General features: G+C 40.4%; 4 protein-coding genes and 1 long non-coding RNA gene across 14 annotated transcripts; 2 read left to right on the forward strand and 3 right to left on the reverse strand.

The window, feature by feature from the left end:
* Positions 1-13911: 13911 nt before the first annotated feature.
* Positions 13912-35564, reverse strand: CUNH1orf198 (chromosome unknown C1orf198 homolog). 2 transcript variants are annotated; one of them, XM_061471311.1, is made up of 4 exons: positions 35145-35564; positions 27585-27635; positions 18250-18801; positions 13912-16349 (listed from the first exon to the last, which is right to left on the reverse strand). In XM_061471311.1, the coding sequence occupies exons 1-4, from the start codon at positions 35469-35471 to the stop codon at positions 16293-16295; spliced, it is 987 nt and encodes a 328-aa protein (XP_061327295.1). In that variant the 5' UTR covers positions 35472-35564; the 3' UTR covers positions 13912-16292. The 2 variants fall into 2 exon arrangements, with proteins under 2 accessions (XP_061327295.1, XP_061327294.1); XM_061471310.1 differs by having other exon boundaries at positions 35124-35564.
* Positions 35565-40657: 5093 nt separating this feature from the next.
* TTC13 (tetratricopeptide repeat domain 13) lies at positions 40658-81357 on the reverse strand. 8 transcript variants are annotated; one of them, XM_061471313.1, is made up of 23 exons: positions 81118-81351; positions 77666-77760; positions 74750-74825; positions 72324-72394; positions 70009-70074; positions 69023-69115; positions 67769-67885; positions 66850-66960; positions 64256-64338; positions 61470-61611; positions 59892-60066; positions 59357-59513; positions 58078-58208; positions 57615-57747; positions 57030-57122; positions 52405-52488; positions 51137-51221; positions 48782-48915; positions 47368-47497; positions 46589-46668; positions 45397-45479; positions 43448-43523; positions 40658-40808 (listed from the first exon to the last, which is right to left on the reverse strand). In XM_061471313.1, exons 1-23 carry the CDS (start codon positions 81314-81316, stop codon positions 40685-40687), a joined length of 2538 nt encoding a protein of 845 aa, XP_061327297.1. In that variant the 5' UTR covers positions 81317-81351; the 3' UTR covers positions 40658-40684. The 8 variants fall into 8 exon arrangements, with proteins under 8 accessions (XP_061327297.1, XP_061327296.1, XP_061327300.1 ...); XM_061471312.1 differs by having other exon boundaries at positions 48782-48918; XM_061471316.1 differs by having other exon boundaries at positions 47368-47504; positions 48813-48915; positions 81118-81350.
* Positions 81358-81492: 135 nt separating this feature from the next.
* Positions 81493-96862, forward strand: ARV1 (ARV1 homolog, fatty acid homeostasis modulator). The gene is made up of 5 exons (XM_061471321.1): positions 81493-81662; positions 92555-92674; positions 94368-94521; positions 95739-95963; positions 96434-96862. The coding sequence occupies exons 1-5, from the start codon at positions 81564-81566 to the stop codon at positions 96538-96540; spliced, it is 705 nt and encodes a 234-aa protein (XP_061327305.1). The 5' UTR covers positions 81493-81563; the 3' UTR covers positions 96541-96862.
* A 14308-nt stretch (positions 96863-111170) lies between these two features.
* On the reverse strand, positions 111171-117291 carry FAM89A (family with sequence similarity 89 member A). The gene is made up of 2 exons (XM_061471322.1): positions 116918-117291; positions 111171-113135 (listed from the first exon to the last, which is right to left on the reverse strand). The coding sequence occupies exons 1-2, from the start codon at positions 117167-117169 to the stop codon at positions 112977-112979; spliced, it is 411 nt and encodes a 136-aa protein (XP_061327306.1). The 5' UTR covers positions 117170-117291; the 3' UTR covers positions 111171-112976.
* On the forward strand, positions 117080-133807 carry LOC133278493 (uncharacterized). Of its 2 annotated transcripts, none has more exons than XR_009746572.1 (4): positions 117080-117218; positions 127405-127556; positions 129879-129947; positions 130921-133807. It is a non-coding gene; the product is annotated as an uncharacterized LOC133278493 (long non-coding RNA). The 2 variants fall into 2 exon arrangements; XR_009746573.1 differs by lacking the exon at positions 117080-117218 and adding an exon at positions 118253-119957.
* The last annotated feature ends 4307 nt before the right edge of the window (positions 133808-138114 follow it).

Consider the following 138114-nt stretch of genomic DNA (forward strand, 5'->3'; position numbering starts at 1 on the left):
GAAAAAAAAAATAAAAATCACTTAACTACAGGGTTGCAATCTGAGCATGCTCTCCTACTCCCTCACAGAACCACAAATCTTTCTAAAACCTGCTGCTAAAGCTTCAAGCCAGATGCTAGCAGGGGCTGTCTGCTGCCCTGGTACTGGTAGTCTCTCTTCTGCTCCCCTCCATCCTCTCAGCATCCTCAGCTCCCCAAGATATTGGGCAGTGCTCAGAGACATGGCACATTTCTGAATTTAAAGGAACAACATCAGCTTAAAGCCTAAGCCTTTAGAGAAGAGATTAATTTGGTGTTTGTACCAAGCTCAGCCACCCCAGCCACCATGATGGTAAATTTGGCAGTGACATTTTCCTGTCTTGAAGAAGGTTTCCTGCCCAACCTGCTGCCGCCGAGGCCAGGAGGGATATAATTAATGGAAACTCCAGTGACGAACTGCCATAAAGATGTAAAGAAACTGAAAAATAGTGAAAGAACATTCTGCTATTTCTCCATGCAAGCAGAGACAGAAACTGTCAGTAAACAACTTAGGCACAAGTATGAGCAGAAGTATCCCATGCTGCTTCGAAAAGCTCCCAGGCAGGAGAGATGCTAGAAGTGACGTGGCGGTTCACCCCATTTATAACAGTTGCAGTTGCTTCCAGTCGTGAAAACTAAATATTTGCGCATAGATACCGAGTTACCTAAGTCATTTTCATTTCAACTGCATCATGTCCCCACTTCTCCCCCGCCTCTCCCCTGAAATATTTGAGTCTTTGTGCTTTTTGCCTCATGGCAGCATCTGGTTTGGAAGCACATCAGAGTGCTGAGGGCAGTTTATACTGTTCCCAGTAAGGCTGGAACTTCAACATTTTAAAAATTAATTACAAATACTTGCTGATTGAGGTAAACACACAACTGCAACGCAACTGCCAACAACTATCTTTTGCACGTCAGCCACTTATAAGGGCAACTGTGCTATAAACTGCACTCCTAAAATCCCTGATTAATTTTTATCCCTTGCCCTTTGCTTGCCCCTTCAAGGGAAGTCAGCTCCACTGTGCAGGGTTTGGACTCCGGGGTAGCCTGGATGCCTCTTTGAGTATTATCCACAGAGGCAGAGGAGTCAAGCAGGACAAGGACAGCAGCACGCACTATTCACTGGCCCAAAGAATGGATAGCCTTAACTTCTGATTGCCTTTTTTTTCCTTCGTATTTATTTAAAATGCCCTGAACCAAAATAAGACAGTGTATTCATCTCCATCTCCCCCAAACACAGAGCCAGGAAGGGTGAATATTTTCCATTTCAGGTATTTGACAAGAATACTCCAAATGTATTGTTTCGATGGTCTTTCAGAGAGGAAAAAGCATTTATCCACTCAGATCCAACAAGGCATTGTGATCAAGAGTGTCCATGTTTCATCTGCCCCTGGGGTACCAGCAGCTCTGCAGGCAGTCAGGAGGAGGGGAGCTGCCTGCATGCTTTGCCTGCAATGCAGTGCGTGCCATGCATGAGGGCCAAATTCCCTTGCTCCTTTCGGACAGCCCACAGAAGGGAATAGGGACAGGGATGGGGATGGGAGTCCCCCCATGAGCACCACATGGCCACCTCTCCTGGCAGACAGCCCCCCCCGGACACAGCCCAGCCCCTGCCCTGGTAGGGAGGGCACTGCCAACATTTTATGACAATTTTATCCAGTTGCTAAGCAGCTGGGTCCAGGGACACAAATACAGTGAAAACAAGCTGCCCCAAGGGAAAACGGCTGCTCCGGGAGGGCAGGCCCTGCCCTAGACCTGTGTCTGCCTCTCCCCTCCTCTCTCAGGCGCATGGTTTCATAGGGCTGTGCCAGCGTCTGCCCCAGTAACCGAGCAGGGGTGGTTGCATGTGCAAGGCTTTGGGAAGGGGCTGTGGTCCAAGCTGAGTTGCCTCCTCAAGGAGCTGTTAGTCCATGCCTGCTCACAGAAGGCTGAAGGAACAGATCCAGCTCCTCCAGTCCCTTCAGCTGTGGCCGTGTCTGCAGAGGGCAACATTAAGCACGGCTGGGGCCAGATAGCAAAGCCACGTCCAGCTCTGCAGCCCAGCACTCGGGGCACCCGCTCCTGGGTTTCAGCAGTTTCTGCTGCTCTCGGTGGTTACGGGTGTTATGGCAAGCGTGCTTGTCTGAACAGCAGGACCATGAAATCATAAATACTTGCATACCACCTCCTCCATCCCTGACCTCTCAAAGGTCTACCTTGTCTCAGTGCAAAGCATAGTATCCTCAACACAGGGAGCTGAGAAAACCCCTACCACCACATCATGATGTCTCATATCCCAGTGGTTAGAGCAGAAACAGGAGATACAGGCTCAAAACCCTCAAGCAATTCAAATTACATTTACCTTTCTCCAGTCTCCTCTAGTTGTTAGACATTTACCTCTTCTGCATCAGTGTAAGAGCCATATCAAAGGCTGTCTGCCATCCAGGAGTTAATCTACAGGACCTTTAGAAGGAGGCATCCTTTGCATGCAGCATGTAAGAATAGGATGTGTCACACCTCAGAGGGCATTTTGGGACACAACACTGTAGCAAACCCATTTATTGTACAAGGGGGCACCAACACAAGTCTTCAGGGATGAAGCCACACTGCACTACAATGCCCTTGGTCATCCAGCAGCAGGCTGCCAGAACGGGCATCTCAGCACCTGCTCCAGCTTGAAAACAGATTATCTGGTGCCACAGAGAACAGATTTATCATGGCTGATCCCATTCATTTCCTAGATGACATGCCAAGAGACTGAAATAGAAATGGGGTCAGCAATTAAGAGGGTAGCTCTCCGTCACTTTCACTGTATGTTGATATGACGATGGCTGGTTTGCATATTTACCTGATACATAGCTTACTGGAGGTTTTAGGAGGACACAGATCAAGGAAAGTAGAAACAGACCTTTAGGGGCTGTTGTGCAGAAACTGCCATCCTCACAGATTTATTCTCCATGATGAAAGCATGCATGAGAGAGCTGGAGAGTATGGAACTCTGCCTGGGGATGGGTGATGGACCAGCAGAGAGCTTGTGGGTCAAGGTCAAAGGGAGAACAGTGATGGGGGACATTATTGTGGGGGTCTGCTGCAGGCCACTGGATAAAGAGGACTCTGTGAATGCTCTACAGACAGGTAGGAACAGCCTCACACTCACAGGCCCTTGTTCTCATGGGGGACTTCAACCACCCTGATACCTGTTGGAGCTACAGTACAGCCCGGCACAAGCAATCCAGGAGGTTCTTCGATTGTGTGGAAGACAACTTCAGTCTGCAACTAATAGAGGAGCTGACAAGGAGAGGTGCCATGCTTGACCTCGTGCTCACCAACAGGAAAGGGCTCGTTGGAAATGTGACTCTCCAGGGCAGCCTTGGATGCAGTGATCATGAGATGGTCGAATTTGAGATCCTCAGGACAGTGAGAAGAGCGTGCAGCGAGCTCACTGCCCTGGACTTCAAGAGAGCAGACTTTGGCCTCTTCAGGAACCTGCTTAGGAAGGTTCCATGGGATACAGCCCTAGAGGGCAGGGGGGCCCAAGACTGTTGGTTGATATTCAAGAATCACCTGCTGCAAGCTCAGGAGTGTTGCATCCCAACAAGAAAATGGGGCAAGAAGGCCAGGAGGCCTTCACGCATGGATAAAGAGCTGCTGAGGAAACTTAGAGAGAAAAAAGGAGCTTATAGAAGGTGGAAGGGAGGACAGGCAGCCAGGGAGGAATACAGGGACATTGTCTGGGACGTGGTCTAATGTGAGGTGTCCCTGCCCACGGCAGTGAGGTTTGAACTAGAGGATCTTCAGGTCCTTTCCAACCCTAACTATTCTATGCTTCTATGCTATATATTCCTTCTGTCTAAGGAAGGTTTTCTTCATGTCAATGGGGAAAGGGGAGTGGATGAATGGCAGTCAGCTGCAGCCTCAGCTCAGTTTTCTGCCCCACCAGGCTTAGCTGAAGAGTGGCTGACTTTAAACCTCCCAAGGATGTCATATATGCAGTATTTTCTTGAACTGGGGTTGCCAAACATCTAAGCACAAGAAGCAAAGGTTGAGAAGTGTCTTTATGAAGGTGCCACAATGGCAGTGGCCCAGTGTCCTATGCTGGAGCCAGGAGTTCTGGGACATCTTTAGTACCACCACCAAAAGGGCTGTTTCAGTTCCTGATCCTTTTGGTAAGTCCAGCTTTCTCTGCAGCTCACGGGTATTACCTCTCCAACAGAACCCACAGCGCTCTTTTAGGGAAATGTTATTTCTTCCCGAGGCAGGAAATGTCAAGCTTTTCAAAGCACTTTTCTGAGCCAAAAAGAGCTACAGTAGAGAAATCTTGATCGAAAACAGGTGCAAGGCTGGCTGGATGGCTGAAAAAGCGCCACAGTGCAGTTTGTATAACCCCTGGGGGAAAGACATGTTCTCAGTGTGAGGGAAAGAAAATAAGCACTGCGTTGAGAGTGACTTGGTGAGCCTGCAAGGAGCCAGGGAGCGATGGCTCCCTCCGCAGCTCACACTGCGGTCTGCAAACATCTCATTGGAAGCCTGGCTTAGATGGGTGGCAATCCAGCCTGCATGGCCCACAAGGGAACAAACGTGCTGTTTCCTCCTGCCACTGCAGTGAAAGTGTATGAGCTGTAAACAGACGCAATTGTCATGGGTTTAAGCCTTGGCTTAAGCAAAGGCCCCATCCCTACTCCGAAAGGCCTAAGAAGAGACCTGTTTGTCAGGGGGACTGACGGTCCCACAAAGCCCACTGATGTCAAGGAACAATGGATGGGCAAGTCCTTCTAGGAGAAGGAGGCCATCTGTATGCAGTTTCTGGGGATGGGACACTTGTCTTCACTGTTCTAGCCTATAAAGACCTCCAGTAAAACCATTTAAGCTGCTCAAACCCTATGGATGGCATTGGAAAGAAACTTTCTCAACTTGCTATAAATTTTGCATGTGAGCTGACCTCATGCTCTTCCATGCATATCCTAGAGGGCAGCTATCTAACTTCTGCATTGGCTATAAATAGATGCCAATTTGGAAGTAAAAAAGGTCTCATATCAAAGGTCATTTGAAGAGCTGTGCAGACAAAGTGGCTTTGTTGCTAAGATCCAGCCATGTTGTACCCCTAATACCCCCATAAGGATGGCGAGAGGGGCTGGGTGGGCAGTGGCTGGACCCCTCTGCTCTGGATGGATGCAGAGATGTACCCACAACACCCAAGGCACAAGGACAGTATGCCTGTGTAAGGCAAATGTGGCCTCATCCTTATTTACCCCCATAGACCACAGCAATTTTCTCCAGCAAGGTGCCATTACCGTACAACCTGGGACCTAAGACAGCCTAGAAGGCATCAGGCAAGGTACCTCTGCCCTGGTTATGGTGGAAAGATATGGTCTGTGATTTGGGCTCACTAAAAGACGCTTCATGTGGGGTGGAAATCATTCCACTGCTGCTCAGAATGTCAATCTGCATTAGAAAAGTGCCTGCCTTGCTGGCAGCCTTTACGGTTGTGCTGCCAATGCCACACAAATTCATCTTCTCCAGCAGCCTCTGAGAAAGGGAGAATTGCCAGCTCTTTTGCTGGAAGTTTCAGCTTTTACGTTTACAGAGAATATCTATAAAAATGGCTTTTGAGCAGGCCTTAAAGGTACAGGAACCAGGGTACAAATAAACACCAACCCCAGTTTATTGGGTTTTGAAGTCTAAACCCTGTTGATAATTTTAGTGGCCCTAATTCATGGCTTGTGAATGCTTTGATGTGTTGTTCCTGCTCCTGACATAAAATAACCTTACACTGGCTGTGTTTACGGGCAGGGATTTCCTTCCCTAATAAATGATTGAAAGTGTTCAGACAATTAAGTCTCCAAAGCTGTTAATTTAGCAGTTTCCCTGATCACTAACAACCAGCTCTTGAGAAACATTAACACCAAACTAACACAAGAGTGGGAATTAGTGATTTAAAGACACTTGAAGACCTAACATTAGTTTTCTAGTGCTGCATTTTTAAACTAAGTGGTATTCCTTTTCTTCATGTAGTCTATCTGTTCTTGGGCATCTCTCAGATGCATAGACAAGGGAGGGAGACATGGAAAACCGCTAGTTCAGAAGCATATTAAGTTAGGTGTATGTGCTTTATATAAAGTATGCATTATAAATAATGATTTTTTCTATATATTTCTTTTTTATTTTATATACATGTAGGACAGCTTGTGTACAAGACTTCAGTCACAACTCCCAGTAGTGAGGCATCTGGTCCCATAAAGGTACAGACAGCCAAGTTTTGTCACACCATGCATGGATTATCCAGTTTCACATTAGCTGAGGTAGGGTACCAAATCCCCAAGCCTCCTCTGCACAGACAATTGCCTGTAGTCACAGACCCACCTCTGTCCCAAGGGGGAAATTCAGTTTCTCCAGTTACTCAGTAACACACTAGGCTTGAAAAGCCAACAGAAATACACCATGGGCATCATGGACCTCTGAGGGGAAAGACGTAGGCACATGTGTGTGTATCTACATGGGGAACCTGGATGTGGTGGCTGCAAGGAAGAGCCCACTTGGCCACCACCTGAAGCAGGCAGGGAACCGGCCATTGTGGGTGCTCTCCATCAACAAACCCCATCATGCCTAAGGCCCTAACAAACTTCCATCACTTGTTTTGCTTCTAAATGGGAACCAACCCTCAAACCCCTAAATATTGGCCAAATGGCTGGGCCAAGCAGGTAACAGCAAACACAGAACTCCCAGCAAAATACCACTTTTTTCCAGTTGGTCCCTTTGCAATGTAGGTTTGTGAAGCCTCTACAGTGTTGAAACAAAGAACCAGCTGTCACTGGTTTCCATCCATAGACCTGAAGAATGCTCTGCACCCTGCAGGTATTTGCTGCTTACTTCTATGCTTTTAGATTTCATCCTTCATGTACATTGTACACGTAGTTTTGTTCTCAGCCAGATTTGCATTAGACAGCAAAACAAAAATATCCCAGGCATTTTTTGCCCCTTCCTGGTGTCTCTCTTTATTCCCAGTCCCTGCAAGCCTCAGACACCCTGGGTGGCTGCTGAAGTCAGTTAAAATTATGCTTAAAGTTTAGCACTTGGCTTTTCTGGTCTGAAAGCCAGCTGTAGGCCAAGCAGCATTGATTTAGATGACTTACAAAGGTATGCTGTAAGTCAAGAGGGCTTTCAGTGCAACTGAGGCTGAAATCAGACGCTCCAGCTATGTTTTGGCATCGGTGAAGCACAGTGTCCTCCTCTGCTCCAGCTGGCTGTGCCGGCTGTCGCACCAGGGCGAGATGCTCTGCGGTGGGGTGAATTCCAGAGCCCAGTCATGCCCCCGATCCAGGAAGGTCTGCCCCACAAATCGGCTGGAAAGCCACAAAACTGACCTTCAATGGGACACCATCAGTGATAATCCTGTGTTCAGTTTTGGCCCCCCTCACCACAAGGCAGACGTTGAGGTGCTGGAGTGTGCCCAAAGAAGGGCAACGAATCTGGATGAAGGGTCCAGAGCACGAGTCTTACGAGGAATGGTTGAGGGAACTGGGGTTGTTTAGTCTGGAGAAAAGGAGGCTCAGGGGAGACCTTACCAGTCTCTACAACTACCTGAAAGGAGGTTGTAGTGAGGTGGGTGTCAGTCCCTTCTCCCAACTAACAAGCACACAGGACAAGAGGAAATGGTCTCAAGTTGTGGCAGAGGAGTTTTAGATGGGATATTATAAAACACTTCTTCACCAAATGGGTTGTCAAGCACTGGCACAGGCTGCCCAAGGAAGTGGTGGAGTCACCGTCCCTGGAGGTATTTAAAATATGTGTAGATGTGGTGCTTAGGGACATCATTTAGTGGTGAACTTGGCAGTGCTAGGCTAACAGCTGGACTTGGTGATCTTTGAGGTCTTTTCCAGCCCAAACAGTTCTATGATTCTAAGGGATTTAGAACAGAGCCCATTTTGCAGGTAGATCCTTGCAAGCACTGAGGCTGTTGAACTCAAAAACTATTTTATCAGTGGCAGCAGTACCACAATGCCTACAAAGTTTTAAAGAATGAAGCTCTGGATCAATTAAAAATCTTTCAGTGCACCTCTCTAGTAACAACCTGTTTATGTGCCACGTGCTTTTGCTCTCTCTTTAATTGGGTCATAATTACTCGGCTTACAGTGCTGTGTGTGGTGAATGCACTCGCACACCTCGCCTGCTCTTCTTGAGACAGTCTGGCAGCTCGGATCTGGTTCTTCCCCATCCTTCACCAGGGCAGGTTTGCAGCTGCTCAGCCCTGCGCAGGTGGCTCAGCTGTGTGAGCAGAGCAGGGAATTGAGGATGCAGAAGCTGCGTGACATACCTCAGCCCTGTCTTGATGCAGCGGGAAGCTCTGGAATGCTGGATTTCCCCCTTTTGTGGGGCAGGAACCTGATTCACTCCTCCACCAGTCACACTGCCTTGTCTCCCAAGGGTGGGTGAGGCTGTGGGGTGGGCATGGTGCTATCCTGGAGGCTGAGACACTGCTGTGCTAGCAATCACCTCTCCCAGCCATGTGGGGACCAGTGGCACGCAGCTCCCTGTGCCTGGAGTCAACCTGTGATGGACGAAGCAGGAGAGCGCTTCTGAAAAGCTGGGTGCAATGTGTCCTAAAACCCCACTTTTTAAATTGGAAGTTTAATAATTTCTTCCCTAAGTATTTCTACTGCCTGGACAAAAATGATGCCTAAAATTAGCTTTCCCTGACACAGACATTTTTGTCATATTTGGTGCATTCCTATCTGAACATTGAAAGCCAGCTGTTTGGGCTGGGTTACGGGGACCAATCTGTTTGTAACTATACTGATCTGGCATTGTTAGCCCTGGAATTAATAGTTTTTTTATCTGTCTGCATCCTATGCTCATTTTTTCCATACTAAGAGAGTGCCAGAGGAAGCGTTATAAGGGCTATATAATTAAAACCAGAAGCACCTCCCAGTGAACTTAACAGTAAATGCTAATGGTGTTGCTAGCAAAAGCAATGCCTTGGGGAACTCACTGCAAATGAACTAAGAAGGACTCAGTGCTGTTGCTTTTATGGATTTTAACTGAATCTGTACATTTGAAAGGAGGAAGATTTGGGGTTTTTTCATGTCATTTGAAGTCCTCTATAAATGTCTTCACTGACTGCTGGGTAAAGCCTGTGAGACCAGATTCAGAAGCCACCCCTGATTCTGTTGTTTCTTTTCTCACCAGGATTTTTCCATCACAACCCGGTTTTTTCATCTCTTTCCTGGTTCTACACTGGAGAAAGCCGCTTGTCTTCGGGGAGTGGTGCTGGAGTGAGAAAGAGCTGGGCTTTGGTGTGATGAGAGGGCAGTGGGAGGCTGGTGACCTTGTGGTCCCCAGTGTCCATCTCTGGGCTGATGCCAACAAGGAGATTGAGGGCTGGCCCTGATCATCTCAGAGCTCTGCACCCTTTAGGGTGGAAAATAAAGATGTTGAGAGAGACAAAAATAACCTATTTAAAGAATGCCCACAAAAATCCAGCGGTCTCGGAATGGCCCTGCTGTGCAAATACTTCTGTGCCTGATTTTCCAGGCATGTGTGAGAAGTTTGCACAGGGAGTTTTAAGCAGAGTGTTTTAGGAGGCTTTGCTGTAGCTGGTGAAGCCTCCCTTCTGGTGGGGGATGATGATCTCCCATCTGGAGATGCTGGTGAAGCATCTCCCCTGGCCACTGAGATGCTTGCTGCAGGGATGGAGGCTCTGGCAGGAAGGTAGAACATTGGGAAGCAGGTAACAGCTCGATGAAATGTTTTCCTGCACTGAGGGGCATGAGGATCACACCAGGGGGCTGCAGATGGGCTCTGGTGCTTGGCTCACATGCTCCTGACAGCTGAACGCTTCGTAGGGAAAGGTTCCCATGCTGGCACGGGGCCTTTTGCTGAGCTACTTCTGCAACAGCAAACTGTGCTGCTGGGGAGGGAGCTGGGAAGCCTTCCTTTAAAAGGCCAAGCCCAGTGTTGGAGCAGGCTGGCCTGGAGGTGAGCAATATAGTGACCACCTTGCCAGCCACAGTTCCTGCTCTGTCCGTCAACACCAACCTCCTCCTAGAGCCCTGGAGAGCCTACATAACCCAAATGGATGGATGGCTGCTAGAAGTGATCTAAGCCCATCACTGTCTGGGCAGGGACAGGTCTCAGTCAGTGGAGGATGGCTGTAGGCTTGAGGGACCTAGCCTGCTGCTTGGGCAAGTTCCTGCCATGCTGGGAATGCAGGGAGCAAACATCATTCCTGGCAGAGAGATGCTGGACACGTCAGTGACAAGGGACCGCACAGGGCTACAGGTCAGAAGCTGATTCATCTAAGCCATAAAGGAAGCTTTGCTTGCTCCCAGCGAGGACTGGTTTTGAACCAGCTGGGGGAAAGACGATCCAGGAGCATCCTTAGCTCCTTGGTAAGCTTGTTCTTAGTCATCTGTGCTCCTGCAATGTTACTGGTGAACTCTGAATGGTGAGGAGCTTCCCTGGTGCTGTTGCTGGGGCTCCTCAATCCGTTGAGTTGGTACCAAAATTTGCAGTTTGACCCAAAGCTTGGGTCAAGGCTGGTGGTAGAGACATGGTAGAACTTGACCAAAGGTAGGGCAGTCAGAGTTATTTGATCTAGCATTGCCTTCCCCTTTCTCAACTCCTTTTAGTGGTTTCTGGAGGAAATACGGCCAAGATATGCATGAAATTCAATATGCTGAGTGTGCCTCGGTGCAAGGAAGCAGCTGACACCTAGCTATATTATTAAAATGTCTTGCAACTTTACATCTTCATGCTGATAGGATGCTGTTTGACCTTCAGTGACAGCAAGACCATTCTCTCGGTGAGATGAGAGCCAGGGAGGACAAAACAGAGGACAAGCAAGAAGCAGTACTCCTGCGCTGGCAGGGCAGTAGGCCAAGAAACTCTCATCTATTGGTACTTGTGCTGGACTCAGTTCCCAGAGCCAGCTCAGTGTGTCTGAGGCTGCAGGTCATGGGATGTGCTGAAGGGTTTGGAGGCAATGGCACAGCCCTGGGCAGCAGCTCAGTCCCTCCAGCAGTCACCGGTCACTGCGGGCACTGCTGCCAGCCTGGTGGGAGCTCCCATCACCTTCAGCAGCTCAGTTTCGCCGGGACAGAGAAGTGAAAAAGAAGCTGTAATTACTGGCCACAGACATTTGCTCGGGCAAACATCTGTGCTCTGGCAAAACAGGGGTGGAAGCCAAAGGGCTCGGTACAACACCCAGGCCAGAGCAGGCTCTTTTACACATAATCTTATAGGCACACACCAGAAGTTTCCTTCTTGGCAGATGTAAGCTCTGAAAAATGTGGCAAGCGGAGCAGGATGTTCGGTCAACCCTTTAATAACAAACAGCTGTCATAAAGCGTGGGCTTCCTACAAGTTTGCCACCAAGCTAACTGGAGCCAGTGCTTCAGCTCACGTAGCAAGGAAATGTCAGGGTGAAGAGGGCCCATGTGGTGAGTCTTCTCCTCCCATAGGAACATCATTCCTTCTTCCACCACCTTTCTTTCTTCTCCCGCCTCTGCTGCGATGCTGCATGGCACTGCATCTTTTCATAACAAAAAACAATCCCCATAACATACTTTATATCTAGCTGCAAGTTGGAAATTTCCAAAGGCTGCCTTCACTCTGGTTATTGGACCACAGAGAACAAGCCCAGGAGGCGAATAGCCAGCTGAACTTCAGGGTCGCCAGCACTCTTGCCACTTTTGGTAACAAGGGAAGCTGGGGCTGAGGTCCAGCCCTTGTGTAAGCCTCTGGTTGGTCACTGAAATCACTGAACCATCCAAAACACACAGAAGACTTGTTCCCTCCCCCACCCATCTAATTTTGTTTTTCCTTTATTCCCTTGTTCATTTTGGAAACCAGCATTATAGGAAAACTGCAGTAAGCTATTTTCAGGGCAGCTACATGGTTTTTGACTTGTTGGCATCCCAGTAAAATCCTGACCTGCCAAGGGCATTTAGCCCAGTATCTTGGTCCTGTATGAAATCCAAGTTTCACATCCATTAGGCAGCAGAGCTGATGATAGAAGCTGTGATTTAGAGGTTGCCTAATGGAATCCTCTGCCCCAGAAGACATTCAGAGTAAAAATTCACAGTAATGCTCAATGAAAACTGCTAAGCTTGAAAAGTGATGTGTTGGGCTGAAGGTGAGTAGAGACATGTCTGCCAGGCTTCAGCCAAGCCTGGCTAAGGGGTAACAGGTGATTGTCCAGCCCATCAGCTCCCTAACAGAAGGTACCTTTGCTGTGCTGTACATGGGAACTTGTCCTGGCAGGAAAATCAGGTTGCTGGTGAGGAGCAGGATGAGCTGCTGCCTGCGCCTTGGCATCTTCACTGCGAAGAGCACAGAGGAGAACAAGGAGCATGGCCCTCGGAAGACAATTTTAGGGGACAGAGGGTCTGTTGAAGAAGAATGTCAAGAATTGAGATTTCCTTCCCTGCTCAGTCAGGGTGGAATAAACTGGGTCCCAGATCAGCATCTTTTGGCTGCAGTTCAGTACCAGTGGGGAACTGCTGGGTTAGGGGTGCAAACCAATCTTGTGATTTTCTCCCACCTCACATCCACTGACTCTAGAGGGTACTGTCAAAGCTCCCCATATGGTGGGAGGTCAGATGAAGCTGTAAATCCTCCTTGTGAACCTGCTGGTTGTATTATGTGTTGAGGTGTAAAGCTCGTATGTGGAAAGGGGACAATAACAGTGATTTTCCATAGCCATGGTCTCAAAGACACTTCTGTGCTGTCTGAATCTTAGCAACTATAAGTGAATTGATTGCTACCTTTCGGCAGGCAGCCACAGCATGTTTTCTACTCTGCCTCTGCAAGTCTTCACTCAGTCATGCCACCTGCTGACTCCATGTGCTGAGACAGCAACCAGATGCCTCTATGAGGACTTTTAAGATGGAGCTTAAAGAAGACTGAAGCAAACTACGTGTACGCCATATCCTAAATATAGTTGTAACACCACCCCTTTAACTGGGTGTTGATTCTCTCCTAACCAAATTCTTCAAATGACTTTTTAGTTGTTGGTAGAAATTCAGCTCAAGTATAAAGAAATGGAGTTGTTTTTCAAAATGTATTTCTGGAAGATGGGAATGTGGGCATGCAGAGGGAAAACTATCCTTGTAGGTGCACATTTGAGTCTCTTACACCTCGATAACTTGCTGCATAAGGCAAAAGGAAGAAAGTGAGTTTATCCAGTAGCCTCTGCTAGCATCTTCCTTGTTGTGACATGCTTTTAAAACCCATAATGTAACTATCAACTGAAAGGAAAACTGCCTGAAAGTCTGTCATTGCCAAGTTCTGGTCCTTTGCACTAAGTCCAGTGAGCCTGCTGATGGGAAGTGGTGAATGAGTTCCTTACTTTGCTTTGCCTGTGTTCATGGCTTTTGCTTTCCCTATTAAACTGTCTTTAGTTTAATCTCAACCCATGCATGTTTGCACGTCTACTCTTCTGATTCTCTCCCCATCCTGCTTGGGGAAAGTGCGTGAGTGGCTGCGTAGTGTTCAGTTGCCACCTGGGGCTAAACCATGACATGCCATTTTCAAATTGCTCCTGCAATCTATATCCAGACACTGCTTTGAATTACCTGAAGATACTGTGTGTGTGTGCGTGTGCGCGCATGTGTGTGTATTAGGTTTAACTTTATTACAGTGAAGTACAAATAGATTTTAGTCTTTACCTGTCCGCAGCCATCAGATAAAATGATAAAGCAAAGACACCTCCAAAAACAGACTCACTTAAAAGCCTGGGAAACAACTGTGCTGCATTGATTTGTTTTTCCTGATCTGAAAAACTTGGTTTCTAAATTCTAGACCAGATCATTCTTGGCTGACTCTCAGGCAGATTCAAGATGCCCCAAGCAACTCGAATGGCACTGAGGAAAGCAGAAATTAAAGGACAATACACAAAGCAACACAAAAGCCTTTAATGTTCTATTTAAAGTGACTTTATTAAAACATTGTTAATATAAAATGTGACCAAGTACATTTTTTTTTAAGAATGTTTAATAAAAACATACTAAAGAAAGAAGGAGCATCAACTCTTGTCAAAGCACAGGAAAAACCTACCAGGATAAGTAAAAAGTTCTGCAGCATGTTCTACCAGCTGGTCCCAATGTGTATTAGGGTCGAGTTAGCCGATGGAATCGACAGGCAGCCCAGGTTCTTCCCTAAGAAGCTTTAAGGTATTTAGCAGAGGTTTAAAATGTCAGCAGGAGACTTTGGTTTTAGATCTCCCCATATCAAAGCAAGATTAGAACGTGCATCTTCACCTTCGATTTACAACTTTTCAGCAGCTGAGTGTACAGCAAACTAGATTCACTGGTAACTGTAAGCCCCAGGGTTAACATCTGTCAGCTTTGAAAAGAAGGTGTAAATCAACACTAATTACACACCTGAAGAATTTGTGCTAAAGTTGTTCTAAGCTGGATTAATGCTGGATGCTTGTAGCAAATGCTAAAAATGTCCAGCTACAAAAAAAACGCAGTAAAGCCCAGGCTGGCAGAAACAGCAAGTGTTTTCTGAACTGCTGAATGCAGAGACAATATCCACCAGTTACAGGAATTTGTACATCTCAGGAAGGATGTAAAGAAGCTTTCGTAAGTCTATAAATAAGGAGGTTACCGAATCACTTAACTCTGTGGCCGTCTTCCTCATTAGCTAAGAAACCTTTCAAGAGAACACTAGAAAAACTTGGGGTTTTGGGCTTGGTGGTTGATTACAGCATTTTCCTTCATCAACAAGTAAGTTTTAATGTTTATCAACATCCTGCTCTTGTTCAGAACAAGCAGCACATCACTTAGATGCAAGGATTTTTCCAGGACATCTCAAACTTCCTGTAACAGGCAGAAGAAAATCCTGCAGCATCCAATTCTGCACATTTAACTGCCCCTGGCACTGAACCAAATGTCAAGTGCTAATCCATAAGAAGCATAGCACAATTACGGTCTAGGAGATGGTGACCTTCTTAGCCTTGGCTCGGACCCATGAGACCCATTAGACCCCTGTGTTTTGCCTTCTACCCCAAACAAATACTATGGGACTATTGCTGAGGTAAAGGGAAAGGTCAAACCTTTGGCATTGGAGCAGACCAGTCACTAGCTGTGCATAGGGGGAATTAAGGCTTCAAGGTGAGGTAAACACAGTGAGAGTCAGTGTGTAAATCATGCTGCATTTCAGAGACAACAGATTCAAACGACAGCTAGTCTTGTTCTTTACATTTAAAACACCAAAGATCATTCAAAAGCAGAACTGGAGGCAAGTCTTCTGAGGGCCACCCAGAGATGTCTCTGCACCTCAGGAACAAATGTAACCCACATCTTGAACACTGAAGAGAATGTACCCACAAGGAGGAAAAAGCACCAAAGTTGATGAGTCCTTGAGACGATAAGCTGCTTAAAAAACAAAGAAGCCTTATACTGCTATAACCTCCCATAAACATAGTGGTTGCCTGACACAAAGGTAATCTAAACTCCAGCAATTCTCAGTGCTGTACTTCCAGCACTACTGTCACAAGTGTGACAGAAAAGAGTTACGCTCTACTAAGGAGGCAGTGAAATAATTAGGCTTGTGTTCCCTGAAGATAGCTTCTCCCATTCTTTAGGTGTTATCCCAGTCCACTCCACTCACGCCCAAGTCTTTAATCTGAAGACCAGAAAAAGGTGTCATTTCCCCAGGTCATTTTTCTAACACGCTTATGTTATTTTAGCAGATTTGTAGGGTACAAACACAGTGCTTCTTTGGATCCATCATTTTGGCAATGCCTTTGCCCTCTTTAAAAGAAAAGTGTTTTCAAGTAAGTGGTACAAAAGTTACTTTCAAACAAAATGAAGTATAGAAATCAACGCAATTCATCAGTATGCTTTTTTTCATACCTTTTTTGCTAGTTTTCTGAAGTACGGAGTTACTTGCTTATTTGGAACCACTGCATGTGCTATGCTATCTCTTACAAGCCATACCAGCAAGGTTTCAATTGAAAACAGCAATCTGGTCCTGTCAGTTCCACTTGTAGCACGTGGAGACTCTCATCTGTTTTTCTTTAACATGTGTATGGTAACTTCTCACATCCTCTCAATCCAGTAGCTACTAAAAATTTTAACAGATATTAAAAAAATACCCAAATGAAACCACACTTCTATCACTGTTTAAAAAACCAAAACCGCATATGGTATTACAAAAGTTTATACAAAGGCAACATTTAAGAGTTTGAAATTTACTTCTAGAAAAAGACACAAATGCTAGTAAATTAACGTACAAGGAGCAAAATATTCCACTCCTTCCCCGAAATTGATCTGATCTATTTTGAAGTGTATTTTACCAGTTGTCTAGAAAATCAAAGCCAGTCTTCAAGATAACATTGCTTGTACTAGTCTGCAAGGGAAAAAAGAAAAGACAGACAAGAAATAAGATGTAGTTGTTAATTACAGTATTACAAACTCAGTACTTGACTACCAATCTACAAAACAAAGTTTAAAATGTAGTCTGCCAACATTTCATTACCTTGCTCTAGCATACCTAAGAACCTACACCGGAAAATGCTAAACATGGGAAAATACTCACAATGACCAAAAAGGCAATTCCAGATAAAACCCAAAATTCTTGTAAAGGTCTGCAGACAAAATGTTGTTTCAACATTTAGACTACAGTGGGAATTGCAGAGAATGAAACACAGAATGTAAGCATCACTAATTCAATGGATTGCCTGTTGGAATGACAGCCAGCTGTTTCCAAAAAACTATACACCCTTTAAACTTTGTTGACAAGTTATTTACTAGGCCATCAAGAACGTGCTCATTCCTGCAGTGCTGCACTTCTAGCCACGACATTTAGAGTGATCCAGGGACACAGCTGAGTCTCTGGATTCTCTTCCCCAGAACAGGGAAGATAATCCAGAAATCAGAAAGGAAGAAAATTCAGTAATTCAATCACGCCATCTTCTCTGCTGCTCTGCTCACATTTTGACATGGGAGTATTGTTTCTCAACAGGGATGAAAAAAGAAAATATAAAATCGGGCTTCTCAAAATATTTCACTTAGCTAGAAAATATTCACAAAGGATTGAGAACTGTAACAAGCCATTAATTTGTAGGAAAACATGACAAAACCTTTAACTAAAATTAAAGGATTACCATGGTCACAATTTGTAGCAAAACAGCTCAAGAAACATTATCTCTTAGATTCAGAGAAAAAAAAAAACAACCAACAAAACAAACCCAACATAAGGCTCCAAATACTGAAGTGGCTTAAGTACTGTCCTCTTCTAAGTGCTACCACTTACTTCTCTTGCAAGTATTTACCTCATGCTGCATATATCTGACCTTACATCATCTTGTCTGGAATTTAAACAACCACTGTTGGGAAAATGTGAGAGAAAAAGCTATGTGACATGCTGAAAGTCTGTGTCAGCCTTATGCCAGAGTGATGCCACAGGTTCCAAACAGAACTGCACGGCTCTGTTTGAAGAACAACTCCTCTAGTTTACAGTTTTCAGGCTTCACATCGCTTCCTTTTCTTTCCCTCATAATGTCATATCCTGTTGTTCCCTTTCGTTTCTCACAGATCAGCATTTGCTTTTTAAATAGTTTCAGTTGCCTATTGAGCTGCTTAACGTTATTTTTTATTAAAACCAAAAAACCACCAAAACATTAAGAAGGCTAATTCTGGATGCTCATTCCATTTCCATTCCGGACCTCAGAGAAAAAACACATTTGAAAGCAGCACAGCTGCCTGGGACAAAGCACTGGGGTGCGGCCGTTGGGCTACCACTTAAAAGAGCTGAGAAACTACTTCGACATTCATTGCTATGCTCTGTGTACCAATGAAGTATTCTAGACTCTAGTTTATCTGCTTTTAAAGTTTAAAGTTTTTTTTCCATGTTTTGCTGTTTTAAGAAAAAACAAACAAAACCCCAAACTCTTTAGTTGATACAGCAAGCCCTTTACCCCAAAACTGCTAGGTAGCTTGCTGTCAGTTAGCCACTGGATGCCATGTCAGTGTTTCTGGCATTATATTTAAATGCTTTTACCCTATGCACTTTATTACATTGAAGAATACTTGACTGAAACAAACAATAGCAGTTAACATGTTGGTTAAATAGGCATCTTTGGATTTGCAGGATAAAAAGCCAGCAAGCTTAGCTATGGTTTAATGCTTTATGGAGTTCCTAATCTTCTAAGAGCAGCCTTGTCAGATTTTCATATGCTTTTTAGTTTTTTAAAAATGTAATGCTTAAAGTTTTTAAATCTAATGACCGTGGATATAGCAGTCCTTACCTGTCCAGGCATTTGCGGATCTGTAAGTATAGTACCATCAGGATCTTCCTTGTTTGTTCTAGAAGATGCCAGGTCCTGCGGTGGATCAGGAAGAAAGAAGTCATCTAGAGGACTAGTAGGGAGTTGAGCGGGTCGAGGTTTCTCCCATTCAAGAGATACAGAAGGTAGGCTGGGGGCAACAGACTTCTCTGGTTTAGTTACACTGGGCTTCTCAGCTTTTGCCACCTCCTTTGGAGCAGACTCTTGTCTGTAGAAAGAGGGAAGGGGTTTCTCTCCTTTCTCCATGGACTTGATCTGGCTGGGAGTGAGGGACTGAAACTCAGACTTGTGTCCTTCAAACTTTGAGCGCTCTGCATTTATCTTCCAGAAAGAGGACTCCTCTTCTTTTCTGGATGCTATCAACCCATCAGAGCCAGGGGTCTTATTGGCCTGAGAAGATTTAGGGACTTGGACACCAGGTGCTGCTTTAACAGGCTGCCTCTGTTCATTTTGCAACTGGGCACCACCTTGTTCTTGTATGGACAGAGATGCAACACTGAACTCCATCTGACTCTGCTCAGGGTTAAAGACATACAGTATTTCAAAGCTCTTCACAATGACAGTTTTGAACTTCTGATTTTGACTCACATAGAAAACAGCTTTACCCACAGCTAAGCAACTCCCAGATAGCAGATACCACAGCAAAGCTATGTATTTTCTCCATAAATGTCTACCTTTGTAGCTACATAAAAACAACACTTCTTAAAAGTCTGAACTGCAAGAGACCTAGACCAGGTTCATAAGAGGCAGAGAAAGCAATCATATTTGAGTTACCCGATGCCATCCAAGATAGCCGTGCACAGCACACATAGCCATAAAACATTTGAATAGAATTTTGAAAGCCACAGATGTTTTACATGAAAATATAAAGCAAAAAAGCTTTACAGTGTAGTTTAAAAGGCAATCTTCCATTACAGTCTTTGAAATAGTTGGCAACTTGTTAAAACTCTAACTACTTCCAAGATAAATGATTAGATGTAACAGGTATGGGTAGATAAGAGCATTTTACAATTCTAATGCCCCTCTAAGGGAAAAGAAACAACTCCAGCAGGACCAGTTCTTCACTTATTCCAGAGCCTTGTTTTGTTTTCCCTTGCAGTGCAGATAACTGTACTCATTTCTGAGAGGTAACACCAGGTCAAGGAAGCAAGCGACCACACTTAGAGCATGATACAGATCTTGAAAAAGCCACCCAGAAGCAAACTGTACTTCAAAATGTTCATTTTACTTACCACCACTTCAGTAACCTTGATTGTTAACTGGCTGGACCCCCTTTAGGCTAATAAAAGTTAAGCCTTATTTCACTCTGAGGAACATGTAAGAGTGACTGTATTTAGGAGCGCAGCACCATAGCAAGGGCCAGAAAAGAACAATCTAATGGCTAGACTTGTGTTTGTAAAATGGTACAAACTATAAAAAAAAACAAAATAAAATAAAGCAACAAAACCTGCTTATTTTTGAAAATAAAAAAAAAATAAAAATCAGAAGACATTTCAAATGCAAACAGTTAATAAATACTTCTGAAGTTCATTACAGATTTGTGATGTTTTCCCCATTTTACTTCATTACCTTGCCTTTCCTGAATAAAACTGCAAAAGCACCTACGGGCCTGAGTCTAAAACAAGTCCCAGTTGCATATCATTTTCACTGGAAGTGTTTGATCTTGAGTGCTACGTTATTGTGCACGTTAAGTTCAAAGGGACTCTAGAACTGGCAGGTCTCACATGCCTAGTGTTTAATATTCAGAAACTTCTCATCAAAGTGCAAATGTTAACTCAGCAACTGATTATTTATCAACCAATTTTTTTAATCAGTCAGCAGCTGATGACACAAAATTTGATGCAGGGACCAGCACCCAACCTTTTTAAACAATTAGATACCTTAGATATTTTTCCAGGGTTATAGGCAAAGAAGCACCAAGTTCCGTGCTTTCATTAACAATATCCTCTGTTATCAAAAGATGCAGAACATAAACAAGCGATGTGTAATTATAGCTCAGCTAAATTAAGGTGAGTGCAAGGACACGTGCAACTCTTACCAGGCAGCTCAACCCCCCACCCTGCCTGCAAGAAGGAAAAACCTGAGTGCTCTAATTTTTATTTTTTTAAACAAAACCCATGACGTACAACTAAGAGCAGGATATTTTTCCCTAAATAAATTCTGCGTAAACAAACTATGGGTTCAGTGATGTTGAGGATTATTTACAGTGACTGCCATTCCCTATATTAAAATATAGGGATTTATTTCCCTAAGCTTATTTGGCAATACTACAAAATAGAGATTTACCATCCTGAAGTTAAGATGCTTTAAGACTTCAGAACTGATAAAAATCCCAGCTTAAAAAAAAAAAAGCAACAATATGAAATAAACTTGTACTTCCCCAGTATCCAAAGAGGGGAGTGAGGGGGAATGCATCCTGGAAGACTTCTACCTTGTAATTTAGGAATTAAAACAGTGCTGCTTTCCATCCTTCAACAGTCTTCCCTCTGAGCTGCCTGCCCCAGGACTCACATTAGAGATGACAGTAGCTAAAGGCCACTACATCAGCAGTCAGTTTCACTAATATGATTCCTTAACCCTCCAGCCACAGAGAGAGGGAAAGTCAGTGCCCAGAAGGCAGAGGGGCCATCACAGCCCAGATCCACCAGAACAGTGATGGAAATAAGATCCAGGAAAAACACTGATAGAACGGAAGTAAGGGTCTGTTAGAACAAAAGCTAGAAACGGCAGCAAGACAGACAAGCAAAGTCAAGCTTCCTGGGAAGTTCTGATGCTGTGGAGCAAAAGCCACTGCCCGTGGTCATGTTTTAAGTTATGTACGGGTCCAAATATCAGCTCAGAGGTCTGGTTTGGAAGTGGCAGACTGCTTCAAGTGTAGAGAAGAGTGTGGCACTACAGCACAACTTCAGGCAGTTGTACCCTTTCCAGCCCACTCTCGAGTATGTTCTGGAGATGATGCCCTCTTTGTCCTTTTAGAAAGGAAACAATATGATGTACACCTTTCCATTTCAGAAAACGGGACAACTCAACATTTATGACTGCATATTTGTGTTGCAGTGTGCTTTGGCGATCAAACAGGTCATGAACTGACATATAATAACAGGAATGAAAATACTTCTTCAGGAGTTTGCTTTCTCTCCCAAGGAAAGCAAAGAAGGTAAGACCATCCTGACAGGTTCTGAGAGCACTGCATCTCAGCGTGATGTTAATACAGCCCCAAGAGGTCAGATATACAGTTCTGCTTCTAACATTTAGCTCAAGAAGCCAAGAACTTCCGTGGACCAGTCACAAGTTATCCTGTTTTCCTTGAAACATAATACTTCTATTCGACTTTCAAGTTTACTTAAGACATCTGAATCCCTATGAAATGTAGCTGATGGAAGAAAATTATTAATATGCAGTATCCTTCAAGTCACAGAGTTAGCAATAAAATACTATAAATACCCCCCAAAAACCAAAACAAACAAAAAAAAAAAACCAAAACCAACAACTGAGCAGCAGTGAGGGAGACAATTTCATGTACAGAGGGAGAAGACCCACATGTGAAATACCCCAGGTTGACATCTAAGTCATGAGTAATACTGTACATTCTAACAAGTCACTAGACATTAGAAATCCAAGTTTAATTAGTGTTCTGCTTTCAGTTTCTTACATCAGATTGCAAATTGACAATTGACTGGGTCAGCAGGGGGGGAAAGGTGACTTTTTAAAGACAGTTCCACCCAAAAAAAACATTTCCTTTGCCCTTAGCCACCCAGTCATTAGAATATCTTGATGCACATCTCTCCTGGCCCCCATCAAACTTATGGTGGCATTACCACACATTTGCTTTTCTCAGGCAGAGACAGAACTGCTGTGAGCTGTGTTGCGTGCACTTAAGCATTTAGCAGCAGAACTGCCCTTGTGGCACCCTACCAGATGCCACCCCAGGGAATCAAACGCTTATACTGTGGGTAAGATCTCATCGTCAAAAGTGAATAGTCATTTAGGCAGAGTTTGGGATAGGGTTTCGGCCTCCAGCTGCTTTCACTGATTTTGTATGACACTGAATGAATGAGCTGCAGTTTCTGTACTGTTAATTCCCCAACTAAAGAATTAAATACAGCTACTTTTTTTCCCACCATTTATATTTCTGGGAACTGTTCAGCCCAGAAAGCCTTGCGAGTTTACGGACAGGACAGTACAATCCCAACTGTAATTTTTAAAAGTTATCAGAATTCAAATAAAAGCTATTAACAGCAGTAGCATTTTCAAGATATTGCATGAGAAAGTCATTCTCAACATACTAAGGGGGGTGGGGGGACAAACCTAGAAGTCTGTTCTTTTCAGTCTCATCTCTCTGGTCCCAAACCATTCCAAGGGTTAAAATAAAGGATGACTAGGTTCTAGATCATCTTTCTGTCTAATAAGTAATATTACACATTGTGGGGTTTAGGAAGTTCTGTGTCCATCTTTCCTTAAAAGATGGTATTATGGCACTCAGGAATTCTATTTATTGGATCAAAAAATTCAGACATAACTTCATTCTCAAGGCAGGAATAATCCACCAAATCATAATACTGGCTGTACATACTCATGGGAAACCATGTATTCTAAAAGAGAAGCACCACACACTAAGAACTAAATGATTTAATAATAATGTATACAATCAGGACTCAGTCCCTAAGTTTATATTAAAAACAAGATGACCACAAAGAACCCAGGAGCTTGCTTTTTTGGGTTTTGTTGGTGTTTTTTTTAAGCATCTTATTCACTTACCAGGAATGTGTAGTATTTTACTAAGCAGTCAAGCCAACACAGCCAAAACAAATTGTTTTGCTTGGCAGCCTGAAAAATCCAAATCGTTGAGACAAAGACTACAGAACCACTGTCAAAAGCAACTTGTTTTAAGCACAGCCTGATATGCAGAGGTAAGAAAGCCAAGTTTAAAGTGATTTAGAAGATGACTTTGCTTTGCTGAATGGACAAAACCAAAATAAATATGGGACCCAAAGCAGCTGCAGTTTTTGCTTTCTTTCCTGTGCACACCGTGGGTGTTTTCAGGATCTCCTGAGAGTCAGAAAGAAATCCTTAGGTCAGCAGAGACCAATTGTGAGGGCAAAACCAGAGCAAAGCACTCAAAACCAATCTTAAGTAATTTTCATCCACACAGGAAGACAACACCAAAGGTATATAGTATGGAGCATCAGAGGGAATGTAATGATCTGCTCTTTGGTGGTGAGACCAGCAGTCTAGTCTGCCACTATCACTGGTTAGCCTGAGCAAACTCATACTGACAGTATCGGGTATGTGCATGGGTTTATGCTCATAAACTGTCTAAAGACTGATGCAGGTAACTGAATCCTTAGCTGAGAACATCTGGCAATGAAGATTAAAATAAACCCTGAACACAGCTACTATTACCACAAGTTAGGGGTTTCTTTTGCTCAAGAACTAACAGTCAACAGCAATCGTAGAGCACTGTTTAAATGTCTGTAGTCTAGATCAAAACGTGAAGGAAAACCCCAAAACCTCAGGCATCACTCCTCTTTCCTTCCAAGGAAGCACTGCCATTTATGCCAGCTTGATTAAAATAATCACACTGAAGTATGGTTTGTAACAAAATTTCTAGTATCAGGCTGCTAAGGAAGGAGGGGATAAATTCTTTCTGCCACTTTCTTCATATTTAAAAAGCAACAGCAAACAAAAGCCCCAAACCAACTGGGACTTGTACAAAGAAGGATATTTAGTCTTTTAGATAAAGGAAACAGTTTGCAAAACACAGTTTTTCTAAGCGCAACATTTTTTCTTTCTTTTCTAAATGGTCATCAGCTCACTTCCATACAATGTAATTAAGGAATTCAGACAGGGAGGCAGCAACCAGATTACTGAAGGGATTTGAAGCCTGACACTCTCATTTAGTGTTTCGTTTGTTTTTAAACACTGTTAACCTCAAACGGTTCTGGTTTCAACAACCATTTGAGGGCCTGTTGAAAGTAGGAGAGCTCAAGGAGGAAAAAGCCAGAAGTTAAAAAGAGAAAAGTACAAAAAGGACTCTCTAAAGCTGCCTTCACAACTATTCTACCTGTATCAAGACCAACAAATTTTTGGATGTGCATGTGTCAATTTTAAGCATTTGGAATAAACCCTGTTTCAGTTAAGAGCATGAATTATGAGCAGCTTGTTCCCATGCTGCTCTGTGCATTCAGGATGTCAGCTGAGGTGGAAGACTGAAATGATATTTTCCACCCACTACTAATTTTTATTTTTTTTAAACACATCAAAACCAGAAAGTTCTGAGTTCAGGAAGAGTTGCAGAGAATTTTTATTTCCAAACCCAGGCACAAGTCTTGTTTTCCATTTATATCTTGGGGTCTGTGCCGAGTTTCACTGACTTTTTACTTCAAACAAACCAAGAAACCTTAAAGGCTAAACTCAGCCAAAATGGCAGCTTTCATCTCACTTAAACCTGAAGCCATAAATAGAATGTCCTAAGTTCATAAATCTGGCTTCAGCTCCTGTTAAAAACATAACCCATATTTCAAGATATGTTATGTCCGTAAGGGCTCCACCCACAAACCGAATCACTCCCAATTCAATCTCTAGCTTTAAAAAGTCAGTTTATTTGCAATGCCACGAGAACGCACTGCTTCCCAAGTAGTTTTCCTTCTGAGAAGTGCTACAGTTTTCTACTAAAAATACTTGTATTTTAAATGTCTCAATGTCAAAACAAACAAGCAAACAAAAAAAAGGTGCCTATTGGTTTTACTGATTTACTTCTCTATTTGCTCCTTCTCTTCAAAATCAGAAGGCAAAAGACAACATTCCCTTCCTCGGGTAAGCCAGAGCACATTCAAGCAAAGCTGCAAAAGAATGAAGGAATTTCACCATCACAACAATAATGAAACCAAAAACTCTGCATTAAAGGGAGACTGGGGAAAAGAATGTTACGGAAAGAATAACCCATCACAGGGCAGAGCTCATGGAATGGAAAGAGCCTGACAGCCTGAAGTAACAGTGGGAACAGATCTGGCTCACAAGGCACTGAACGTGCATTACAACATATCAACCTTATTAAACAGCTCATTCAGGTTTCTTCACTGTTTCCCCATGCTGGACCAATTGGGCAAGGATACTTTTTCTTCAGCCAGTACTTCATGGAGAAATTGCCTTCCATAATTATCTCATTAAAGTACTCAGGGAAGAGATCAACGAGTAAGCACAAAGCAGGATCTCCACCTTTAGAAATGGAAGACTCAGCAGTTGAAGGATTTGGCTAAAAGGCTGACACAGTATGAGGCACGGGGGAAAAAACAATAGGAAGAACCCACACCATCCAACCAACACACCCTGTAAAGCCAGACAAATGCTAGAGGAAAAACTCATGCAACTTCTCAACCTGCAGCTGAGGCATAGCTTTTATCTCTGATCAGCAAGGAGGGAGCAGTGAAAAAGAGGGAAGCACATCTTGATTAGCTGAAACAACTACTTCTAAAGCAACCTCCTCCAATCTCACTTTTCTCATCAGTCACACAAGTGTTCCCGTATCATTCTGTGATCCTCCATTCATTACAGAGAAGCATGAAACTAGAGCACCTATCCATTTCAGTCCCTTATTTTGAGACACCGGGAAGAAGGTAAAACTAAATCTTAATCAGCAAGGGATAAACCACGGGCTTGGTTAAAAAACACTTCACTAGACATACAAGTATTTAAAAGAAAAGACAACTATCAATTAAAGAGAAAATCCATTTGAGTGCAGAGGCATCTCATCGTAGATCACTGGTCAGTGCATTACACAAAGCACTATCTCTAGAAGTTCACGTATTCAGAACTTTCAAAATCCCATCAAGACAGAGCCTAAAAGTCTGATTACAGCTATCACATTCCCAAAACTGAGTTTTAGCGTTTGCACCAAAAAATAAGGGAGAGACAACACTACTGTCTCCAACATATGATTTATTTCATCCTACTGTCAGTGAGCTCTACACTCTTTTCACTACTTTTCTTTTCTTGACAGTTTTCACCAATGCTGAAAACCTCTTTAGTATTATAGTAAAAAACAGTGGTGGCTTCTTCTAACGGTCCTGAAAGACAGGAGGGCTTGCCTGAGCTACCAGACTTCCACTGCAGGAAACCCTCCACTGGCTCCTGAGTCACCACAGCTTGTAAGGGGGTTTTAATGCAAGTGAAGACTGGCATTGGTCTCTCTTAAATTGCAGCACTCTATACTGCAAGGACCAAAGAGTTACATCAAGTTGTAGGTTAATCAGTATCTGAAAAGCAGGGAAGGGGTGCTAGGTACCAGTAGTGACCTTGAGTTGGGAAGGCTGACAAGTCATCTAGGGTCAACTGGATTAATTTAGTATTCACTGGCATTTCCAAATAATTACTCTGCATTAGGCTAAGATTATATTTATAAGGTCAGACAAGATTATCTACATAGTTCAAGGGCAAAAATTGGAAGAAACAGGGGAAAAGCAGCTTTCTCTGGCAGATAAAGCCAGAAAACAGAGTGTTTAAAATGTGATTAAACTTACCATGCCCACCATACCCAGTTTAGAAAGGCTGTGGTTTTGCTCCCAGATTTTCTTCAAGAAGAATTAAACTTGATTTCAAGCTACAAACATGGTGCTAGTGTATTTCCTCACACTGCAGGTTCAGAAAGATGGATAACTCTGGCTCTGTGTTAGCCTTATGAGAATCCTATCATAAACAATGCTTTTAACAAAACACCAGAGGTACAGGGGGGAAGAGAGGGATGAAACCCCAAACCAACCCACCATAGAAAAATACTTTATTTCATTATTTTTTGGAGAAGAAATAACACAATTCTAGAATATCCCCGGGCTTAACAGGTTTTATTACATTCTAGCATTTAACAAAAAGCTGAAGACAAGGCTTTAACAAAGAATGCAATGAAGTTATTAGTTATCTGTACTTTCTCACCCCATTTCCTAGCTACTTTACTCCTGATGTCAGAAGTGAAATGCAGTTATATTTATACAGTACCTGAGACACCGGTGTTGTTAAATATGGAAAGTCGTTTAAAAAGTTCACAACAACAAAAAAACAAGTAATTTTGTAATGAATCAGTATTACACCTGCACTTGAGGCCAGAACACTGGTCCGTGAAGTACATTTTGTGTTTCTGTTGATGTAAATCAAAGACACCAGTCCTGTTTCATTTGCGGGATGGTCACTTTGCACAGCTCTCACAGAATAAAGGTGACGTTACTCCGTCAAGTCTCAAAATGAAGACAGTGTAAGTACAAAATAACAAATCAACATTAAAAATAAAATTGCTGTGTATTTACCTTTGTTTCCCAGGAGAATGGAGCTGAGTGTTCATCTTGCCAAGTTATGTCCTGAAATAAAATTCAAGAATGACTAAAAATTAGAAGAGCAGCTTTACCTGCTCAGAAGCATCATACGAATGAAATTACATTGCACTGCTGGAAGCATAACAACCATTACCACAGAACTGGCTAAAAGATGGAAGCACTACTTATAGAGAGCACCGACTATATTTTAAGACTGACTGAAAGCAAGTTCTCTGAAGGGAAGATTATCAGTTAGTATACCAATTTAACCTGCAAAATACATGAAGGTTTGAGGTGGTCTAAGCCTCTTGAAACAGCTTCTCTATAAATAGCTTTAAAAATGTATTATATTTCCAGTTTTCTACTAGGCATTTTCTTTGGTAGCCATTGGCAACACACAGGGACAGAAATAACAAGAGCAGCAGAGGCCTTAGGGAAATAAAGTCCCATTTCCGCCCCTCCACAGACCAAAACACGTGTGCAACCACACAGTCATGTGGCAGTGCAACAGCTGTGCGTCCATCAGGCCACGCCACAGCTGGATCCAGCCCTGACAAGACACATCATTACACCATTTCAATGACAATCACTCTGAAGTATTCAGTGCTGTTGAAAGAACCACACCATGTCCAGAGTAAAATCCCAATCTGAAATAGCTTCTCTTAAGAAGCTATTTTTTTTCAGAAATAATCTGAATTGGAGAAATTTTAACAATCTCTTCACACACAGTGTGCCTTCCAGGAATACACATGACCCACATCAAAAAAAGAAGGGGTGAAAAATCAACAAATAAATAATTGCTGTTCACATTTGTTCAAGATTTGCAACAAAATGATCACACTTCTATTCCTAGTGGTGGATCAGACTCGTTTGTACATTGGATGTTCAAGCTGGCAGAGGTAATGAGTTGCCCTCTCCATACCACTGCTTGGACATCCCAGTGCTTCAGGGAAGAACAGGAGTCAGAACAGCAAATGGAAAGAGAAAGGCTGGAAGTAACCATGCACAGGGATGGAGAGGACAGAATAAGACTTGCAGTGCTTGTTTCACACTCTTGATCTTCAGAGAATAACAGAACTAGACCATGTTTTAAGCTAACTCAGGAATCCCACATTTTACCAGACTGTCCTTCTCTTGTTTCTGACCTCTGCCTTTATAGAAATACATTTCTCACACATCTGATAGCATTCTCCTGATCTGCCATCTCTTACTTTACCGCTTTGACAGATTTTGCTGGCCAAGGGTGATGAAATCACAGTTAGAAGTGTCTGAAACCACCTCCTGAACATGAAAATGTGTCATTCTCCAACTATTACTCATCTGTGAAACAGGGTTTCTAGCAGCACAGTATTTGTGGTATATAGGAGGGTGATCCCATGCTCTTAAAAAGAACTGAGCTGATCATCTAAAAGGAAAGGCCTGGGCTCTGCTGGACCACACATTCTGGCCAAAAAGGAAATCTGGTACAGGAAATTTCTGTCAAGAACACAAGTGTAATACGAGGTTCTCTTAATTCCAGGAAATAGATGCTCATATTTATTAACATTTCAGGGAAACAAAGGGAATAAATGTCTGCTTTTTAGTATGTGTTCTGTAAGTATTTGCACTGTGGAGTGCTACTGACCGCATGGGAACACCACACCACTTAGGTGGGACGCCTTGCAGCATATGAGCATCAAATTATTCCAAAATCGTTTTAGGACTGCATCTTCTGCCTCTGAAAATGGTGGAGCTGGCACTTCATTTCTGAAGCACACATGACAGTAATCAAAGTTCAGGAGGGAAGAGAGAATGGAGAGCCCAGCCACAGGACTGAGTCACACACACAAGGTAAGACTGCAACCCTTCTGTCCATATGGGGTCTGGACAAATCAGTACTTGACTTCACTCACAGCAGTAAAGAACAGAAATGAAGTCCAGCAATCAGTGTAACACTCCTTCACACCGTCAAAGCACCTTAAAGCTCCAGGCATGTACACATGTTAGTGGGTTTTATCTAAGGAGTTCAAAGGAAGCTCTGACTTCCTGCCATTTACAGGACATGCAAACCAGCTGTGGACCAGTTTTAAATCTGGGAGCAAGCCAAGACAATCCTCATCCTGCATCTCAGACAGCCAGTTCTTTATTTTCCTGTATTTGAGGCAATCGTAGACAGCACTTAGGAGGGACACCTATTCCCCCAACTGTCCCTGCATATCCTCAACTCAGTGACAACACTACTGCTGTGAGCAAGCCCTGCTGACAAAAGGCTGCCCTCAGATGGGTAGAAAACGAGCATGGGAAAGGCAGAGTGAAGGTATGAGGTTGCCATGCACCAGGATACGTCACTCCCCACAGGACAAAGCTGAAGTCAGCTTCCCACTTCATAGAATCTGATGTCTTCTCAACGCCATTGCACTTGTTGGCACCTCAACTCGTAACCTCAACCTCCAGCTTAGACAGACAAATAGCTCCTGAAACGAATTAATGGTATTTTGGTACCAATTGTTAAAAAGTTTTTGTCAGAGACAAAATCTAAGACATTCATAGATTATTTCAATAGAGGGAAGTAGTAGATACTTGTTAGGCAGGAACAGTTCCACGAAAGAAAAGGACCATAGATTTTACTTCTTAAAAGATGTCTCATTGTATCTCAGCCTGCATGGCCCAGCACACCTCAGAGCCAGTAAGACAGAGGAACTTTGCCCACATTCAAGAGACCTTCCATGGGATCTAGCAAAGGATAAAATAGGATAAGACATAGTTTGAGGATACAAAGCTTCAAGGAGTTGATGTCTGTGGTTATCTGAAACATACTTGAAGCTAGGATGGAGACAGTTGTCAGATTTTGTCCATTGCTAGGAAAGGGAAGGAAATTTGTGGCTTCCATCCTTCCATCTCTTGTGCTCTCACACACAGGACATGCAGAGGACCAAACGAGAAGCAGGAGAACCACACAGTTCAACAGTTTCCTGACTGATGTGCCTCACTCATGTTTATCACCTCAAAATCTGAGAAATAACTTTGCTTTCTGTTGAATAAACAAGTTCTCTCACGCTTGAAGAAAACGGGAGCAAAGGCATCAACCATTTCAATATTCACAGAAGTAAATTACGAGTGGAAATTTTAGAGAAAAAAGCTTCAAGGCCATTTCTCATCAACCCACATTAGAAGAGATCCATATCTGGTCAGCTGTTGTTTCAGCATACAACAAAGCCTTCTTCTAGAAAGAAGGCAAATAAACAAACTTTTGTTCACCAGTGCTAAAGAATTTATTTGTAAGAAACGGGGCCTCATGCAACATATTTCATAGCTGGAAAAAGAAAGGAGAAAGAGAAGCAAAAATCCGGTCATACACTTGATTTCAATAACCAGCTGCAGAGTATCTAAAAAAGAATCACAAATTATATTTGCTATATGTAGGCAGCTTGCTGCAAAAGAGCATCTGAATTTCAAAATGGAAGACACTGGTAGAAACGTGCCAGTGTATCTGACATGACCGTTGCTCAGAGCAGGGGACAGTAACCAGGTAGTCACAAACCTGCCAACAAATGCATCTTAGAGGTGTTAGTAGAACAAGACTTGCTGGTTATTGGGGTTTGACTGTGCTCAAAAAGCTGCCCTTCATTTTCTGGTTTTTTTTTAAAGCACAAGTCTATAATCTGCAAGTCCCAACATAAACATTCTTGCTATATTGAATATCTGTTGCTTTAAAGCATTTTTAAGTAAGAGATAAAAGGGTTGATCTTTTGGCTTGGTGCCAAAGTTCTTAAGGCTAAGCAACACAAATACCCTACCTGCCTTTGGGTAGGCAAGTCAAGCTTCCCTGTTAAAAGATGATGAATGAAGCTAACCAAACTCTCTTTCCTCCACGTTTACTACTTACTAATGCACGTGGCATTTTCGTCAATTAAAAGTGTAGTTATTTCAAGTCAAATCCTTTGAGCTGCTGAGTACCACTCAAATACTCAATATCGCTTCCAAAAAAAAAAGGAAAATCAGAACTTAAAGCCATGTGTATGCCACACACTTGTCAATAGGGGGACAGCATTAAGAGAATAGTGAGAACTTGTTGTAAACTGAATATCTAAACTACCTTTCACTGAACTAAACACGGAGAATTCAGTGGCATCAAGTAATATCAAATCAGACACTTAACAAAAGCTGACCACTACAGAGCCAAAGGGTGGTAGCCTCTCACACACTGCTGGTTTTTCACTTATTCATTTCGTGATGGCTCATAATTTATGGTGTATTCCAAAAATAGCCCATTTATACTAGATATATATAACTTGACACTGTGAGGCCAACAGTGGACACATAATGGCTGGCGTTAGCTCTTGCGTGCTACCTCAGCATTGACAGCATGGTGCACACAGGTAGATGCCAAGTGAATTGGGTGCCACCCAACTGTGCTTGAGAGAGAAGTGTCATCTGGGGAATCAGGGAGCCCCATTCCTGTACTTCCACTTCTTTCATCAGGCTTTTTGTGACTTTTTAAAATATCTTCAACTTTTTTGACAGCAAGATGGGAAACTAAAAAGGCAGCTCTGGTGTCCTGGTACCAATCCTCTTTTGGAACTGCATTCACAGTGCATGTACAGCTTCAGTTACTAACTCCATGTCTAGCAATGCTGCAGTGAAGATAAGAGAAGGAGCAGTGGCACTCAGCTGAGACCAGGCATTTGCTAAGAGTCACACATGGTGCTGCAGTGCTCAATCATGACGAAATGACTGGATCATGGCTATAGGATGCCATGGTCCTGTTACTGCACATCTATTTTCCATCACCGCCTTCCCACACAGCCACCATACTGAAAGGTGTTTTGAAAATGTAAGTGATGCTTACAGTTTGAGAACTTACAATCCTGGTTTACAAGTTCAGGAGATGAGCTTGGTGTTAGAAAAGACATATGGGAAATGGTGGGAGCGAGAAAGAGCCAATTGTCCAGAGGTAGAAGACCACTATAGATATCCTCTGGACCAGTTTATCAAAGTGATCACATGCATGAAAATGGGATTGGAATGGTGAGAGTCATGGATGGGTAAATCAGTATCTTCAGCATTCATCCTTGTTTTGTTTTCTGCCAGGTCCTCCAGAGAACACAAGGTGAAAGGTATCAACTTTCCATGCTTAAGCAAGCACAGGTAGATCACTACAGATTTCAACATCAGTTAACAGGGAAGATGAGCTGTGGCTGGAAACATGAAGCTTTTGGAGCCGGTGTCAGCAAGAACATCATCAGACCAATACACACACACTGAAAGCACTGCAACATCAACAAGTGATTCTAAGGTACACAGACTATTCTCCATCTCCCTGCCATTCACCATGAGACAGGGACAGCAGCCAGGACCAACCTAATTGCCCTGAGCACAGGCTGGGGTGACCATGATGTGTGCAGCCATTACATCTCGCAAGACAGCAGCATTACAGCTCAGTAAGCTGTCATACCAGAAGACAGCACGATCGTAAAGCTCTGTAGGTGAAGCATTTGCAAGCCTGGAAAGTTGAACTGAAATGGCAAGAGAGCAGCCGCAGTGGTTCTGTAACAGCAGGACAAGGAGAAACAATGAGTGAGCCAGGGCAAATGTCCAACAATCAGGTCGAATGCCAGCAAGGGAGCAAGGGGAGAGGAAGCTATCAGATGAGGAGCCAGGAAAGGCTCCAAGGCTCAATAGTGCAGTTGGAAGAACTAAAATGGAAATGGAGGATGCCAAAACAAGTGGAATCTCTTTTCTTCAGAAATATGATTTATATTAACTTCAGCTTGGAAGCTAAGGAGGAAGTCAGTAGAGGCAGCTGCTTCCAAAATTAAACACTCTGCATCAAGCATTTTTATGAACCATGCTTTGTTTGCTTAATGACTACAGAAATGTTAACAGCAACATTATCTGTATCATAGTCGTATTTTGGGGGAAGAGGGGAAAGAAAACAACTTGCCAAATTTCAGATGGGATCTCTAGCTGTTTCGTCAAGCAGGAAATCATTATTTCCATACAGCACAGCACAACAACCTACAACATGCTTACTTTCCTTCCAGATCCACATAATTCAAAGCAGAAAGCACAGCAGAGCTGTCTGAGACTGGGAAAGCCGACCATATGTACTTCCCATAGTCACGGACTTCCACAACTAACTTAATTGTTTAGGTTTTCTTTCAAATACTGCTTGCACAATCACATTCACTGTCTTACATCCTTCTATACCTCTTTTTCACCTGGAGTTATGGTCTATTACTAGCAAATATTTACCCAGAATTTCTAGTATCACAGAGTAAACAAACCTGAGCTTGACCATATTGTTCTCTGACTCTAGGTGTGATGTGTGCATCGTCACACTTTCCTGACAGGTGAAACACAGGCAGCAGTCTTGTAGCACAAAGCTGGTTGGAACCACGATGCCAAGTATCTATGTGCTTCAAATGCTTCTTGCAAATCCCACAGCAAAGGATATTGTTGAGGAAACTAAAAGCAGCACTGTTCTTTTTAAATTGATGATCACAAATGCAGAAGCAGATACTTGTTTTTTCTGGTAGAAGCCATGTAAGTTAATTAACGGTAGGTCACTTTTAGATACTATATTAGCATAGTGAAAGATACTGGCTCTGCAATCATACCAAGATGTAAAAGAAAAGAAAACAAAGGAAATCTCATATGCAGGATAAGAAAGACAGCATCTGAAGAGCACCGTCAGGTCTTTGCAAGCATTGTTAGACCCTCCTCTTCAAGGGATCACACTCGCTAACATGACCCACCGCTCTGGATGAGGTACCCTTATTACTACAGGTTTCTAGGAGGGCTGCCATGCTTTGCCATTAGACAGACGGCTCTCAGAACCTTCAAAATTCATACTTTTTGCCATCTTTCCACACCCCTGTTTTTCCTGGCATGTGACATGGAACAGGCTATATTTTTTTAAGGTGTCAAGAATGTTTTCAGTGTTATATTTTTAACTGAGTCTAAAATTAGAAGCAAAAAGGAAGAGAGTTAATTCAATGTAAACATTCCCTACAGCTCGTTTTCAGCAAGGGACTATTCCCAGAGCTAGCCACGGCCGTGCCCTGCTTTCGGAGGAGCTGGTACCGTACCCTTCTGTAAGTCTGCGTTTCACAAAACCCACTTTAAAGTCACTTCTGCTTATCACAGAAAAACTCCTCAGATTTGGTGCCTTCCTTGCTTTTGCGGCTGGTCTGACCAAGTCCCTCCCTTAGGGTGTTAACATCCCATCCTCCTGCACCGCCGTAGAGTCGGGAGAGAAATCAGTCCCATCACCAAGCAACTCCTCCCGGTGCCAGCGCCTACAAACGCGCTCACCCTCTCCCTGTCCCTGTCCCTGTCCCTCCCCTCAGCCTGCCGCGGCGGCACACGCGAACAGAACCAGCCGCGAAGCCGCCCGTGCGGCGGCGCCGGGGCTGTGGAGCGTCCCCCGCCCCCAGGCTCCGCCATAGCGGACCCCGCTCCTGGCCGCGCCCGGCTGGTGCCCGCGGCCCCCGCCCGGCCGCTGAGACGCGAGGGCGGACCCCGGCGCCCCTTCCCCCGCCGCGGCGGTACCTCGTCGCCGAAGTGCACCACCTTCTGGCCCGTGCTGAGGCGGAGGCTGGGGTAGGAGGCTGGCTGCGCGGCGGGCCGGGCGGCCCCGCGGTGCGCGGCGTAGCGGGCCTGGATGTGCGGCTCCACCAGGCACTTGTCGATGATCTCGTCCTGCTGGCGGGGCGGCAGCCGCTCCCACTCGGGCCCGTAGCGCTCGCGGATCCGCTCCTTCTCCGCCATGATCTTGCGCGCCATGGGGCTCAGCGAGGAGAAGTAGCTGAACCGCTTGCGCTCCCGCTCGTCGAGCGGCCGGTTGCCGTTCATCACGGCCGTGCGGGAGGCGGCGATCGCCGCCGCCATGGAAGCCATGGCCACCCCACCGCCGCCAGCCCCGCACGCACCGAGCCAGGCGCGCTCGCACGGCGGGAATAGGAATAGGAATGGGAATGGGACCCGCCTCCTCCCTCCCCTTCCCTGCTGCAGACCCCGCCTCCCCATGATCCTTATGAAGGCCAGCCACCGCCCCGCGCACCCCGCCTCCCGCACGCCCAGCGCCGGTGGCAGCCCTTGCCGGTCTCCTCCGCGGCAGCGGCAGCCCCGCGCTCCTGGGCGAGGGGCGAGGCCTTTCTGCCTCCCCGCAGGCGACGGAGGAGAGAGAAGCCGCCTCCCGACCCGGCTGCGGTGTAGCTGCCGTCGGTAGCGAGGGCTGACTAGGTCGGCCCTCAGTGCTCCTGCCCAGAGGAGGCGAGCAGCTGTATTCGCTCACTGCCGGGGCCAGGAGCACTAGGAAATCACTTGCCGCAGCCGGCAGCTCAGCCCCGGAGCAGAGAACTTGCCTTCCCGACCTCCTAAATAAGTTTTGGTTGTTTCTTAGCGTGATAAAAGGTCCAGCAGCTCCTGTCAGAATCACAGAATGGTTTAGGTTGGAAAGGACATTGTAGATCATCTAGCTCCAACCCCCCTGCCACGGGCAGGGACATCTGCTAGACCAGGTTGCTCAAAACCCTGTCAAAGCTGGCTTTCAACACTGCCAGGGATGGGGCAGCCACAGCTTCTCTGGGCACCCTGTGCCAGTGCTTCATCTCCATCATGGGAAAGAATTTCTTCCTAATATCTAATCTAAGTCTACCCTCTTATAGCTCAAAGCCATGTCTGGGACAGGCTATTTCACCCAATTCAACAGGTTGAGCAGCAAATTGGTCCAAAGCCTCTGTGTTATTTTGTTACATAAAAAAGTTGCAGCCCAAGCATAACAAGTCTATGGAGCAGGCATCAGTTGTATGGGTAAAGCAGATTCCATGCAGGCTGAAATAACTGGATTATTTGGTCTTTGATGTGCTGCAGCAAGAATAATGCTTTCTTACAACTGTTCGATGAATTAGAAGAATGGGGGTAGAAAGCCATTGGTGAAGAATAATCACGGCATAACACCAACATGTTAAAAGATTGTTTCATTGCAAAACCGTTCCAATTTCCTGAAATGTAGTTACCAGCGTTGTGACCAGGTTGTGTCAAAAGCAGGGTCTGCTTAGCCTTAACTCTTTTCTGTTTTTCCGACTAATGCATTACAGGGAGATGCTGTGTTAAATCAACCTTAGCTCCAACACCCTGCACACTCTGCTGGCGGTGCTCCATGGTTGGTGCTGTATGAAGTCATCTTTACTGACCATGCATGACTGGAGTCATCCATCAGAACTCCCCATTACACCCGTAGTGCAGAGGGCAGCCCATCAGCACTGTGTGACAGCGTGAAAAATTACTGACTCTCTTTCCTGGCACATGCAGGGGTTTCCCTGCACCTTTCCCCAGCCATCCAGAGAGAAAGAAAAAAAAAAAAAGCAGAGTTTATTGGTTTCAACTTGTATTATCCAAACTTGGGAACTTGTAATTTCCAAATACCAAAACACTTGAGAAGAAATTTTATTCATTAAAATCCATTTTGGGTACTTTCAATTGCTGACTTCTCCCTACTTGCTATTCTGAGCCCCATTTTATTAACATTCCCTTTCTGCAAATTTCATTGGGAAACTGCACTACCAACCTTAGCTTGCCTGGCACCCCACAACCCTCTTGCTCTCTTCCTGACAGCTCCTCACTCACTGTACAAATGCTCTCTTTTCTTGTCTCAGGTCCTAATTTTGTGTATGGTACCTCAGCAAAGGTTCTGCCAAATTCCCAAGAGACCTCCAAAGTCTCCAGAGGGACACAAAACCAAAGCAAGCTTTCCAAAGACTGGTAACTATTTCACAAGATTTATCCGAGACTAAATCTATTTTGTCTTTTGTCCTCGGTAGTTGCATGGGAATTTTTATCATCTTCAAATTACATTAAAGTTGCACACATATTGAGGTTCAGATTAATGGGCTCTCATTGCTTAGCCTATTTTTCTTCCTCACTCTCTTTAATGTTATTCATAATAGATAAATGGTTGGGGCTGCAATACATTAGTGTTCCCATTTACGAGTTCAAATGGTATCGCTAGACCAGCTGCCTAAGATGACATAGAAGAGGATGGAAAATGATAATTAGGTTTATCCACGTATCTGGTTCTTAGGAGGTAATTACAGTCCTCCAAGTCATCACATACCAGCCCGGTTATATAATCCTGTTTTGTTTGTTAAACTTGTTTGGGTGCATTTGACTTGAGCTTGCTTTCCGTCTTAGTCATCTGTATCACGCCCAGAGAAACAAGCCTATGAAACACGTATACACACACGCACTCATAGAGGTGTAATGCATGTTACACCTACCCTTCCTTGATCTCTCATTAATACCATCTTTTTGCCTGTTAGCAGGGGGTAGGTATTAAGATGGTCACAGGAGTAAGAGAAATGAGGAAAAGGAAACCTGGACAACTGTACATGGTTGGTTTGTCCAGGGGGTTTTCCTCTTCCCACCACCCCTCCTCCACTCTCTCTGGTGTGATCCCTAAAACAAGAAAGCTCTTATTTTACTGTTCCAAGAGCTGTCTGGTCAATGCCAATGTAGATTTCACCTTTCTCAATGGATAATACAAGGTATAAGAAAACTTAAGAGGCCTAAAGGAAAGATCATACTATTCGAATACAATCAAGACAAAGCCAGACATCTCTTCCTAGCTACTGTACCTGTTTCTGCATAAGGTAGGCAGAAAAAGACAAGCCCTTTCCTCCATAATGAAATTTAGTAGAGGTTTCTGAAACTTCTAGACCTTTAAATAGAAGACACCATAGAAGCAAACAGTTCTTAATTTCTAGTGGGGTAGGGGAAGGTACCTGGACAAAAGAAAGGTGGGAAAATACCTTTTGTCACAACTGGATAGCAGCCTGATTCTTCAATGAAAACTCACAAGCCTCCTTTATCCTTACATGGAAAGAAGTACCTACTGTCATGCTTTATATAAATTCTGATCAAGAAAATGTAAAAGGCATCTTCACTAATTTCAGCCAGACAAGTGGTCAAATTTGCCTTACTAGAGAGCAACATTTGCTTCAGCAATAGATGGCAAAAGGTGTTACATGGAAGGAAAGCACTTACTTTTGCTACCCTTGTATTTTCAACATACAATCTGAATGTAAGAGTTCATGAAAAAAGTTCCCAGAGGTATAGACGTACCATTGGTTTAATCCGAGTTGGGAGCACACTTTTGAAGTGAGTCTCCTCACCTTCTCCACTTAGCACCTTTTGGTTCTCAGTCCAGACAGGTTTCAGAATACAAGTCATTTCATCCAAGAGACATCCAATTTGGAAGATGCACTGCTAATGTGTGTTCAGATGCAATGAGCAGCATAAACTAGACAAGCAGACAGAAGTAAAACCTCTGAAATGCACATAATGTGGGAAGTGAGTTACTCATCTGGGTAGGATGAACTGCTTGCTAATGCAGGCGTAGTATGAGTCCACTTTCTGGGATTCATCTTCTATCTCTATGAAAATCCTTCATACATGTAAACACTTTGGTCTCTAGCAACCCATGGGTGCCCTATTCTGCCAGTGATCAAGGTAATAAATCGTGAAATCTAAATCATCAGGGCTTTTCTTACAATGGATGTCAGGATTCACAGCAGCTTCTAACTTGAATCTGATAAATACTTGTGTGGAATCATCAATAAAAGACCCTCCATTCAATAAATCCACCCTGCTTTCAGTACCACTATAAAAGTATGTCACCTATATCAACACTCTTGATGCTTTGCTGCATTTCTTTCTTCATTAAAGAGGGGACTGAGATTGCCCTGCACTGTAGCCAGAGAAGAACAACCACACCACTGCTACTGGTACACTTTGGGGTATGCAGGATGTTTTCTCCTCTCCCTTGGTAAATAATATATTCTTTAGCATATCTCATATTACATAATTAGGCCATATATTTGCAATTGCACAGCAAAGCCCTAACCTCTGGAAAATTGGAAGCAAGCAAAATAAATAGAATATTTGCGTAAAAGCTAACAGTAACAGAATCACAGTTTAGACTATCAATATTAAACAACTTGAAAGCTATGTCTGAAACAGAACAGTTCTGTAGATTTTCTGAAATGCTGATAAACAGTTCTAAAGTCACAAAGCTCAAGCTAAAATGAATATAATTCAGTTAGGACTCACCAGAAATAATATCTTCACTATTACAGTCAAACACTGGTTCATGATACTGTCCATGTTGTTTGAACTGAATTAGCCCTGCCCTACAGGGAAGCCTGCCTTTCCAGAATGCCGCCAGGCCCTTCCAACACAAACAACTCAAGGCGCCTTATAGCTCTCCCAATGTGGTGTCAATCCTTTGGCATCTTCTGCCAGCCACCAGTGGGTACTTGGAACAGGAGGCTGACGTACAGTTGCTGTGTTTCTGACATTTACTCACCAACAGCTTAACTCCAAATATGTCATTTGTTTGTTTTGGTTTCCAAATGATATTTTCCTGAAACTCATTCTTTTCAGCTGACATCTGGTCCTTCGCTGGCCCACATTACATGAAATGCCTGTGTATTTACCAATTGCACATGTACGGTTCATGAGGTTTCCCATGCAGGAGACAGAGATTTTTGGAAAAAAAATAAAATTAAAAAAAAAAACAAAACACAACAAACACAACAAACCAAAACCAAGCAACCAAAAAGCAAACAACAAAACAACAACGAAAAACAACAACAAAAAAACCCCAAACAAACCCTCCCCCCCCAAAAAAAGAAAGTAAAAATACCACCCAAACAAAAACCCAAGCGGGAAGCAGGTTAGTGGTATTTCCAATGCAGATCACTTTTACCTTAAAAAATAAACAAATAAAAATTCACCTGCAACATGTTCAGATCATAACTGTGATCAAGTTTCTTACTGCTTTTTTGTTTGGTCCCTGAACTGCTGTATTTCTTGTTAGAGTATGTCTCAATACAGGGGGAATCAACTGTTTTACTTCTTTTTTTCCTTCTTAGTATTATTGGTCATAGAAAGATTCCTTTTGTTCTTGTCTTAACTAGTCAAGTAAGCTTAATCTATTAAAAACAAACAAAAAACTCCACAAAAACAAAACCCACAAAACTATTTTGACCACAATTTCCCCTTAAAAATAATTTATGAAGCAGTATCTCTTGGCCTTTTATTCGTATAAATTATACAACAACTATAGTTTTTTTTATACAATGAGACGAGTCTGTATTTAGTACTTCAATCATCCTTCTCAGGGTTGGTAAAGTCTCCGATACTGATGGCAGGCTCTTGTAAGAAGGTGAAATACTGAAAGAGAAGGAAAAAAAAGAAAATTATTTATCTTTTAGTAAGTTTTATGATTTACCTGGAAGTTAACACATTAGCTTATATTTCTCTTCACGGCCTTCTCCAACAAATTTGGGACCTGAAATCAAGAATTTGTTGCCCCCAACCAGCTCTTGCTTCTCATAACTCTTCATTCCCTATAGAGAATGAAAATAATGACTACATAAAAAAGCCTTTGGAAGCGGCAGGAGTTAAAAGCAAAATTTTACTGCTTTAAGTATTCAAGCCTAAGTTACTAACCATTATTACTCTTCTACTACAGACAAATTAGTTGCTCAGGTTAATTACCTCCATATTATTACTTGAAATCCTTTGGGCTATGGTTCTACAGATATTTTTCTCAGCATCAAGCAAACCAGACTGCAGCATTTTCTCCACTCTGGCTCATTCCTCAGCCATTTTACATCTCATTTAAGCCAGAAATACTATCGGTGGGACTATGCTATGAAATGGTCTCAGTTAAAAATAAACTTTGGGTTTGGCACAGCTATTTTTAACACAAATCACTTTTCCGATCAGGTTTGCTATGGATTCCCACAAATTTTAGCAGTACAACTGAGAGGGTCAGATACACATAGGTACAGTTGAAATGGCTTAAACTGACTTTGCTCCCAAGAGCAAAGATATGTCTTAAAACATGATAAAGATATGTCTTAAAACAAACAAATTAAAAATCCACCCATGAACAGAGGATCAAGAAAGAAGTTGAATACATAAATTGGAGATTTACAGTAAAAAAAAATTGTAGGAATCATAAATATTTTATATTTCCAAGACTACCAAGTCACAGTATTTGCACGGACTACTTTTAATAAAAACCACAACTTGCTATGCTGTAGTTTAAAAATGTTACTCCTTAATAAATGCTGAATCTGACTGTATTTACATGTAGATTTTTAGCCTGAGTTTTACGAAGATGTCCTTGCATCTTCACAATAGCTTTCTTCATTTAGGAAGGGATTTTAGAGTCTAGTGAAATTCACCAGGCTGAGAAACACTGATATGAAGTTAAACAACACTAATCAGTGTGAGATATTCAGCACTAACAGCAGCTGCAGAGTTCCTTAGGCTCTCAGAACAACTCTGGTTGGACCAGACCTCAGGAGGTCCGTGATCTAACACACTGCTCCAAGAAAGGTCAACAGCAAATTCAGACCAGGGTGTCAGGGCTTTATCCTGTCAGGTCTTGAAAATCTAAAGGGATGGAGACTGCACAGCCTCTCTGCTCTGCTGCCTACCCTCAGGGTGAAAAGATTATGCTCAGCCTGAACCTCATTTCAACTCATGCATTTTGTCTTTTGCCCTTCCACCAAGCACTGCCCAGCTCCATTTTCTCAACACAGGTATTGCAAAGCTGCTGTTAGGTCAAAGCCTTCTCTAGGCTGAACAAGCCCAACTCACACCAGTTAAGGCTTGTGCTCCAGTGCTCTAACCACCTTGGTGGCTCTCTTCTGAATTTGCTTCAGTTTATCAGTCTTTACTGCTCTGCCCCCAGACCGGATGCAGTATTCTAGGTATGGTCTGAAGTGCTGAGTAGCCTCTATATCTGATTATCCTAACAGCTTTTTACCCATCTAGCTGGCCATTCGTGCAAACCATAATGTGCAGTCTTGGTATGACAGCACAGTGGGAGTCCTTGCTGAAGTAAAAATAAACATCAATTGGGACACACAAGAGTCCCCCAGTCACCTTCTCCTTCATACACCCCAAAATACTTTCCTACAGGACTAACTTCATGACTTTCCCAGGGACCAAACTGACCAGCCTACAGTTTCCCTGGGTCATCCTTCTAGACTTCTTGAAGATGGATGCAAGATTTTCTTTCCTTCAGTCACTACAGATATCCCCTTATGTGCATAATCTTTCAGAGATTATAGACAGCCTTGTAAGGACACCAACTAGTTCTCTCAGCACCCCTCAAGCATCTTGAGCCTGACCTGAAGCATATCAAAACTGGTTTTGTCTCAGGAGGATTTTTAGATTTTGTACAGGACAAATCAAATGCACCAGATTCATAATATTGGCAAGTAATGAATGTGTTCAGTATTCAAAAATAAATTAATATGAAAATCAAAGTTTTAAAGCAATATACAAAAGTCATGAAGGTATACTAAGTAATGGAATTCCATATATTCAGAACTTCCACCGACTTTGGAAATACTTCACTCTCTAAATCAAAATAGCACTAAAAGGATAAATAAAATACTTTTGATATATAGTTTGAAGAGATGCATAAGAATAGGGGGAAAAAAAGTTAATATTTTCTCTTTGCTTTGTTCACTCAATCACCTTATTTGCTAATGATTAAAAAAAATAAAAAAGCAAATTTGACCACTGAATTAAATGAAAATATTATATTTTTCTCAGAGGATAACACCTAACTGAATGTCTAGACTACTAACCACTATATTCATACTCCAGAAATACACTAATGTGTGTGTAAGTTCAAATCTTGTATCATCAGATCCTAAATAGTTAAAAAAATACACAATCATTTACTCAGCTCATAATTTCTAAGTAACATTTTTTAGTACATTTTAAAATTGAACATATAAAGTACTTCATATTTCCTTGCCCCCCGTCTGAACAGAAAGATTTACCTTTTTAGATTCATCCAGCTCCTTGCTATTTTGCTAAAAGCTTCAGAGCCTGGTGCTGTCATTGCTTCAAAATCAACTAGCTGAAAATGCAATAAAATAGATACAAAGAAATTAATATCTAATGTCTAAATTCTCTAATTTCAGGAAGTTAATCTTCAAATATTCTTAGCATATAAATTCTACTTTAAAAACATTTCCTTCCTTTTATGACAAAACACAGTTATTTTTAAATCTTTTTGACAAGATGTTAATACCCATGAGTCAGTGCCAAAAAATATTGCCCTTTCCTACAATGTCTAAATGAAATGGGAAAATTTCTGATTTCTACATAATATATTATGCAAATTATTGTATCACATGATTGGTATATTTATATTGAACTTTACAGGTACTCTGTATTACTTGTTTCCACAGTGGGCTTTCAGACAAGCTTAACTACATATAGCTAAGAACTCTGCTCGTATCTACAGCTGAAAATAAGTTTTAAGTAAAACAATGTTCAGTCAAAAGCAGCAGTTCCTTAGTACTGTAACATTTAAGCAGACACATCTGTGGTTTAGTGAACTTTGTCTGAAATCAAGGAAGTGTTCTGAAAGCGTGCTACCTACATTCTTGGTAAGACAGGAGTAAGCTTGCTTACTAGTCTGTGCCCAGACTACTTCACCCCTCATCACTCACTAGTTTGGAAGTCAGCATGCATGCCAGGCACTAAAACTCTCTGTGGGCTTGCACAATCAACACTGGAAGCTACAGTGACCATGGCTACTGATTGACCTGCCAGGCAATAACAGGACCCTTCTATGGAATCTAGCCTCCGTCCCACCACCCCCCCCCCCCCCCCCAAAAAAAAAAAAGAAAATAAAAAAATTATATTTATATATCCCAGTTTCATTCAACTGAGGAAAACAACTTCTTCCAGCAGATGAAAGCTTTTCTAAAAAATAGGTTTGTTCCATTTAAGGCACTCTGTTTCAGGTAAATATCTCAAATGAAAAATGTTCCCAGAGCTTCCTGTAAGTTGGGAATCCTGCTTTTTAGTAAACCTGAAGCTCTGCTTGCCTGCATGAAACCAGCCAGCAAAATACACTACCCTATAAAGTCTTGAGAAGATGCCTTACAAAATGCACAAAAGTCTTCTACTTTAGCTTAATGGCATACTGGAAAGGAATCTTTCTTGCTACTAAGCAAGTACAATTTTCTCTTAAGAGTTACTATGACTTCATTGTACTGAAAGGACAAACTTCATTGTTCTCAGGACTTTCTACAACAAAAGGGAAAGTTGCTTTTTCTTCAGTTATCCATGCAGGATATTTTCTTAAACAACTTTTATTCTCACTGGAATTTCTTTTTACAATATGTTAAAAAAATGGGGATGCTTTTACTCCTTTCCTGCTAAAAGGATAACACAGCTAATAGACCAATAGTTGAATAAAGGAAACCCTTTATTGAGCAAGATGGTATAATATTCAAGAATAGTAACTTAAAAGCTAGGACTTATTTTCAATTAAGCAGAATACAAGAAATCAAGAGAAGTTGCAAATACATTTTTCCTTAGCAAGCCCTAAATGCTCTGGAAACACATTGAGTGCAAAGACAGAAAATTTCTGCTATGAGCCAGAAGAGTCACTAATTCTACCCAAGTACTCTCAGAACCTTTCTCAAAAAGCAGCTCAGCACACTAGAAACTTCAGTTACAAATCTGTATTTACTGTGGGATATAAAGTGTTACAATTTGACTAACCAGAATTATGCACATGATATCTCTAATCTCACCGCCGTCAGAACAGCAATGAGATTTTCAAAACTCTCTCAGGCTGCAAGACACCACAGCATGCATCTCACCCATCTCCAGTAAACAAGTGTGCAACTCCTATTCATTCTTACAGCTCCTTCCTCATATTTACAAGTATCACTTCCTCCATGCAGGTTGAACCAGTGTATTTTGATACTTGCCTTTCCTTTAGGGATTTTTCCTGATACTTCTTTTCCACTTGCCATCAGTGCCCCCATGATCACTGAATAAGCTATCACACTAAAAAAAAACCAATAAAACCACAGAACAGTAAAAATCTTTCCATAATGCTATTTTAGACTACAAAACAAATATAATATAGTGCTGTTTCATAGAAGGCTAGTAAAAATTACCGTGCTAGTTAATTTATTTTACATGTAAAACCAAGCATGAAACACTTAAAAAGAGAAATCAGTGTTACTTTCCAGCACCACCGGAATGAAGTTATGATCCTATGGAGCAGAAGAGCACTGTATCTACAGTAGTCAGAATCACAGTTTCAGACTTTCAAGCTTTTAAGACTCCGTAGAGCTGAAAACAAAGCAAACCCCTGTTCCCAAGAAGCTTAGCTGTAGCCTGGAAGAGTTTATGAACTCCACTGCAACAGAGACAAGAGGCTCTGTAAAGCTCTTCAGCTACTTAACTTTTTTCAACTTTCAATTTTTTAATTGTGAAATTCAGAATTTAATTTCCACATGCTGCAAGAGAAAGGCAAAACCTGGTTATACAAATGAGGTCTCTGGATTTTTAAAATTTTATTTTCTATCAAACTGTGTTTAATAATGAGCTTAAAGATCTTAAATGCTTTGGGGAACAGATTCATAACAGTCTTAGATATAGCCAGGTTTATCTGTGACATATGGGACTTTATTCTAGGGTTTCATCTGGTGACCCTAACAGCTGCAATAAATTACTAACATAATACTTAAATGTATTTTATTAAAATAAATGATCTCAAAGTATATTTCCTCTTAAATACATGTTTTGGTAAAGCTTTTTGAGTGAAATGACAGTGGAGTAACATAATACGGATTAGGAACCTAAGCATTACAATTTAAAAATGGCACTTTTCATTCTATGAGAAATAGTCTATAAATACAGACTCCCCATCATTTTAAATATACATGCAGCTATGAAAAATTACCATCAGCAATTACCAAACAGCTTTTAAAACAGTACTAAGTCAGTACTTACTGTCATGGCAGCACAAAATGAGAGACTGGGTGACACACCGCTCAATCAAGGCTCTTTTAGCTTTTTAATATTAAGAAATATAATGATACTGCAACACATGGATATTTGACAGTGTGCATTCAAGATTAACAGACATGATAAAGACAATCACTAACCTAGATCCTCTTGAAAGTGGCATTAAGTTATAGAAGTAATAAACTAATGACAGGATCAAGTTGCAAACAGCATCTACTTCCTAAGCAACAGAAAAAAAAAATAAATGAATTAAAGATAATTTAATATTCAGATAACACCACATAAAGGAACACATATTGGAAAGTCTTACAGTACTGTAATTACTTTTTTTAAACCATTTCAAATGTGAAAAATCTCAAGCTGGGAAGTTGAAGCCTGATTAACCCATGTTTAAACAAATTATTCTGTTAGATCTTTAAAATTTAGGTGAAACAGTTCATCTATGCAGTATAAAAGGATGAAAAATGGAAAGCACAAGCTCAAATACAGTCAGATCATCACTGCAATACAAATCAACACAAATATAATTCCAGTGTTTCTCATGAATTTGTACTACTTCTCATATTACATGTAGCCACCATGAGCCAAATCCTAAACAGTGCTTATAAGGATGATGAAACAGTGAACACACAGGAAAACAAAGAAAATAAGGGTGAAGGAAGAGGGGGAAGGAACACTCTGTGATACTGAGACCTTGTCTAGACTCTTACTGCAGCAAAGCATTGCAAATCTTACAGTAACAGATAGAATTATGACAACTTCTTCTGCTATATGCCATAATTGGGTTTAAGCAAGCAGTCAATTTTACTGCTTATGATCTCTGTCAAAAATTATTAGAACAGGAACTGTTAAAGAGAAGGTATAAAAACATGACAGAATTTTATCAGGGAATTCATCATTTCCATTAAAAGAGCCTTACCCCCAGCTCTGCAGACAGAATTTTTCCTTTCGCCGTTAGATCCTTATATAGCGCATCTATTTCTGCATGATACAGCTGTGTTCTCTCTTCTGTTGTTTGAGTTTCTACTGAAAATAATATGTTCCCCACTCTATCAAGTGGATGAAACAAAAAAAGAAGGTAAGAATTTTTTTCTAACAGATGCATAACCTAATATCCAGGGTAAGTTACAAACATGCTGCAGTTAAATACCACACCATAAACTTTTTCCTATGATTTCTCCTCTAGAAGATTATGTGCATTATCCCCCTTTTTAAAGAAAAAAAATAAATCCCTGAATTACAAACATTTTATGACCTTGTAAATTGTCTAAGAGAACTCATGAAGATTTCTGTCTAATCACAGATGAAGTATTACCATTGAAGAATACCTGAGGAGCGTTAGTGTTTCACTTAAAGTGTACGTAAAAAGAAAAAATACAAAAATTTAAAATATCTTCATGGCCTTGAGATTTTTGTATAGAATGTAATGTGTAGTTTTGTTAACTTTAAAATTATCAAAATGAAATTGTTTTTGCATAAAAGCATAGTTACAAATTATGGATCAAAACTGACTCACTGCTACACAACAAAGTTTGTGCAGAACAAAGTTAAACAGTGTTACTGACACCAAAATATTTTTCCCAAAACTTTGAGGCCATAGATTTAATGCCATTTCACTGCATATAGGCATATCATTCAGTATATAAAATTAAAACCCAAGAGATAATGTCAACATTTTAGAGAGCAGTTTGGCTTCCATGCAACTCACTGAAAGCACACAAGTTCTGGGAAAAATTCCAATGCATAGAATTTTAAATCACATAAACCAAAGGTTTTAGTAGTAGGACAGAGCTTCTGAACTTCAGATTAATGCTCAGTCTTTAGGAAGGAGCCAGGATCCACGAAGTGAGAAATTTACTACCTCACCCAGAGAGTGTCCCAAAGCCCCCTGTTGGTATCCTTTTACATACAGGTACTATTGAAATAGAAGACAGCCTGTCTCTTCCACTCTTAGAACACAGAAATTCCCATTCCATTCAAGACTTTGAAGTCACTATAATCATAAGGTCTCACAAAAAGAAACGCATTTTGATATGAATAAAGACTTAGACTTTTGAGATCTTTCCTTTTTAGGTATTTTATAGTTTAAGATAAATAACAAGGTCTCCCTCCACTTTTATGCTGTAAATTAGAGAATCATCTCAACAAGGCCTACTCCACCAATGTTATCCATATTCCCTCTTTGTTAGGGAACACAACAGGAAACAGAACTCCTCAAATGAACAATTTTTTCTATTTATTTACAGAAATACCATGAGTGAGAAACAGACCCTACTTTATGCAAGTAAAAATGGCATCTGAGAAGATTAACACTTCATCATTAGTTAATGTACCTGAACCCTTGAAAATAGCAAACATACTTATCTCCTGTTATTGTAATTGTGAATCCATCATATTCTTTCCCTTGATCCTTGAGGCTAGGGACTTTTGTATTCACAGTAAACCCATCTCTTGTTTTACTGTTAAACTGCTTTCAAAAGAAAAAAACTGATATTAGAGTGAAGAAAGACAGACTGCCTAGCTATTGTTTTGAAATCCTTAAAATACATACAGTAGAAATGACAAACTGAGGGAACAGGATAAAGAGTTACTGTGAACTATGTTATTTCATTTATCCTTTTTTTCCTACTGAAATCATAAATATTTAATGAGGCATATTGACATTCAACTTTATAACTATATAGCAAACATAAAGGAGCACTGTTTATGAGAAACAACTATGCAAAGCAGTTTGAGTTGTGCAGATTCTTCCCCAGCTTGCATGTTGAGAGTAACCTTTTGGCGTAACAATGTAAATGAAAAAGCAGGAATTTGACAGCCTGTTTTATGTTTATACTAGTTTAAGTGTGGACTCCAGAACACAGCTCTCTGCAACAATTTCTTAAGTATGATCCAGTTTAAATTAATGTTCCTTCCTCATTAAAAGGAAAAATATCACAAAGTTTTAGAATTTCACAAAGTTACATTATCTAAAATTGTAATACTGTAGCCAGAGTTGTATAAACCAGGCAAAACTGTATTTAACTAAAGCCAAAAGCTCAGCTTTTGACATACATTCCCCAGCTACCTGAATAACCCAACTACATCAATATTAGCAGACATTAATTTTATACAGACATTATTAATGATTATAATGCAATAGTGTTGAATGAATTACTTGAGTGATTATTTATTTTAAGATAGCACTTGTTTTGTTTAAAGAGAATCTGCATTTATTTTAAAGAAACAAAACTAAAAGCCTCTAATGAGGGACAGCATTCCATTTCAATACAATTCGTAATGGGATACAGGAGATTCAAACCAGAGCAAAATGTACAGGTTATGAAAACCAGGAAGAACATTTGCTGCCAGTTGAAACATTTGTTTTGAATTAAGTCATGTATAGCCCACTCTGTTTATACATTTTCACCATTCTCTTGGAGCAATCTGTATTTTTACCTCTACTAGTAACATGTTTTCTGACCTACAATTCAACAGTAGCCATATTAGGTGCTTTCCAGGTCTTGTGTGTCAGTAGGGAACACTTAATTGTCTATCCATCCCAACATCTATGACCTCTTCATCACAAGGTTTTACTTAAGTTCAGTTAGTATCCACCTGACTTCATCTTTCCAGGCAAAGAACAAGACAGTAATTTAAGAATTGCTTCCAAAATTACGATACGTTCTTTGAAGACACTTATATTTGTAATACATACTAAAAGAAACTCATATAAAAATACAGTGCTTGAGTCATATAGCTGCTGTACAGATGCCTATAGGGCACAAGTGAGTGAGCACTACTACCATAAACAAATCCAAACCCAGACAGCCTATTAGCAGTAACAGCCATATATCTTCAAAGTGCTCCTTCTATGGCAATCTGTCAGCTTTGCTTAGGTATAAAAATGCAGTGTGGACACAGCTGACAGGGGGAAAAGCAATGAATTTGTCTCTATTTAGCCATGCTTCTTCCCAAATGTTACCCTATTCTAACTAAACTCCACTCCAATCCTTTAAAAGAAATACTTTGTAACAGGTTTCCCCAAGCCCAAAAACGTAGACACTACTCCTTCCAGTTTAATGCACAGGAGTGGGGGAAGACCTTTTACTTAAACCCAGCTAAAGCCTTATTACTTGAGATAAGAATATAAATAAAGAAGAAAACCTGCACATTTCCCTGCTCCTACTCTGACAGACCTCCAAAGCACAAGAACATAAACCAAGATTTCATTTCAGATTAGCTATCAGTCACCAAGGGCAACTACTCCTCTGCTTCCCCCTACCAGCCCTACCACATACTAACCTGTACCAATAAACCTAAAGAGAGCTTCCACATTCCTAATCTCTCACACATCTTCCTCTTTTTCCTTCACACTGTGCAGGCATATTGTGATACCATTATGGTGGATCTGACCACAAACTCTCCCAGTTGATAAGGCTAGCTTTAAAGAATTACATTCAATATTTGGTCTTCCCATCATTTCTTTACCAATTCACAATTAGGCCAAGCGTTTCAAATACACATCACACATCTGCATATATCAAAAGGGAAGATCATATTCCACACATGCAGATTTGAAATAACTTTCGTGTTTCTAGTTATTCATTCTAAGTTTATAACACAATGGTGGTATTCTGAGGAACTGGACATCTCTCAGAACACATTTCATTAATTTTTTCATGTTTTCAAGTTTTACTTTAATTTACCTTCATTATGGGAAGAAGATCTTCTACTTTATGTACTTTTTCCAAAGCTTCTCGAACTTCTAATAGTCCTTTTGGATTATTAGCTCTGGAAAAAAGTTAAATATGGAATGGCAATGGTTGAACACATGTAGCGTTTCTGAAAAGAAGTAATTTCATCCTATATCAGCTCATCTTATTTTTCAGCTTAACTGTCAAAATTTATGCATCTGTGTAGCCTCAAAGGTAATACTACAGATGCAGGCACAGCTGGACTGTGAAGAAACCTACTGAACTAGTGCTTTAATATCAACTAATTACTGTACACCCAGATTTTAAGAACAGAATTATTTTAAGTACAGCACAAATTGCTCTGGTTTAAAGTCAAATGCTGCTGGCTCACTATGAACAGATTTTCTCCCAGTAGACAACAGACTTCCCAGTAGTACAGAACTTGCATATCTTTAGGAACTATCTTAAATTTTACAAAACTTAAATGGTTTCAATTGTTCTAAGGATTTTCTGTACTTTCATTGTTTGATATTCAAGCAGCATAATGAGATTGAGAAACAGAACTCAGTATTTAATAAAAGTTACCAGACCAAAGAAAAATGAGAGTTTAAAGCTAAAAGGAGTTTCTTAATTTTTAATGTCATCAGAACAGTGTCACCACAAACGAACCGTAGGTGGCAAAACCATTTTACTCATAAAAAAATACTGAAAGTTTGAAACATACATTAACATCAATTTTCAGGTTACCTTTAGTCATATTTTTTCATTCACAATTCTAAAACTGTCTTCTGTTTCAGGACAAAGCCTACCAACTTATCTATGCAGCAGGTGGCAAAGATTCTCTATTCCTTTAAAACCACTTGTCAGACACCAGTTTCAATTAAAATTATCTTTTTTTTTTCTCATTTAATAAACTAATCTCAATACGCAGAGAAATTGTATTCTATTCTATTAAAGAGAAAACCCAAGATCTTTAATAAATCATGTTTTAGAAAGACCTGAAACCCACTCATGAGGATTGTGGGCACAAATTCAATACCATTATTAGTTTCTAGGTATACTGTAACTCACAATGTTTTTTCCTATTGAAGCTACTTTATGTGGCAATGAATAGGATTTTGCATTTCCAATAGGAAATAAGATAATTATAGATATCAAAAAAATAGAATTTACTAAAAAGAACATATCCCTCAGACTTTCTAAAAGGAATATTATGTCAATTTCAAATCAGAATTACCAGGGAATGAAGCAGGAAAAAAAAAAAGATATCAGTAATTTACCCATGATAAACAAGGATCCTATCTTTGATAAAATGAAGAATTTTCTCAAAATATTCCAGGTACCGCATGTTAATGACCTGTCCCCTACAAAGAAAATAAAAGGTTTTTTGAAGTCTTGTTTTTCAACCCCCCCATTCCAGGGCTAAGACACAAATATTTCCCACAAATATTTGACAGCATTTTATCCACAGATGCTTTGTAAATTAAGGGAATGAACCTGAGGTTTGTCTGAAGTGGTGAATTGTCCATCCCCAATTTTGAATACAGAATCCATAGCAAACATAGCAAAGCTCATGTATGATTAGTGTCATTGTTCTCTGATAAACTACATTCCACAGATATTTACTCATTTTCAGCCCTTGCCCAGTAAATCTATAGGATAACTCTCAACTTGTATACGGATACAACCTTTCTTAAACAATTATTTACACTCATAGATGCTGCATAACAAGGAGAGAATTCTTAATCTGCCCATGAATTTACTTCTAGAAACAACAATCTCTAGTTTACATACTTGCCAATATATATGCTGACCTCCTCTGACAGCCCACACACATTTTATTTTATTCACCTACATTCATCTGTACTGAAGTAATACTGAAGTATATACTGTCTGTATGTACTGTCTGTATGAAGTCTATACTGAAGTATATTGCTTTGACTCCTAACAGTTACAAGCAGTAACTGTTAAACAAGAACATCAAAAAGGTGTTGTTTTTTTCTCTGGACTACTAAGGAAAAAAAAAAAAAAAAAGAACAACATTGAAGATTTGATAGAAACCTGCTAGGATTATAACCACTCAGAGGAAAAATTACATACCATTATTGCATTTGTAGGAGTCCTTCCTCTTCTCCCAGTCTACAAAACAAGATTTTATAAAGCAAACGTTATCGCTCTCTGAGGAAGCAAAACCACTGTCAATCACAGGAAAGTGTGTACAACTCTGTTTTTCCCCCATTCTAAGTGATTTTTGGCAGCTTAAGTCCCTGTCTCATGTCTCACTTGGTCTCACAATTCAACAGGCCTAGTCTCTGAATAATGGCAGAATCAGTCTTTAAAAACTGAACAGAAATGGAGCACCTATATATATCTGCACATCAGAAAGGGAGGTAGGGAAAGTGGAAAGATGAAGACAAATCTATACACATAACTTGCCCTTGTTGTACGTCCCATCATTTTCCATCTGTATTAAAAAAAAATAATCTGTACAACAGGCAGAAGTATGTCAGTATAAGGAACTGTATTTTCCTGGCATCTCAGAAAAATACATCCAAACCAGACTTATCATTCTGCAAGGCCATCCAGAAACAGTCGTACTGAGAAAAGACTTTAGGTGGGTGGTCAGAAGTGATCTGTGTTTATTCCTACTCTTTCTCCTTGTTTAATAAACACTATCACCAAGGATTCAAAAGGAGCAGTGTTCAAGAGAGTGTCTTAATTTTCTTATAAAGATATTGAGTATATCACTAATGTTTAGCCTTGTTTTGCCTATGAAATAACTTCAACTTTCAAAAATATTTTCTCTACTTTAAATGAAACTTGGCAGCTTTTATCATTTGAGCCAGAAAGGAGATAACCTGAAATAACACTTGTCTATAGACAAATGAAGTAGTGACAGCTGACATATATACTTGCATCTTCAGACTGCTAAGATCCGGAAGCCTAACAAACACTGTGAAGTGCAAGATGTTTTTTACACACCTTTAACAAAAGGCCCCCAAATTGACTCAAAACAAACAAACAAAAATTTTTTTGTTTCCTGCTGCTTTCTACACATTTTGCCACTCTGAAAAAGAATCTTTAATTCAGCAGTCACTGAATGCTAGTGCCTCCATGCCAAGATTCATTTGACAAAAATCACTGAACAATAATGGGTTTCAAATGCAAAGAATTCTGAGTGAAGAAAAAGGTTATGTTAATAGATATCTACTCTAAATTTTTTGCACACAGGAAATACTGGTGTACAATTTAGACTAAACAAAACCTAGAGACAGCCTGAGCTCAGCATGACTTGATCTGTTACAAATACACCCAACTGCTGTTTTTACACTTCTTATTTGGCTGAACAGCTTATATCTTGGTATATTTAATAACCATGAAAGCTGCCATTTTTCAGCCTAAATAATTTATTATTACACCTGATTTTCAGGTAGCTGTCATACAGAAAGAATTCAGCCTTAGTCATACAGTTATGAGAATAACTTTCAAATAATAAGCCAAATAGAAAGCAAAGTATGTCTTCCCAAAAAAGAGTCAAAAGATCATAAAGTGATCTGAATTATCAGCAAAAAGGTGTTAGCTGTGTAGCCTATTAATATCTTCAAATCACCATCCATTTCACAGTTGAGTAATGAAGGAGATCATACAGATCTGTATAAACCATTAAGATTAAATTGCCATTCAGAAATCATAATGGACTAGAACATGTTTCAAAAGTAATTAAAAAGAAACCAAACACAAACAAAACTACTACCACTTAATATATTATTTCTTTTACCCCTAGCCCTATGTGAAATTATTGTGAGGCAATCCAAAAGGAGAAACAAATCACTACAGAAAGCTGACCAATGAAAGCAGCGATTACTTGGGATGCAGAATGATCAAAGTATAGGTTTCTGGAATCAAAAAGGATGCAAACACCACCCAGTACTAAATTGTGATCAACTCCTAAGGCAGTGGTATTTAGGCTGCTCCAAATCTATTCTTCCTTCAAGAAAATCAGTTATTTTAAGAGAACCTCTACCTAGCCATCAAAAAAGCACAACTGAAATGCTGATGAGAGCCCCAGAAGTCAAGGCTGAGCCAAAACCAAAAAAGGTTCGAATGGGATTCACTGTAGGCCTACCATTCGGAATGATTGTGAAGCTTGTTTCAGATTTCTATGAAATCACCAAAACATCTCAGAGAGTAAATCATGAGTTTTGATAGCATTCTCTGATGAGAAGAAAACAAGTGAAGTACTTTGGACAATGAAAAACAGAGGTGCTGACAAGAGAAATCCTGTACAGGGACATATTTCCCCAGATGCTATTTTTAGCATGGCAATTAGTTGCTGTTACTTGAATGCCTTTCTGCCAGCAGTTACCTAGAAATTAAGCTTTTAATCTGCCATTTAAAATAAAACCAGGAAGAAACAGATGAAGTATAGAATGCATCCTCATCTCAAAGTACAGATGGTTGTGGTTTCTGCTGCATAGAATCATAAAATAGTTAGGGTTGGAAAGGACCTTAAGATCATCTAGTTCCAAACCCCCTGCCATGGGCAGGGACACCTCACACTAAACTATCTCACCCAAGGCTCTGTCCAACCTGACCTTGAACACTGCCAGGGATGGAGCATTCACAACTTTCCTGGACAACCCATTCCAGTGCCTCACCACCCTTACAGTAAAGAATTTCTTCCTTATATCCAATCTAAATTTCCCCTGTCTCAGTTTTAACCCATTACCCCTTGTCCTATCACTACAGTCCCTACCGAATAGTCCATCCCCAGCATCCCTATAGCATCATACATATGAAAAGAAAAAAATGCAGCAACAAAGATGGACACAGCTTGGAGCCCAAATGTAACACTTGGCTTGGGGGATGACAAAAGCCTGAGCATAAGATTGTTCAAGAAGCAGCACATCCTGCAAAGCAACTACTGATCTGCATTGGAGTTTAATGCTGAATTGCACCCACTCCCTAAAGTGGATGTTGCTAGGGTCCAGCAAAGTGGAAGAGCGTGGACAAAGTATTAGCCTCTGTATGTGAGCATCAGAACATCACCGGTTTTCTCAGCCTGAAATAATTCTTAAGAAAGCTTTGCTTCCTTTATCCTTTTTTCCCCGACAGCTTTTCAAAGAAAGAAAGAAAGAGATACAAAAACAGAATGACAGATCAAAGATTTAATAATTCCCCAAGGGAGGATGTGAAGAAGGCAAATAACATGAATGCTGGCTACATATTTACTTACACAAACACACTCTGCTCCTGTGATTGACAGTGATGTTGCCACATTGAGTCTCTCATACTTCTACCACTCCCTGGGAGGTAGCACTGTCATGACTACAATACTGAGTCTTGCAGCATGGGAGAAGATGGAACGTACAACAGTGGTTGAATCTTTTAAAATTTACCTTTGTTTGAAAGTGCAACTGTCACCTTTCACAGGTTACTTGTTTTGTCTTTTCTGCTTTTACTTTGGCCTGGTTTGAAAACAATTAAAGGAACTATGTTTTTCCTTTCTACTATAAATTAGTATTGAAGCTAGTAAAATAGCACTGTGTCATTACTGCTGCCACTATCTTTGAGAAGCATATTTGAAACATTACAACTATGATCAACTTAATTTTTATAGGTGATGTGGGAATTAAAAGCTGCACGTAAAATTGCGTAAAATCCTAGTTACATCTTGCTATAACTCAGTCATACAATTGAAAGTCAGGAAAAAGGAGAAATGTCATAAGGAAAATCTGAGGAGCACAAACCCCAAATGTTCCATTAGAAAATATAAAATAAATATTAAAGCAAACCAGTAAGCACATATACATCTGATACTCTAATACACTGTTTTGTGAACAGTTGGTAAGTTTTGGTACAATCCCTTTGTGTGTGGGGAAGCTGTTTTGTAAAACTCTCCTACCTGATTAAGTTAATGTGATTATTGAAGCCTCTGCTAAGGCTTCGGGCAGGCATTTGGTCCAACCAAAGCACAGGCTGGTCAGGGTCAGCTATCCTACAAAGACAAAAGACATGGAATTTGCATACATTTCACTCCATGTAGTATTTTTAACCAAGCTTTGTTCACACACAGCCTAATTTTAGGCTAAAGCTAGAATTCAGAGATCACAAAAAAGAACATTTTATTGAAACACATGTACGATTTTCATAAGAAAAGCAACAACTCGTATGCATTTTATGTTACTGGAGTTTGAAACTACTTGTATTTGTTAGCCAAAACTGCAACGTATTGAACAGCTTTTCACAGCTTTGACTTGACCAGAAAATGCTATTCCCAATTCTTTCCCTCTTTTAAAAAACAAGAGGAATTGAGTATTTTCAGAAGGGCACTTCTGTACTTAAATCTTCCTTCTCCTTTATCAGAAGGCTTTCTAGTTAGAGCAGCAGCAAGCACTTTCTCATCTGGACTTCAGCCCTTTGGTTAACTGAAGTATGCATCAGTATTACAACTGACATAAGGCTTGTTCTCTCTTTTCCCCCTCATTACCTTCTCCATTTCACAGCAATATCAAACATATCTCTCCACTGCATCAGTCTGGTTTTCCCATTCATCCGAACTTTCGAGTTTGCCCAAGTCCGCTGCACAGCTTGCATTACTTCTAGAGTGGCCAATCCCATTGCTGGGGGTGCGGAAGGAGGATAGAGGGACAAATAACAGAAAACGGATTATAGCCAAACACTTGAATTGCTACACATATGAAAACTGAAATAGGAAAGTGATGTATTTATAGGAAAAGAATTGCCAACATCAATAGAATCTGGGTGATTATGATTTCCAGTCACCAATTAGGACAAGAAACTGCTGCCATAGGGATTATTTTCATTTTAAACTTTTTATCTGATTTGAAAAGAACAGAATAAAATTAATTTGCAGACAGCAAAGGTATAACATTAAATTATCACCACATTGTTTGGGGGTTGGTTTGTTGTTTTTTTTTTTTTCATTATACCTCTATGTATTCTTTTATTTGGAAGAAATCCTGGTGTCTCATACTGCATCATGGAACCCAGATGATCAGCTACACATATGAGTTCTTGCACATCAGGCTTATAGCTTTCAAAATTCTGAAATAACACATCTCTTATAGAGGAGAAAAATATGCATCAGACAAAACTTGGCACAAAAGTCCTGAAAGTTGTAAAACACAGATTTGTCTGTCTAATAATCAACACCATTTGTGTGAGAAATATTTAAAAGCAGTATAAAGAACACTCATTCCTCCTCCCACCCCACTGAACCTACACAGCACATGGCAGCTACATTCAATATCTCAACTGAAATTCTGGTCTTACTGAATTCAATAGCAGATCTTTTTACTGTCTGTCTGAAGCCAGGCCACTGTCACAACCAGTATCTCACCTTCAGACTTGCTCATTATAAGTGATACTAAATAAAGTTCACAGATAATACAGTAACCTTCAATGTTACACTCACCATGAGGAACTTAAACACTAAGTAAAAAAGAGTATGCACAGAAACCAGAGCCCTTATTCTGTAACTCCTGTAATTCTGTAAAAGCTTCTTGTGCTAAAAAGTTGGATTCTATTCCATATACTCAAAAGCCATAAATTTTTAAGTTGGCAATTTTATTTTTTACACAGATAGAGTGACTACATTAAAATACATCTAGAAACCAGACTACACCAGGAGAAATTGCTATCTTTCCTTTAGCTACATATTTTTGAAGCCTATTCTTATAAATCCCACCTTTGTTGACTGAAATCACCCTCCATCTAAAATACTCATTATCCGAGTTACTCCAGAGAATACTTTTTCCCATTGAAATGCACCTAACATTAAAAAAAATTAAGTATTTAGGAAATTACACCTATAACAAAATAAAAATGTAACACGCAACAAGAAACTAATAAAGGTGCTACATAAAGCTACACTGAGAATCTCAAACTTATCAATTCCTTAACATTAATTACAAGAAAAGAAACAGAATATTTACTCAGTAAGGTCACAGAATATGAAACATTTTGTGGATGTTATTGATAATGTGAAGACAGAAGTGAAGAAAATAATCTTAAGTTTCATTCTTCCTTGTTTATGAGCTAAACTAACTCCAACCCCTATGATTTTGAAAAGGATTTACACACTGAGTGTACACTTTCATATAGCATTAAACATTTATCAATTATAATGCACTTCAGAATAGCACTTTTAAAAGTTAAACTGAAAAAAATGTTTGGAGTAGGCTTTAAAAAACCCAAAACAAAACTCACTTTATGTGTGGCTGTAACCCTGGCTGTTCTTCATAATTTTCTATGAGAAAAGGAAGATTTTTAGCCCAGTGGTCCTTGAAATTTCCAGGAAGATCTATATCGGTATTGTATTCTGAAAGAGGGGTATCCAAATGCGCATGCAAGTATCTAGAATACTCTGTAGGAAAGAAATAAATACTGTTTGCATAATAAGCCTATTTATGTACTTACATAAAAACAAAACCCAAATCATATCTTTGACAACTATCCAACATGACTTTAATAAGTAATTACTCTTTGATAATTTAATTTTGCTATTAGCTAATTTCCAAGATAGAAATTAGTCTATTTCTTTTCCATTTGTGGTCCTAGCTTTTAACTGCACGAACAAACAGGAATCAATGTATGTTTTTTTAAAGAGACATACTAAACAATGCTCATGAGAATGTATGATGGTTTCCTTAAAATGGTGTAACTACAAGCATGCTTGCACTTTCAGAGTTCTTGAAGGATTTTAGAAAATTGAAATAATAAAAGAAAAACAATTCCAACTTACCTCGAAGGTATTTCACTTTCAGATATTCTGGGCTGGCCTTCTGACCTGGTAGCGGATCATTTAACATAACTTTAGTCTGAGCTTTTATGCCTTCATAAAACTGTCCCATTGCAACATGGCTGAGACCTTTCATGTACTGGCATACTTCATTGTATGGTTCTAGCTGTAAACATCTCTAGGAGATTAAAAGAACAAAACACTCATAAATCAAGACAGAACAAATATCTTCAAATAAACTAACCTGTTTGGTCGGAAGACTGCATAAAAACATTTACTGATTATTAAGATCAATTACTGCCAGTACAACTATGCTTTGGATCATACTCTCGTTGATACGAAAATAGATCATGTTTGCTCTAACTATAAATCATAGAATCATAGAATCATTAGGGTTGGAAAGGACCTTAAGATCATCTAGTTCCAACCCCCCTGCCATGGGCAGGGACACCTTACGCTAAATCATATCACCCAAGGCCTCATCCAACCTGGTCTTGAACATGTTTTCACATTAGTTGAATAAACATACTCCTGACAGTAACTGTAACAAGTAATTTCTGGCTGGTTCAACATACATATTCTGCCATTTCTTTCATCCATATATCTTCACTAGGTCATGCATTACACTGTGTTAGTCAACTATTTATGTTAAACACATAGCAAATTCATATTTATCATTCAAAAATTAATGCTGTGATTCTTTCAGCAATTACATGTCTTTAGAAGAGGCTCTCCACCTTAGAAGTTCAAATATCTTTTCAATTACACCAGTATCTACAAACTGTGTTACAGAAGGTGAATATGCAATAATGCGCATAAAGCATTCTCCTTGGGATAAGCACACGCTCATTCAGAAAGGGATGTAGTGGTTTCTGCACCTTATTTCATTCCTTGTTTTAATAATACAGACATATGATTAACACAGGTCTACAAAATGAGGTGGTTATTTAATGCCAATGAAAAGAGGCCAGATTTTGTTTACCTACAAAAACACACACATTTTTACAAGCTCAATGCATCACAACATATTCTGAGTTTTTCAAAACAAAGAAAATAGAAAAAATAGATAAGTACTGGAACTCTGTATGCTTACTTTAAGCTTAAAATTACAAAGACTACAGTCCTTCTTCCATCAGATACAAAAAAAGCTTTAGATTTCAACTGAAATATTAGCAAAACCACAATTACCAGTTTAACACAAACAAACAAACTCAAAAAACCAAAAACCACAACAAACGCAAATAAACAACAAAACATGGATAAAGCAATTCAAACAGCTTGGTTGTAAAAATTCATAAAACAGAAGAAGTATCTTAGTTTTAGGAAAATTCCATTCTTAATTAAAAACTACAAGTTTTTGTAAATCTTTTAAGACAGACTTCACAAAAATAATTAATTTTAGTTCAAATGCTAACAGAATCCTAGAATGGTTATGGGTTGGAAGAGACCTTAAAGATCATCTAGTTCCAACCCCCCTGCATTCAGAATGAAAAATTTTACCAATTATCCCTTTTATTGCACTTATTGGATACTAGTTCTTGTTAAAGCAGTTTAATTTTGTGTTTACTTAGGGCTGCTTACCTTAAAGTTCTTTAGTGCTTCATCTAAGCTACCATGATGATAAAGCATCATTCCTTTGAGTTGCAATGTCTGAACATGGTTTTGGTTTAAGAGCAAAGCCTTCTGGAAGCTCTCTGTAGCAGCATCAAAGTTGCCAAGTTCTCTAGGCGATGCCGTAAAGTGGAAAGTGAAGAACACAGAAGGCAATGGTGATAATGAAATTACTTGTTAAAAGTTGGTTTCATGTGTCCAAAGAGGGTATTATTAAAGAAGAACACAGTTGTAATGGAAAATTTCTTTAACAAAAGCAGTAACTCTGCAACTGTTCTTTAGTGGTAATAACAGAACAGCTGCACAGTTTTTCAATCCCAGAAATGCGCACTCCGAAATACAACCCAAGACCACAAATCTCCTCAGCAGACAAAACATAAAAACACATACCAATGGTATTTCTTCAGGAATTAGAAAAAACAAAGCTTCCACAGAAGTGGAAGTTCTTGGAAAACATTATTTGTGACAGGTCTTTTGAACTCATTAATATAAACATGTTTTTAAAAACATACTAACTATTTCAATGCTGAATAAGAAGAAAGCATATAGTATTCAAAAGCTGAAACTAACTAAAAATGTATTGACTGAAATTACTCCATGAGCAGGACAGCTTTCAGGAAAAATAGCCCCAGAGAAATTACAAGGAAAAAAAATTAAAATAGAAATAGTACACAATTTTTCTTCTTTTTTTTTTATCCAGTACATTGGTTTTTAAGTTTAAGATCATGAAATTCTTTCCATATCAAATTAAACAAATCCAATCAAGAGCAATGCTAGAAAAAACAAACAAGATTTATTAGTTATAAATACATTTGCCAAAAAGGATTTTTAGACAAAACAGCAATTAACCACAGCTCTTTAGTTTCAAATAAATGCACAAACACTGAAGTCACTAGATTTGAAACAGCAACTAATAAGTAAAATGCTGTAACTCATGCTGTACAGAAGAATAAATCAGACTAAGAACTGTCAACTTCCACTATAAAAAGAATTCTTTAAAAGGTATTTTTAAGCATTGTATTTGAAACTTATTTGATGCAGAAGAAAGCGAGCAAGCATGAACTTAAAATATGAGATTTTAGAAGGAAGGAGTAATTTGACAGCTGAAGTTAACAGTGCCCTGGAGAAATGGGATTATTATTTCTGCTTGTTTTAAGACCTGAGTGTTCAGGGGAAAGTGATTCAGACTTACAGATGGTCACTAGTAACAGTGTCCTCAATTATTAAACAATATTCAATTCATCTTCTAGCTTCCTCTGACTGCTGAGCATTTAGAAGTGTCAACAGTAATTGTGCTTTGCAAATAAAGTACTTAAAAAAAACAGAGGTGGATTTCTTTACATTCCTTCCCCTATTACTTCCTGAGGATCAGCAAACTTCTGGAGGCAGAGGACAAGAGGGAAGAAAAGCCACACATTTAAGCTGATTAGGAATCCTCTGGCTTCGTGACTTTTGCTCTGTACCACAACAGTGCAACGCAAAATTAGACATTTTTTAAGGCTTGTTTTTTTAGTCTCCTTCAAAATAAAGCTTCTTCAGATTAAGGTTTCTTGAGCACAGGGTAGAGCAACTGATCAGCTAGAGAGGCAGTCCCACATCCAAACATAAAACAAAAAATTTAAAGCATGTATGCATTCATTGGAAACACATGGCAACTGCTCATCCTCCAGGCTAAATTACTTACTATTATTTAGCACCTTGAAAGCACTTACATGCCACAGTAACAAGTATCTCAGAAAAACTCATGAAGAAATCAGTTACTCTACATTGAGTTCAGAATTCAGATACTGTAAGGCACAAGTCCACAAAGCAAGAAAAATAAATTAAAAAAAAATAATTGACACTGTCTTCAGTGAATATGCTGAGGAAACAAAGCCTGAAGAAAAAGTGCACATGATCATGCAATGCTTGCACACCAACTCTATTTAACTTAACCCCTGCTATACAAAAGCCATTTATAGTGCAGCAGCATCTATGGACGTAGTTCAGTGCTTTCCAAAGCTAAAAATGTAAAACAAGGATTAAAAAGCTGACAAGACACAGCAGGTTGGGGAAATACAAAGGGCAGAGATATGCAGTTGCTGACTATGTTACGTTCTTGTCCTTACATAAAAACTATATGTAGTTTTCTCCCGAGTGGTTATCTGCAGACCCCCTTTAAAGTAATACATTTTATTCAACCATAAATTATTTATATATATGTAAAAGAAGAAAAAACTGACTAGTTACCTTACTAAAAAGGAATTGACTTTATTTTTATCTGATCAATAGCTAAGAACCTACATGTCCATATAAAGAATAACCCATAGAGGAAAGTAGCTAAATTCTCAGAAGTGTAAATGTCTTTGGTGAGAAACTAATTGATATAGGATCTGGCAGTTTACAAACAATATGCACTATGCAATGAGTTTTTCATAAATTTAAGCAGCACAATCTCAGATGGGAACTAACACTTTGTATTAAACATTCTCATAATTTAAAAATAATTTAGCATACCTAAAACACATCTTAAAACTGCTACTTACCTAATGTTTGAGTCTGGAAGACTACTGGAGACTGAATTAAAAATACAAAGCAAACCTAGAAATTATTTATATTGAGCACATCCTTACATAGCCATATTGGCTTTAGGAACTATCAAATACACATATGATTCTGTACAGTTTTGTAATAAAAATGTAAAATTTAAAGAGTGTATTTTAAAAAACACAATCAGATTGAAAACTGACTTTAAAGCTATTTCTGAATGCAATTACCTATAGGCTTGTCCCAGACTTTTATATGCATCTATGAAGTCTGCTTTCTGCTTCAGAGCTTCTTTGAATGATTCAATGGCTTCCTACAGAAAGATACCAACAAAACATTTGTCATTTACTGCATTCATTTAGTTTTAGCATCCTCAGTAGTTACTAGCCATGGATTTAAAGTTATTCATCAAAATCTTTGGAAAGAACAAACAAAGCATGAATTTGTTACAAAAGCTATAGGGTAGTAATCATCATATAACAAATGAAATATTGCAACATTCTTTACAGTAATGACAGGCTTAGCCATAACTCCTTTGTTTAATATGCTATAGGAATAAGATATTCTTTTTGCATTTTAATAGAATACAGAGATTAAACCCCTCCAGGGTTTGTTTTCAAAGCTCAGTCTGTTCCCTAAGGCAAAGCAGTCTCTCCTTATAGTCTTCCTTCTTCATTCACAATACACTTCTTAGTTTTTTCAGCCCAAAAGACTCCTTTCAAATCTGTACTCTGCCTTTCACTGCATTTATTGCATTCTGAGTTAATTGCACAGTTCGCAACCACTCTCTTAAAGAATTAGAGATTATCAGTAAGTTATCATCTCCACACAATAGTATGTACTGCTGCTGTGCATAAAATATAATAAAAATAAAATAGCTAAAAAGAATTATATGCATACGTTCAAACAAATCTTCCTCTTCAAAGGATGCGATTAAGAACTCAGGTTTTTAAACTGGACTGGCTGTATAAATCAGCAAATGCAATATAAAGACTTAGAATTAAGGATGTAATAATCAACTGCTTTGTATTATGACAGAATGACTGAAAAGTATCTGAAGAGTATAGCACAAGAAATTAACTGCTGCAAGGAAAATAACAAGTGCACCTTCAACCAATTTAGAGATTCTTATTCAGAAAAACTATTATTCTGAGCACTATGATATGCACAAAAATGATCTACTGAACAAAATGTAACAAATATAATTTAATTAGCTACCATTACTGATAGGCTCATGTCCTCTAGATAAGTTTTAAAACCAAGATTATTCCCAAAAGCAATGACCCAAAAGCAATGATCTCTTTTCACTCAAAATGAAGACTCTGCCACCTAACCCTAAATCTTGGTTTTGAGCAAGCCTAGTAAAACCTAGCAGATGACACGTATAGCCTCCCTTTAAGAGGCAGTCTGAACCTGACTGGAAGCTAAGGTGTACCTGGGAATGAAAACCCACTAGGTCACAGTCTCAGAACTTGAACACTAAAGAGGGAAGACACTTCCTTTGAGAAAAGAAATTGGAGGAAAGGATGTGGTAGCACAGAACTGTGTTTATCTCCATATCAGAAAGAAAAAAATAGTACTTTTAATTTGCAAATTGAGACATTATTTATTCTTTTCAGTTGTATTTCTACCATCGCTTTCTGGGCTCTCTGCTGTCTACACCAAATATCAAAAATGCGATCAGACTATCATTTGCAAGTATTTCATTTGGCTGCAATCAGATACAAACAGCAAATTCAATGACAGCCTGAAGTTCTCACAGCATACACTGACAATATGAGAAAAAATACCAGCCTGGGTACTAAGAAAGTAGAAAAGTAGCCTATTTGCTTTAAAAGAAAAAAACAAAACAAAACACACACACCAAAAAAAAAACAAAAAACAAAAAACAAAAAACCCACAAAACAAAAAAACAAAACCAAGAAAAACAAAATACCTACCCAAACAAACAAACAAAAAAATCCACCACCACAAAAAAACCAAAACAAAACAAAAATCACACAACTCCAAAACGTGCAGTGATTGCCCATGAAAGACACTGGGCTGAAATTCAGGAGTCCTGGATTGTCTCCAGGTTCTTTCAGAATTTCTTCATACAACTCTTAATGAATCCCAAACTGTAGCAGAGATTAAACAACAAAACAACCCCAAAACTGAACCAAAACAAAAAAGCTTCCACTACAGAAACATATCTAATTACTCTCCACTTGGGAAAAGTGCAGCAGTATCTCTAAGCAAGAGACAGGTGCAGTATTACTACACCTAAAACACAGAAGTTTTGAGTCAGGAAAGGGTGAAACATTAAAAAAAGCATGGGAAGAACTTCCCTGCTGATTTTAAAATCTGAGGGAGCAACTATGCTCAATTTAGATATGAGCATTTCAGAATCTACATATAACTGAAATACACATGCTCTCTATCAGCAGTTTCCTTGATTACTTTTTAGCTCATCTGAAGAATTCAAAATTACTTTGCCCTTCATCCCTTTCCCCTCCACAAAACTAAGGGAGCCTATTTCATGGAAAGAAATTTTGAATATAACCATACAGGTATCAGCAGAGGTGCCAAATACAAACACTTGCCAAATCACTTCATAAATACGTCGGTTACCACTGATTTACCAGGGTCCAGCAAGACCAGAAGTATTTACATGTCATGCCATGAAGTATTACATATTTGCATTTTGCTTGAACTCTTTTACCTTAAAAGGTCTTCCTTATGTAATAAAATATGTATATCAACACCTATGATGTTTCTACTGTTTTACAGAAGTAATTTCAAATAGATGGTATTGTTCTACAAAGATTATTTAACATAGCTTTACCTTCAAAAGTCCTCTGTGAAAAAAGGTTAAGCCTTTATAAAGCATAGCTATAGGCTGATGCCTGTTCAGTTCCAGTGAGTGCTGAAAGTCTTCATGGGCTGTTGCATAATCCTGTGGTAAAACAGATTTTAGATGACAGACGAAACTCCATACCAATAAAGAGAAATAAACACTTTCATTTTCGTAAAAGTAAACTACACAATTTTGTTTAACATATGAAGTTAGTCTCAGAGCTAAGCAGCAACGATTGTCAACTGCCAGTCAGAACATCAAAGAATAAAGAACGTGTGATACACTTTCAGCTTTTACAGCAAATGCTATATAAAAAGTAATAAAATAAGTGGAAGAATAGCTGGAAGTATAGTGAAATCAGAAGAATGAAGTGGGAAATCTAGTATATAGTACTCACACAATCTTTGAAAATAAAGTTACTTGTTTTAGATTCAAGTGTAAGAAAGCCACACACAGATTACATAGCAAAATGGAACGTTAGCATTCTTGTAGGGTTGGTTTGTTTGTTGTGTGGTGTGGGTTTGGTGTTTTTTAAGTGTATAGAGCAGTCATTGCCTTGGCCATAACTGTTTTCCTTTTAGGCTGTATACGCCTTAAATACAGCTGTAGGTTATAAATCAAATAAAATCCTTTATCCTACTCCTCAAACACACAAAACAATCTGAGATATGCATACAAGGTACTTGTCCTCTGATTCCCTGTATTAAATAGATATGCAGATTAAATACTTGAAGAATACCTCTGAATTGTCAAAGTCAACAGGGAAATCAGGGGTTTTGGTTTTATTTTGTTTAAAATAGGAAAGAAGCTCTTGAACAAAAGTGACAACTAGGATAAAAAACAACAACAAAATACTCATCAACATCCATAAAAGTAAAACCAAACAGAACACTCCAAACCTACTAACCTCAGATATGAAGTAAAGGGTACCTCTGTGTCTGTAAAGCCGTGCTGATGGTTGCAGCTGAATAGCTTTGGTGAGATCAGACAATGCTTCACTGATTCGTCCTAGCGGGGACAATATCTAAGAGTATAAAACAAAAACAGTTTACAGCAAACAGGCTGAATAGATTTGGTTTAGAAATATGAAGATTATTCTTTTCCAGATTCAGCTGAAACAGAGTAAGCATATTTGCTGAGAAGTTCTGCTATAAATTTCAGTACTTATTGCTTTTAAATCAAACAGAAAAATCTGATTTTTTTTTTGAGAAAATTGCATTCAGTGTACCTAAACATCACCAATAACATCTACAGGAACCTAGTATTCCAAATAAAAACAAATCAGCCAAAGCAAAACACTATTTCAAGTTATTTCAACACATTCAACTGAAAATGGAATTAAAGTACTCACAAACCTTTGTATTTTTTAAAAATCCTTCCCCCAAAGGAAAATGTTCTATTTTCCAATTATTTGAATGCTTTTTGCATTTTTCGATCAAGGTTATCAACAAATGTACTATCAAATCATTAAACCCATGAAACTTGTGAATTGCAATTTCATATTATGGCAATTAACATTGCACAGTATGCCACGTCACATAATAATATTTAATATCATTAATAATAATTATGATAATTATAAGCATATAATAATATTTAATAAATGTTTATGCTTTTGATTTGTCTACAAAGCTGCTTCTTGAAATTTACAGTCTGTAACTGACAAAACTGGATTTTCAAAATTAAAAGTATCTGTGTATCTGAATTATATTTAACTTTTATGCACAAATATGAACACAAACTATTTCATTAAAAACTCATTCTTTACAAGTTTGGCACTTTATCAGTTCACCCTAACAATAAATTTAATATGGAGATACTAAGTGCAAACAGGTAAGGTTCAAGTGATATTTTGATTCATAATATTAAAAACACCCCAAACAACCAAACACCAAAACCCACATGATCTTGCTGTGTTGTATGTCAAAAACTAAACACTACATACAGTATATGCTATTCTATTGGTTATAGTAACTCCATATGGTATATGTTTCATTTTGAAAACAAACATTCCACAAATTACATTGTGTGAGAGCAAATATGCACATTTTTAAAGGAGGAATGGTCACAAAAAAACACAGATAAGAGCTTTAGTCATTAAATCAGTGAAGAAATAATTGAAAACAATCTCAAAAAACCTGAAGACACAAAAAATACTCACTTCTGCTCGCTGTTCATATACTTCAGGATGATCTGGTTCTAAACTAATCACCCTACTGAGCTCAAACAGAGCAAGTTCAGCATTTTTCATATCCTGAAATGAAGAAAAATAAACAAGGTAAACAACTGTGCATATTTAAAGTAATATACTCCTGAGGACTGAAGGACAACAACAAACAGATTGCTCAAGTTTCTGAAAATTATCAGTTTACCTTAAAAACGCTTCACACCTTTGCTAATCACATTAAGATGTGGTATTCTACAAATAGCTGGAAAAAAACCCACCTATCTGCTATAAACATGAAAAATAAACTTTGCTTGTACGCATCATCTTTGTGCTGTACCTCTAAATTTATTCATAAAACTCTGTAAATAAACATTAGGTTTACAGCTCCATAGGTACCATTCCTGGCAGCAAAGCTGGCTGAAGTTTGCACGTGAACTCCAACACACACTCTCACACCCACTAGTGAGTGCCTAATGAGAACTCATCAGTGCTGTCTGTAACTTACATCAAGTACTACTGGCAAACAGGTTGATGCCACCAGCATTTTGTCTATCTAAATTTTTATACTGTCCTCAGTAGATGGTAGGCTGGAAGTAGTTACTTAATTGGAAAAAAAACCAAACAAAACAACAAACTAATTCCAAACTGGTGATATAACAGTCTCATTAGAAAACTCTCTCAGGTGGCTGTGACTCCTAGTTTTACTATCCACCACTCACAATTGTGAGTATGTTCTCCTTTGGCACCCCTGCTTCACTTCCATAGTCAAGCAAAGCAAACGTGCCCACGGCTTGAGGCGTATGATCCACTAGATTCCCCCTGTGGAGCACCTACCAAGGGATGGACACATCATTATAGTAGGGACAGCACAAAGACTTTGGGATGTACCTACCAAGACTGCCTCCTCCTGTTACAGGCCTTCTTACAGTTTGGATTCAAATAATTCAGTAAGATATTAATTTAAATAACTATCTACTCACATGTAGTCCTTTTTTTCCATACGCTATCCCTCGTCCATAAATTGCACTAACCAGCTCTGGTTCTTCCTGTTAAGATTAAACATGAGCACAGTAATCACTTGAGTACAATAATCAGTTGAAGTTTGTGCTTATTTGGGGTTTGGGTTGGCTCTTTGTTTTTTTTTTAACGGTATCTTTCTTCAATATGTATTTATTTTCTGCTGATCTTCAGTAGTAAGCAATGAACAATCACAGCTGTCAGGCAAAGAAATTGACTATATCATGGTCCATACTTTTATATGCTTGCAACTTCCAATTCAATTTACTGGAATTCTTCTGGAGTATTTGTCTCGAAAACAAGATAAACAGAATGCAGTTATAGTGCCAGTGACCACCTATCAGAAGCTATGTGCACATTAGTCTAGTCTGCTATCCAACCTTCATTATCTGAAACCTTATTGATAATTATCTGACTTCTAACATCACGGAAGTGATAATAAACATGCAATTCAGAAATTCAAAACTTGTTTTATTTGTAATTTAAATTAGAGATTCAAAATTGGGAAGCAGGAAATTGTGACATCCTGATGAAATTTGTATTCGGGCAGGTATCCTGCCAAAATGGTTTTGCAAAATTTAAACAAACCTTCCTTGGGTTAGATTTAAGTCTGTGACTTTCCAACTGGGACGCTTAGGGGGATGTATCTTACATAGTGAAACTACTTCTTGTGCAATGTTCTTTACTCCAAATGTAGTTTTCCATTCAAATTTGAAGAACTACAACAGCAAAACTGCTTTTCTTGGCACAACTATGCCAATGCAGCCAGTTTCCCTGAAAAACAGTCAGGAATCACACCATCTTCACACTGGCAACCAACACAGCTGTGCTACAACTGTTTGTAGTATAGGCCTGGTCTCATTTAACTGGGACAACTGCCAAGAAGCAAACTGTTTCATTGACAGAACAACATATACGTGGCACACCAATGCCAGCACCTTGCCAGACTTGAGCTGACTTCGAGTGTACACTTGCCAATGTCAGCTTCAGGTAACTTTCTTACTTTTAACACAGTGGCTAAGTAAGGCTGTTTTGTTCTGTTAAATGTTTAAATATTCACTTCATATGGCTTACAGCAGACAGAGTGAACAATTATAATCACTTTACACCCTTTCAGGTACAGAAAAAGCATTTTATTAATTTCAAATGAGATGTGTGCATTGCAGAGGTATTCTATTATATACACATTTCTCACATCTTTCTAATCACTGTATCTTGCTTATCTTCACTTATACTGCATTTCCTTCTTAATATGTTTCCTTCCTTCTTAATATAATGCCTCCTCTTTGTAAGTCCGGTACTTTTTGAACCAGGGGTTCTCATTAGGGTAAAAAGAAAAAAAAAAGTAAAAAATCCCTCACATTAAAACAAACAAAAAAAAAAAAATCAGAGATGGCTAAACACCAAATCAAACAAAACAAGAAAAACATTCTGCTCCTCTGATAAATTCTTTGGAATAATTCCATTAAATTACCATACTTTAACTCAACTGAAGTACAAGCCATATCACATTTGAGTTAAAAACAAACAAATCCCCCAAACATGCTAGTATTTGAAGTTACTACTTTCAGCTTGTATTTGTGTGTTACAAGCAGTTTAGATCAAAAAGCAGGTCCATGCTCCTGATAGTCCCAGCTTCTTAGCTATAAAAATATAGTATTTTGAAAACAGCTTTAGTTGAAGCTTTTAAACTCTTTGGGTTGGTTTTAAGAGTTGCCACCTGCTTCTCAGAAGAGATTGTTTACTTTGGTCAGACTGTGCATGTTTAAGTATTTGTTACATTTTACTTATATATTAAACTCATCAAATACTTACCACTGAAGAAGGATAAACCCAGCATACAAAATCATTTATCATCATGAATGCAATGTGCCACTTGCCACTATCCTAAGTGATCCGTCAGGTTTTTTTCAAATGTTACTGGCAACATGCTGTCACCCAAAAAGTCCACATTAAAATATCTCAGCCTACACATTAAGAGGCTAATTAAATACACTTCAGTTTTGCCCAAGTGAGGTTTTTGAAGATGCTTTTTCTTTTTGTCAGTGCCAAAAAATGATTATTCCTACAGATAAGAAAAATACTCGGCAAATAACCAAGACACTGAATCACCTGATTTTAAGGAGTATTCTTATTGCATAGGGGAAAAAAAAAGAAGAAAAATTTTAGAATAATTACTCTCATTTTAAAATCCATAACTGAATTATTCAGTAAAGCCATATGTTGTAATGGATAACTTCATAAAGTGATTTTTTAGGGGTCCAAACAGAAAACTTACCTGCAGCATTGTTGAAAACTGTCGTACGGCTTCATCATACAAGCCGTTGCCAATCAACACGTAAGCAATTGCTAGCAAAACATCATAAATGTCAATAAAACAGCAAAAAACATTTCATTATACTTTTTGAAATACATTTTAATACATAAACCACAGAATCTTTACCCATATTAAAATTCTGAAAAGCTTTAACGTTTATGCATATCCCCCTGCTTTGGAACAGATGCCAAGTGTTTGAAAAAGAAACAGACCATTGTTTGAGACACATATTCTCCAGAAGATATAAAAACCACAGTCAAGTCACAAGACTGGAAAGCTCTGGTTATGCTTTCATGACTGAAGTTTAGTTCTGACAGCTGAATATCTCAAGATTGTTTCATGTTGCATGTTTTAATCTCTCAGTTCTTAACTCTGGACTAAGATCTGTCTATACTGCCCACAAAAAAACAAGCATCTTGAGGACTAGAGCTGTTACAGTACAACGTTTCCCCAGGCAGTTCACATGAGCAGCTGATGGTGGAACTAAGAGCTGGAATTCACCTTTCCCATACTCCTAATGAGTTTTAGCAGTCACACAGACAGGGCAGAAGAGGCACCTATTGGCTTAATTACTTACTCAAACATGAGAAGCGATAAATAAGCCAGTGGGAACACAGGTATTTTTAATAGGACAGACATTTATCTTTCATGCAGGCAGAGCCACATTGTTTTGGCAGTGTCACTAAGCACTGTTCATTACAAAAGGAACAAAGTTAAATGAAAGACAGGTAAGAAATTCATTTAATCTAGAGTTTGACTTATTCTTGGAGCATTTCTATTATGCAGAAGGAGGTAACTGTGTGCAATATAAGCTTTTTCCTCAACACAGAAAAAGCTTCACTTGGTACAGAGACACAGCATCGTCAAAAAAGGGGAAGAAAACTCGCAGAGCAAGACAGGTTGAAGAGCTCTTGAATTTTCCTCATTTCATTCTTCTCCAAGACTACGCAGTTCTTAGTATCATCTTTACAGTTTCAATCCCAGCACACAGAACAGTTGGCATGTAAAATAAAATTAACTCAACTATGCCAGTATTAAGGAAAAAAGTGGAGGAAGCAACATAATGAAGACCCATTGCCTTGCTGATAATGCGTTTATTTTGTTTATCCAAGACTCTTGGTTAAACAGAGGAGGTCATACATTATGTCTGTAGAACTATGGCAAGTGATTGGTGGCTAGTAGCTGATGCAGTATCAGCTTCTTAATTTTTAATTCTTTGATTAATCTTTCATCTTTAATTATATACTACAAAAATACAAGTACCCTACTATGAAAAAATCTAGGGCTAACAGTGGTCCATTAGCCCTAGTACTTAGGTGCCAACTTTGCTTCAGGATGCCGCATACATTTCACACTACTTTCTCTCAGAATAGTTATAAGTATCATGCACAAACAAGAAAGATCCAGGCTCCTTACATTATGACATACTTGAAATCAAGTGGGTAGGTAGGTGTCAGCCTACATGCCAAACATGAAGATAGGGATCTTCTGGCATAATCTTCCAAGTCTACAGAGCACATACTAAAAGTATAAAATACTTTCTGCTGGACTTAAGTTTAGTATTCCCTGCAGGATTCTATGAATATAGATACGCTAGGAATATCAAAAAAGATTAAGCCCCAAATTTTCCTGTGAAGGCAGGAATTATGTCAACAAAATACTACAAAATTGCTTTAATTTCATTAGACAACTTATGAGTAAAGTCTCCCTTTGCTCTTATATATAAGACAGTCTGCTGCTTTCCTTGGCATACACTCTCAACAATCTCTTTGCCGCCTCATAATACCTTTGCTTCTTATAGAGGACATCAGTTAGGAGAAGCAGTGCAAGTAAGTCCTTCCTCACGTCCTTTGAGAAAAGTATTTCTTGCTGTTCTATTTGAAATGCCTTCATTTACTGTGCTGAATATGCTTTGAAAAAACATCAGCCAGCAGCTTGCATAAGGACATAATTCAGAAAGCCTATAAGCATTGACAGGAAGAGTGTGTGGAAAGGAAAAGACAAATATTAGATCTATGCTTGATAGAAAGCATATTCCATTGGTAAAAATTTCTGGATGTTTGAATAGTTTTAATCATCAATAATTATAGAGAAAAGGAAGCAGGAAACAGCTGAGACTGTTTAAGAGGACTAAATCAAAAGCTTTTTGAACACTTGCTTAAGCAGAGATAGTGAAGAATTCTAAAGAACAAAGCAGAAAAGATTTTTAGGAAGAGATACACGTATTTGCTTTATATAACCAGAGAAAACTCACTGTATTTTCAGGCTTATTAAGATCACTTCAAAATTAATGCATCACTAAAGAATCATCAGTTTAGTTTGAAAACATTCAGTGCTAATAATTAGTACATAATTCACCTGCATAAACCTTATGTAAGGCATCTTACCCAATTCTTCATTTGTGTTGTCATTATCAGTAGCAAATGGAAATCGTTTCTGCTCTGCAAGCAACTTCGCTTGACTCTGTAAAACATCATGGTTTTTAAGTGTTTAGCAGACAACAGTACAGAATTTAATAGGAAACCTGTGTCCTAAATCCTTCAGAGAATACCTTATATCAAAAAGTTAAGACTAATGTGATTGCTCAAAGTAACTGAAAACAAATTCATCCCCAGCCTTACATGGGGAGAAAAACTGCTCTTCACTCAGGTGCTGCTGTTTTCCTCTCTAATGCAAGACTAACCAAACCTGTCCAATGAAAGGCCATTGTCAGCGTTTTACCATTGGCCCATGTTTTTTCACTGCATCCTCTTAACATGAAGTTTTGGAAGTCTAAGACACATACTGTTACAGATGAATGTTTATACTCTTTACCCCATTAATTATTCCTTTATCACCTCATAGGGAAGGATACTACAGAGGAATAAAATACTGAAATGAAACACTGGGAAGAATATCGCTCCAGTAATAAAGACAAATTTAACTTAATTGTGCCATACTAGAGTAAAAAAGGCTGCCCTTTCAATAATGACCTTCTATCAATCCTAGACTTTGTTCAGTCAATTGTAGTCCCATCCAAGAGGGCTGTTCCCCAAATAATGCTCCTGCAGAAACTAATACTGCCAAAGACAACCCCTCAGAAATTCAGAAATGCTCCATTCATTTTCACAAGTATTTTCCATGGACAGCTGCAAGCCTACAAGAGCAATTTATGTTAGAAGAGAACAAAATGCTCATTTAATTGATAGGCATTCCAAACTGGTTTAGTAAGCAAGAAAGGAAGAAAAAAAAAACTTCTCTCACTGCTCAGTTCTCTTCTCTTGCTTCCACTATGCAACACTTTAACTTCATCTTTAACTTCAGAGAAGACAGTTAAACACCTTAAACTACAGAGAACATATTTAACTCATTTCCTCTACCCAAAAGACTGCACTTAGTCATTCTCTCATCCACTCCTTTTTGCTTGTTCAAAAGTAGCCTCACTACTTGCGTCTATGACACAGACATTCAAATGATCTACAAAACACAAAAGTAACTAGCAAATCCCTTTGCACAGTTTCTGCCCTGTTCATCTAATAACTTCAGGAATGAGAAGAAAGTTTGGCCTGATCTAAAAATTTGAGTATTTTGGAGGGTACGTATGATTAGCAAATTGGATTTTATGAACTTTGTTTTTACTGCAATTGGAGATCATGTATGATTACACTGTAACATTCTGAGAATTGCTACTCCACCTGCTGCTGTACCTATAGTATCAGAATGGAAAAGTTCTTTTTTTCTCATAGGAAAAAAAGTCACTAAAACCATCACAAAAATGACCAGGGTTCATCAGCTATACCAATTATTAAACTACATCTACATTGCAGACCATAAAGATTTACAAATCACACACCTCCAGAAACAACCTTTTCATGTTATCAGCAGCCTTCAGGCAATTTCCAGAAAACTCACTTCAGAAAGTGATCTTCAATATTTAACTCTGCAAAACATTATTCTTCTATAATTGTCTTAATGTTAAAAAAAAATAACTTTTACTAAAGTACAGCCTCTATCTTGGTGGACTAATGAAAAAATGCCAATACATCTTGGTCTGTGGACAAAAGATAAAGCAAAATTCCACACTAGGTATTGAAAAATAAGCTACAACCAAAGGAATCTGGCATTACATTAATATTCTATGAATTGCAGAGCTACATGTGACACTCAGCATGAGTAGCATCACAGTTTTCCCTGCCCTCATCTGTTTTGTTATCATAGAATAACAGAACAGTATTTGGTTCTTGGAGTGGCACAGGAAGGGGATTCATACTTTAACAAATTCTGAATACTTATAGGTTACTCATCCCGCGGTTCTACATGCAAACGTTGAGAGTCATTCTGCTTTCCAGAAATGAGAAGAATCTTTTCACAGCACCAACTCCCAATAGGTTGAATTGTTGCTCTCTTCAAAACCTTTTTGAAACAGGAAATTTCTTACAAACTAATTTACATTTCACTGTTTTAGGAAGAATCACTGGTACCTTTATACAGAAATCTGATCAATATCTGATGAAGGACAATATTCAAGTTAAATAACTGACTTGGTAGATTTTGCAGCAGAGCAGTTTTATTTCCAAATGCCACCTCTGTGGAAGTTGCTTCAAATTTCAACACTGTTTTCATGCTCCCCATAGCCAATAATATCTACAAATTGGCCAAGGCTTTTTTGTATATTCACATGGAAATTATGTGAAGATTTTCAATGTCTGTGACTCTACTGGACTAAAGAAGTAACATCAAACCTGTGTTCTTATGTACACTGAAGACTGTATTTGTTCAAGATCAACAGGTTAACAGTAGTGTTGCAAGAAAAATCAAATTCCAAAATATTCCTCTTAAAATGCCTCTACCAAGAGACACTCTCCTTTTGTTAGAATATTCTCCACACACAATGCTGTTCTCACATTTAGTGAAACATGGTCTGAAGCCTCTAACTCTATTATATGTGCACATTATTTCTGTAGCGATCATAAGTTATCAATCCTACACACCCATTTTGTGGTAAGCCTCCTCAGGTTTAATCTGGATAAAAAAATTAACATCTTTCCCTTTTTCAGCAGCCTTAAAAATAAAATATTAATTAGTAGACTAATCCAGGTGAAGGTTTGCCTTCAGTGGAAACATCAGCTTCAATTAGCCCTACAGACTCACGATGCAGTACTACTTTCACAAGCAGCCTTTTAGGGACCTATGCCACTGATTAATAAATTCCATTTGTAGTTATTTGTCTGAACGTCATTCTAACTGGTTATGCAGCTAAAGTGCTCTGTGACTTCAACAATCTATTAAAAATTGTTTTGTACATTATATTCTTGATAGCATACCAGAATTTTTTCTGTGTTGAGAGAGAGCACAGATTCACAAGATGAAGACCTTCCTATGTCACAATCGGATTCATGGAAGTGCAGAAAGGACGAATCTGGGGAAAAAGAGATAAAATATATTTAGGAACTCAAAGAGTTACACTTATGTGTCGTTATCACACCTCACACTTCCTCACATTCATCTGAATAGCTTCCCCACTGGGCACTCCGAAGGGCAGAGCTTTCATGAAGTGCTTCTTTCTGCCCACAGCACTACATCCACACAGCCAGGGAAGTAATAGTTGCCATGACTGCTTTTACATACTTTGTTTTCTTACTACTTCTGCTTTTGGCTAAAAATACAAAACCGATCATAATAAAAAAATCTTAAAAATAAAAGAAAAAAAGAAAGAGGGGCTGGAAGTAAACAAGAAAATTTTGGTGTAGACATGTCCCCATTTGGCATTATGATTACATTCTCTGGCCCAAGAATTCAAAGACAAAATTAACATTCTAATCCCAGAGAGGAAAATAAACAGAATTGACCATACAGAGGTAGGGAAAGAGGAGCTGCTACTGGAGTCCAGGAAACAGGTATAAAGACTGTATAAAGCAGACAGAAGAGTAAACCATAATTAACTGAACATCTACAAAGGTTCTCATGGGTATATTACTAAGAAGGCCATTATAAAAAGTATAATATTGATTCAAATCTATGATAAGTCAAATGCATCTTGTTGGCATAGCAAAGTTTAACAAATGAAACAAATAAGAAACAAAAATAATCAACAGAACCCCCCAGACTGACAGACTATAGAAGTTACTACTTCACCTACAGAGTGCTTTAACTGCTATCCCAACAGAATTGTTAGCTTTTAAATGTTCAGATTTTAAAGTCTCTATTTACTTGAAATACTTCAAAAATAAACAAGAAAAATCAAATAAACAGTATTATCTCTTTGATTCCATGCTGCAAATACAAAATTTTATCTGCCCTAATGTTTGCAAGTATAATCTTATGCTAAATTGGAAAGGCTGGGGGCAGTGTGTGTTTCTAATTCACTTTTACAGGCAGTGCTATACCTATATTTTGATTACATAAGGGTTGCAATTAGCTAACTCTCCATTTCTCACAAGTACAGTACTAAAAGAGAAAGAAACATCTTGTAAAGAAAAGTCAAAACAGCATCTAAAATCATGCCCTTTAAATAGAAACTTGGAACTAAGTTGAGCCACAAAAGATAACTGGTGGGAGTAGTTTACAACAGAAGCCAGAGTCGTGAAAAGCAGAACAGTTTAAAGTCAGAAAGTCCAGCAGCTGACCCCCCCAGTTTTCCAGCAAAAGCACTGCTGTGAAGAGGTTTCAACACTGCCCTTTGTTCTTCATGTTGGCCAAACCCTCCTGTGCTACACCATTATTAACACATTACTTGTTCTGTGTTGGTGCTCCTAAGTCAGTGACAGTCAAGAGCCATTGCTGTGGACTCACTGAACATTTTTTGCTGAACAAAACAAAGAGCTGCAGGCACAGACAACCTTCAGAATAATTTTCTACATAACAGCAAGAATTTAGTGAAGGAATTTTTTAATAAGGTGGTAGGGAGTAAGAACAGCCTGTTACAAGTTACATGGGGGAAAAAGGACCCTCCAAACCTTGCAGTTCTTGGGGCAACAGACTGCTTTACTCACAGGGAAGAAGGATCTGCTTTTATTTGCAAGTTAGATACAGTCAAACCCATACCACACTGCCTCATTGTAAAGATAGAAACATCAGCCAAAGAAACCATCCTGGACCCTGTTGTAGGCTACAAGAGGAACTAATTGATTCTCAGCTTCTGGGGAACTTGTACCAAAACAAAGACTGAAAACTTAAGGGAATCTTTAACTGGCAAGCCACAGGACGTAAACAGAAAGGAGCAAACTGATATACAGCAATTTCAGGGTAAGTACGCTGTTCTGTAACTAAGGGCTATCTTATTATCAGTGTGCAAAGTACCTGAGGTACCTCATGATTTAAGCAGAATCCCTTGTATCAATCTCAGTTACACTGATCTCTTTAAAACAAAATACACCATTAAATCAAAATCTAATCTTCCAAATACACCTGGGAAGGAATATCCCGAGTCAGTCATTCATGTTCTAGTACCAGAAGAAATGCAATTAAATGCTTTGCCATTTATTAACTTGCATGGTATACAGCTGTTATTTCAACACTGGGTGAAAGTCTTTTTGATTTTATGCTTAAGCTTGAATGACTTGGAGCAATGGTCACCTGAGATGACTTTCTCAATCCTATTTAGTGTTTACATACCGTGACGGAAAAAAAAAAGGAAACGTAGGAAACTCCTAACAAGGTATTTCTAGAAAACCTGTGATTTTCAGTGGATTACACTAACTGCATATTGTCCTTAGTGACCACAGCAATCATTGTTACAAGCATAGAATGTATGAAGTAAGAGGAAAAAAACACCTGCAGACAGCTAAGCAGTTATGACACATCACTAGTTATTCTCATATAAACAGTGAGTGCCTATATTGCATTGAATCGATGAAAACTTTTTCATCTGTATTACATGCACACTGTGGTTCAGACTGCTATTTTTAATAGTACATTCACGTTATGGTCATGATCAAAGATCATAACTGATTACTTAAGTCACATGACCCTGATGCAACAGATATTTAAACACATAAAAAAAAGTTTTAGCTGTACCTGTATTACAAGCTATCAATTAACTTCTAACTTTAACCGTTCTATGATTCTAAGACCAGAAGATGTGCTACCTGAACTTCGGGTGCTCGTAAAGCAAAGCATTCAGTTGACCAGAAAAATATATATAACTCCAGTTGAAAACGAATTACATCATCTTCAACTCAATAATACGAGCACATAGAGTTGGCATGTCTATGTATTACCGAGTGCCGAGTTTAAAAAGCACGCAGAGCATAGCAGCTAGTAGACTCGGCAGGTTGGGGAGTGGGACAACAGGAATCCTCGAGGCTATGTGACAGATACAACAGGTCCCACGGCTTTCCCTTTACAGGAGTGAGCGCTTTTCCCCTGCTCAGCCCCACAGCAGGGATCTCATCTCCGCTCCGCACGGCACAACACTACTCGGGGCTGCAGCTCACACGGAAGATTCCCTCGGTATGAGTCAGCTGAACAGCAGTAACGCGAACAGCAGTAACGCATACAGCTGGGCTGCCCGCCCTCCCCCCGGCTGGCAGGACCCCGCGCCGCACCGCGTCGCGCCGGCGTCCCCTCGGCGCTTCAGGGTTGGGTGGGATGAGGGGAGGCGCGGCCACGCTTTCTTCTTCTCCCACCACCCTCCAGAGTGGCGAGGCCGGGTAGGCCAGAGGAGAGGGGAACCGCCACCTCTCGCCCTCAAGGCTCCGCTATGCCGCTGGGCTCACGGCCACCTCACCCCGCCCCGGGGCTGAGGGCGGTCATCACGGCAACGCCCCCGACTCACCGCACTCGGCCGAGTACTGCTCTGTCCACTCTCCCGCCGAGGCGCAGCCTCCCGCCAGGCCCTGGCGCTGCCGGTGCAGCTCCTGGTTTAGTAGGGACAAGGCCAGCGCAGTCCGGGCCACGGCCAGCATGGCCAGCGACACCCACAGCAACCTCACAGCCCCGGAGCCGTCGGCAGGTGCCATCTTCCCAGGGCGCATGCGCACCTCTTCCGCCTAGCCCGGGGACAGAGGGCTCTCTCCCACGGGCCCGCCATCAGGTAGGCGGGCACCGCAGCGCTACCCCCTGGGACATGGAGTCCCACACCGGCGAGGCCTGGCCGCCGGCGGCAGCAGAAAACCACAGTTCCCAGAATGCCCGGCGGTGTGGAACCGGCCCGGCTCCGCCCCAAACGCGGAAGTGAGGCGATTTGAAGCGCTGACAGGCCGGGGCGTGCACTCGCCCACCATGGCGGCCCTTGGCGCCTACCGCTGCATCGAATGCAGCAGGGAGGCGGCGGAGCTGTACAGGGACTACCAGCGTGGGGTGCTGCGCATCTCCATCTGCGTGAGTCGGGGTGGCCGGGCAGTGGGCAAAGGCGATTGGAGGGTAGAGGAGGGGGACAAGTGGGAGGCTTCGATGTCAGCCGCAGCAGGCGGTGGCACGTGGTGCTGTGGGGCCCTGCCTCGGTCCTGGGCCTAGGGCCGGCTCAGAGGCCGGCGGATGGCGGTGTTCCCTACATCCATGTTTTCTGTTTGTTGAGCTTCCCAAAATAGTTTCCCTTCAGTTCCTCCAGGGCACCAGTGCAATAGCACTGCCCAGTGGCCTGGGCACTCGCATGCTGGGCACCACGGTGGTGTTGTCATTGTGCTCTGTGTCTTTAACCCACTGACTGCGGACCTGAGCCCGGCTTCATGGTTAGACAGCTGCAGCACAGCTAGGAAACAGCTGAACTTAAGCATTGAGGTTTGACTGATGCCTAAAGAGGCCTTCGAGAGAGCTGGAGAGGGACTTTTTACAAGGCTAAGGGGGACAAGTACAGGACAAGGGGGGATGGCTTTAAGCTGATAGAAGGTACATTTAGATTAGCTATTAGGAAGTTCTTCATTATAGGGTGTGTCATGGTTTAAAACCAGTCAAGCAGCTTGTTCACTTGCTCCCCCCTTTCTTGCCCTCCCCCTACTCCCAGAGGGATGGAGAGGAGAACTGAAAAGAATGCAACTCCCACGGGCTGAGATAAGAACAGTTTAGTAACTAAGGTATAACACAAATCACTACTGCTACCACCAATAATAACAATGATAAAGGAAATAACAAGGGAAGAGAATACAACACCTCACCACCAGCCAACCAATAACTCACCCCCCCAACCCAACCAAGCACCGACCGATACCTCGTCCAACCCCGCAGTCCTCTCCCCTTCCAGGTAACTGCCCCCAGTTTGTATAGTGGGCATGATGTGCTGTGGTATGGAATGCCTCTTTGGCTAGTTTGGGTCAGGTGTCCTGTCTCTGCTTCCTCCCGGCTTCCCCTTCTCCCTGGGACAGCATGAGGCTCACAAAGTCCTTGGCCAGACCAAAACATCAGTGTTATCAGCTCTGTTCCCAGGCCGAAAGTCAAAACACAGCACTGCACCAAGAAGGAGAAAAAATGACTGCTACTGCTGAACCCAGGGCAGGTGCTAAGACATTGGAACAGGTTGCCCAGAGAAGTCATGGCTGCCCCATACCTGGAAGTGTTCGAGGCAAGGTTAGATGGGGCTTTGAGCAACCTTGTTTAGTGGAAAGTGTTGGAAGGGGGGCTGGAGCTGGATGATCTTTAAGGTCCCTTCCAACCCTAACCATTCTTTGATTCTATGACTGATGATTATTCAACATACACGTGTAGAGCTCTGTACTCCTGACCACCTATGGTGGCTGTACTTCCCATAATGGTTCCAGCACTTTTTATGCTGTTCACTGCCTTTTCTTCTTACTCTGCCTCTTACAGAGTTCAATATTTTCCAGAATGATTTCAAGATATTAAAATAACTCTTCTCTTTTAGTGTCTGCTACATTTTCTTGGAGATCTTGCAGCCACAGAAAAGGAACAACCAACAAACCAACATTTGCTATTTTAAGCAATGCTTTCAACTATTTCTACATTATTGTTTTAATTTTTTATAGGGTTTATGGTTCTTGTCTCCAGTGGTTAGTTTTGACTTAACACCCTCTATTTCAGTGTAGGAAAGAAAGAATTTTGAAATAGAGGGATCTGCAAATACATCTTGTCTAAGCCTTTTATCTGTGATTGTGTTTCACAACATCCTCTCTGCTTCTTATAAAATTTGCAAAGTGCTGTGCTTGAACCAATTGTTGAGTTATTTGTGTTTTGTAAGGAATTAGTTGTGTATCATTCAACTTCCTTTTGGGTGGTTTCCCCCAGTTTTGTAGCCCTTGGCATTTTGAGAATGCTGGTGGGTTTATTTACTAATCCTGAAGCTATAAAGATAATGGATGACAAGAAAGCTTTGTATGAAACCTGTGATGAATTCCTTTACAACTTTATAACTTTGAGTTATTCAGACATTTCCTGGATCAAAAATAGAGATCAAGGGCAGCCAGATCACAGAGGTCTGTGACCAATTTGTATTTGGGGAAATAATGGTTAGCTCAAGCTGAAAGACGTATGTGTTAGATCTCAGCTTCTGTTATCAACAAAAGGCTGTGAAAACAAGATGTGTACAAATTACTGATGAGAGTAGAAAGAGCTGATTCACATCCTTCTCTTTTTCCCAGCCCAGCAGGCAGTTAAAATGGCTTGTTGCTGTAGAGCATAAACCAACTAAAAATATATACAAAAATCTCTGCAGATGTTTCAAAAGCTGGGGAGATCAGCGGTTTTCTTAGGTAGAAGACAAAGTAACAGATACTGGTTTCTGCAGGCTTCAGACATGCACGCTGCAAGGAGAAATTGATTGTTAGTTGTTTTTTTGTGTTAGTATAATGCATCATGTTTAGCAGTGAATATAAATTACATCAGATCGTTGGTAGTCAGATCATGCAGTCAAAATGTGTCATTGGTACATCATGAAAATGTGAATAGTTTCTATAGAGTTCATGTGGAGCTTGAAACTTGCCTTTGAAATCAAGGACAAGTTGGATACAAAAGGACAAGTATAAAGCTTATGCCTGCAGCGTATCACATAAGATTTAGCACATTGTGTAAACCCAAGTCATCAATTACTCTTATTAATTTGGCCATGATAATCTCTGGGACAAACTGGGAGCAAGTAGATGGCACTTGTTTGTCTTATTGTTTAACCATTGGCAGACCAAAAAGCCTGGACTTCCGGAGCTGTGGTATCCTGTGTAGAATCAGACTTGGGTCCCAGTTACTCTGTTCATCATAAGCATCAAACTCTTACAAAAAAGAGTAAAAGAAAGAGCAAATAGTCACATGCTTCTAGCAAATTGGAATTCTGTCCACCTTTCTTCATGCAGGTCCAGATCCGTACCATTTTTCACTTGCTCCTACCAGTCTGTTTCCTCTGTCTATGTTGGGGGTTGTTATGGTTCAATTTCAGTCTCAGACCTAGTTGCTGTTACCTGGTGCATGCCTATGCTGGTTTTGGCCCGGACAGAGTTAATTTTCTTCATAGTCACTGGTATGGGGCTATGCTTTAGATTTGTGCTGGAAACAGTGTTGATAATTAATGGATGTTTTAGTTACTTCTGAGCAGTGCTTACACAGAGTCAAGGCCTATTCTTCTCATACCTCCCCAGCAGTGTGGAGGCTTGGAGTGCACAAGAAGTTGGGAGGGGACAGAGCTGGGGCATCTGACCCCAACTGACCCAAAGAATATCCCACACCATATGGTGTCATGCTCAACACATAAAGCTGGGGGAAGAAGAAGGAAGTGGAGACGTTCAGAGTGATGATGTTTGTCTTTCCAGGTAACCGTTACGCATGATGGAGCCCCGCTGTCTTGGTAATGGCTGAATGTCTGCCAATGGGAAGCAGCAAATTAATTCCTTGTTTAGCTTTGGTTTTGTGCATGGCTTTTGCTTTACCTATCAAACTTTTACTTCAATCCATGAGTTTTCTCACCTTTAGTGTAACAATTCTCTCCCCCATCCTGCTGGGGGGAGGGAGGGAGTGAGGGAGCAGCTGTATGGTGCTTACTTGCCGGCTGGGGTTAAACCATGACAGTGTCATCCTCTCTAAGCCTTTCTCTCCATTTCTGGACACTCAGGAAGTGCTGAGAGTAGGGTTGGTCCACACAAGGAACAAGCATTGAAAGCACGTTAGTAAGAAACACATGGTTTATAAAGTGGAGATGAGAATGTTAGAAGATTGCCAAGGTCAAAAGATTCCTTCAGTTGAACTGATCTGAATTCAATTTTATCTGTGTAGTGCAGGAAAGCATTGCTGTTGTCTCCTGCTACCAAGACCTTATGGTTTCTCACAGGGCAATTCTTGTTTTACTTTTTCCTTTTAATCTGGAAGGACTGCACTAACCCTCTGCAGGCATTCTACTCCATGCAGGGAGTGTTGTATTCTGGCCAGAGACATGAATAACTGTCGCACCAGTGATAACAAAAAAATAGTTGAGTACAGAATGTCATTTGATACCCTTCTCAAACTTTCATGAGCAGTATGAGTTTGTCGGTGTTAGGAACCACCCTAACCTGATGGTAGGGATAGCTTAGAAGTCTTCTCCACTTCAGGAACTATAAAGATCCCACTTGCCAGTGTGAAACTTTATTTATATCAGGTATTTATAAAACTTAAGAGTGTAGGGCTCTAAAAGCTTACGAAAAGGTGGAGTATATAAGGAAAATTGGAGGTCTGAGGTAAGATTGGAAGGTCTGATCACCCACCCTGAGAACAGCTTTCATCTGTCTTTGTGGAATTAGAGCATTGAGTACTGCTACTCCATTATAGCTTAAGAGAGAAAAAGTGGAAAGAATATGGAAAGATTGTATAATGATACTCAGCCAGTGGACATAATCTAGATAACTTTTTTTTGTTGTTAAAAAGCTTTGGGATACTTGTGTTTCCCATTTTTAAGTAATACATTAAAATACACATTAAGAGAAAAAAAAAAAAACAACAACTGATGTGTTCCATATGACATGTAACATAAAGGGCCCCCAAAAAACCGGGAACAAGCAGAATATTGCCAAGATCATCACTGTTTTATACTGACCTACAGACTTCTTCCAGTCCTAATTTAAAGTTATCTGTATCTGAGATGCAGATTCTCAGGATGTTCCTGTCATTCAACACCTTCTGGAACATGATCTTGAGGTTGAAGAAGCCAAGTTCTCCTGACAGCATCTTCTGTCTAGTCCTACATTTATTTGTAGGATGTTTAACCTGATCTGAGTGTAATTTCCAGGTGGAAGCGTTGAATGTCTAAGTGAAATAACATGATTTGTATTGTGTTTTTAATCTGTTGAAGAGAATAATTCATTTTTTTCCAGAGGCAAATATTTAAAGATTCCATTAGGGAACATCTGTTTCCAGCCCACAATGTTAGAGTACAATTTTGGAAATTCAGCGTAATATTCATGGTGCTGCTTCAGTTCAGTTCCTGCTGCATCTTTATTGCTCTTAAGACAACTAAAAGTTTATTTGAGCTCCATATTGTAATTCTAATGCAGGCAAGCATTAAAGACCTCACAAGCATAAATTTGCAATGGATACTGAAGAAACTAAAGGCACCTTCTTCTGTCAAGCATTAAGTCCATGGAGTACCATGAAACTTGGGACAGAAAGATCATGTCTTTTGTTAAGAGCTGTGCAGTGTGGCTAACTGCCACAAATCCTTCAAGTTCTGTAACATCTTTTTTTAATCTGTTTTCTTTAATCAAGGGCAGTTTCAGCAGAAGCATAGCCCAGACATCTGGTATTACACATTCCTTTGCTTTTAGTGAACATACCTTTTTCTGATCCTGCATACATTTTGCTGTGGAAGTGCTGTTACAAGAGACAGGTGGAATATTGCTCTTTAAAAAGAACTTAAAGGTACTTAAAAATGGATAATAAAATTCTGAAGAAGCTCACCTCCTCAGGGATACCTTTTCAATGTGCATTTTCTTCAGTGATAATGGGTGGTGGTGGGGTGTTTGGCGTGCAGTGCACAGGAATGTTAGAGTTGCCTCCAATGAAGGTGACTGCTGGTGTTCACTTTGCAACTCATGGATCTTCTTCTAGTCCTGTGCTGTGAATGTGCTGATGTTTTCCCTATTCCAAACCAGAAGTGATGGTGAAAGCAAGCCTAGATGGCTCTTTATAAAGGAGAACTTAAGGATATTTTGAGGTCCTTAAAACTTAAATGATCTGTAAATAGTACAGCAGATCTTCACAGAATATATTATGAACCAACCATTAATAATAGTAACAAAAACCACTGTTCAGATAACACTGCACCATTGTGGTATTAATACTATAGGGGGAAAAAAAGATCACGTTTGGCTAACCTGGAATAAATTCTGCAGTCGCAGTGCAATGCATATAAAAAGAAATAGAAGGCAAAACATGCAATTTTTAAAAATTTGGTTTTAAACTACATGTATGTTATGTGTAAAAGATGTTAATTGTACCAGACCCTAACAAAGGGAAAGAAATTATTCATTGTAATATGTAGAGCTCAGTCAGGATCCCCCTTGTGTTTTGTAATAAGAAAGCCAAATTGCCTGAGCAGTGCATGCTTCATTTAGCTTTTCCGCAATTGAAAAATAATTGAAAAACTCTTTTATTGCAGTAAGGCAGAGACTGTGAATGCTTTGAATGCAAAGCATTTGTGTGGTCAGGTAAAGAATCTGTCAAGAGTACAAAGATCATTCTGGGAAATAATGAATGGGTTTTTTCTTATTTACATAACTCGCTACTGGAAAACATCACATAAGAAATTGATAAAACTGGTTTTAATTTCAGTTTTCTAAAATGGAATTCATCTGAAACTGGGCTGGTTTGTTTTTCAGCTGCTTATGATACTTAGCCACATCCATAATAAAGAACTCATTCCTGAAAGCAGCAGAGCTAATTACATTTTATTGTCTAAGGGTGCAACTGGGATTAAGGGCACTCTCACAGGATGATGGGTCCATGTTAGCTTCCTCTGTGAATTTATGTAAATGGACCTATGTTCATATTGAAGCTCCGTAAATGTTGTTAACATTTGCTGTATATGTAGTCTGGCAAAATAACGTAGCTTAATTTTGACAAATGCCAAATCAACATTCCAAAATGAATACTAAAATGAAAATGTTTCACTGGTGTTTCTAATGTCCAGAGATTCCCAAATGTATTCCTGGTGTGGTTTTCATGGTATTATTAGTTCAGGGTGAAGTTCGGTTATTCAATGGGTATTTTTCTTTTCAGTCATGTCCTATGACTTCCTCTTCAAGAACTTTTTTCCCTTCGACCACCCCCATCCCAAAATACCTTTACTTAAAAATTCAGTTATGTCTTAATGTTGGAGAGAGGACTTTGAAAGTCATATTCATATATTTAGGAACTTTGCCCTTCAGTGACAGTAGGTATGTCCTCAAATATTTGTACACTCTAGTATTTGGCATATGTTTGTGAACTGTGTTTGCAGTTGAGTATCCTTGGTGAACAGAGATATATCTTTTGAGTAGTGTTTTATAAAAGGCTTATAAACATGAAGTCAGAAATAACATTTCGGTGCTTCTTTTGTCTTATTTAATACAACTGAAATGTTAAAACATATGTTACTTTCCTTAAGTGTTTTGGATTGCTTTGATCAGAAAGGATCTGATAGCACACTATGAAGACTGTGGTTGTACTGTTTCTGGAAGATTTCTTTTTCCTTTGAAGCTGCATTTGCTCATGAGAACGGAAGGTGGTTTTGGTTTTGTTTGTTTCTTTTAACAACAGACAAGCATAGTCAAATATTCCTAAATATTTGATTAATCAAACAATTCTAATTCAAAACTAATATTCATTTAAATTAATTAGAATATTGAATACATTCAGCACCCTTTTTAGGGGAGCACAGCATCTACTGGACTTCTGTGTCAGTATGCATTATTCATAATTTTCCTTAAATTTGCCAATTTAGAAGAAGATACGTAAATAGAATTTATGGTGTCAAGCTTGACCTTTCTCTTCTGCAGCATAATCTGAAAGTATCTTTTAATCAAAGTAATGTGTGTTTTTTTCAAAGTCATTTCCTGGTTTTGATATCAGTTACATAGTTAAAGAAGAAATTAAAAACTGGTAAAATAACAGAGAAATCCAGTTATTTCTTTAGATCATTTTAGACCTGGTTATGATAAGTGAGGCATTTCTTTGAGAAAACACAAAGAATCAAAAAGCTAGATTTTGATTAAAATATGTGTGTCTCTCATGCTGACCTGGACATTGAATACAGCCACGCAGAACTGCAGTTGGGAATGAGATGTGAGCATGAAGTATTGTAGTTCATTCTAAAGTGCCTGACTAAAATCTTAAAACTAAACATGCAAGCAGTTTTCTATATCTGAGCTGCTTATACTGATCTCTTCTAAAAGTGTTAGTAATTATCAATGTCCATAAAGTTCCATTACTTTAATTAGATAAAGCTACCTGGTTAAACCTATGTGTGCATTAACTCTTCCTTGCACTGATTTTGCTGAACTCAGGCTCTAGTCACAAGTTTTCTTCCAAGGCATTTAGGCATTTAAGGTTAATGTCAAATGTTTTAGTAGTACAGCTAGGAAAAAAATAAAAGCCAGGTATGGAGGAAGATTCATCCTAGAGGGTCTGCTAATTCTGTAATGTTCTCATGCTATAGCATCGTCTTCATTTTGTCTGATTATTCTATGGCAGCACACACGAGTCTTTGCAGTAAGGTGGTCTGTGGGTCTCACAGGTCCCTGAATGAACTCACACTGGCTAGGTCTCAGCCTGGATAAGCACAGAAGACTTTTCCTTCATAGAGTTGAGACTCAAATAGAAATAAAGTATATTAAGAATAGAGCTCTCATCTAGGTGTAGAAGACAGATAGATGTGAATATGTGTGTGTGTGTGTGTGTGTGTGTGTGTGTGTGAAGAGTCCTTGAAGATGGCTGCTGTTTTGTGATAACAAAACCCAGCAGGTTTTCTTTTCCTGTTGAAGTAACATAAGAGAAATAGGATTCTTAAGTGTTTGGTGGTGGTACGCTGAAATACTGAATTAAATGTCATTCTCATATCTGTGGAGCAGAAGACACATTCTTATGGATAACACCACTATTTGGGTATTTGCTTATAGCAGTCTTCTGACATATCTGCAGCGGAATTTCTCTATCACTGGTTTTGCCTGGAGAGTTGGCCTGATAAATTTTAAATGTCTAAAATTCATGTCAGCTGTCAGTGAAAATCTTCAGTACCTCTTAACTGCAAGGTTTTTGATTGGTGTTTGGTTCACACCCTCCACTTGAAAAGACCATTCTTTCCTTTTCTCAGAAAGATTTTTGACCCTGGTCAAAAAATGTTCTGTTGTAGGAAAATTTGAGAGCATAATAAATCCTGGGGTATGTAGGATATCCTCCATCTAACTTTTATGACACCTACTGTATTCAAGGGTAATCTTCTTTTGTATGTTCTTCTCTAATGCTTGTGTGAATGAGCCTATAAAATAAAAGAGATTTCCTGTGCTACATCAACCCAGAGATTTGACATATGTAAATTACCACCAGATATAAGGATATCTGGTCACGATTTCCCTGTAGAAATAAATGAAGCAAGGCACTGCCTTTAATTATAGTTGCAATTTCTTTTTGATTCTATTAACTCCTTTAGCTGTGGTCTTCTGTTAATTATGTCCTTTCTTCCATCTCAGTATAATTTTAGACCTATCAAACTGTTGGTTAATTGAGTCAGTTTTTGAATTTGTTACTTCTAAATTATGTACTGTCATACACAGTGTTTTCTTGTCTAATCCAAATGACTTTGTTAGGCTTTTTTCTTGAGCTGGACCAAGAAATATGGGTTAGTGATAGCAACATTCCTTAGACACTGTTAAACTTACACATATGTTTGGATGTTGTTCTTGGTATGTATGATGGACTTTTGAGTCAATTTGATAATGAAATTTTGCAACCTCAAATTCTCCAATAATAATTCTGGTAAATAGCAAGGCAAACTTAACTTTGAACATAAGGAATCTCTATAAAATCTGAAAAAAACCTTTTTGTTCTTTCCTGAGAGTTTGTCTGTAGGTATGCGTTCTCTAATGCTGCATTTTTGACTGCTGCACCATTTCGGAAAGCTCTGTACGTGGATTTCTATTCTGGCAATGCACAGCCATGCGCTCATTAAAATGGAAATAGAGTTTCTGTGACTGTTGTACTCTGAGGATGGCAGCTAATGTGAAGGCCCAGGGGAGAGGGATTAGCTGAGGACAGGTTGGAGGAGAAACTGACCTGCAGGCGAGCATCCTGTGAATGCATTTGTTTGAGCTGAAGTGCTTACTGTGATCAAGTGCTGCTGCACCTTAGCTCTCTGCTAGAAGTTATTTCCCCCTGAGGTCTGCTAGGTGAGCCTTTTGTAGGACTGTTATTTAACCATCCTGTTCACAGTTAGTGTTATAGTCTTCTGTTAGCCCTTCACATTTAACTCAAGTCAAGAAATGTTCAGCCATGAAGATAAATCAATAAATCTGAAGGGAATTGACAAGCAGTTCTCAGTGGTCTGAGTGAAATAACCCGTCTAGTAAGCACAGTGGGAAACAGCAGATGTATTGGACAAGTAATGATCTAATGTTTTATCACTGTTCAGTAGCAACTTCTGACTCTTTGGCTGTATCTGTGTTGTAAAAACTACATTATCAATGTCCTGAATATATTGGTGTTTGTTCAATAATGAAAAATTAGTTGAAATATCTGGACAATTTACCACTATGGAAGAACAATGCAACAGTAAAAAAACAATTATTGTCTTCTTGTAAGGAAGAAAAAGGTAGGATAGGAGGATAAAGCATCTCTGAAAAGAAGGAAGTGATAGAAGAAACCAATGTTGTGGGTTTTTTTTCCAAAAATACCAAAACCCTCACCAAGATACCCAGTAGGTAAGCCATGATCAGTTAACCTTTAACAAGATACCAGTGCGTTTCTTGCATCTTGGGAGGTAGTTTGGGGTTTTTTGCATCTGTAGGGCACAAAATGATGACTAAATACATTCTTGCAGAATTTATTATCTGTATTAATCTGAAGCCTGTAAAAATCAATAATGTATCTTTGCTTTATAAGGGAAGTCTGTGTCAATTGTAGTGTTGATAGTGGGGAAGAAATTATTCTGAATGGATTAAAAACTAATTTAAAGTGAAGATTGCATTAAGGAAAGACTAATAAGAATTGAATAGCTATTTGGATTTATGTAGTTTTGCTAAGATTGGGGGAACCAGTTTCCTCCAACTGGAGGAACCAATTTCATAAACCCTTGCCTTTTTTTTTCCTAATTCTTGTTATTTTGTGACTTTCAGAAATCGTGCCAGAAACCAGTGGACAAATACATTGAGTATGATCCTGTTATCATCTTGATTAATGCTGTTTTATGTAAAGCACAAGCATACAGACACATTCTTTTCAATACGAAGATAAATGTAAGTTGCTATGCCCCCACCCTGTGACTTTTTTTGTTAAAGATGTATTTACATTTGGCAAGTTGATTGTAATAGCTGTAAAATTTTAGATTCTGTTATGTTCTTGCCCTTCCACTGGTTCCAGCAAGCTGAACCAGTTATATCATGAATAGAACACATGAAATCTCAAACTCTAGTTGGTGAAAGTTGCTGTCTCCACAGTTGTGATGCTGCAATACCAGCAAATACAGCAGTCTATTTACATGTAAAGGGAAGAGAAGGAACTGTATGGAACTGCTCCTGCAGTTTCCTACACAGTCTAATTTGCCTGTCATGTTAATTGATGTTACAAGGATGATGTGCTAAATTGCATTGGAAGGGAAAGATCTAATTTCAAATTAATTTCCAAACTAAATTTCTGTTGGAAACAATTCTTGCTGAAATGAGCTATAGTAGCATAACATACCATATTACTAATACTATGTTACTTTAACCTACTGTACCAATTCCTTATCATATAACCATGCCCTTGAAACTATAGCAAAAGATAGAGGCTTTCACATGAAGTGTTGATGCAGAGTTACATAGTTAGTTGTGCTGGTCAGGCTGGAGTGTAGAAGTATAGCTTTTCTGACAGAATCGTGTGTATTTTTCCCTTAAGGATTAATTTCCCTGGAGAGGGAAGCTTGTCTAGAGCAAACTATCCAAGAATAAGTGTATGCTGTGTTCACACTGATACCTCTTGTCCAGTCCAGTGTTTAACAATGTAGATAAATATTCTCACTTCGTCTTTCAGGCATAAATCTGACAAAGATTTTTACTTAAGCAGTGCTTTTGGAGACTGGTCATAATGTTTTCTGTGAGGCTTCTGAAAGACCTGTTACATCTGTGGAAATTTCAGCTATTCAAATAAATTGAGTTGAATTGAGTTATGCCTAATTGGCATAACTAGTCTGTAATGGAAAAAGTAGAATCTACACACAGAAATTACACTGGTTTATTTAAATCTGCATAAAACCAGAATTAACTGCACATAGACTTATAGGCTTGTTTGATATGGAAACATGGTAACTATGAGCCCTCATGATAATATTTTTACAGTCACTTCAGAGGATATTTTTAAGTTTTGCTTGGTTATATTGCTCCATATATTTTTGGTCCCTCACCCTTAACGGAACTAAGAAATGTTTTTAGTATAACTACACTACTAGTTTTTTCCTAAGGAGATTGTTCCAGGGAAAAAAAGAAACAAGGCTATTTAAGTCAGTTCACTGAATGAAGTAGTGTCTTTAACCTTTAATTTTTGGTAGTGTGATTCTACTAATACTGATAATTTTGATACTATAATTCTACGAGTATAATTCTACAGAACAACTTCAGTTTTATATTCCTAACTGAAACAGCCTTCACAATTTTAAAAAGAGTATAAAGCAAGCTTTAGAAATGCCATTCGTGCCTTCTTCTATATGGAACTGCTCATGCAGTTTTCTACACCCTCTAATTTGCCTATCATGTGAACTGATGTTAAAAGGGTGATGTGCTGAACTAGTGGTTCAACAGAAGTAATTTGCTATTATTTCTAAACAAAGATAATAAAGCTACAGAGCTTGTTTGTGTAGAGGTGTTGAAACATATTTTAAATACCAGTTTCATACTGATGCTTTAGTTTGTACTGATTTAATACTGATGTTTTTATTATTCTTTCCTTTACCAGATTCATGGGAAGCTCTGCGTATTTTGTTTGCTCTGTGAAGCTTATCTCAGGTGGTTGCAACTACAGGATTCAAGCCAAAATACAGATCCTGATGACTTAATCAGATATGCCAAGGAATGGGATTTTTATAGAATGTTTGGTATAGCTTCTTTAGGTAAGGTCAATTATTAGTTCATGTCACTATCTACTCCTAAAGCATTGAATAACTTCATGAGTTTTTCAACAAGCTTGTATTGCAAAAAATTAACACAGAATGGATGTTATATCCAACCCAGTATGGTTAAACCATTATACACATACTCTCTAATTTGTCTCCATTTAATGCAGATGCATGTTTTGATCCTGATTACAGTTCAGACAGGTACAATCGGCATTAGGTATTAAAACACTGAAAAGTGGCAATCTTAAGAAATCTTTGTCTCAATCCATTTACATAGTTTGAAGACCAGTGTAACGCTCAGCTTAATTCCATATTTCATGGTGAATCCAAGGTTTATTCATTAAGGGGATACAACAATAGGATGATCCTTACAGAAGTAAATAATTGGGAAAAGCTGTATCTATTGTTTGGGGGTTTTTAAATGAATACACAAAATACAGAGTAGAATAAATACTTCTATGCTTTAAGACTCCATTGAAGGCAGGGAACAGGTGTTCTTTTATTTTGGTTAATACTTTATTTTAATACTTTTTCTGTTAATAGTTTTTAAATCAAGGTCACAGACTAAAATCTGTATTACCCTTAGACATTCAGAGTTTAACTTGTCGTGTGTCATCTCATGTTGCTCTAAGTAGGTTTTCATAACACATCAGTAAAAATTTTGGAACTCATTTCTCAGTAGTAATTCATCTACTACAGTTGTCATGAGAGTTGCTTTGACATCTGCATTAATTCTAGTGTTACACAGGGACACAGTGGTAAAAAAAGTCTAATAGCTCAGTAATATTTTCACCTTAGTCTTCTTATGCTGGATGGAAAGAGTTCATTGCTGGTGACCTTTTCAAAGATGACAAGTACTGATTATGTTTTATAGGCTAAGAGACAGTTGAAAAAGACCCCTCTCCTTTTGTTAAAAATGAAAAATAATTGTAAACTTCCTGGGTAGTATGGTGTCAGGAATTGAGTATGACAGTCCTGTTATGAATGTCATGAATTATTCTGAATGTCATTATGCAAAATCAGTTTAAATAAGTAATACTCCCATATTAAAGTGAACACAGGAGATGGAAGACGTTCATATTTGCGTATGTCTTTTAAATAGCAGTGGCTAAGTTGCATTTGGGACACATTGTTTCACTGAAATTCATCTAAGAAAGGACTTGATTTTGGTGCTTCATTCTCTCTTTCCAACTCCTCTTATTTCCTCTTAGAACAAACTTCATTTTTGGTTGGCATTTTTATTTCCTTATGGTGGATGAGACCTGAGATGCTGAAAACGAAGTCTGATTTCATTTTACTTCTCAAAGCACTGCTGCTGTCCAGCTATGGAAAGCTTTTGCTAATTCCAGCTGTTATTTGGGAACATGACTACACACCTTTGTGCCTTGCATTTATAAAAGTGTTTGTCTTGATATCAAACTCTCAGGCAATTAGAGGTATGTTTTTGCTTTTTTATTACTACATTATTTGTATAGAATGTGAGAATTTGCAGCTGTTACAGAAATTCTTGTTATATTTTTAATCAGTATCAGAAATGTGACTGAAATAGTTCTAGCTTAAAACTGCTTTGTAGACTTTAATTGAAAGGGAATGAAACAGAATACTATATTAAAATAATAAAAATCACCTCATCTCACCATCATCTCTTTGTATATGCTGTATTATATCCATCAGATCCATCAGTCAGAATTTGAAACAACTCATCATGGATCATTGAAACATAAAATAGAATTTGTTGTGTGTTTGGAAAATGAAAATTTCATGTTATTTTTATGCATTGCTTAGGAATGCAGACTTTTAATGTATTTGTGTGATTTCTTATACATACAAATTAATGTGAAATCTCACATGTTTACATGATCGTCTTCAATGGTAAGTTATATATTTGTTCTGGTTTCTTTTGCAGTTACATTGAACTTGAACCGAATTCTCCCTTGGTTAGCTATCTTCTTTGGATTAATTCTTGAAAATGGTGTTGTCTGCTTGGTCCAGAAATTGAGGTGGGATGTTTGAAACATCAGCCCAGATCTGAAGAATTACCAACAACACGATAATCATTTTCTAAGAATGATCTCTGCCAGCAGGCTTCAAAGACGCTTTTCATCATTATAAAGAAGGTGACAGATAACAAAAACTTGTGTTAGTGGTAAGTGTAGACAGTTTTAGGATGAGTCAAACTGAGAAACCTCAGAAGTTCGGCTATATAATGTGGTGAGCCGTAAAACTTCATAGAATCACAGAATGGTTAGCGTTGGAAAGGACCTTAAGATCATCCAGTTCCAATGCCTCTGCCATGGGTGTGGACGCCTCACCCTCGACCATGTCACCCAAGCCTCTGTCCAACCTGTCCTTGAACACTGCCATGGATGGGACATTTACGACTTCTCTGGGCAACCCATTCCAGTGCCTCACCACCCTAACAGGAAAGAATTTCCTCCTTATATCCAATCTAAACTTCCCCTGTTGAAGTTTAAACCCGTTATCCCTTGTCTTATCACTACAGTCCCTAATGAAGAGTCCCTCTCCGTTATCCTTATAGGCCCCCTTCAAATACTGGAAGGCTGCTATGAGGTCTCCACGCAGCCTTCTCTTCTCCAGGCTGACCAGCCCCAACTTTCTCAACCCATCTTCATCCAGGAGGTGCTCCAGCCCCCTGATCATCCTTGTGGCCTTCCTCTGGACTTGCTCCAAAAGCTCCATGTTGAGAATATCAGAACTGCACACAGTACTCCAAGTGAGGTCTCACGATGGCAGAGTAGAGGGGCAGGATCACCTCCTTGGACCTCATGGTCACGCTCCTTTTGATGCAGCCCAGGATATGGTTGGCTTTCTGGGCTGTGAGCACACACTGCCAGCTCATGTTGAGTTTCTCATCAACCAACACCCCCAAGTCCTTCTTCACAGGGCTGCTCTGAATCACTTCTCCAGTCAGCCTGTGGCTTTGCATGGGATTGCCCCAATGCAGCTTGGTGTCATCAGCAAACTTGCTGAGGGTGTACTCAATCCCATTGTCCATGTCGCCGATAAGCCTTAGCTTGTTTATTTTCTCATTAAAACATATGCATACATCACTGTCCTACCAGCTTTATGAATCTGGCCTCATAGCTGTGGCTGTAACAAAAAAGGTACACTAAAAAAAATGAGCACTGCTACCAATCACTACATTTTGGCAGAAAGAGGAGGATGAATTGTTCCCTTAAGAGGAAGGAAGAGAGTCAGTGAGAAAAATGTAAAAGCCCAAACTTGTATTTCCACAGAAACAGATCTTTCAAAGAGAGAAGTAAATGTGTGCAAACAGGTCATTAGAGAAAAGGCAAGTATTGCAGAGTAAAGCTACAGTGGGAAAACTACATTGCATTCTCTGGCATGTTTATATAATAATCCAAAATAATAAAATAACTAGTTCTAGAGTAATCTGTAGGAACTATAGTTTTAACTGGCTTGAAATTTTATGTGATCTCATAAATGCTTCTACTATGTTCATGAAGCTGAAAAGAGTGAAAGGACTCTGATCCCTGGCGTTCATAGTTGTTTGGGATATTACATCTAGTATCAAGCCACATCACCTGCACCCAACCCTCATGTGGCAGCAGTTTTAGTGGAGGCAAAAAATGAAGTATGAGGCTGCTCAGCAATAGAGTAGTACTTGTTAAACAAACAAACTAGCCACCTAATTCAGGTGTTTAGGCCTGAATTAGTGAAGAAACACTTACTGAAGTTCTGCACCTTTTTACCCAGCAGCCAAAGAAAGGGCACAAACCTTTCGTGCACACCGGTTTCCCTTATGTACCATCCAGTGTTTAATTTTCCTGCTTCATTTCTGGTAGTCTGTACTGTCTATAGGTAGTACCTCATTCTTCATTTTCCTCAGATGCAGTCTCTACCTCTGTTTTGCAAAATGCATCAAATAATGTTTTGCAACATCTTCAAGTTAATTCCTAACAGGTTTAAAGTCTGGATTTTGAGCACAGAAGGCATTAGGCATGTGTATGTGATGCAACTGCCCATGCCATAGTAAGTTACTTGGTCAGAAAAGCAAACGGTTGCTAATACTGTTTTAATAGGTCAGAGGATGACACCACTCCTGTGCCATTTGTGTTACACTTCACACCTTTCTGATCATGTAGAGAAGTTTAAAAAAAACCCCAACAAACTGCAAACCCTTTACACCCATGAGACGGTTGAACACTGCAATTGCTCCAGCAAGCACATAGTTTTGAAGGCTTATGATGGATCCACCTTGCTACTGGTGTGAATCAGTGGCCAGAGAATTCAGCATCGATGTGTAGTTGACTCACTGGCTGAGCAGCAGCTTTGGCAACATGGTACCTAGACCATGCTTTCCTTTACACAAGGTGATACTCCTCCCCAAAAAGCTTTTCTAAAAATGGCATGTTGCCAAAGGTGCTCTGAGTAGTGCGCATCTTCCTCCCACAGCGTCAGCACACAGCGTTGCAAAAGAGGCTGCAGGTGGAGAAGATGCAAAGGGAAAGAGCAGTAGATCTTTCAGAAGAGCTTCAGGAATGCTGGTATGGCCTACTTTCATTTTCCTCCTTCACCTTCTGTCTTGAGTTTAAGAGGGAAGCCCATGCTGGAGCAGGCTCCTGGCAGGACCTGTTGCCCTGTGGAAAGAGGAGCCCATGCTGGAGCAGGTTTGCTGGCAGGCCTGTGAGCCTGTGGCAGACGCATGCTGGAGCAGTTTGTTCCTGAAGAACTGCACCCTATGAAAGGGACCCACACTGGAGTTTCTGAAGAACTGCAGCCTATGGAGAAGTTTGTGGAGAACTGTCTCCCATGGGAAGGACTACACACTGGAGCAGGAGAAGGGTGTGAGGAGTTCTCCCCTGAGGAGGAAACAGCAGCAGAGACGTGTGATGAATTGAACACAACCCCCATTCCCATCCCCCTGTGCTGCTGGGTGGGGAAGGAGGTAGAGAACCCAGGAGTACAGTCAAGCCTAGATAGACGGGAAGGGTGGGAGGGAAGTGTTTTAAGATTTGGTTTTATTTCTCATTATTCTACACTGACTTGATTGGTAATAAATTGATTTCCTTGATTCAAGTCTGTTTTGCCCATGACAGTAGCTGGTGAGTGTCTATCCCTTTCCTTATCTCAACTCACAAGTGTTTTGTTCTGTTTTCTCTCCCCTGTCCAGCTGAGGAGGGGAATCATAGAGCATGTGGGAACATGGCATCCAGCCAGGATCAACCCCACCACAACTTTGTACGTCCCTCTTCAGAAAATACACATCCTTTCTATTGCCAATTCTGTTTTTTTGATGATTTACCAACAGTGCCTTAGTTTGTTCCTTTTAGGTTAGATTCTTTTTTCTTACTAATATGTCATGGTTATACACAAAACACTATTTTTCCCTGAATTTTTCCCTTGTCTGCTCTGGCACTGGTTTCAGTCTAAAGGCTGAGTGGAGCACATTAAGTATGACTAATGCAAGGGAAAGATTTTGCATTACATGTAAGTATTACCTAGTCAGCAGCAAAATTATAAATGCAATATATATAAATTTGTTTGGAGATAGCTTTCTTAAAGTTTATTTTGAATTTAAAAGAAATTATTTCAGGACATTTTGTGAGTTTTATGCAGAAGACCTGTAATGGACATGAATACATTCCGAGAGATGAAGTGCTTATCTGTTGTGTCACATATGCCAGTAACACATTAGTTATGCACTCTGTAATGCTATCAGGCGCTACCACTGTCCTTATGCAATTTTGAGGATGGAGGAGAAAATTAATAGCTAGAGAGCTGTGAAATGAAAACTGGTGGTATACAGGTTTTCAGTCTTCAGAGGCATCATTTTCTGGTGATGTAGGACATTCTGCCTTGTGTGGTTTTAGGGCTACTTATTTACCAGAACTAACATGACAAATACATTAAAATGTGATAAATCTTGGGGGAACTCAAGAATGCCTCTGTGTGGGGGGGAAGGTTTGTGTGCATTTTTGATGCCTTTGGAAAAGTGTTCCATATGGTGCTTTGGAGAGAACCGAGACTATTTTAAGGTACTGCCTTTTTAAAACAGTCATCTTTCTCTCGCTTTTATTTCTTTTTGTATTTCCAGCTCCTCCTCTTTCATAAACTCTTTGTAATGACATAGTCATCTGTGATGGAAGATATATGACAAATAGCCTGCCCCATATATATATATATATATGTTCAGTTGCTTCATTAAGGAGATTATTTACTTGGGTTAAAAATATAACAGCCTGCAAATGAACCCATGTAAACTCTTGAGATTTGCTTGGAATCAAAGGGGGTATCATGACCTATAGGAGATTCGTGAGCCTATGGGGCAAATTCCAGACTTCTGTCGGATTAAATGCATGGAAGATGTTATTCAGACTTGGGTTGAGTAGCAGTTTAGCATTTGCACAGTGGGAGCTGGGAGTTTTAAGTGGGTCCATAGGGAAGATCCCAAATACATAGAAATTACACAAAATTGGATAATTAGAGTATAAGATAGGAGTGAGCGTAAAAGAGAATATAGGTGTCGGGCAGACTTCCACAGAGTTAAGAGTTGAGAAGACTGAAAACTAAGGGAATAGAGAAAATATGTAAGTCATGAGTATGAGTGAATGAATGTTCTATTCCTAAGTCCTACTCCTAAGTTTTCAAAGGATGAGCATGAAGAAGTACACAATTCTGTAACTGTCTAAGTGATAACATTAAATGGCAAAGGATGTCTTCCAAACAGTAAAGTCTATGGGTTTCCCTAGAAGAGTTGCTGATAAACTCATTACTTCAATGTTTTGCACCTCATCCTTGAAAATACACTTTTATAAGCAACTGCAGAGATAAGTCGGTGTGAATAGGCAGAGCTGTGCAACAGTAGAGCTTCAAGCTGCATTCTGCAGTAGTGTGCGTTGCATTGGGTTTTGTTGATGGAGCCAAGGGCTGCCACCCTTGTGACCTTGTGCACGTACAGACAAGCAAGTCCTTTCTTCCATGACAAGTTGCATCTCGGGCATATAAACCACCGTTTGTTAGCCCAGTCTTCTCTGAACTGACAGTAAAATAGGACATCTGCACTGGAAAACCATTAGCAGCTGATTTCTCATAAAACAAGAAAGCTGTTGTTTTTCAGGAGCTCACGTGCTTTTGCACTCCATCAGCTCTCCCCCAGCTGGGTAGTGGTAAGCACCACAGTGCCATCTGGAGATGGAAAAGGAAGCACTGTTTCCGAAACTGGAAGGAACATAAAAGCACTGTAAATACGTATTCTTTGATTAATTTCTGTTTTGCAAAATTCAAGCTTTTAAAACCCAACACTCATTTTCAGTTTGGAAAACCGCTAGAGTGAAGTTAGTGATGAAAACCAGGTCACAATACTTGTTGTGGAGACTTGGTATCAGGATCAATTCAATATATGCACCATGAAGGCTATGAAATGCAAATTATTTTAGCATGGCATCACTTTGTTTAAGGCAAACAATCCTGTAAACTGGGGTTATTCTGAGCAGCCTCACTGAACTCAGAGAAAATTCATATGGGAAAAGATAGAGTGAATGCATTCCTCTGCTGCTAAAACTCAATAGGAATTTTGTTGCTGAATTACTTTGAAACCCAGGTTGGTGCAGTTAAAACTTGCACGAAGGTGCATAACAAGATTCCTGTTTTCTCTCCTGCTTCTTATAATGCTGTTCTGACCTTCTTAATCTTTCCAATAATGCTTACTATATTGCTGAGGTGGCTAGAAAGAAGATCTGAACATGAGCAGCTTTGTAAAATCTTTTTCCTAAACATGACCTGCTGTCCTGAATTTGTAAAGCTCTTTTGAGCCCTCTGTAGATAAATGGCAGGTCTGCAAATCAGTTAGGAAATATTGCCAATATTGTTTCAATTTCTGTTCATTAGGATGATAAATACTGTTTGGGTTTGTTTGGTTTGTTGTTTTTTGCCTGCATAAGAATGTGGTTTAAATTCCTTTATATATATATAAAACATAAGTGTGAACTCATAGTACAAGTGCTGACTGCTGCAGAAATAAATCCAGATGACGCCCATAATATCTTATAATCTCTAACTGTAATTCTGAGTACACTTTAGGCAAAAGAACTGTTGTTCACAAGCTGCACAGAAGTGCCTGCCATAGCTGTCTGAGCAGAGGAGTGGAAACCTCATTAAGACCTGAAGCCTAATCCTGGCTATAATACAAGACTGCTGCTGCAACCTTGAGCAAGTCATACATGTGGCTCCATAAAATGATTGTATCTTCATCATAACAGGATTTGGGGGAGGACTAATTTGTTCATGTCTGCTTAAAAAGATGAACATTTGAGTCCTCTCACCTACAGATTTTTGGGAGTCAGTGAACACCACACATGGCAAATACTGAAACAGACATGCCAGGAGCCAGAAAATGTGAATATGAAGGTAATGTGTTTGAAGTCTTCGTTATGTTGGGAAGCTTTAATTCTGACCCTTGCTGGAATACAGTTCTATAACATACATATCTGAAGAATTTTAGGGATGTATACAGCAAATCATGAATCCCAAGTTACTGCAGCTGCTGTGTGCCCAAATAAATCTGAGATTAGTTTAAAAACTCATAGGGGAGGGAGCTGGGACATTAACTGATCTTACTTTCAGATGTCTGAAAGGAAAATTAACATATCTTATTTGGCAGTTTGAGGCTTTGAGGTAGAAAGCCCAGGCAGGTCTTCCATAAAAATCATCTTAAAAAAAAATAATTACAAGCCATTGGTATCTTTCCAGTAAATGAATCCAGTAACATTGCACAAATTTACACAAGAAAACAAAATCTCATCAACACCCTTCTACTCTCCTTGCATACTCTTTTCAGAACTGCTAATTCACTCTCTAAGCATCTCTGGGCGTTACCTTTACAGTGATTCCCTGCCATGCATGCTGTAGCCCATCGGTGATGTCGTACATACATAATTTCTAAACTTTGATCCCTTCTTTCGTGTCTCACTTCACTTCCAGTATGCAGCTTTGGTTCTAACCTTCAAAGCCACTGATGTATCATGTCTTGGTGACAGCAGAGATAGCATCTCTTTCTCTCAGTAGGACTACAGCATTCTTTTGATCACCAGAAATCAAAAGCCAACAGAAGTGTAATGATAACTGGGAAGAAAACATTCTTCATCAAGAGCATCCACTGAATAATGAAGTGCCACATGACAGCGCCAGAAAAAATGGCTTGGACATTGCAGAATAGGGAGCAAAACCAAATGTATTGCTTTTGGCATTCTCTTCATCAATTTTTTTAACAACACAAATCTCTTTCCCTATGAGGATCTTTCTCTACTTAGTAGTGTGGAAATGGCAGGTGGGTTGCACAGGAAGGAAAACACAATCCAGCTCTTACTCATTCCATCCTGGGAGAGAGCAAAATGAAAATAGAACAGTGCTGATTAGTGAATCAGCAAGGGTGGACAGATTATTCAAAACCTTTCCTTTGGAAAAGCAAATTCACGGCTGTGGATGAGCACAGTGGTAGGTATTTGGCTTTTTATATAACCACATGACAAGACTTGGTTTGTATTAAAACTCACATCTTTTCAAACTTTATTTTACACTTCTTTCATTTTAAGTGGATTTTTCCCTAAAATCTTTCCTGCTCGATTGTGCAATTTATTTAAATGGGTGGTGGTGGGAGGTGTATATATGGAGAGCAAAGGAAGGTCAATCCTATTCTTACAGCATTTTTGGCCTTACCTGTGCGTGAAATTATGTACCTTCTGACCATATAAAGGTCCTACGCTGAAAGAAAAAGACACCCAGGAGAAAGACGCCTTATCCCCACAATAGTTTGACTATTGTGCAAAAGGACAAGATTATATCAGTTTAAAAAACCAAAAGTTGTGTCTCTGATAAAACAGCATCAGAAACACGTACAGATCATGTCTCCCTGCCCTCATTGTTACTCATCTGCTTTCATTTAAAAAAGCCACCAGCATGGTTATGGTAATCTGATTCAGCTGCAGAAGTGTTTTGACAGAACATTGAGAGAGGTGTTTTTAATCCTCTACAATATGTCCTGATAGAGGATGACAAAACAGGAAGCCCTCGCGTGCACATCCTTCCCTCACTATAAACGGCAGGGTGGAAGGTGCCATCTGTAATTTCATGCTGTTACACCGAAAAGCACTGGCTCTTCTAAGGTCCTCGCAGCAGCTGCTCCTGAAGGCTCAGCTCTTTATCCCAAGCTGGCAGCTGCCTCTGCCACCGCCCATGGGAACAGCTTTGTTTTCACAGGATCGGATGGGGTTAGAAGCGAATGCAGAGGTCATCTGGTCCTTCCTCCAGCTGTCAGGCTGGATGGGCGCTCTTGACAGATGTTCTCATTGGCAGGCAGAGATCTGGCGCAGAGAGACACCTTTCCTAAATTAAATTAAATCTTCCTAAACACCTTTCCTAAATTAGGAGACCTGTCAGCTCTTATTGCATGCGGTGGAAGTTTGATGCCCACTTATTTTTCAACTATGACCATTTATTCAAGCAATACAATTTTGTGAAAATACAAGATTTTACTTGGGAAATCCATTGTGAAGACAGTGGCCTGATCTTTTACTAAGTTTGTGTCCTCCACTTTTATCCTCCAGGTTGCATGCATTCAATTCTCTGCTACCCCCTGCAACAGGCTTGTAAAGCCAGCAACATGAAAATCCATTTGACAGATTCCTTGGCTGTAGGACTGCAAAACATTTAAGACTTTTACATAAATAAGGCAGCCTATACCTCTTCAGATCTACTACGGGCTTCTTATAAGGATTTACGCACTTGGTTATCCAGAATTAAGTTGAAACAAAAATAAGATCACTGCCTACAAATGAAATCATTTAATTCAGAGAATGAGAGAATGGGCACAGTGAATCGAGATCTCTGTTCCTGGAGAATAAACACATCTGTACAAAATCCCTTCTAATTTGCAAAAGAAATTGTAGTGTAAATTTCCATATTCAGCACACTTTTAAAGCAGACACTTACAAATTAATGTCTGCAGTAACAGTGAGATGTGTTTGGCTTCTTTAATACTGATTGACGTATTCTGTCCATACACACCTGCATTTGAAAGCATAGAAAAGAGGTTTATTCTGTGTGAGAAGTGACATTCAAAGCCTAGAACAGTAATACATTCGCAACAGAAACAGAAAGGACTTTTTGAATGACTGGCTAGTGATAAGTAGAAGAAAGTCCTATTGTTTCACCACATAAAGCACTGGAGACAAAACAAATCTATTTACATATGAAAACTCGGACCTCAAGCAAATCCTACAGAAAAGGACACCAGACAGGATAGAAGAAATGCATAAAACAGAATTCCTTCTTCCCCACAGAGATTAACACAAATTTCTACCTCTCTATCATTAAATTTCAGCCCTTTATGCAAGCACAAAGACTGTGCAATGCCAGTCCCTAAATACACTAGAGCTTTGTTCACAAATGTATTTCCTCTTCCGAAAACACACACAAATAGAGGTATAAATTATATACTGAATAGATGCTATGTATGCCATTTCTCTACAGGTTATACTGTATGCTGCAAAATATTTAAGGAAATGCTTCTGCAATTTGAGCAATGTGACTGCTCAGAAAGAGCAAAGGTAATCCAAAGATACAAGCCAAGATTGTGTACAGTTAGTACAACAGTAAACAGACGAAAAAGGAGTGTCGAGACTCTTACAGAGAATATAGACATGCTGTGTTCATACAGGATAAAAACCAAGTGGCAAGAGGACTTTGATATTCTAGTGCAATAAGAAATTAATTTTCACTGTGATTTATTATTTTTCTGTCATCTGATTCTGATAAAAGATCCTTCCCCTATACCAGACTACTATTTTAATATTTCAGCACTTTACCCTTTTGTGTAATGTAGCATATAAAAAATCATTTTATGCCATGACATGAACAGGCTGTGATGGTATTTAGTAGTAATGGAACAAGTTAGAAACGTGGTCCTGTTTACACTTGTACTTACCTGTTTGGAACTTTGCATCACTACTTGATAATTCGTCTCTGCATGACCTGCTTGAACTTAACATCATCTTAAGCAACCATAATGAAATTGTAGGTTGTAAGGGCTTTCAATACAAGTAATTAGTGCTACAGGTTGTTGTTAAATTTCAGATGCAGTCGAACTAAAGACATTGTAAAAGATTGAGTTGAGAAGAAAAATAAAGAAATGCACTGTCTCTGTGGCCCAGGTGCTTTTATAACTGAAGTAAGGACCTTACTGAATAATTTACAAAAAGGCAACATAGAAGGTTCTGCTGTTTGGTGAGTCAGAAGAGTTTAAACAAGTAGGGCTCAGACAGGCAACTTCATTGTTTGTGATAGTGCCTGGTATCCTGAGCCAAAACGAGCTCTCAAACTTACTGGTGTATCTAGCCAGATAATCACAGGGATGTTTCTGACCCATGGAAGAAATGCTTGTGATTTCTGAAAGAGAGCGGTAAAAACTATGAGGAAGATTGAACTTCTAACATGAATTTAAGGCAGTGGTTTGACACAGGATTGAACTCTCTATGCACGAACAATTCTAAACAGTCTGCTCCAATCACATTTTTTTTTTTTATTCCAACAAATCCATGATTTTATGGGATTTCTCCTCTCATTTTAAATTGAGGAATTCTCAAAGATTACATTCTCTTGAAGATGCTTTCTTAATAATGTCTTAGCATGAATGTATTTAAACCCCATGACAACAGTTCAGCAAAGAGCTGAAACAGTCCCAAGCCTGTGTATTTTGATCACAAATGGATTTGTCTCTGTAGAATGCATACCAACCTTATCTGAAAAATGTAAATTCTACTGCTAAAAGCACATTCCTCTGAAATCAGATGTAGGCTTCATTACTCAGGGCTGGTTGTTTCCAACATTCATGTAATGAATTTTCCTGAATACAAAGGCTGAAAGGGAGCCAGAAAAGTAAACAGACTTCTGCAGTGAATATTCATCCCCTCCCAAATTCCATCATTTAAAAGCAAATGGCCAAACTCACTGATAGTCATCTGGAGTGAAGACCCCCTTGCTAGCCCTACCGCTTTCTTACAAAGTGCAACTGCCCTGCAAGCTGCGGGCACCAGTCCAGCACACAGGGAGCATCACCTACTGTTTAATCCATCACATCTACCCTGGAGCACATCAGGATTCTGCAGGGCCACCTCTGGGCCTCCAGACAACCTCGGCTCAGGAGAGTTTGTCACAGTGCACAGAACACATCCACACAGACCCTGAGGTGCCTGGGCAGAAGCTCATCCTCACAGCAGACCCTGAATGTTTGCAAAGCTAGTTGTGGAGCTGGGAGTTGACTGACAGGGTCAAAGAACAGCCAGTTAGAAAGCTTTATCATGTAGCTTAGGGAGCTTTGAAACTTCCAGAAAATATTAAGATCAAGACGATTTTGCAAAGTAAGACAGAACTTTTAACTAGTTTGCTAAGAAAACAAAGAGTTATTTCCTTAGGTCATACAGCATTGTCTAGTTAAATTTAGTAGCTTCAAATAAACCAAAGATAACAATGGATCAAAATATGTACTTCTGAGGAGTTGTTTTCTGAGGAAATGCATCTAATATATGAAAAGGAATATGAACCTCAAACCACTGTGGTAACGTATCCTCTACAGGCAGGCATCATGAAAACAGGAGTGGATTCTTTCGAAGTGGCTGAAGGACACAAAGCTGCACACTGGAGAAGACAAGACCCGTTGATAGAGTTCCCTTTGACACATACCTGATTAATGCTCCCGTTTCACATTCCTCCCCAGCGGTCAGCTGAATGACAGAATGGGGGAATTAGTTCCCCTGGCCCTCAGAGCAACCTAATCCCTCAAGCAAAATGAACGGTATTAGCTAGGCAGCAAGGCAAATAAAACGCGTTCTTTTCAGTTAAGCAAAACTGCATACCTGCAACAAATGACTGCAACATTAAAAATACATGCCAAGTAGCACATGCACAGACTCTAAAGCAGGCTGAAAAAAAGACATGAAAAATCCCCCAAGTCGTAGCAGCAGAACGAGTGAAACAGGATTTTTAACTTGTGTCCCAGGACCTCGGCATCTCCTTCCAAACTGCATGAAGCTTCAACCTTCAGAAACTGTAACATCCCTCACCACAACTCGCCTCTTCCAGCATCCCATTTAGTCCCAAAGGCAACACCTGGGGTCTTCCATGAGCTCTCTGCTGTATCCTGTTTCCACCCTCACTCACTAAAAGATGTGCTGAAGGCTCTCACCCCCTTCACTCAGCACCATGGAAGATATGGCATGTGTCCCGGCTGCTGTGGAGCTGCCAGCAGCTGAGTGACCACCCAGCTTTTGCTTTCTGGCTGCTGGGTGACCAGACAGCAATGAAAAGGTGAGTTTTATCCTGTGTGCGGAAGCAGCAGTAACTCTCCTCCTCCAGCTGCCAATTTTTACATGGTTTATAAAAGCAGAGCAACTTTCCAACTTCTATCAGGTGTGGTTTATAGCAAAGTGACAAAATGCACAAGACAGTCTCGCTGCATAAGCTTTGTTGTCTTAGGAGCCAGACTAAATAGGAGACAAAACCTTAGGTTTGTAAATAGGTACTAAGTGGATCAACTTTTTTAGACAGCTGCTCAGGCCTTCACTACTCTCTTCACTGAATTTAAAATTTTGCAAACTACATTATTTGCAAGAAAACATCAACATAATTTCTAAAAAGCTCACACAAAATGATTTGGTTACCTATGATTAGGGTCTAAACTAATTATAAATGTCCTAGTGATTTTTGCATAACAGTTCTCCTGACCTTCCAATTTCATGTGACTAAAGTTTGCATTACTTTAGTAAAACAACTCAACTTTAAACTCTTCAGTTAAAACTCAACTTTAGCAAACATCTGAATCCAAGCTATCCATAAAGTGTAATTTTGCCCCACCTTTATCAGAAAACTGTTTCTTAGAAGCGAGCAACACTGATCTTTTTCACAAGTTATTTAAACAATCACCTACTGTGTTTCACTGCATTACAATGTGGTACCTTTGAAAACATTTGTAGTGTGCATTTGAATACCTCTTGTATCTTAGTATAGATACCATGCAGCTCTTCCACAGTCTTGGAAATAAGGGTTCAAGCATCAGTTCCAATTTCAGGAAAAAGATCCCTGCTTCAAAGTCCATCCCCTTTGCAATCAAAAGGGCTGAACACACCAGGAGCTAAAGTTGAACCTAAATGTTCATCTTTTATAGCTGCCAGGGCGTCAGCCACCCATTTTTTATGACACCTACCTTCTCCAGAGTAGAGCACTTCTTCCAGACTCTGCTCTTTTTGTAGACTACAGATCATTTCCAAGGGACTAGACTGTAATGTAATTGTGGCTGTATGACTCTACAGTTGTCATAGCAATAAAATAAGGGTGGAATGTTGTTAAAAAAAAAATATCTTCAAATATAGCTAGCACAGACCCAATAATTCTTTATTTCTAACTGCTTTACCACATTTGTAGGCCCTTTGGACAAAGGCCAGTAAAGAGTTATCCATGGAAGACTGCCTTCTCAACTTGTGTACTCAGTTTTCTGTCCCTGAGCAGCAGGAGCCTGACTCCTTGTCTCCTTGTAAGCCCATTTTTTCCTGCACCCGCTCAGTACTAATCTGGCTGTGGGACTGAAAGAACTGTGCAGTATTCACTGGGCAGGGAAGTTTGAAAGAGTTTCTTTTGTTATACCCTTAAAAGGTATCCTTAAAAGGTTATGTGTAATTCAAATTGGGGTTATGGAGTAAAAATGGGAAAGCTATGCTGGTATGTGGTCTGGACCCAGGGTAGCAAGCTTTTTAGTAATACAGCTTGTTCTGTCATGCACTCAACCAAACTCTGACTTGAAGCTGCATGTAACAATTACTCAGTATTTAAGTCATACTTTCTCACCAAGCACCTCTCTTTCAAAGCAATTTCCCTACTTCATATGATTATAATGTGGTAAACAGATAGAGCTCACAACAGAAACACCAGGCACAGAAATCTGCCTCTGGAACAATTGCTTATTGACCTAATAACAAATTTACTGGTTTTAAAACCTTTGTCTAGCTAGCCAACCTTCCCAGTGTTTGAATTTGCCTTTGGAATATAGACTAACTTCTCTCCCATGCAAGAAGATGTTATTAAATGGGACAAGGTGCTAAAAACTCAGGAGTTCCTAATAATCTATCCATTTTTCCAGTGCAGATAATGTTGTGGAGTGATGCCTTTTATGCTTCTCTTGGTACAGCAAATACCAGCCAAACATTCCATGCTCTCCAACTCACAAGTATGCTGCATTAAAATTAGAAGGCAAAATTATTTATGTTCTTAAGCTTCATTTATATAAGAGAGGTACCGTGAATCTTGCTCAAATCCCTTCTCACCAGTGGGACTATTAATGAATGGCACTGTGTAAGGATTTGCAAAACAGAATCTTTAATTCTACTAGAGACAGGATTTCTCTGTTGAATTAAAAAAAAAAGTAAAATCCAATTAAGACACAAAAGGATGAAATTATCATTCCAAATATGGGCAGGTAGAATGGTTTCCACTGTAATTTAAAATGCTTGCTTCAATCCAGGGGTGACACTAGTCCTTGGTTTTTGAGGGAAAAGTTGGGAAGGGGGGAGGGTTTGGTTTCCCTGAAATGGTAAATTAAAATACACACAACAAAGTTATGCTAAACATCATGCTTTTTATTTTGGGGGGAAGAGCAAGAAAATATCAGTACTTCAACAGATTACAGAAAGCCTCATCTAAATACAAAAAGCACAGCAAATTATAGCCAAAGCTGATACATTCTTAAGTCAAAGTTGTATGCAGACATATGTGTATATACACACAAACACACAACTTTTTAAATTTAGATGCAGCCATTTGGATTATCTGTGTTTGCCTTATTCTAATTTTGGGTGACTGAAGTAATTAGACCAGAATTAACATTAAAGAAAATTCCAACCATTGCCACAGACTAGATTAAGAACTTATACACAATTATAGCACAGTCTCTTGTGGCCTTTAAATTACACTAAAATAAGACAGGTTTAGAGGGAATGCACAAAAACTCCACCCTAAAAGTCTCTTGGCTTTTATCACTGCAACATCCTAGCCTTTGCTAAAAACTAAGAGAGGCGCTACCCCAGAATGTGATCTCCAATTCTTTCTGTAACCTGTATGCATGCCAGACATGAACCATGCAGAAACCCTTTGAGATATAAGCCCTTAATTATTAGCTTGTGTCAAGATTCAGGCACTGTGCTTTACAGCAATCTTTAGAATTAAAGCTAAGGAATGAAAATTGCATTGGGAGCCAATTTTACTTCAAAAAAAGAGAAGGGTGAAGACTCGAATAGCTGGCAATTCTCATTTTCTAAGCTGATTAAGCATTGTATCTACACACTATGAAATAATAAAAACTTAACCGAGTGCTTTAGCAACTTCTGAAAACAAAAATAAGTTATAGTTCAAAGAACAAGTTAGTATAAAAAGTTTTAACATATGCAAAGTATGTGCTCAAAATACTTATCTTGCATTTTTTATAAAGAGCTGCAGTCTACCTTACAGAAAGAAAGTTCACCCAGTATAAAATATTGCAATTTGTCCCATTGTGTCATATGAGAGGTTTCCTTATTCTTCATATGATCGAGAACACTTGCACAAGAGTTCAATGTTATCCCAAGCCACACAGTGGCAGACAGACTATGTTTGAATCTGTGCTTTTACTATGCAGTTCAGTAAAAGCTAAGCAAACCATTTCAGAACAGAGTTTAGCAGGTCAAAGAGCTATGTTGATGTGAGAAATCCAGACAACAGTATAAAAGTTAATGCCAAGTGGCAGTACCAAGAACATGAATTAGATCAACAGAAAAGAACCCTGCCGATAACATGTACAGCTTGTAAGCTAGAAATAAGGAAAAGTAAAAATTAGCTTAAGGAAAAAAAAAAATAAACTGTGTAAACAATCCACCCAGTACAAAACTGGATACAGCTGTTAAGAGCAGAACTAGCTTAGCAGAGCTGAGGATGTGCGTACATCCAGATGCCTGTTCAAAAAGCATTTATTAACACTGCTACCAAAACAAAAATCACCTATTTTACACCACAGCAGAGGCTTCCCTCCCCTTCAAAAAGTTACTACAACTCAGGAAGTTGCTGCTGCCTTCTGCGATTAAAATTCCAGTTATAAGCTACCAAGGTTTGAAGTTGAAAACACCCACCTTGCAAATTAAATTGAAAACTCTTGTCAAGCATGCTTGAGGACTCTTCAAAAGTTAAGAGTACAGCACTTTCCTCAAGTGGTATTTGCATGAGTAACTTGTACTGACAGCCTGTTAAAATAAGCGAATTTAACACAACTTGGGGTAGCCGGGTGCTCCTCTTCAGGAAGGGGGATCCATACAGGCTCCGTCATTCTTGCTGAGGTGGGTTACAGGGAGAGGACCAAAGAACCTTGGTCAGCCTGGAGGTGAATCTTCCTGCTTCTAGAAGTATTCCTCTTCTTCATCAAAAAAACCATTTTCCATCGCGTACGTGCAGTCTGCGTTAGAGTCAGCTTGGCAGGCACCTTTGTATTCTTGAATGGATTCGTACAGGGAGTACAGCTGACACAGCAATGACATATCTAGCTGCCGAAGGCCAACCTATGGGGGGAAGAATTCACACAAACAGCATTACAATTGTGAGCTTCCTGGCAATACAATGCTCTATATCTCTCACTGTTAACAAAAGGATCAAGGTTCTTTCCATCTTGAACAGTTACGAAATATGGAAGTAGAATTCATTTCCTAAGGTGACAGAGTCCCCGTGGGATAAACTGGGCAACAGAACAAGGAACAACACAATGTGACACAGCAAAACAGGATCAAAGTGTTCTTCAGAATTTTGCTGTATTACATTGCCCAGCAGTTCATTCCTATCTGAAGCATTACAGATAAATTCATAAATTACATTCCTCATTATGAGAGGACATAATTTTCTAGTAACACTGTGTGACTTTCACGTATCTTTCTCACACAGTATCATAGGCTCGCTAGTTTTGTTTAAAACAGCCTGTATTAAAAGCTGCAAATGGAGCTCTGACTGGCTTTCCACTTCCCAGCTAAGTATCTTCTACTAGAATTTTCTTTTCTGTATTGACATACATAGACATCTGACACTGCTAGATATGTCTAGCACAATACAGCATGCTACTTGAAGGCAGCAAAAGTAAAGTAGAAGTAGGATGAGAGCCTGCACTGTAGCCTGCAAATCTTCAGAATATTTTCATGCGCTACTCAAGCATAGGTTTGATTTACAATGAAGCAGCTGTTAATTTGGTCCCCAAACTTCTAAAATATTACATCCAGAGCTAATTAAAGATCTGGGGCAACATTCAGAAAAAGGTTACCTTGTAGCCTGCATCTTCATGTCAGGTATAAAACCAGAATGTCTCACCGCAAAGCAAAATAAAGCTAGTCATTCCCTCTCTTAGCAATAAAGAGGGAATTGTCCATTTGATATTGTTACCCTTCCAAGTCAGATCAAATTCAATCTAGGTTTTGTCTTGCAGTAAAAGCACTACCCACTTCAACATTTCAAGAAACAGCCATTGCTGCCTCAATTTTCAAATCAGTGTTAAGCCAATAGGCTGTTACTAGTGAGATGCAGTTTCATCAAATAACGTTAGTAGCCTTTATTGCAGGCAGAACACTAGGGTATAGAGGATTCTTACCCCAAAAATGTGTCCTTACATGTCTGATTTCTAAGGACAGATATACTCAGCACACAAGAAAACCACAAGAAGCCAGCATGAAGATCTTCCTTTGGTGTTACTGTACCAGCTCCTTTTTCTGAAGATGCAAGATGGAGAGAAAACAAGAAGTACCATACACCACAACAGCCTTCCAACTCAGAACGGGATATGTTGTCTTTCAACACCAACACAAATTGCTCGGTGAGGTCACATAGCCATGATGTCGCATGCAGACCAAACCTCAGGACTTCAGGACAAGCCATGGAGCAAGCTGTGGAACACTGCACTAGCTGCCAGGAGGTTACTGATAAGCCTTTCAGGTCTATGCTACCTTTCTCACCCATTTCCATTTTCTTCTGTCACAAACACAACTTTCTCTCCCCTTGTCCCTTAAGCATGAAGCAGGAAGCATATGCTGCTCTTCTGTGCTCTCTATTCTGTAAGGGGAAACAAGCACTTGTGCTTTCTTTCTGCAAAAAATGTAAAACAAAAGCCAATGAACCAACCAAGATAGCAGGAGGAAAAATAAAAGGGAAGTATTTGTACCATATCCCATACCCTCCATCTGGCTGTGCTGAAGTAATTTCTTCAGACTCGTTGGGCTAATGACTGTTTATCTGCCCAAGGATTAAGTCTTAACATCAGCCTTTGAAGGTGTCAGTTGATGAAGTTCGGCTTACCCCACCTAAACAAAGTGCTTGCCTCAGGTAAGAAAGTATGCTGTGAAGCTGAACTTAATGCTATGACATATGAACATGAGACCCACCAGGCAGACTTGCATCAAAGCTAAATGTCTGAGGGACAAGACAGTGGTGAAGAACTGCTCAAAGAGCAGTTAGGAGTGAGTTGAGCCAGAAAACTCAACCTGGAGACTGATGACTGGTTCTTTGTCTCCTGAGGGAGAGGTAGCATTTTTACCAGCAGCTCTCACTTTTCAGCTCCATAAAGCACTTCAGTGTTTTCTGTGAAGTGCAGTTTTATGCCAAGCACAACCTCCAAGAGAGAAATTGCTCAGCAGAATTACTTAGCAGGCCTTAATAGTTCCCATATAGTTACATTTAATGTATTGTTTTTCTGTAGCTGCCACCTGTGTCAATCAAACAAGAGAAGTCTATTGAGAAAAAATGAAGCCTCTAGCGCTTCACAACTTCCAAGTATGATCCCCAAGGTAGCAAAACCCTCAAGAAACGTCCAAGCCTGCTAGCACAATCGTTAAGTTTTTAATCCCAGCCAACCTGCATTTGAGTCGAGTTATACTGCAGCACCTAAAAGACAACCTGTAATGCAAAGCCCCACACAATCAACTCTGTTCCTCAGGACCACAGGTCTGAAATGACCTCTCCTTTCTTTCCTCCCCCTCCAAAGCACCTAAATCCACCACCTTCTCATCTTTAAAAACTTACATACATAGTACCTTGCTTGATCATGCAGGGAAAGATGCTGCTATGCATTTCTTCCTCATTCTCTTACTGAAATCTAAAGCAAGCTCAATAGAAATGCTATCTCTGACTACTGCAATAAAGTGTGTTCAGTATAAATAATAAAGTGCTATTATCTACTTGATGAAAGGCAGCCTATTAGTATACAAGAGTCTCTCTAATTTGTACAGGCCACAAAAAAGTACACCTGGAACCAAGGAGACTGCTGCTTGAAAGTCTTTGATGTGTTCAAGGGTTATTTTTTTCTTCAGAAGAGTTTTAGCAAATTATCACCAAGGATAAAGAAGTATTAAAGGAGAACTCCAGTTATCAAACGTCTTAAGAAGCATCTCATTTGATTTTTCCATTAGGAAAAATAGATTAGACTTTTATAATGAGATATCTCTGCTTTTTTGGAAAGGATTAAGACAGCTAAGATCATATCCTTGTTTCCCCTTTGAGCACTGGTGAAAAAAGCCCCAGCGGTCGATAACCACTTGTGCTTCAGTGCAAACTGGAAGTCCTGATACAGAGTTTTAATACTATCTCAAACTATATTTGAGCTACTTGTTGAAACACTGGTGCAGACTAAGATTTCAGCACGCTACACTGTCCCTCCAAACCCACAGAAGAGTCTTTCCACAGAGTTTCTTCTGCTCAAACACCTTTTTACCACGAGAAAACCAGCCTTAAACCAGGCAGACTTTCAGCCAGATCACATTTTACGCTTCAGAATACCGACTGCAGAATGCTTAGCTTATTATTACTCATTACAACTGCAGCTGACACCAGCAAAGCACCAACACCCAAATTAGTGTTTAGCTAAAAGGTGCGCCGCGTGTCCCAGAGGGATTTCACCAGCAAAGCCGCACCGCAGAACCAAAACACGGTCCTGCAGAAAACTATGTTTAATTGCGCTTCGCTTGAACGGAATGAATCAGGGCTGCCACTTATTTGTTTTACCGACAGCCTTGTCAGATGGGTGTCAGTTTCAGAGGGATGCCACTGGCCACTCATCCCGCAGGCGGAGGTGCCCCACCATTACAGACCCAGAACGGGCTGTCCCCCGACGCCGTTACCGGTGCATGTCAGGGGCCTCGCAACGGCAGCACCGAGCCGCGTTACGCGGAGCCGCACCGGGGCCCCCCGCTCCGCCACCGGGACCGGGCTCCCTTCCGGCCCCGGGAGGCCGTTGGGCGGCGGCAGCGCCCCCCGCCGCCGCCCGCCACGTCTGCCGCCGCCGCGGAGGCCCGGCCCAGCCCACCCTTCTCACCATCTCCTTGCGGAGCAGGGCCAGCGCTGCGTCCAGGTTGGGAGGCTTGGGCGGGCGCGGGGAGCCCCGGCCACCGCCGCTCAGCTCGTCCTGGATGCGGGACTTCTGCGCGTAGAGCCGCTCCAGGTCCCGCCAGCGCCCGCCCTGGCCGCCGCCGCCGGAGGAGGAGGAGTTCAGCAGCCCGCTCAGGCTCTTGGGCAGCGGCGGCAATCCCGCGCCGCCACCGGGCCCCAGCAGCCCCGGCCCACTCATGCTGCGGCAGCGACGGACGGAAAGAGCCGCCTCGGCCCCGCTGCGGGAGGTGCCGTCCGCAGCCCGCCCCGCCTACGGGCCGGGGCCGAGGCTGGGGGGAGAGGCCCGGCGGGTGGGGCGGAGGAGCCAGTGGCGAGGCTGGCGGAGGGGGGGGTGCCGTGGCGGCGGGGCCGGGCCGCAGGTGCCGGGTGCTGGACGCGCTGGGGGCGGGCCTTGTCGCCGCACTACGGCTGCTTTGTCTGAGCGAGGCGAGGTGCAGCACGGCGGCCGCGTCGCCTCGGGCAAGGCTCGGCTGCCTGCCGGCATGCCTCCAGCTGCAGCCTCGCCAGAAGCACCCCGAGGCGGCCGTATGCCCTGGGGCTGGGGAAGCGGAAGGCTGCTGCAGGGACGAGACATAACCTTTAGGGGTGCCGGGATGAAGGGGACCGTGAAATGCAGTGAAAGAAGCATGAAAGCTGCTTAAATGCAAAGGGTAGCCGGTTCTTCCTTGGTGATGGTGTTATTTCAGTCACCTGGTAACACCAACTGTTCTCCGTTTCCTATCACGGTGTTTCCCTTTGCATCATTACAGCCAGAGGTTGTATCAAAAGTCTGTATCTCCAGGCTTTGCAACTAAACAAACTTTGGTGTATCTGCTCTGTGAATCAGCTACCTCAGTATGAGAGACAGCTCTCTTTTTGTTCCAGGTTTATTCATAGGGCAGTTTATTTCTCTGGCTTACAGAAATTGTAGAAACATAGAATGGTTTGGGTTGGAAAGGACCTTAAAGATCATCCAGCTCCAACCCCCTGCCATGGGCAGGGACACCTTCCACTAGACCAGGTTGCTCCAAGCCCCGTCCAACCTGGCCTTGAACACTGCCAGGGATGGGGCAGCCACAGCTGCTCTGGGCAACCTGTGCCAGCGCCTCATCATCCTCATAGTAAAGAATTTGTTCCTTATATCTTGTCTAAATTTACCCTCATTTGGTTTAAAGCCATTCCCCCTTGTCTTTATCACTACATGCCCTTGTATGCATTCCCACACGCTGATGTGAGCGGACAATAGGAAGGGTGCCATGATGCAGGATGTGGGGCAGGGGCAGGGGGGATGCGTCATGGGAGTCCCTGAAGTTGCCAGTGTGGCCTCAGCTCTGGCATCACAGGAACACAACCCTGGTCTGTCAATTGTGAGTGCATATATATGCCTTTAGGTTTTTGCCCATTTTTGCTTGACATGTTTGTATCTCTGGAGTCTCTTGAGTAAATTACAGTAATTCTGAATCATTCAAAATCCAAATCGAAGCAGGGTATAAAACTGGAGTTCTGGGAACATGCTGTCATTGCAAAGCCAGATTGTTTAAAGGTGCAGTCATGTTGCCACATCCATGCTTTGTTTGTGGGGTTTTCTCTTCAAGAAATAACCAGATACAATGATTTTGATTTAAGCCTCTACACTGGTTTCAGTTTTGTTCCCAGGCTTGCATGGCTTTTCCATGGCTTAAATGTCATCAGACTCTGTGACAATTGTTTTAAAACCATGGAGTTTAAAACAGTGGAGGAAGATTCTGCCAATCTTACTGATGTTTACATGCTATTTTAGGGATTGATTTTTCAGAAAGCCTGATGTGCTTTTCAGTGCTTTGTACATTGGCATCAAGAAGATATTTTTTCCCCTGTTTTTCATGATGCCACTTTTGCCCCAGTCAGTTGTGGAAAGTAAAACAGTACTGAGAGCTTTTATGAATCTAAAGGCATTTAAAACCACCCCTGTTGTAGATTAAAAGTACCTTTCCAGGCCAAAGGTACTTGACAGCAAAAATATTGATCCCGTTTCCTAAGGATCTAGGCACTATTATCTTCCTGCTTACTAGCATATACATTTAATTGTTTTCCTTCCAACCCACACCCTTTTTTTCCCAGATGACAGCTATTTGGAAAAGCTTATGAATATTCTTATTTTATCTAGACCAGCTTATCTTAATTATTTTTTTCAACTTTCCTGATCTCATTAGATTCTATATGCATTTTCTTCACACTTGGGTCCTCTAGGCACCTTTTTGCCATATCTTTACTGTTGCAAAAATCTTTATGCTGGCTTACTGCCCAACTTTATCATCTGAAATAAAAAAAGACTTTTTGGGCTGTCAGTGACCCTTCTTTCAGCTGGCAACCTCATTTAGCCTTCATTCATCTTAAATTCATAACTGTCCTTTAAAATCTAAATCTACTGCTTTATTTAGTCTGGCCTAGTTATAACATAGTGATAATGGAAGCTGGAGTCTTGGTTACAGAGTAAGCTTTCATTAACTGGGTAAACCTCTTGGTCTTTGTTGGTTCCTAGAATTGAACTACAGAAACTTGTTACTTGTCTAATCTGTCCTTTGTTAAGGGCGTTAGTTAAAAAACCCACAATAGAAATGCATGTAGTTTATGTCATAAAGCATTAGGAAGTGCCAGAAGAGAGGTGTCTCATACCATTTCCTTACATGAAGGATATATTATGATATATTTCTAATTTACATCTTCATGCGCGATGGCTTTTCCTTTCCTCATTCATTAGGGGGATGCACAATGCCTGTTGATCATTCGTACATCTTTTACTAGTTTTCCTCTTTCCAAATGTGCTGACCTGTATGTATTATAGTGTATCTTGAATTGATATATTAAGGCTGTATCCTACAGCCTTTTCTGTGATGCTTTCCCATCTAACAACTGGCATATCTACAACTGTAAATGAATTCTTCTTTATGACAAGCCTGAAGGTGGTACTGTTATCCACACTGGAATCAGCACATGGGGAGCTAAATGTAGGTCATGGTGAAAAAGCCTAGTAATTTGAAGTGCCTGGTTTGTGATTCCTAGGGATAATTTTCCACCCAACAGAACTGACAGAAGGACGTGCACCTCTGCTTCAAGCCACTTTCATTAGAAATTTAAAGTAAGGCTCCAGGTTTTTGTGGTGATATGGCTCATGTCACATTTTGTCTGCTGTGCAGCAGGGGTATTGTAAAATTTGCCTGCCAAACAAGATGCACCAGAGCTCATCCATCAGTACCATCTGCCTTTTTTAGTCAGTTTTGTGTTTGCGAGGTGTTTCTCATTGGGTACACCTGCAGTCAGGATTGTTTGTCCAGGACATGTCAGGATCCATGCATCACAAACTGGGTGTATGCAAGACAAATTAATAATCAGTGATGCATGCTTCACTCTTACATTTAATGCTGTAGTCAGAATGCCTGAACATACACTGTTTCTTACACTGTTCTGTGGTGCTCTGGGAATGATGTGAAATTTGGTCCTTTGGCTAAGGAGAATTTAGAAGATGCTGGGTATAACTGGCACTTGATATACAACGCCACATAGTGGCATATCCTAAAATAAATCAGATTTTTGGCTAAAGGTAATTCAATTCCTAGGCATTATTTTTCATCAGAGAAGTGGTTTTAAGTAAAAATGGTGAGGTCCTAATTTTGGCACTTTTTTTTTTTTTCCCCAGATATATTTCCATGTCTATGCCTAAAAGGTGAAAACTCACATAAATTCTAATAAACACAATATCATATCACAGTGGCTTCCAGCTAGGTCTCTAGAAAAGCTGTATCCTGAGATTTAGAGCAGAGATCTTCCTATTTAAGCTACTTGAGTAAACAGGAGTAATAGTGGGTTACCTTTTTTATAGGTCTGCTACCACATAGATAGCCAAGAAGGTCACCTCAGCCTTTGTCTGCAGGGTCCAGAACTAACTGCTAGAAATACAGAAATAGGGAAATCTGGGGATCTGGATAGGGAAGGGACTGGACAGAGCAAGGGCAGTAGATTCAGAAGGAAGCAGGAATCAGGGGTTACATGGAAGCACTGGTCTGTAGAGATCTGTAAGTGTGTGAGAATCTGTTTCACCACTGAAGGCATCTTTCAGCCAGCAATAATATGCATGTAGGATACTTTTTCCCCCTTTTTGTTTGCAAGTGGCAGCTACTCAAAGCAGAGCTCTGTTCCTTCTCTCATTTTCACAATGAGTATGCTATGGATTTTTGAACTAATTTATGCGTAGCATTTCTGCAGTGATGAAGGATCTAATTCCAATCTCTCTCTGTTTTTGTTGGGTTTTATTTTACATTTCAATCAGTTACCAACTGCTGCTTATCTGTGTTGCAAAGGGGAAATAAAGAGTCAAGTCTGTACTTTCATAGCAGAAATTCTGGTTCAGGATCATAGGAAGGATCGTGCTGAGGAGAAATAAGGGCTTGATCTGATAATAAATTGGTGGGACTTACAGTTAAGGTAGCCAACCATTTATTTCCCCGATGATGCCAAAGTCTGGCTTGTTCACATCTCTGTTTAACCTTGGATCAAACAGAATCTTCTCCACAGTACATCACTCAGTGCTCTGCCACACTGGTTTTAAAATTTCTTCACTTTGTCTCTCACATTATTAAATTAGTCTTTTTCCCCTACCTCTCCTGTCTCATAGATTCTTCCCCATTATGTGAACTCTAGCAGAAAATAAAGAGTTGTTGATTAGACCACACCAGATTCATATTCCTGCAATGTGTCCTTGTTGCAGGACTTCTGTGGCAATTAAGAAAGCAAACCATTTTAGTGTTTCATATCAACTGGTAAAAACAAGTCCCCCCAAAATGAAATGAGAAAAAATGGCAGGTTCTAGTGATGAGTAATTTCAGTAGTATGTGAAAATTCATAGACATGAAAGAACACAGCAGTTTTATGAGATAATTATGTAATAAACTAGCTTCATACCCATACCTCTTACTGACTGTGAACATCTCTCTTTTCCTTTTACTGTGTCAAAAGTACAAAAGAAAAGGACTTCAAAGTGCCTTTTGATATTTTCTCCCCTTTCCTATGGGTTCAATATATTTCTGATAAGCATTTGCCTCTTCAAAAAGATGACTTGAGGGGACATTTATTACTGCTGCTCTGCTGTTAGTTCAGTTTGTTGGCCTCACAACACTGTGCTTCTTACTCTTACCAGTACCGACTAGACTTACAGTAACAGCTTTCCAGAATCTGATTACTGAAAGCAGATAGCCAGGGGATCAGAGCTCCAGGCTTTAAAGGTATTTGTCTCATTATCCTAGTGACACTGAGCAGGTCCTTTCCTTTTGTGAGAGCTGCATCGGGGTCAAATCTGGAGGATGCTGTCTAAGCTGGGCCAAGGTCATTTGAGGTAACAATGACAGGCGTTCTAAATCTCTAGGCAAAACTGCATGGCAGAAAGCAAGCTCTACTGAGCAGCGATGGCTGCGGGTGTGCAAGAAGGATTTTTGCTTGCAGGGTGCAGAATATTGCAGATTTTCTAGTTATTTGATATCTGCCTTGAAGCTTTATTGAGGAGTAGTAATCATTGTTTTAAAAGAAATAATTATTTCTCTGAAAAAGGGTCAGCTGGAAGCGAACATGGGAGTTTGTATATACTACTATGTTCAACTAATGTTAATAAGGAGATCAGGTTTCTTACTTCTTTCTTGTGTGTTATCCCTTAGTAAATGTATATATGAGGGTTTTTTTTTTCCAGGCTGAATGGGTAAATCTGTTGGACAACATGTTTCCATAAGATAGATGCAGATTACACTGCTCAGCGGATAAACCCTTCTCTTCAGCTGTGAATGGCTATAATACTTGCTGGGGAAGGGGGCATAATTTTACATTCAGGTGTGCCTGAGTTCTTGAAAAATTACCTTCTACAATGGAAGTAGACAGATTTGTGCCTGAACCGAATTGCTGAATAATAAAATGCAAAACTGAGGCCATAAAAATAACCCCAGTTCATATCCTTCAGTTCAGCTGGGCCAAATACCATTGTCCCATACAGCAGGAGTACTGCCTGGTGGTGCAAACAGCCTGTGCTCCTGTGCCTGCCCTCAGAAGGGGAGAGCGATGAGTACGTTTCAGTAGGGCCTCTTCCTTCCAGCAGCTGGGGTTGCACAGGGTGGATGAGGCTTCCGCAATCCCAGGAGCATAGCATCCAGAAGCTGAATCAAGGCTGGGACAAAGCTTATGCGGAATGTCCTTGTATGTACCTGGATCTTTTTGTCTTGTGCTGAAATTGAACCTCCTCTGAGATGGGACAAGGTCAATAATTTAGCAGTGCATAACATTATTTCTAAACAGTTTAGAGGAGAAAAGTACTCTCTGTAATTGAAAGTTCATTTAGGTAGAGAGAATGTAATTACCTGGCATAGTTAGAGGAGCAAAGCTATTGTGAGTCTCTGATGAAAGCTGTCATCAGTTATTTAATAGCCAACAAGTGATTAGAATTTTTGTTTCATATTTCATACAAGAACAGCACATTCAGCAGCCCAGTGACCTCTAAATTCAGTGCATGGGCACTCGGTAGTTACTGACTCAGAGGCAGATGTTCTACTAGCTGAACTATGATCATCGCTTCTTGCAGCATTTTAGTATATGACACCCAAACAGCAATAAGACTGAGCCTTTTTAGTATGGGCAATCAACTTTTATAATGGCTATAGGCAAATAATAACTTCAAAATAATGTCAATATTTAAAAATAAAATATATTACATGCAGCAAACTTGTATTGAAATTTGAAAATAACTTATTGATGTAAGTACCTCAGATATCAGATTTTTACCTGATGTGAACCTGTCAGAGAAACACTATCTAAGGAGTTCACATTTCAAATAGCTCAAAAGCCTATCCACCTCTTTTCCCTCCTTTTCTATTAGAAATGCCCCTCTTGGGACCCACAAACTGTGTGGTTGCTTCTCTTAGTCCTATGCAAGCTGTGCCTGCCAAGAGGGAGGATGCTTCCCCTCATCACGTGCTGAGCTCTTGTGTGCTTCACAGCACAATCACGCTTCTCAGTTTATTGCAGCCAGGCACTGTTGTCCCAGACAGATGTGTACACTGAGAGATATACATGCAGAGCACTGGGGGATCCAAGGGCTCAGTTCATCTTCCCTCCCTGAAGCCCCTCTTCACAGTTGTTGTCCCTTGGCAGAGCTGTTGGGGAAGAGCTATGTATTCCGACAGCCATCACTGCCAGGTGGGCATTATGCTGGAGTGCAACAATTCCTGTGCATACCTGGCACCTGTCATATGGTTGGAGACAACTTGCACATGTGGCAGGATCAAACCATCCTATAATCAAGTAATTTCTTTGCCATTTAACAACTCGGTGCTGTTTGAAGCATGGTACAGAGCAAGCCTAAACCAAGAAGCAACCTGAAGTATCTGTTAAGGTTGCAAAAAGAAACAAAAACTAAAGTAAAACAAAACAAAAGACTAAAACCTCTGCAAGGGGAAATGAGACGACAAATATCCACAAAGAGAGGAAGCTGCGAAAACTAAACAGCTGGAAATGAGATCAGGTCGAACTGATCACTGCAGCCATAATCAGTCACTGATAAGAGCAAACTGGAATGCAAATAAGTTAGAAGGAAAGAGAAGGGATTTCTAAAGTATTTTTTGCAAGTCTGGAAAAATATGAGTCCTTCTGCCTGGGCAAAGGCAAACTAAAGGATGCTTTGTCTGCCTTTGCTGAATTGGCCAAGAGAGATGGAAGCCTACAAAGACTGCCTGAATAGGGGCCCAACACATGCCATGGAAATGAACTTTTGGTAACATGACGTTGTACAAGCTCATTGTTTCATAGAATCCTGTTTATTCCTCTATGCTTTGTGCATCAGTAACTACCAGCTTTGCACTGATGTATAAATGTAGGCAAGAGTGAAAAATACATAATAGAAGTCAGTTTTAAGGCACATCAATAACTAGATTTCTCCTTGCATCCCTAAAGAGTGCTAGTGAAACAAAAGTGGTGGAAATCTGTTGCAGCTCTTGAGTTTACAGGTCTGGCAGGCAAAAGGAACTTGTTTCTTCTCACTCTACTTACTCTCACAGCTTCTTGGTTTAGAAGCTGTGACAGAGTAAACCAAATATAATTTATATAAGGCCACAAACCCCTACAGTGTAAGAAATAAGATTTGGAGTGCAAGGTATAGAATCATAGAATAGTTAGGGTTGGAAAGGACCTTAAGATCATCAAGTTCCAACCCCCCTGCTGTGGGCAGGGACATCTCACACTAAACCATGTCACCCAAGGCTCTGTCCTGGCCTTGAACACTGCCAGGGATGCAGCATTCACAACTTCCTTGAGGAACCCATTCCAGTGCCTCACCACTCTTACAGTAAAGAACTTCTTCCTTATGCATTCTTCCTTCTTCTTCTTTGTATGCATGCTTTGCGTTCACCTTACCATTTTCATATGGTCTTTTTTCCGAGTGCAGTTGCTTTTTAATTAATTATGAGTTTTCAAAACTTTTTTAGGTATCAGTGGCCTGAAATAACTTGTAGGTACCTTACAATTCTTATAAATTTTCAACTGTAAGCAGAAAATAACAAGAATGAGTTCTTTTATGTTTCAATGATTATGAACATTTTTAGAATTGAATCGACATAATTCTGTCAGTACTCTGAAAACAAGTTACTTGTGTCCTGTGGCACTCGCTCTTTTGATGAGGCCATTTATATCTAACAGTTTTATTCTTGTTGAGTCATTCTTTGCTCTGATATTGCTTTGAGGCAGAGAGAGACAGAGAGGTAAGATGATAATTTCATATCACTGTGGTGAGCAGTCACAGATCAGAAGATAAAAAAGTAATAACTTATAAATACCATGATTTTTTAATCATTTCAGAACTTAAATACTTTGCTGTCTCTGCTCTAGACTTGATTCCAAAAATTAATTGCTTTTAATTCTAGTTCATTTAATGAAATATCAGCAAAGCCCTAGCTAGTAAGAACTGCAAGAAGCATGCAATTTAAGATAGTTTCCTGTATTTTCATAGGAGGATGCTTCCTTATATGTTCTGTAGACCTCTGGCATTCCTAAGCTTGGTCCAGATCTTATGGACATCAGTGGCTGTCCACTGACTTCAGCTGCAGAGGGAATTGGGTTGGGTTCTAGGCTCCATATTGAAGGCCTGTGCGTGTCCTGCTCATTGAGGAAGTGATACTCAACCTCAAAGATGAGCTTACGTAATTTTTTAGTGTAGGCAGCAGCTTAATTATCAAATCCATCCCAGCAGCAGCAGTGACTCTTAGAGCTGTCTGTAATATATAAACACAGCACAGAATAAAGCCAAATCAATGCATATGGGGGATTTTTTGATGTAACTGTATTGTCTAGGGAGGTATGGCCTCTTTAGCTTTTCATCCTGAACTACCTTCAGGGTGAGAGTTAATCTTCCTGCACTAAAACTCAGACTGTTCTTGGGAAAAATTGGGTTTTTAGGGACCAATGCAAACCTGTGACATAATGCCTGAGATAGATTCATATAGTACTGTTGAATCAGTGTAGTGATTGGGTTTGGGGTTTCTTCTTCACCTCCAGAAGAAACAAGGCTAGATTGAGCTGGAAGCGGTTCGTAGCACAGGTCACTGTGACCAGCCACTTCTCCCTGCTCTGAATGTCTGTGGTGTCTGAATGTTGACTGTGTTAGAAAAGAGTTGAAGAGCAAACTTGCTTTCACCCTTTTCTGTAGGGAAGCTAGGTCCTTAGAGCAATACTGATTTACCAAAAAGAGGTAGGAGGTGCATAATACATAAACAAGGATCAAGAATGATGGTTGTCATGGTTTAAAACCAGTCAGGCAGCTTGTTCACTCACTCCCCTCCCTTCCTCCCTCTTTCTTTCCTCCTCCCCCCCCCCCCGCTCCTGGAGGTATAACACAAATCACTACTGCTACCACCAATAATAATAATGATAAGAGAAATAACAAGGGAAGAGAATACAATACCACCTGCCAAAACCAGCCCGACCCAGCAGAGCATGCCCTTCTGGGTAACCCCCAGTTACCCCCCCAGGCATGACATGCTGTGGTATGGAATACCTCTTTGGCTAGTTTGGGTCAGGTGTCCTGTCCCGGCTTCCTCCCGGCTTCCCCTCCTCTCTGGCAGAGCATGAGGCTCACAAAGTCCTTGGTCAGAGTAAATATGACTTAGCAACAACTAAAAACATTGGTGTTATCAGCACTGTTCCCAGGCTGAAAGTCAAAACACAGCACTGCACCAGTTACTAAGAAGGAGAAAAAAATTGACTGCTACTGCTAAACCCAGGACAATGGTGTGTGAAGGACACCATCAGATAATTTTAACACAGGAAATGTAGGAAATTTGAAGAAGGACTTCATTAAACTAAATATTAATAAAATGTTTTATCACAAATTTATTTCACAAATAGCCAGTAAAATGTTTAACTACTTTTTAGCTGAAGGCAAGCACTTCAGATGTGATTTACAAATGGTACTTCCCACACTGGCAGTGATATGAGACAATCTGAAAGAATGCAGGTGACCGGTCCCTGGATTGTTGGTGTATGATAACATCACTATGTTGCTGCCACACACCCAAGCTGTACAGGTAATGTATTTTTAGTCTTGTCCTGACTGGTTTTCATGCTATTACTCTTCCTTGCTGATACAATTGAGCATACTTAGGCCTTCTTAGTATTAATCTTCATCTTTCCCCTGATCTTTTCTTTTTCTTTTTTATTGGTTTCTTGGTTTGTTGGAGTATTTTAATAACCATATAGCAATACCTTTACCCTTGCAGACTGAAAAGCCCAGTTTGATACAATCACTCTTTTTCCTCAAAACTTCTCCTAGATGTGTTAATTTCAATTCCACATCCATTTGAACCTCAGCATAGCAGAGCAGTTAGATTGCATAATGCACTTCTCTAAATCAGCTTGAGCAGATGGGAAGGAAAATAGCTTGAGCTAGCACAGTGCCACTCCCCTTGGGCTCTTCTCAGATGGCAGGGGAAGTGCAGCCTGGCAATGCCCTACTGTCTTAATTTTATCCTCTCAGATAGCAGAGGCAGCCTAGCCTGACCAAAGGATTGTTCCTCCTGCCTCTTCCTCTCCTCCCAGTTTACAGTACTGTACAACTATATACATTTAAACATGGGTCATATAGTAATTTTGCTCAATCATCATGCATTGTTTCATTTGTACTTGTATTCCACAACTACCATGGTCAAGGAACCTCCTGCCCGGGCCATACCATCCCTCCAACAAATATCGGAGTGATTGAAGTCCCCCATGAGGACAAGGGCCTGTGAGCGTGAGGCTGCTCCTGTCTGTCTATAGAGGGTTTCATCCACAGTCCTCCTGATCAGGTGGTCTGTAGTAGATCCCCACAGTAATGTCCCCCATTGCAGTTCTCCCTTTGACCCTGACCCACAAGCTCTCTGTTGACTGATCACCTCTTCCCAGACAGAGTTCCATACTCTCCAGCCTATCACTGACATAAATAGCAACTCTCCCTTCCCATCTGCCTGGCTTGTCTTTCCTAAAGAGCCTATAACCTTCCATTCCAACACTCCAGTCACAGGAGCCATCCCACCATGTTTCTGTGATGCCAATGATATCATATCCCTGTAGCCATGCACACATCTCTAATTCCTCTTGTTTATTCCCCATACTATGGGCATTTGTATACAGGCATCTGAGCCAAGCCTCTAATAAATCTGACTTATTGGCTGGAGCAGCTAGAGTAGCTCTGCATCTCTCCAAACATTTATTACAGGTGCTGGCATCCAACTGGTAGGGTTGGGATGAATCTGTATGCAAACCTAGTTTAAATAGACCTTTAATGGTCTTTTTAACAGACCTACTTAATGCACCTTTAGAGAAAACAAGCCACATTTTAAGACAGTTGAAGCAGAATCCATCGGTCTTGAGCAAAAGCTTCACCTGCAAAATTTGCTAGTGTGAAATGAAGTGCATACATGAACGTCAGTAGTTGTGTCATGGGGTTTTAAGTCCCAGGTCAGTTAGACCGTGAAGGAGGGACACATCCGTGAACAGGCTGGAGGTGCTGCTTGTTCATGCTGCCTCCTGCTGGAAGGAGAAAGAGCTCAAATCTGTTTAGCACCGTTGCCCCAGGGCGCGCTAATGGCTGTACCCAACAACCTGCCCAAAGTGCCATGAGAAGATCCCAGACTTTTCTCCTGTCCTTGCTCTGATAAGGAGCAGCAGTGCCTGCCCTCCTTTTCTTGTTGTACTTCATCCAAAGATTCAGTTAATTTCCAACCTGCTTTCCTCATATAATTTATTGATGTCAGTGCCTGGGAAATTGCTAACTACTTTAAGCTTTTACAATTTGCAAAAAGACTGCAGCCCTGTGTGCAAGAATATTCCCTTACGTGTGTCGTCTGCAACTTAAATTGTGCTAGACCTAGTTTAGAATGGTATTGGCAATACGGGCCAAAGAACTGGTAAAGCTACAGAGGGTTTAGGGTGTCAAATACTTCATAGTCTAGGGACAAACACTGACTATTAGAAAGCCTGAGGCAGCAAGGTGCTGAGAGAGATTTAAGCCTTTCTAAGTCAACTTGGTCCTGATTGCCTATGTACGCAGCGGTTGTGGTAACTTAACGTTGAATTTCCAGGCTCTGACACCTGATCTCCCCCTTTCCCTATGCAGTTTCCTAAGTTTTATAACACTCTGCTCCGCATCACTCTTGTGTCTTAACCAAGTGCTGTGTATTTCCTTCACATTTCTGAAAATCTTTTAAATGAGTCATTCTGCAACAATTTGCTGCACTTCCATGCCTTCAAAGGTTGAATGTATTTATCCCTGCCTTTTTGAAGTTCCAGTGTAATGTGAAGCACCAGGGGAGCCCTTCTGGCTTTTATTTTCTCTGCAGGAGTCTGTGCTTAGTTTATCATCTTTGCAGGATACCATGTGAACAGCAGAGTTTGTGATTGACATGGGAGGCTCCAAAGGGCTATCAGCATCAGCACAGGTAGAGCCAATGCATATTTCATCACTTTGGCAGGGGTTCCTATGGGTCTTGTGATCTTTGCAGGGATTCTTATGGGAAACTCAATGAGGAGAGTCTCGGGAGAGGCTGGAATTAAAAGCATACGGGTAGCTTTGAGATGGTTGTGTTGGTGGTGGAAAAGAGAGATAATGACATTGAAAAAGTTGCAGTGTAATGATAAAAAGGTAATGAGAGAAGAAAAGGCTCTTTTGAGGTTAAGACCTCTGCAGGGAAGAAGAAGCTGAGTTCAGAGGTCACTGGGGGTTTGGCTGGAGCAAAGATAATGGGGAGGAACAAGCAAATATGCAATGTGAGTTTGGGGGATATTGGTCCAGCAGTAGGGTGAGGTGTATAACCAGTGAGGCTATAAAGAAAGAAATACAAAGAAAGATGCGGCAAAAGGAAATAAAAAGTTGCTGGAAACAGTGCTGAGAAAAATAGCACCCTTGCAACAGTTACGGAAATGGTGAACAAGGCAGAAGGGAGAAGCCAAAAGAAGGGGGAAAAGAGAAAAACGAGAACAGCTATCCTGAAATGCATTTGGGGGCAGGGGGGGGGTGGGGAGGGAGTGCCTGATACGCCCATTTCTTCTCAAACTTATGTTAATGTATGTAGTGAGAAGCTTTTATTTTTTCCATTCACATCTCTGCACCTTTACCTGGAGCTTTTCTATGTTTACCCATGTATACGTGAGTTACCCCACCCCTACTCAGGCATCACGCCTGAGAGTCTCCAGAGAAGTTACAGTCTCAGCAGAACACAGCTGTCAAAACCATCTGATGGTTTGCAGTGTGAGCAATCTGATGGGCAGTAACTGACGGACATTTCTGAGGGGTTACAAACCATGTGCCTAGGTCTGATGTGCCACAGCTATGCAACATTCCCAGTGAAAACCCCTTCTGTGCCATGTCATACTCAGTCAAGGTCTGTGAGGTGCTTTCATCTCTTTCACCAGGTTCTTGGCTGCAGGGATATAGAAGGGTTGCATAGATGGGGGTTGTGTTTGTTTTGGGAAATACTGTTTCTTCTTCTGTCTCTGAGAGGGAATACATTTGGTGATGTGTTATTGTTAAACTATATATGTGCTCTCTGGAGAGTCTTGTACACAGTGTACTGTAATGTATCGTATCTGTCTGTAAGAGGAATAAACAGGTACCTGCTGGTACACAGCCGGGATCTGTAACAAGAGCTGAGCTCTGCATTGACAAGGAAAGTGCAAGTGACATTTGCAGAGGACTTTGCAGCAGCTTCTCACACAATATTATACAGACTGAGAAAACACAGCCCCTGAGGAAACAGATGAAGGTGCATTCCTCATGGATTGCTATGTGATGAGACTTTGGGAGCAGTGCGCAGCATCAGTAGCCAGCATCCCAAGAGCAGTAACAGTCCTCTTGCTCAAGGCACTGCCATCACAAACTGGCAGCCTGCTTCTGTAAAACTGGAGGAAAAGAGTAAGTTAGAGGCAAGCCTTAGCATTTGGAAGTTAGTCAGCCACCCTGTCACACTCCTGCTACCCTGTTTGGCAGCAGAGCAGGCTGGTGACAATGTTCTCTGATCACAGACGGTCTGGAAGTAAACTGGTAGTTCTGCAACTGGAGCATATGTCAGCATTACCTTCAGTCAAAATGCTTCAAAATTCACTTCAGTAGCATAAAAATAGAGGCTTAGCTTAACATTTTGTCCCTCTTGTCCTTGTCTTGCTTCTTCCACACACACACCCATGTGAAGGGGAGGCAGTTTCAAACAAGCTTCTCACAGAAGAGCCACCCTCCCCTCCCAGGACTTGCACATGCCTCTCCCCACTTCAGTCCCATCCCACAGTTCTCCAAGGTACCCAGCTCATGGTCAGGATAAATCAATTCCAAACCCCAAATCTGCTTTATGTCCTTGTATAGCCCAAGCAAGAACTTGAGGCTCCTTCTTCTCCGAGTTGTTGCCCATCTCTATGTCAAATGCTCCCCTTGCAGAAATTCTCACCCTGGTTAATGACCTTCTCCTTCTCCTCCCTGTCCCACGGTTTCCTCTCTGCCATTCCACATGTGGCTCAGGCTCTTATCATCAGCTCAGCCTCCTTCCCAGGGGAGACCCCAGATTCTCAGGGTGGAGGAAGCTGTTGCTGAGAGATGAGGAAGAGCTGGGAAGCAGTGAAACCCTTGCAGATGGGAGCTGGAGAGGGCCCTTCTCAGCTCTCTGCTTGCTCTCAGGTGTGCTTTCTGTCAGTCTTGCAGCTCTTGGGAGGAAGTGGCAGAAGGGGTTTTTTAATCTCAATTTGGCAGGCAAGCAGTCAGGCAGGTGATAGTCAGATAGGGCAGACGGATGCATAGATACAGATTAAGAAGCAAATAAATATATGAAGTCACTGGAATAAAGTTGCACAAAGCCAGAGAGTGAGAGACAGACTTCAGACAGCTTCACTTTATGGGAACTTTTACCATGTCAGAAAATAGTTTGTTGCCGTTGTCATAACAGAAGTGTTGGGCTTTAACAAATACATCTTTCAACTGCTTCTTTCTTTTTCCTCTGACAGAGCTCTCTTTCAATAACTCAGATAAATTATCCTTGGGAGCTGCATTTCTGTACTGGAATAATTAAGATCTGAGATGATTCCCTTAAACTGTTAGGCAGCGTGGCATCAGTCGTGTCTGACAGCAAAAGTTAACCTCTGCCGTAGCAGCAGGAGTACTGGCTTAGCAAAGCAACATAGGTAGGGAGACACTTTTTTAGCGCAAGTGGTAGACCTGAAGAAAGGCTTTTGTATCAAAAGCTGTCCATTTTCTCTGACAGTGTGTGCGGGTCTAACAAAGAACAGGATTCCTTCCTACTAGCCTTGTGTGGCTTACATTATGTGTGCTTTGATCAGGGTCTGCTGTTTGCTTCAAACACTTCCCCAAGAACATTTGCTTGTTTTAATCACCACTGGCTGTCTCTTTTGTTATCAAAGGAGCAACTTTTGCTAGCTTTTGATACAGTGAATGCATCACCCTCTAATCAAAGCGATGTTTAACTCGCCCCTGAGCATCTGGAAAGAAACCCTGAGCAGCAGTTACTGGCTAAATGTAAAATACATATTTATTAACAGCTGTGCAGGCTGAGGGGTGGGTGCCTGTATATATGTATATAGTTTGTCATGTTGTATTTGTAGTGCTGGAATGTGAAGGCAGATGCTTTTTTTATGTTGCAGATTAAATCGAGATGTAAAATAAAAATAATGCACAGGAAAAATAGTTTGAATTTCATATATAATACTGTTCAACCGAGTGGCTAAGACATCACAAAGCCACACTTTAATACTTACAGTGGTTATCCTTGTAATTAACAGCGGTGGACTGAAAAACAGCTTAGTAAAAATATCTGAAACTTTAAATATTAAAAAGGAAGAAGCAAGTGGAAGGCAAGTGCCTTTCTGGGGCACTGCGGTCACCCAGCAGCCTCTTCCGGAATTCCTGCAATCCTCAAACCCTTGATTCCGATCCACCTTCTCTGGATTGTGACAGAGCTACAGAAAGCAAGCTGAAATTACTGAGGTAATCAACAGGTATGTCCTATGTATATATACACTCGCATAGAACAGGTTTACATGCATGGAAAAAAAACCCAACCCAAACTACTGTTTTGAGACCTCTGTTGCCTCAAGTAATGACTTCACTGATGATGCCAGTACATGTGGGTAATTGTACAGGCCTGTGTATAACCAAGTTTTAGCTTAGGATGCCCATCTTTTGCCCAAGTGGGGAATGTTTGTTGGTGGCAGTTGCACCATAAAGCATTGGTAATTCTGGCTTCCACTGAAGAAACGGTTGAACACATTGCCCTGCCCAAAAGCCACGAAGGGGCCACCTGGGACTAGTAACAATTTCTGAGTTGACAAGCAAGCAGTAACAGAGAGGGGGCTGGAGCATCTCCATGGGCTGGAGGAAGGCTACACAGTCATGCAGCTGCTTCTGGCCACATGCCTGGGAGAGGCACCATGGAGAACCTACGGTCTCAGTGAGCCCCCGGGCAAGACCGTGACAGGAGAGATGAAGGGCTCTCCCCTCAAGGGTGCGTGGCCTATTTCAGGGTATTTATAGCATAGCCTTTCTTTGTTCTGCATTATGTCCTTGAGGGATGAGAGTCAATTAAAGTCTGAAGGTCAGAGCTAGCACTGCTACCCACAGTTACTGTAGGAACAGAAACGGCTGTCAGCAGAGCCAGAAGTAACCTGATGCCCAGAAGCAGACAAGACAGTGAGTAGAGTAGGAATCTGTTGTAAAACTGGAATCTTGCCAAAACAATTATGCCCCCCCTTTCCCCAGCTCCGCTAGCGTTTGCTTCTGCAGTACCTCTCCAGCTCCTAGTCGGGGTGCTATGGTCACTTGAGCAGGCAAAGTCCCCGGGGACAGCATCCTCTTCATCCAGCTTGACCCACGTGAAGGGTGGGTGTCAGATCTACCCTTGCCAGCTGCCTGGAGCGACAGTCAGGGCAACGGGCATCTGGTCCCCACGGCTGGAGGTGCCTGGCCCATAGTGGGATGAGCCATGCTCTCAGAGTGAAGTGATCCCACCCTTCACTTCTTGCTTGCAGACCTGTGCTGTGCACAGATCACAAATGAAGACTCTGATTTTACCCAATCAGAAAAACCCACAACCCAACCCAGCAGCATTCAAATTGGAGATAGTCCAATTGTTAGGAGCAAATAGAAATCACTGTGCTCCCCTCATGCAAAACATTTGTGGTGCTGCTAAATGAGCTGCTGCAAATGTAATATTCCACTGATTTTTTGTTACTCAGTAACTGCTGCGGTGGTTCAGCAGTGAACAGCCTAAACTGAGCTTTTCTAGCAGAAAAACAGTGAAAGAAAATGGGAAGTTCGAGATGTAGAAAGGGACTGATGACACCAGTGGCACAGTAGGAGGGAAATAAGGAGCAAATGGAAGTTTGGCAGTCTGGGATGGAAAGGCTAGGTTGCAGGCAAAGCTCCAGAAAAGGGATCAGGGGGTCATCATCCTATTATGAGATCAAGGAAAAGCAAGTTGTGAAGGCAAATGGAATAATTTAAAAGAAAGCTAGTGAGAGGGAGAGATGAGGACAGCACTGCATGCTACTGAGGCAGAGATCTGCCTGGTTTGGGACAAAGGAGTTGGTAGGGCTGTTACAGTCTTAATCCTCCCGTTAACTAAACAACATATTAAAGATCGGCCAAATCACTGCTGCTCTGCCTCTGCAGGCAGCAAAGCTCATCTCCATTGCTGCCATCAGGTAAGGGAGCACTCATGCACAGCCAAGAGCAGTGCTCACAGGGAGCAGCTTGCTGCTGCTTGGAACTGCCTCCCTAGAAACACGTGTGCTCATCCATGGAAGTAAAGCCTTGGGTCACTGATATGGTGCATACACAGCTGTTTGCAAAACTAAGGGTATTATTTTAGTTCCTCCGCCTGCCTTAACCTAGTTTTGCCCTTCCTCAAATTCTCCTTAGCACTTTTTCCCTATCTGTTTTGTTGCACTCCTATTTTGCAGTCTTCCCCAGTATCCATTACTGGTTGATGTGAAAGACAAGTGGACCAGATTCATTGTTAGGCTCAGGTGATACTGCCTTTTTTTCTTCTTCCTTTGGTAATGGCTTGCTAAAAATTAAATCATTTAGTAAAAGGACAAATTAAATCATCATCTTATTTTTTCTTTGGGTAACATAAGAGTGTGTGTGTTATATTTTGTTTGAATTAAGGCTATAATCATACACACATTGCTGAAACTGTTACTTTTCGTAAAGTGGCTTTATTATCTTCTGCGTATTTTTCTTTGTGTGTGGAGCTTTTTCTTCCTATGAAATTGCATATCCGTGGAGGATTTGGGGGCACTCAGCCAGTCAATCCCATTTGGAGCTGGATGGTGGTTGTAGTGGGCTAAGTCCCTTATCTGTCCCCTTCAGCTGTTTTACTTCTCTGCTATTGATGAAACATAAAATTAAAAGTGGAATCAACTCAGAGGAGGTAGGAGCCCAGCAAGAGACTTAGGAGGGAAAAGTTGAGGAGGAAGATTCTGACTAATCTCTGTGCAGATGGGCTAATGTGCTGATAGATTTGGTTTTAAATACACATGCAGTAGATCGGGTATTTCACAAACATTGCCATTTCATTTATCTTTGTGGGTATCAAAGCAAGTATAAGAAGAAAATGGAAATCAGGTTGGTAATGGTTGGGGTTTTTTTTGGAGAAGTGGGTTTTATGGAATTCTGGTTTCCCACATGATGTGTACTGGGAAATGATGAAGCTCGGGGAATGAATAGGAGGCCTGAAAGTGGATTAGCCATTCCTACAGGGCAACAGCAGAAGCATAAAGAACTAGCCAGTGTATATACTTGATTCTGTGATTACTTCATGTTATATACATGCCACAGTGAAAAAGCAGCTCAAGCTATTGAAATCAGTGGTTACAATGGCACAAAATTGACATCAATAACAATATAAATTTGATGGACCAGACTGTCTGGTGAGTCTGCAGGATTCATAGTTGCCTTTGTACCTTCTGACTCTGCAACAGAGAGGGCCCTGAATGTTTTCTAGGTTAGTACTTCCCAGTAGGCTAAATGGTGACAGCTTCCTGTGTCTCTTGATGACCTAGATTGGTGGAGGTGCACAGAAGTCAGCTGATGCTGCTTTCTTCATGCAAACCTCTCTGCTGTGCTTCTGTTTGGGGGCTGGCATTAGACAATGCACACTAATGAATGAAATGTCTTGTGTGAGTGATTCTGCCCAGGGAGGATCCTTTGCCTCTTGTATCACAGCAACATGCAAAACAAAACCTCATGATCAGCATTGTACCCCATTACCAGGCTGGTCCTTCCCCTGCAGTGAGGGCAGGAAAAGGGCAACCCTTTAGTGCCTCAGGGACAGGCAGGCAAATTCTTCTCTTGAATGAGGGTTTCTTGCCATAGCCAATACAGAGGAGTGACATGATAAACACACACACACACCCCCCACCCCTTGCATACGAATCATGTTCTCCAGATCTTGTCCATGGAGGGAAACAAAGGTGGACCTGGAGCTGGGCTCAGTGGGAAGGAGGAGGTGTCAGTCTGTGAGACCAGTGATGGGATAAGGGCAGAAAGGCTGCAGTGGGTGTCAGAAGAAGGAGGTGAAGGAGCAAGGGAGTTTCTCTGCAACAACAAGAGAATGGAGAGTAGCAAGGGAAAGCAACACAAGGAAGAGGAAAGTAGAATCTCTGTACTTATCTAAGAATATTAAAATATACTATCTTTGTTTTCCTTTTCTGCTACTAAAGTAAAATATAAAGGCAGAAACAAGTTGTTTTTCAAATCACAAAATGTAATGCTAAATGAAGCAGTAAGATACATTGCTGGTGAGAGTACGATTGATTTGGCTGATGTCTATTTTATTCCTCCTACTGGGCATCTCAATGAGCTGCTGAAGAGAGGGATGCATAAATTTTGGGTAGGTGAGGTGTTGTGTTGATGAAAAGAGGTATGTAAAGCTTGGCATCTTGTGAACTTCCCTCCCCACCTGATTGATGCTGATGTCTCAGGCTATGGACATTGCTTTTTGGATCAGGTACAAATTCCCAGTGGTGTTACAAGGAGACGCTCCTCCCTATTCCTGTCCCTGTGTGGGCATGGGCATGTCTGAATCTATTTACTGGTGCTGAAAACTAACTGTCCTGGGCTGGATTAATTCTTGTGGTTGTGTGAAATCTACTGTGAGCAGAAAGGACGATCCTCTTCTTGGCTCCTACCCCTTATTTCTCCATGCAGCTGCCAAGTATCTTGATTTTTGATGCTCCTGGTTGACATTACAATAAAGAGAGGCGCCTTTGGTCAAACCCACTAGAACTCCATGTAAATTTTGTCTGGGTAGCTACAGCCAAGGCAGGTTTCACAGGCATCCTGGTCTTTCAAATATGCATTCAGGGCATGGTTTCTGGAGACCTTGTGAGAGGTTCTGAGCTCAGAATAGAAAATCAAAGCCCACCTCTTAGGGTATTTATAGATCCTCCATGGCTCAGGGAAATTTCCTTGCTAGTTGTCTTCTGCTAAACAACGACAGTGCTTTTTTTCTTATATAATCTGTAGCAGAGCTAAGTGGGCTTCCCCTTAATAAAAGACCTTTCTCAGTGAGTCACAAATGGATCAGCTCCCTAGTGCAGCTCACA

This window comes from Pezoporus flaviventris, unplaced genomic scaffold (assembly GCF_033815535.1).
Source record: "Pezoporus flaviventris isolate CSIRO_AGI_PZ_B2104156 unplaced genomic scaffold, CSIRO_AGI_Pfla_v1 ptg000066l, whole genome shotgun sequence".
NCBI classification, from domain to species: Eukaryota; Metazoa; Chordata; class Aves; order Psittaciformes; family Psittacidae; genus Pezoporus; species Pezoporus flaviventris.

Excerpts from the sequence above, each read along its gene's own strand:
- TTC13 (XM_061471312.1), bottom strand. The coding sequence starts at position 81,316 with ATGCGCCCTGGGAAGATGGCACCTGCCGACGGCTCCGGGGCTGTGAGG. Across the intron at positions 61,612-64,255 it reads AGTCTGGGACAAGCCTATAG|AGAACTTGGCAACTTTGATG; the intron begins GTAATTGCATTC and ends GGCATCGCCTAG. Across the intron at positions 48,919-51,136 it reads ATCTTCTTCCCATAATGAAG|CAGTTTAACAGTAAAACAAG; the intron begins GTAAATTAAAGT and ends TTCTTTTGAAAG.
- CUNH1orf198 (XM_061471310.1), bottom strand. The coding sequence starts at position 35,471 with ATGGCTTCCATGGCGGCGGCGATCGCCGCCTCCCGCACGGCCGTGATG. Across the intron at positions 27,636-35,123 it reads TGGTGCACTTCGGCGACGAG|GACATAACTTGGCAAGATGA; the intron begins GTACCGCCGCGG and ends ATTTTATTTCAG. Across the intron at positions 16,350-18,249 it reads ATCCGCAAATGCCTGGACAG|ACTAGTACAAGCAATGTTAT; the intron begins GTAAGGACTGCT and ends TTTCCCTTGCAG.
- ARV1 (XM_061471321.1), top strand. The coding sequence starts at position 81,564 with ATGGCGGCCCTTGGCGCCTACCGCTGCATCGAATGCAGCAGGGAGGCG. Across the intron at positions 92,675-94,367 it reads TTTTCAATACGAAGATAAAT|ATTCATGGGAAGCTCTGCGT; the intron begins GTAAGTTGCTAT and ends TTCCTTTACCAG. Across the intron at positions 94,522-95,738 it reads GTTTGGTATAGCTTCTTTAG|AACAAACTTCATTTTTGGTT; the intron begins GTAAGGTCAATT and ends ATTTCCTCTTAG.
- FAM89A (XM_061471322.1), bottom strand. The coding sequence starts at position 117,169 with ATGAGTGGGCCGGGGCTGCTGGGGCCCGGTGGCGGCGCGGGATTGCCG. Across the intron at positions 113,136-116,917 it reads CCCTGCTCCGCAAGGAGATG|GTTGGCCTTCGGCAGCTAGA; the intron begins GTGAGAAGGGTG and ends TTCCCCCCATAG.